The sequence below is a fragment of the Tursiops truncatus genome, chromosome 8, assembly GCF_011762595.2.
Source record: "Tursiops truncatus isolate mTurTru1 chromosome 8, mTurTru1.mat.Y, whole genome shotgun sequence".
Classification (NCBI taxonomy): domain Eukaryota; kingdom Metazoa; phylum Chordata; class Mammalia; order Artiodactyla; family Delphinidae; genus Tursiops; species Tursiops truncatus.
Window position 1 is genome coordinate 67,225,286 of NC_047041.1, and position 144,179 is coordinate 67,369,464.

General features: G+C 39.3%; 2 protein-coding genes and 1 long non-coding RNA gene across 5 annotated transcripts; 1 reads left to right on the forward strand and 2 right to left on the reverse strand.

Annotated features, from left to right (window-relative positions):
- Positions 1–208: 208 nt before the first annotated feature.
- On the reverse strand, positions 209–32,417 carry COPB1 (COPI coat complex subunit beta 1). 3 transcript variants are annotated; one of them, XM_073808642.1, is made up of 22 exons: positions 32,266–32,417; positions 31,416–31,567; positions 28,234–28,463; positions 27,642–27,811; positions 26,141–26,255; positions 24,862–24,954; positions 22,691–22,828; positions 20,240–20,359; positions 18,508–18,615; positions 18,278–18,424; positions 17,414–17,559; positions 15,913–16,009; positions 14,641–14,801; positions 13,654–13,774; positions 9,564–9,791; positions 9,220–9,399; positions 6,901–7,045; positions 5,776–5,895; positions 2,847–2,992; positions 2,145–2,234; positions 1,029–1,184; positions 209–555 (listed from the first exon to the last, which is right to left on the reverse strand). In XM_073808642.1, exons 2-22 carry the CDS (start codon positions 31,504–31,506, stop codon positions 496–498), a joined length of 2,862 nt encoding a protein of 953 aa, XP_073664743.1. In that variant the 5' UTR covers positions 31,507–31,567; positions 32,266–32,417; the 3' UTR covers positions 209–495. The 3 variants fall into 3 exon arrangements, with proteins under 3 accessions (XP_073664743.1, XP_033718471.1, XP_019803910.1); XM_033862580.2 differs by lacking the exon at positions 32,266–32,417 and adding an exon at positions 31,967–32,219; XM_019948351.3 differs by lacking the exon at positions 32,266–32,417 and adding an exon at positions 28,593–28,753 and having other exon boundaries at positions 31,416–31,554.
- Positions 32,418–36,581: 4,164 nt separating this feature from the next.
- PSMA1 (proteasome 20S subunit alpha 1) lies at positions 36,582–48,869 on the reverse strand. Its single transcript, XM_019948453.3, has 10 exons — positions 48,757–48,869; positions 47,402–47,446; positions 46,851–46,952; positions 46,627–46,730; positions 44,661–44,749; positions 43,969–44,039; positions 43,721–43,850; positions 42,404–42,483; positions 38,251–38,361; positions 36,582–36,948 (listed from the first exon to the last, which is right to left on the reverse strand). The coding sequence occupies exons 1-10, from the start codon at positions 48,757–48,759 to the stop codon at positions 36,892–36,894; spliced, it is 792 nt and encodes a 263-aa protein (XP_019804012.1). The 5' UTR covers positions 48,760–48,869; the 3' UTR covers positions 36,582–36,891.
- An 82-nt stretch (positions 48,870–48,951) lies between these two features.
- On the forward strand, positions 48,952–65,627 carry LOC109552264 (uncharacterized). Its single transcript, XR_002179074.3, has 3 exons — positions 48,952–49,248; positions 53,763–53,817; positions 65,357–65,627. It is a non-coding gene; the product is annotated as an uncharacterized lncRNA (long non-coding RNA).
- Positions 65,628–144,179: the final 78,552 nt, after the last annotated feature.

The following is a 144,179-nucleotide window of genomic DNA, read 5'->3' on the forward strand; positions in this document are numbered from 1 at the left end:
ATAAAATATTAAATTAGTAAAAATCAGTCAAGTAAATCAAGGCCTATCTCATTTCATATCACCGCATTTGTAAATTCTCTTAATAAAGTTCATATATTCACAACTCAAACAGCAATTTAAATTTATAACTAATTCATAACTAAATTAAATTTATAACTAATTCATAACTAAAACTATGTAATAACACATTTATTTATAAAACAAAAGATTTAGGAATAGATCTGTTTATTGTACTGTGAAAATGGTCTTGATACATGTGAGAAACATTATATACTTTGAGGACAACATTCAGAACTGTTAAGACAAAAGACAAACTATAATTTTAAAATCAATCTTGATTTAAGGGAAAGGCGATAAATTATTGGCTGGAATGCATTCAGCATGAACTCAGATTCTATATAACATAAAGCACAAAAGAGTACAAAATATGTTGGAGTCCAGTAAGCCCATACCTAAATTTTAACTGTAAAGCTGCGAGGACTTTTTTGTTTATTCTTATATACTAGTTTTCTTCTGAGACAAGTTGATTTTATCTCCAAGACTTAAGGCCATTCCCTATAAGAAAGAATGAAGATGTTTATAATCATTGAAACTATGTACAATCAGTAGGTTATTCTATCTTAACCAGCCTCCATGCAATGATACCACATCAACAATGAAACCAAGGATGTACAAAAGAGACTCACCAAAACTTTACTTGGTTAAGTACTTTTAGTGCTAGATTTACAAATAGTCACCAGATTGGTAGCTTGGATTTCAAAAACCTCTGAAGAACCCATTTCACAAACACCCCATGGGAATTAATCTGATTTTAAGCAAACAAACAGAATGAGTGGCCCAAAAGGTGGGCTATTTTAATGAAGTAAAGTCATATTTCTATTCAAGGATACTACTATTATGAATATACATGCATCTAATGCATGAAACACTGGTATGACAGAGGATGCTACATATAGAAATAAAGAGACATAAATTATTTCTCTTTTTATTTAGTTCAGAGACCATCTCAAAAAAAAACCAACTGTTACCTGACTCTTTGCACGAATTCTTATGTGGCCAGTAACAGGGGCCTCTGGTCCCTGTTGAATCGGCTTCTCAATGCTGACATTTGCAAGTGCGTCTTCTCCAAATATGGAACGAGCATAGAGGTTGGCTGCCATAAAGCCACAGTAACCAGAAAGTGCCTGGAAGAAATTTGTGATGAATTCAATATTCTACTAGAGAACTACACATAAGTAAGACCAAATAGCATAGAAAAATTACCACTTAAAACAGGACTTATCATGTGGTAGTAGTTACATGACTGTGTGAATTTGTTGACCTCATAGAACTATAAATGTAAAGAGTGTGAGCTTTACTGCGTCTATATTATACCTCAAAAAAACTGATTTTAAAGAAATAGCACCTATTCTCATTTGTATTTATATGTTCTTTGTTTAGAGCTGTCTGCCTGCCTCCCATACCAGACCCTGAGCTCCATGAAGGAAGAGACTGTTTTTATTTTGTTCTTTATTGTACATCCAGCAGCTCACAGAGTATTGGGCATATAATGTTTGTTGGAGTATTTGTTCAATAGACTAATATATGAATTAAAACCTACTTGTATGGCAGCATTCTTTTATGATTAAATCAATATTACAAAGTTAGCAGAAATTGTATAAAGAAAAACAAATTCCTGGGAATTCCCTGGCAGTCTTCACTTTTTGGTCTTTCTTTCTAGTCTTTTTTCATACATACACAAACATAGCAGAAAATCAAAGTACATTAACAATTCCATACTTGAGCAGATATATTATGACCCACAATCAGAGCCAACAGAAGAGATTATGGACATTTTCTAATCCAGTATTGTGAACTATTGTGGAATAAGCCTTTAGCCAAAAGGGAGAAGACTGAAAAGAAAAACCAACGTGACTATTCAGTTGGGTCACTGCACTAGGAACAAGCAGATATTGTTCCTATTCCAGTAGAAAGCAGTAAGCAGATTCATACATTCTATGGGATAACTCCTTTTAGCTAGTCCAAAATGACACTGCTTTTCTCAGGCTAAATAATACCAAAATACACTAGAGGAAATACAAGAAAGCCAAGAATCTACCATCTTACTCTCTAACAGATTTAAGAAGTACAAGGGCAAATTTTACCTTCTCTGGAGTGAGGCATTTCATGTTGGTTGACTTTAATATGTGCTGTAAATAGTCATTTAAATCAACTATATTTGTGTTAACCGTCACCTGTACAGAGGGAGAGAAAAAAGTCGAGGTTATAGCTCTTACTTTAAGAAAGTTGTGAATTTCTTATCTTGGGGTTGAAAAGACAATCATTCGTATGTCATATTAGAATCTCCTTCCAAGTATTTAGGTGGAAAGGGTGGGCAACAAAAAGTGAATGACATCTACAAAATCCAACAAACTGTAGGCTGGTATCAGAACTTTCAGATACAGATAACTTCACAGACAATCAACATGCTGTATATAAAATATTTCTAATAAAAATCAAGGCTTACAGGAACAAAGTTCCCTAGCAGGCACTGACTTTGCAAAGCTTCTACTGGACACTGGATTCAATGGCAAGTTACTATTCACACAAACAAGGGATGGAACATTGTTTATAATGTCTTGAACAATCAGATTAATTATAGAACTGTTACTTTCACCAATTTAAAACCGTAACTTAACCAAACCACTTGCATGCTTTCTAGTTAAAGCTAATTTGTAAGCACAGATATTGAAAGACTTTGCTTTTCACATCTGACACTTATTAGAGGGATTAATTTTATCAGAGAATCCCTCAACACTAGCCAAAAAGAAACATAAGGAGTTCAAGGAAATCTCCCAAGGACTAACTTTGTTCTCCCATTCAAATTCGGCCCACATCTGACGGAATTCAGCATCAGTGCAAGTTGCAGGTTGGATATAGTCCATGATGTCAATGTGAATATCACTGAGGACCACACAATTTCTGTCACTTGCTGCTCCAGAGACATCATAAACTGCAATATACACATATAAAAAGATCCCCAATCACCAAAGGCAAATTTTAATTAAAAATTTTTAATATTTCCAAATAACAACTATGACATTAGCAAATAGTTTTGATTATATAGTAGGCTCTATGTTTTACAAATTATTACCTATTTAATATGACCATCAATCCTATGTTATAGTATTATTATTTTCCATCTTATAGAGAAATAAAAACAAAGAGAACTTAATTAAGTGGCTCAAGGTCACAGAACTGGTTAAGTGGTGGAGGCCAGGATTCAAACTCAGTGAGTGCTTACATAGCAGTTGCAGTGTTAGACACTGTAGAAGGATACACAGGTAGTAGTGTTCTCATGCACATGCTTAACTAATATTTCTGGATGAATACTGCTGAGCCATAGTACGTAATGATACAAGACCTTTTCTTCTGTAACTGTTTCTTCCATGGTAGAAAGTCATAATCTGACTGGAGCCTACCTTTTTTTGAGCCTGTTTTCTTGACATTGCCCCACCCTACTTTTGGAGAAAACTAAGGTTACCAAGAATAAGTTCCTTTAATTTTCAACCCCACCTCTAAAAATAAATGCATCTTTCTCTGAATCAACTTTCACCTACTTACCTTTCCTCTCAGACAAGTACTGCCTCTGCTCTTCAAGGTTCATACTTGCTGCCATCTGTGATGCCTGCTTTGGTTCAGGACCTCATTCCATCAATCATTACCTCTTTCGTCTTTACCTTCATATTCTTTACTGACTTTCTTCCCTTATAGTTTATAAACATAGTCAAGGTCCTCTCATCGTCAAAAAAAAAATCTTCCCTCATCCTTTATTCCTCTTCTGGCTACTGCCCTCTCTCATTCTTATCAAAACCAAGGTCGTACACTCAGAGTGGCCTACACTCACTATCTTTATTTCTCCACGTCCTATGCAGTCTTCAACCCACCACCACTGCCCAAGACAGGTCATAAGAAACGTTTTATTATCACTGATTGTCAAATCCAAAGGGCCCTTCTCTTAGGGATCTTCTGCAGCTGCCGATACTTCTTCAGAATTTTTTCTTGCTTCTCTAACCACACTTCCTTTGCAGGCTTCTCCTTCTCTGACCAGCTTTCATACTACCCTGAATAAAAACTCCAAACAGCTCTTAATATTGCTGTTCTCTCAGATTCGGTTTTCAAATCTCCCTTCTCACTCTTTATGCCTTCTTTGGGTGATTTCTTCCATTTCTATGGTTTTAAAACAAATATTCATCTCTACTTCAGACCTCTCGTTCAAGTTCCAGACTCATCTCAAACTGCCCTTCAATAACTTAAGACACTTCATTACTTAACCTCAAGTTTAACTTATCATTTCTCTCAAATCTGTCCTTCTCTCCTATGTTCCGTTTTGGTGATTAACATAAACACCAACCCAACATACCCAAGCAGGAAATCTGAGCGTTGCTCTAGCCACTTTCTCTTCAATCAGTAACCATGTCCTGGACATTCTATCTCCTTAAGTATCTATTATATTCAGCCCTTCTCTCCATCCCAGCCACTACTGTGTTGGTTCAAACTCTCCATCATCTCTCACCTGTGCTACTGCAAGTCTACTAGTTAATCTTCTTGCCTCTTCCAATCAGTCTTCTTTAGTGCTGCCACAGAAATATTTAATCATGTAACTCATTCACTAATAATTCCTCAATGGCTCCCCTCTATATCCGGGATAAAGTCCGAAATTCTTAGCATGACAAGTATAATATAGCTGCCACTAACCTTCCCAATCTCGTTCTCTTCTACCACCACCCTCTAGCGCACTCTAAACTCCAGGTATATCAAACTACTTGCATTTGTTCTAACTGAATCTCTATCTGTAGACCATTTACTGATCTTTTAAAACCCCACTTGAGCTTCAGCTCCTCCACAAAGCCTTTCCTTTACCTTTCCTCCCAACCCCCCACCACTCTGAGAGAACCGACCCAATCTCTTAATAGACTTCCACTTCACCCAGCACAGCCTTCTTTCATAGCACTTACTGTTATGTACTATACATATCTACTTCACATATTTATTTTCCCTTACTCAACTAGAAGCTATCTGAGGACAGAGATTTTTTTGTTCCTACCACAGAAATTGCTTTTCTTCTTTTTCTTTTGGTACGTGGGCCTCTCACTGCTGTGGCCTCTCCCGTTGCGGAGCACAGGCTCCGGACGCGCAGGCTCAGCGGCCATGGCTCACGGGCCCAGCCGCTCCGCGGCATGTGGGATCTTCCCGGACCGGGACACGAACCCGTGTCCCCTGCCTCGGCAGGCAGGCTCTCAACCACTGCGCCACCAAGGAAGCCCCAGAAATTGCTTTTTTAAAAAAGAAAGCTTATTGACTTAATACCTCTGTACAAGCTAATCCCTAGGTGGCCCGGCAACAAATGCCTATACACAGTTTGAGACTCAGTTCAAATGTTATCCTTTGATAACATACCTTCCTCCTTTATAAAGCCTTCTATACTGTTAGCATTTTCCCTCTATGATCCCAAAGCACAGAGTATATAAACTAGCCATTATCACATTGTATTCTAATCTATTATTTATCTGTCTCCTCCTTTTGCTTGACAGTTTGAGGACGGTGACTCTATCTGATTCATTTCTGTATATCCAGAACACGGTACAACACTGAATAGCATAGCAGATGCCCCATAAATGAATGAATGCATGAATGGATTCAAGTCCTGTCCTCAAGAAATGTCACACAGCTACTCATTACAGAAATTCTGTAATAAAGTATCCAAACACCACATGCTATCAAACAATTCCTTACCTATATTGCCAAAAATTATTCCATTTTCTGTTGACGCTACTTTCACATTAGCTTTAATATTTGCAAAGTCATGTGGAGCAAGAGTCAAAGGAGATGGCTTTTCCACAAGTTTCAGGTCCCCTGAAAAAAAATTTAGACATGGCTAAAAGGACATAAATATTAACCTCTCCAATCGTAAAACCTTAAAATGTATATAGCTCAATAGTTTCTAGCAAAACAAGGAACAAGAGAAGGGTTATGTTCAAATATAAGGACAAAATAAAGAAATCATTTAACACTATTATTCACATCAAAATGCACATTTTCTTTTAAAAGGTAATAGGCTTCTCAGAATAATTCTATATTTAATTCATGTGGGGGGGGGGGCGGGGGTACTCTGGGCATGCTGCTTTATTTCAGTGAATGGATACAGACGTCTCAAAAGCTTAAGTCTTAAACCATACACTCCATTACAAAGATAAAACAATCTGAAGAAAGGACTGCAAATTCTTAGAAACAGTTCTTTATATAGGCCTCAAGCTATGCTGAGGAAGACAGGGCAGAACTGTTCTCCCTTGATTTCTTAAAGTCCCTTAACTCTTGTTTAAGCCATATGGAATTTCCTAGGGGCAGTGCACTGTTCCTGTATACAATTTATACTTTCCAACTTCAAAGCCATATGTATAAATGACCAGAGAAAGTCTGACTCATGTGTCTATATAAAGAAAAAGAAAAAAAAAATCTCACATTGCTAAATGTGATAATGATGTATTACTTTGGCCACACATGGTATGTATTAGTAATGGGCTCAGAAAATACCTAGTTCTGTACTAAGGCAATTAAAACTTAAAACTACTTGGTAAATCTGTAACTTAAACAGCTCTTATTTAATCTAGAAAAACTGACATATGCTAGATTAAGCTCACTGAATACCAAAAACATAAGCATAAGAAAGTCAGTATCACAAAGGTTCAGAAAATTGGAGTAGAAGGAGACTAAATATAAAATGTAAAACTAAGACTTGATTCAAAATGTCACAAAGGGCTCAAGAGAATTCTTATACTAAGACTTGTGCACTTCTCTTAACAATCTGTCATAAAGATTTACTATGTAACGATATTTTTCTGTTATGGTAAATTTCCTCACCCAGAGTAGCTAACTCTAACGTGCAGTTCTGCAAGGTATCACTGGTTTGGTTCACAACAAGTACGTCCAGGACGATATCATACTGGTTGACATGAACATAAGCTTCTGCATATACAGGGTCTGAGAAACCTGTCAATTGGGTGACCTGTCAAACAAAAATAAAGATAATCAAATGACTGAGACAATTTAACCAAACATATCCTAGCCAAATGACTAAGTCTGTTAGGTAATTAACAGATGTGCTTAGATTAGACCAGTCATTTGAAATGTATAATAAAATTGTTTTGTAATGTAGACATGGTAACTGAAACTTAGACATTAAAAATAACAGGTCCTACACTTTACAGCTCAGTAGTAGAAAGACGTTAAATATGTTCAGCAAATGCATTAAACATTATCCTAACTTAGGAACTGAATAGATTTGCATACATTTTCAGTTAAATCCCTAAGCACCTAAACTCACTAGCTGTTACCCAAACTCAGGAAAAATAATTACAAGCAAGAAACACCTGTAATTCCACAAAGATAAATTTTTAGATGTTCCCCCAACAAAAAAAATTTTTAAAAAAACATCCAGAGTATATATAACACTTTAAAAATGTAATATTGTCACCAAAGACATAAGCAACAAGAGAAAAACATGGGTAAATTGGACTACATCAAAATTACAAACTTTTGTACATCAAAGGACACTATTAGCAGAGTGAAAAGACAACCCACAGAATGGGAGAAAATATCTGCAAATCATACATCTGATAAGGGACTTGTATCCAGAATATATAAAGAAATCTTACAACTCAACACAAAGAAAATAACCAGCCAGATTAAAAAATATGCAAAGGACTTGAATAGACGTTTCTCCAAAGAAGATATATAAATGACCAATAAGCACACAAAAAGATGCCCAACATCACTAATCATTAGGGAAATGCAAATCAAAACCACAACAAGATATCACTTCACATCCACTAGGATGGTTACTACAAAAGAAATAAAAAGGAAGTGTTGGCAAGGATATGGAGAAATCAGAATCCTTCTGCATTGAAGGTTGGAATGTAAAACAGTGCAGCTGCTATGTAAAACAGTATAGTGGTCCTCAAAAAATTAAAGCAGAATCACTATGATCCACCAATTCCACTTCTGGGTTTAACCCAAAAGAAATGAAAGCAGAACCTCGAAGAGATATCTGAACGTCCACATTCATGGCAGAATTATTCACAACAGCCAAAGGTGGAAGCAACTGAAATGTCCATCAACAGATGAATGGATAAACAAAACGTGGTATATATTCACAGTGAAGTATACCCAGCCTTAAATGGGAAAGAAATTCTGACACATGCTACAAAATGGATGAACCTTGAAGACATTAGGCTAAGTGAACTAAACCAATCACAAAAGGATAATACTGTATGGTTCCACATAAGGTACCTAGAATAGTCAAATTCATTGGGATAAAAAGTAGAATGTGGTTGCCAAGGGCTGAGGGAAGAAGGGAATGGGGAATTATTGTTTAATGGGTATAGAGTTTCAGCTTTGTAAGATGAAAAAAGTTCAGGGGATATAGATGGTGGTGATGGTTGCATAATAATGTGACTATACTTAATGCCACTGAACTGTACACTTAAATATAGTTAAGAGGGTAAATTTGATGTTATGTAAACTTTACCACAATTTTAAAAAATAAATTGAAAAATTTTATCACTGTAATATTGTCAATATCAATTCCCAATTCTAAGGGAGAAAAGTGTTTCAGTAGTTCCTATTCTGCCACTGATCTTATCTTGGTCAACAAAACCAATTTGAGAATGTTACTCATCTAATGGAGGAAGGATTAAACCAGATTTGTAAATTTAACATCTGAGTAGAGAGAGATTAGAACAATTTTCCTAATGAAATCCTATTCGGAACTCAGTATGTTAAGACTATAAAAGTGTAATTGTCCTGTTTAAAGTAGCAGGGGACAGGAGAAACTTGAGGGCAGGGTGTTGGGGAAGAGGCTAGTGCCCTGCCTTTTAAAAGTTTTAGTCAACCACTAAGGATCCCTCAGCGCTATGTTTCACTTTGTGGTAATTTGACACACAACTGGAACAAGTTAAAACTCATCTCTGTGACTTACAGTGCCATCATATAGTAAAGTATCAGGCTGCACCGAGTTTCAATTCATGTTTAATGAACCCATCAATCAGAGTAACTTGACAAAAACTGATGCTGTACTAGTTATTTTTCCTTTAAAAAACAGCAAGACCAACAACTTCCTGATTACTACTTTCTTAAGTAGCCAATTTAAATAACTCGCCAGTGTATTTGACATTTTGTTACCTTGTTAAGTTTAGATGCTAGGGGATCTGCTGCCTCTTTCCTCTGTGTGTTACCCATTGCTGCCAGCAAACTCAGCTGAAACTGATCTTCCTTGCAGTTCATTTCATTCTTAGCAGTTAGTTGCATGAAGGAAATGGGGTCATCAGGCTGTACTGTCACATTCCTCTTTTCAGATTCTTTCTGTGTTGAAAATACAATATACCATCTCTCTTTAATATGGAAAAAAAGATAGCTTTTTGTAGGCCTTCAACAGGGACAAGCCCTCACACATGAGGACTGAAAAACCAACAGCAACAACAATAAAACCAAAAAGCACTATTATGGCTTTATCATATATACCTTACCTTTTGGGATAATTTCTCTTCTTCAAGTTTAGCAGATAACATGTGAGAAAGGGACTGTCTGCATTCCTTATTGAAAATGTCATTCATTAAAGGTGAGCATTCAGATAAGACCTTGAGGCACAGGGAAATTCGATCTACATCATCATCTGTAATTGGCTTCTTAGGAAGAGAGGATTTTCCCAAATGCAGGATAGTGGCCATGAGCAACATGGCCTCAGCAACGAAAGACTAGATAAGGAAAGAAATGGCTTATTTATTGTCAGGCTTCTCCAAATGCAATAATGTCACTTTATTATAACTCACAATCCAAGAAATAAACCTAATTTTCACTTCACCTGAATAAGATTTCAAATATTTTAGATTTTATCTCCCTGTTTTTTTGCACCCTTTTCCCTCCTTTCTATTCTAACTGCCACCCTCTAAAATCTTCATTAACCCTTAACTGATAGACAGAAATGGTTTTTAAACTATTTTCTCTTACTCTAACCCCTCACAGGCCAATGCTATCTTTTATCTTTCCAACTACGGAAAGTTAAAAGAATGATACACTTCACGGATTGTTAACATTCTGCTATAATTGCTTTCTTACTCTACCTATATAGGTACACTTATTTTTTTGGCTTAACATATGAAAGTAAGAATCTTTAATTCATAAACGTTTAGCATACATCTCTTAAGAATCAGGACAGTTTCCTTTATAATCATAATATCATCATCTCACTTAAGAAATGTAACAGTTCCAAAATATATCTACTACACTCCAAATTGAACTAAATCTTCCTAATTGTCACAAAATGTTTTTTTTTTTTAACCCAGGACCAGTTTCATGCATTTTATTTGACTATTACTCTCCTTAGCCCCTTTTAACCTAGACCAGTCCCCTGGTTTTCTGTGTTGTTTTCCATCACAATGATTTCTTTTAAAGAGCCCAAGCTAGCTGTTCTACAGAATGTTCTCCACTTTTAGTTAGAGTACAAGATAGGTAATGTTTTGCATATCTTATTGTATTGCATTAGGAGGCACATAATGGCAGGTTGTCCTGTTACTGGTGATGCTAAGTGTGATTACCTACTATCTTAATCTTTATTGGGCACCAATCATTTCACTCCACATGCAAATACCTTCAATGATTTCCTACAGCCTTCATGTTGACGTCCCTATCACTCAGCCTGCTATTCAATCATTTCACTCCACATGCAAATACCTTCAATGATTTCCTACAGCCTTCATGTTGAAGCCCCTATCACTCAGCCTGCTATTCAAGGTCTTCCACCAGTGAATTCGACTTACTTTTTTAGTCTTATGTAGCATTATCCTGACACATGCTTTATATCTTTGTCAAAATGTCTTTGGCCAAGTATTGATCAGCATACATACGTGAAAAAACTACCAGAAGCCTGGGAAAGAACCTCAGAAGAGTAAGTGTGATAATCCTTTGAGCCTAGATATTGTCTCCAGAAGGAGGGGAAAGAGGAGGGGGACAGAAAAAAGTAGCTAAAGAAATAATGGCCAAAAAATACCTGAATTTGATGAAAACTACAAAACCACATATCCAAGAAGCTCAATGAACCAAAAGCAAACAAGAAAACCACACCAAAGCATAACCTAATCAAATTACTGAAACTTGAAATTATAGTGATGAGGAGAAAATCCAAAACAAGCCAGAAGAAAACGGGACACATTCCACACAGAGACACAGGAGCTACATCTTGATAGTACCAAAAGCCAGAAGACAATGAAGCAACACCTCTACAGTACTAAAAGAAAAAAACTGTCAACCTAGAATGCTACATCTGCAAAGATATCTTTCAAAAATGAAGGAGAAGGACTTTTTCAGACAAACAAAAACCAAAAGAATTAACTGCCAACAGACCTGCACTACAAGAAAAGTTAAAGCAAAATCTTTAGGCAGAAGGTATATGATACCAGAGAGAAAGTCAGATCTACATGAAAAAATGAAGACTGTCGGAAAAGGCATAAACGAAGGAGAGCCAGTATGGTGATAAACAACCAAACTTCCTTCTGCCACGTACCAAAGGTCACAAACTTGCTGAACCAGGTATGTTACCAGAAATCCAGTTCTCTTAAGCAGGTATCAGCAAATGGTCTCCCAACTTGCAGAACTGAGATATAAAATGCTGGAGATTTTTAAAAAGCATAATTTAAAGAACAGACAAGACCTGAATAAATAAATAATGGCCCACAGAGAGTTACAAAGTAAATTACTGCCCATAAATAAAATTAGTCAATAAAAAAGAGATAACATCTTGTAATTTTACCCGACCCTCTAAACCTCATTTATGGATTTATAAGGAAATCTGTAAGATGGAAATTTAAAAAAAAAATCCTTTGCAAGTCCCTAATCTAAAAAGAAAATGTCTAATTATATGGAGGTTTCAGTAAAGGAAAGAATCTAATGGATGACTATTATGCAGCTATTAAATATTATGATTAGGAAGGGTTTAGAATAACATGGGATAAAGTTAAGTGAAACTGCAGTATTGTAAAACACAAAATGATCACTACTAGGGGAAAAAGTGATCATTATTAAAAGCCATAATGAACTCTTTCTGAGGAAGGAAAGATTTTTGTTACTATATCTGGTAATGTAATTCCATCTTTTGATGTTTCTATCTATTGCCAGCACAATATTAACAAGATTTGTACTTCGGTGCTTTAACCATGAGTGATTTTTTTTCTCATTAGTTTTTAATACATCACTCATTATTTTAGCAATGTGAAAAAAGATATGAACAAAAATAAAATAAAAACGTTCACAATTCTACCACAGAGATTTTTTTTTTTAATGAAAGCAAAGATTTTTTTCAGGCAAATGTAAGCTGAGAGAATTCATCAGCAGCAGACCTACATTATAAAAATAAACAAGTTCTTTAGGCAGAAAGAAAATATCAGATAGAAATCTGCATTTATACAAAGGAATGAAAAGCACCATAAGTGGTAAATATGTGGGCAAATATAACTTTTTTCTCATTAAAAAAAATACTTGGAAGGAAACTGACCATTTATAATGGATGAATGGATATACAGAAACAGCAAAATATTATATAGCCTTAAAAAGGAAAGAAATTCTGACAATGCTTCCATACAAATGAACCTTGAAGACATGCTAAATGAAATAAGCCTGTCACAGAAGGACAAATATTGTATGATTCCATTTATATTAGGTATGTAGAATAGGCAAATTTATAGAGGGAGAGGAGTAGGATGGTGGTTGCCAGGGGCTAGGGGAGGGAGTATGGGGAGTTACTGTTTGCTGGGTAGTTTCAGTTTGGGATGATGAAAAAGTTCTGGAGAGGGATAGTGATAATGGCTGCACAACAATTTGAATATACTTAACGACATTGAATTGTACATTTATAAACAGTTAAACTGGTAAATTTTATGTTATGTACATTTTACCATGAAGAAAAATATGAAAAAACAAAAAAAAACCCACCCAGGAAGGTACGTGACCTTTGACCTGTTCTCAACTCTCAACTTCTTACAACTTGCTAAGTATGTCCCCCTTCCCTACCTGAGTCTGGACACTAGATAAATAAGAAATGGGAAAGAAATGGTGAATATATACTAAAAGGACAACTGACTATTTAAAGCAAAAATAACAACAATACATCATAGGGTGGATAACATGACATGTAGAAATAAAATACAGGACAATAACACAAAGGATGGTAGTAGGGGTTGGGTGGAATGAAAGTACATTATTGTAAATTAACATACAGTCAGAATGGTCAGACGCTATGATGAAGGTATGAACTGTAGAAACGGGAATACATTTAAGAGGCATTTCTAGGATAAAACAGACAGTAACTGACAGGATGAAGATGCTGGAGGGAGAGACATTTCCTTCACTGGGCCCTGACTAATCCCAGCAAGCAGAAATAACCTCATAAACCCTTGTATCACTTCCACTGGACTAATCACGTGCTATTGTTATTACATTACTTTGTCAATTTTACAATCATTAGGTTGTATATATGTTATGCTATATCACTTTGTCCATTTCCCCAACTAGAGCATAAGCTCTCAAGATTCATTTGTTGGGTAAATGTAGGATAAATGAACTTACATTTTGCTTTTTCTTCTCCTGAACCAAAGCTACATAGCGCAAGGCAACCTTGGTCAGAGTTGTGGCAAGCGAGGCAGCCACAAAGAAATCTCCATCCAGAAGGAATCCTCGCAGGGGAGGTCTGCAAAGCAATCAGGGAAAGTGAAAGCCACCAACTTCTCAGCCATCAACGACTCAAGGAAGCCTACTGAATACTCTCAGTGCCACCCTTCAGTGATAGGGATCTCAATTATGGTTCCCTCTTTAGCTCTCAGAATGAAAAAGGAAAAAGAAAAAATCACATGGCTTTAACACTTATCTTCAAATGATAAAAGAGCTAAATGAATAGGGAAAGAGAAAATGGTTAAAGGTGCATATACTGAAACCAATGAGCTACATTAAAACCCCAGCTTATCTACTTATTTATTATGTCCCTCTGGGTAAGTTGCAAACCTCTCTAAGCCTCAAGTTCCTCTATAAAATGTGGTTAATCAACAGGATACTGTCAAAGACTATATGACACAAACTCTTTATTTAGCCCAATGCCTACTACATAGTAACCATTAAAATTTTAGGCAAATTTTCATCAACTTCACTATAAAATTGAGAACAAAATAAGGAGGAAAACATCAAAATTTTATTCCATCAATTAGAAGTGGAAAATCTTCAAAATATGTTTTCCAAATGCAAAAAGGCAACAAAACTCAAATATCATCAGTTACCTCCACTTAGCATTTTCTACATGAGTAAAATAATTTTAGTTTAAACAGAACACAGTTATTTCAATGAGAACAGTTATAAGGAGCAGAGGATTAAAACTATTAACACAATTTCTGGGGGAAAGAACTTAAAACATCATTCTCCTTTCAAGTATCTTATAAGGCAAAAATTTCCATTTGGGTCAAAAGAGGAAACTATCAATTATAAGAAAAAGAAATCCTTTGACTGTTTTAGACACAGGAGTAATCATAGAGGTGTAGCTGGCAGGGCACAGGTGCCACAAATTACCTTTCTTCCTCTTTCTTGGTGGGTCTGGAACTGCTAAGGGCACTCTGTGTTGCATAGGTGCCCATTTCAGTTACCAACTTCTGAACTGGCCCCACAGTTATTTCTTCTTCAGGTTTTAATTCACCAGCTTCTTTTTTAATTTCTGACTCTACAATTGGGATCTAAAAATCAATTGGAAACATCAATTTAGTAATAATATCAGTAGCAAGCAAAACATATTTAAATATTCAATCATTTCTATAGTTCTCTACAGAACTATTCCCACAATGGGATTTTTGGAACTTGGGACTCTGCTTTCAATTTTCATTCCTTCCCAGGGTAATGTAGTGAGAACAGGGGCTTTGGAGTTGGATGCCACTTTTAGTTGTATGGTTCTGGGAAAATTAATTAAACCACTTTGAGTCTCAGTTTCCTAATCTGTTAAATGGAAATCTTAATTCTTTCCACACAAGTTACTTAATAGGAAAATGCTTAGGACACTGACTATAAGACAAAGGAGATACTCACTAAGCCTTATTCTTCTTCTCCATCCCTTTCCTTGAAATACTAACCAAAACCAGCACCCATCCTTCCATAAAATGAAATAAATCTAACTTATTTGTACATAATAACTTCATCAACTTCCTCTTTAAACCAAATGGATACTTTGTATTTATTTCTCAACACCAGTCTATCATCTAACTTAAGAGCTCTAAGAGTCTTCAATCATTATCTATCGACTCCTTTATTATATAGATGAAAAACCTGATGTCCAGTCAGGTTTAGGAACTTATATCCAAAGACCCAGAGCTAATTACTGGCAGAAGAAAGACTGGAATCCAGGCTCCTAAAAAGCACTGTTCTTTCTATTCTACCATATGGTTGTTTGGATGAGGAAATACTGCCAGTTTTAGTACATAAATACATATTCTCAAGTCAGCCCCATTCTTATAATATATGCATTCTTTTTCCATAACACAGAGGATTAAGCAGAGTTTTACAGGTCTTTTTCTTTTTTTAAAACACAGAACCTTTTGTTCAAATAAAATCTTACCCAGAAGGGTAAATAATACAGATAAAAGAACAGGTGTTATGGTTCAATGTAGGGGAGGGCAACTCTCCTAATTTCCCATTGCCCAAAGGCTTAATTATCTGTGTAATTAAAATTTTTTCAGTGTTCTTTAGCCCAAGCACTACCAAATAAAAACACAAAAGCAAATCACCACATAAAAGTCAGTTTACTAAAGTAAAAAATCACCATATAAAGTAGAATTTACTAAAAGTAAAACATACCTCCCCAAGGGACCTGCGGACCTCAGTCATCACACTCTGAATGTCTTCCTTGGTACTACAGTATTCTCCCAGGATCCATAATGCTCCTCGGTAAATCCTATAGCAAGAATACAAGTTCTGAAACACTGATTCTGCCAACAAATCTTGAAGCAGTGATCTTTCTTTGTGAATTTAAGCTTAAGCAAGAAAACAATATTCTGCAGTTGTGAGGGACTATGGATGAAATATTAAGGAAGAATATAACAAAGACACTACGTTTCTTTGATTCTCTCTTGAAATCACAAGGATTAAAAGGAAAGTAAGCATCTTATCCATCATTTTTAGGAACATTCTACAACTGGTAAACCTAGTAGTAAAAATAAAATACCAAAATGTTTCCCAGAAAGGTGTTATCTTCCATTTAGGACCAAATTTAAGGTAAATTTGATTTTATAACTTATCACTACAAAAAATGTATTATTTTAATATAAAAAGTAATTCACTGAAGAGGCAGGAGGCTGAAAAGAACAATGAAAAAGGAAGGAATGCAGAGGATCATAACAAGAAGACCAAAAACATAAAGAAAGCAACAATTTTCTAATTAAAAAATGTTAAACTGAATAAAGTCTTCAGTCATCTTTTCCCTAAGATTTTCATTAAATTTGTTCAAAAAAATTCTAGAAACTGAAGCTGTAAGAGATTATGGCTGCCAAAAGCTAAACTTTGATATGTTTTTTTTTCCCCCAGAAAGGAAGCAAATCTTTCTCACTTCCATAAATATCAATACATCTTCATATCATAAAACCAATTTTGTAGTCCCTTCTTTTCTATACAGGCAGATATAATGCAAGTCTACTACAGTCTATGAGATGATTTACATGAAGCAAAACTTGGATGCAATGTCCTTTCTCATTAGCAAATGCTATCTGAAAGGAAACAATTCAGACTTAGGTTGTATTTTCAATCCTTCACTTCAGTAAATGCTAAAGGGGAAATATAAATAATGGTATCCCCAAAATACCTTTTAAGAATATGTCCCTTAGTCACTTCAGGATTTACAATGTTTTAGAGGAAATGAGACTAGAGAAACCTACCTACATCACATGGACCAAAAATTTTATTTTGTACATAGATTTTGGGTTAACTAAGGGTGAGAGTAGGGGTGACATGTTTCTGACATTTATTTTGTCTTGACTGTGTTGAGACACCTCTCTTCCCCTATATTGTCTATCAACTGACCCTTAAAAACAGAAATTGGGGGCTTCCCTGGTGGCGCAGTGGTTGAGAGTCCACCTGCTGATGCAGGGGACGCGGGTTCATGCCCCGGTCCGGGAAGATCCCACATGCCGCGGAGCGGCTGGGCCCGTGAGCCATGGCCGCTGGGCCTGCGCGTCTGGAGCCTGTGCTCCGCAACGGGAGAGGCCACAACAGTGAGAGACCCGCGTACCGCAAAAAAACCCCAAAAAACAGAAATTGGTAAAATGCTTATTTGACTTTACATTTAAACAGATTTTAAACCTACTTGACAGATTTGATAGCATGAAAGACTTCAAGCATCTTCTCAACAATAAGCATTCTCAGGTTATCAAAGCGCTGAATGGCTTCACGAACAAACTCCAAGACATCAGCAGCTGCTGCTTCATTACTGTCACTGAGAAATTCCATTAACTAAAAGAAAAAAATGGATAACGATTACATGTTTTCAGAAAGAAAATTATCTAAGGTTTAATAAGTAAATTAAACAAGTTTACAAAGAATATAAATAATACTTTTCAAATACACAACAAAACGTAAGTTGAGAGACAAGCACCATTATGTAAACAAAGTCATGATGGCTTTTCAGTTTATTACAAAACACATGATAAAACAGAAGCTGGAAATCCACAAGTCAAAAGAACTGGACACATCTAAGTTGTAACTAAAAGTAAAATCATTTTAGAGAAAATTCAGAGCTCAAAGTCAAAATTCCAAATTCCAATAACATACCTAATTTATCTGACAATGACAGAAAACAAAATATTCTGGGTATGTTAATTTTTCCTCTAATTAAATCCTTCAACTTTAAGAGGTAAAATCCCACTGAATAATCTATACACAAAGAATAATTTTACTTTAGGGAACTGTAACAAACATTAATTGCAATAATATGTGGAAGTATTTTTGTCACTATTTTTTTTTTGTTTGTTTATTTTTTTGGTGAAGATGTAAGAGAAAGAAGTCAGAGTCCTTATCCTTTTGAGCTTAATAGTAAACATAAAGATCCCTTCTGACCATGAGATTTAGTGAGTACAGACAGTTGAGATTTCCAGAGTTTAACTGTTAAATAACTAGAATTTAACTTTTATTTTTAGAGAATTTCAAAGTTAAGATCATTGGAATTACATACCACAGGAATAACATTTGCAGCCATATCTGGAAATCGGACAGAACAGGAATGCAATGTTCGCACAAGGAGTTGTCTGTATTTGTCAGTATCTTCATGCTCTGACACATTATTTGTTTTAATCACTTCCTTCTTAAGGACAATAACCAGCTACAGAACAAAGTAAAAATAAGTGAGAATGACATCATGTTTGGCTTGACAGCTTACAAAGTGCTGTCAAAGTTTTGTTTTACCTCTTCGACATTCCTAGAGGAGACAAGATCCAGTGCTAACTGCAGAGTTTTCTTGCGTACTTCTAAGTCTGGTGTGCTCAGTACTCTTAGGATGTCCATAACCAGATCCTGAAAAAGAACAAAAATATCCAGAATTAACACCAGTATTTCTAGTCACAAGAAGAAAATCCTAACTGTAGAATAAAGGATTCTGTCCCTCATGACCTTAATTCTTTGATCTATAATAAAATCACTACTGGTGGAAAAACCAGATAATTTGAGTCACCTGATATAAGGCAATATGAAGTATATAATATCACATATGATGCATTCACATTGAAAATGTTTACTCATGACTCTATCAAGCTTTTTTTTTTTTTTTTTTTGCGGTACGCGGGCCTCTCACTGTTGTGGCCTCTCCCGTTGCGGAGCACAGGCTCCGGACGCGCAGACTCAGCGGCCATGGCTCACGGGCCTAGCCGCTCCGCAGCATGTGGGATCTTCCTGGACCGGGGCATGAACCTGTGTCCCCTGCATCGGCAGGCGGACTCTCAACCACTGTGCCACCAGGGAAGCCCTATCAAGCTTTAGCTCAAACTTACAGTTTATAGGAAATACAAAAGTCAAGAGGAACAAGCTAAATGACACAAAGAAAGTAACCAGACACATCCTGAAGGAGACCAGACGTTTGGTCTGGTCTCTTGAACAAGTCAGTGTCATGAAAAAACGATACTGCTCAAATTAAGAGACTTAAGGAACCATACATCACAACCACATACATCACAACCAGATGTGATGTTTGGTCATGAACTGGAAAAACAAAACTAAAGGGCGTTTTAGGGACATCTGGGAAAACTGGATAATATTAAGAAATTATTAACAATTTTGTTAAGTGTGATAATGTTATTTTGGCTCTGCAGGAAACTGTAATATTTTAAAGAAGCATACTTAAAAATCTATAGCAAGTAAGTATTTTTAAATATAGCAAAACAAAATATTTTACTTCTTTAAAACTATTTTTAAAAATTTCTCTGATAAAAATGTTCTATAAATTTTAAGAATGAATTAACTGTATAATCTTCACTTACATCTGCCAGTTGTTAATATCTTATTACATTTGCTTTGTCATACTCTCTCTATTCCTAAATGTTTTAGTGTATACTCAAGAAAAATTTCTTATATAACCACCGTAAAATTCTCAAATTCAGAGAACTTAACATTGATCACAATACTATTAAATAATAGAGTCTATATTCACATTTCTCCAACTGTCCCAATAATGTCCTTTATAGCAAATTTTTTGTTGTTATTCTGATCCAGGATCATCATTGAATTTAGCTCTATTTGTACCATGGGGCTTTATTTTTATAACAATCATTCTCACAGATTAAATAGGTATGCTGATAATTTTCTAGAATCTAATCATCTTTATTCTTAGTTGGTATAATTATTTTCCAAGAAATGTAAATTATATTAAAATTAAAACAAATATATCTCTACTGCTAAGAACACCAAGTGTAGTACAAATAGAAAAGATAAAAGGTAACATATTAATTCATGTTAGAAATGATTTTTTATAACAAAGACAATATCCCAAAAGGCTATGGTGCTTCAAGAGTTACACCTTAGTTGACCAAAATTTAAACTGCCCAGTCTCCAAGCATGTAAGCTAACCAAGACAGTAAGTCTTAGGAATTATCTCAATTTGAAAAAAGATTTTATTGAGGATTTCTCTCTTTTAGAAAACACCTACCTGTAGTACTCGTTCATGAGCAGGATGTTCTTTCAATTCTATCAATCGATCCAGAACTATGAGCTTTACATTGTTGTCACTCTCCTTAATAATTAAATCAATGTAACACTGAGCAGCAGCCTATATGAAAAGAGAAATATATTTTAAGAACACATTCACCTACCTTAAACACAGAATCTGAAAATAAGAAACAAATAAAGCCTCCAAGAAACCAAGATACATTTACCACTACTGCACTAAAAGTTTATGCATTTTTCCCAGAGGAATGTGTCCCTCTATTTCCTAAGTTTTAACAAATTTCATTATTTTTTTCAAGGTTACAAAAAATCAGAAGCATCACAAATTAAAAGGATGAAAAGGGGCTGTTACAGGCAGAAACACTTGTTAACAGGCAAAAATTAAGGGCTGGGCCTCCCTGGTGGCGCAGTGGTTGGGAGTCCGCCTGCCGATGCAGGGGACACGGGTTCGTGCCTCGGTCCGGGAAGATCCCACATGCCGTGGAGCGGCTGGGCCCATGAGCCATGGCCACTGAGCCTGCACGTCCGGAGCCTGTGCTCCGCAACGGGAGAGGCCACAGCAGTAAGAGGCCCCCCAAAAATTAAGGGCTGAACCTAAGGAACAAGGGAGAAAAAAGCTGACAGAGAGTCCCAAATAGTTTAGCTATTGAGCATCTTTTAGTTTAGGTGCAAACTCTAACACACCTGCATTACGGTACCGAAAACTCAAGTATATAACGATGGCCCTGACTCATTAAAAGCAAAGGACAAAGGAGCAAACCTGAAAGAGCTCCCAATGACCAAAGCTAGAACAATTTGATCAACAAAATAAATAATATTGGATTATAATCCACAGAATAAAATATCCATATTGATATAAAGCAAGAAAGAAGGAAAGGAGAGAGGGAGGGAGGGAAGAAAGGATGAAGGAGAAGGGACAGCTCCTCCTTGCGGAAGAACTCCAAATAATACATGTAGAATAAGGGTAACAGAAAATCACCATTAGAATATCATAGTAGTAACTGTTGTAGAAAAGATTCACTGATAGGTGCTAAAACTAGTTGGTGTAAGTCAGAGGAGAAATAGGATATTTGTACAGTTTAAAAGTATCTTCTCAAGATATTGATTGATTACAAAAGGAAAAATCACAACTCAACAGTGGAGAAATCTGGCAGACACCACCCTAACCAAACGATCAAGGTTAACATCACCAGTAAGATGATGTATCAGCATCATATACTCCTAGATATGATACACTGAGAATGGTGCATCACTTCTGTGGTATTTCCCCCTCGCCCAAAGGCATAACCTTAATCTGATTAGGAAAAAACACCAGACAAACCAAAATTAAGGGATATTTTACAAACAAACTGACCCAGTACTCTTCAAAAGTGTCAATGTCATGAAAAACAGGGAAAGGGCTGAGGAACTGTCACAGACTGGAGGACGCTAACACATGATAACTAGATGCTACATGGGATCCTAAACTGGATCCTGGGACAGAAAATGATCTTTAGTGGAGAAACTGGTGAAATCTGAATAAAGTCTATAGTTTAGCTAACAATATTGTTCCAATGGTAATTTCTTAGTTTTGACAACTATACAATTGTTATACAAGACATGAATATTATGGGAAGCTGGGTGAAGGGTAATGGGAACTTCGTCCTAGTTTTGCAACTTTTCTCTACGTCTAAAATTATTTCAAAATAAAAAGTGAAAAGAATTTTTTAAGTATTGGTGGCGAAAGCAGTAAATTCTCCTATTTATACAATCTGGCTTTCTAGAACAGTTCATTCTATGAATATAGTAGGGGTTTTTCACATAGTCTTGATAGAGTAAACTAAAAAAGAGAAATATTTCATTATTGAAAATATTCACTGGAACATTTTTAGGGTCCATCCTTTAGGATCCAGTATCCATTTTCCTAGATTCGGTTTTTTTTTAGCGGGTATGTGGGCCTCTCACTGTGGTGGCCTCTCCCGTTGCGGAGCACAGGCTCTGGACGCGCAGGCTCAGCAGCCATGGCTCACGGGCCCAGCTGCTCCGCGGCATGTGGTATCTTCCCGGACCGGGGCACGAACCCGTGTCCCCTGCATCGGCAGGCGGACTCTCAAACACTGCGCCACCAGCGAAGCCCTAGATCTAGTTTTTAATGTAACTAAAGTATGGGTGGAGATCTTAAAATACGAGTGTCATTCTCCAGAAACCAGAAATACTGCTATTCTCTCTCTGTCTCTCTTGCTCTCTCCCTATATACATATGAAAGCAGAAAGAAAGAAAAGAAGGAAGGTCAGACTACATAGGAAATCAAATAATTTTCTAATATTTGTAGTTATTTCTATGCCATGTAATGCTGTGTAACCACACAGTAAACTGCAATGTCACTAAATCATAAGTGATAAGATAGCATATCTATCATCTAATTGGCACCCCCCCCCCCAAAAAAAAGTAGTACCTTGATTGCAGTAGGTGCACTAGAGAGTGTCACTAATGTTCCAGCGGCTTCATATTTTACAGCAGGGCTAGATGACTGTAGTAAGTTATAGATGCAGCGAATGAAACGAGCCCTTTCTGATGGATTAGCATGACAGACCTGGAGAAGAAAACATTTAGGTTTCAGTTGACTGCAGGAACACTTGCTTTCAAACAGATTTTTAAAATATATATCAGCTTATGGGATGCTAGTTTTCTTAATCTGAAAGCTAAGAATAGTCTTATAAGGACACCTGAAGATGTCGGCCAATGTCAGATGAGACGCTGTGACACAACACTGGTAATTTCAGAAAGTAATAGGTTTTACTTCAAATAATTGTTATAGCTACTCAATCCATTTATTCATTCAATAATACTTTATGTTTCCACTCTTTCTATAAAGATTTTTAGATGGCTCATAATTAAAGATATGCGTACTATACACAAGTGAAATAGAAAGAGAAAATGTAAAGTAACAAAGAAAGGACAACACATTAACTAAGTACACTAATATGGGTACTGTAATAGGTATTAAATTTGGTACTACATTTTTATTCTGGATGTCACGTCAAAAAGGGAAACATGATGGATTATATAAATCTCAACAGCTGATAAAAGAAAAATACCAATTCTTAAATAAAGCAAGAAAGATAACCTCTTTTTCAAGTACTGCTACTTATTATTTGGGGCCATATTCAATGTTGGGAAGACAACTATAATTTTCTATCCCGTTCTAAATGCATCTCAATACCTTTACCTGTGAAGCAAATATTCCTTACTTTTTCTCTTTTGAAGTCAGTATTTATGTTAGATTTTCCTAAAATATATAGTCAAATCTCCATTACTCCAACATGACTCAAAACTTCTTCCCTCTTATAACCTGGATCCTACCAGACAAAGAAGTCACTGGATAGCAGAGAATCCCTATTTTTGAGACTCTCAGTGGTATCCCTAAACCATACACATGAATTATATTTATATATATTACACATATTATATTTATATATTTATAGTTCTGGTTTCATCTTAAATGCCAGTTCCAAATGACTGCGTACCCTGTGTTGAAAGGGGCCTCTTTCCTGCAGAAGCAAAGAGGCTGTAATGAGTGAGAGTGTATGCTAGGGGTATTCTGTCCATGCCACCCTATTCAATAAAAGTCATTCCTAACAAATATTTTTGTTGGCCTCCAATGGTATCAATAGCAAAACTGGATGTTATTGCATCTTTTATTTTCTCAGATCGTTTAAGATGCAATCAATTCTTTCAAAGGATGTATCAAATTAAAATGTTGCCAATAGAGTACTTCATTTTAAAATCCAAATCTCTAATCTAGTTTTAAACTTTCTGTGAGTCAATGGCTTACAATGTCATATTAACATATTTAAAGTCTTTCTATTCTCTTTTACAAACAGGAACAAAAAAATACTTAAGACTTTTTTTTGGTTTGTTTTTAGATTTCCAAAGTAGTCTTGTGTGGGGACTGCCCTGGTGGTCCAGTGGGTAAGACTCCATGTTCTCAGTTCAGGGGGCCAGGGTTCGATCCCTGGTCGGGGAACTAGATTCCACATGCATGCCGCAACTAAGAGTTCACATGCCGCAACTAAGAGTCTGCATGCAGCAACTAAGAAGTCCCCATGTCACAGCTAAGAGTCCACATGTCACAACTAAGAGAGTCCACATGCTGCAACTAAGAAGTCCATGTCACAACTAAGAAGTCCGTGTGCCGCAACTAAGAAGTCCGTGTGCCGCAACTAAGAAGTCCGTGTGCCGCAACTAAAGATCCCACATGCTGCAACTAAGACCTGGTGCAGCCAAAAAAAAAAAGTAGTCTGGTGTGTATTCAAGAAAAGATCTTGACTTTTATTTCAAAGCCTAATTCATAATCTATTCAGTGACTTAGCAGTACACAACAATTTCTTTGCAGCTGTATTGGGTCAAACCACGAGTTTTCATAGAATTCTTTATGGAGGTTTAGAAAGAACGGAAATATTTGGAAAATATGATAAAACAAAGGGGGTGGGGAAGACTTTAATAGGCCATGATATGAAATATTTCTACTGTTAAAACATATTATCCTAGCAATTAAGCAGCATCCCAGAGACTACTTAACCTTATCTCAAACTCTTAATTTTGCCCATTATAGATTAGTCTTACCTTATAAATTAGTTCAACAATAACCAACTGAAGAATGTCTCCAAATGTCTGAACTTGATCAATACAAGTACTTAGGTAATCCAAAGCTCGATCCTGAAAAAATAACAATATATTTATCAAACTCAACCTCATTCAATAAAAGGACTTAATGAACTTTAAAAAATATATACAAATAAATCTAAAACAAATGAGGAAATGAGGGCAAAGGAAAATTAATTGAAGGACAAAAATGAAGGTTAACACATAATGTAAAAGTCAAATATATTTTCTAGAAATGGGCCACAAATCTAGGGTCTGAATTTTCTAGCAGCTAAACCAAGTAGAAAGACATTATGTATTACATGATTCTGGGTATCCACACAATCAAAACAAACCAACTGCTTATGAGCACAGTTACTCCTATTTCTGAGACCCAAAAGAAAAATCTCATTGATTCTCACACACTGAACACTGTGATAGAGAGAACTATGGCCTCAACAACAGCTCTACAGTAAAAGTATCGACAAATTTTATTGAACTATTTCTGATTATGTCCCTTCATGCAGGTAAACAGCAATAACATAGGTCAATAAAACCAACTCTAGAGAACGACAAACACTGTGGCCCAAATAAGCAGCTTTCTTATAATCTTGTTTACAAAGATAAAATGATAGCATCTAGATTTCAGAGGAATGGATAGATTCCATGCTTTCCAGTCTTCATGCATATTTTGATAATAAATACTGGATGGTAAAAATTCCGAGATTAGATCCCACCAAGGTATGCAGAGTCACTGCTAACCAGCAGAAGAATAAACTTTAATTACCAGCGGATCTGGATGTACAGCTGACATTTACTTATGAAGTTTGAAAAGCCTAACAAAGACATATCTACATTGAAGTCCACCCTCTTTTGAAGCTATGGCTCAGGATAGACCCCATACTATTTTTCTCCATTAAACAATTTTAGATCTATACTGAAAGAAGGAAAAATAAAGCCCCAAAGCAGAGTGCCACAGCACATGGCCATAATAATTTCAGTCTGGAAGAACTGTAAAGTGGCTGCTATTAAATGCTTCTCTGATGTTTAAAGAGTATATACTTAAGCAATATTCCACAGAAGGAATTTTTTTAAATTCTATTTTTATATAAATTAAGTTAAAAAATCTAAAAAAGTCAAAATATACAAATCACATGTACTATAAACAAAATTATTGACTAAAAACTTGATTAGGTCTCTGAAATATCTTTAATTCTCATTTAAATACAGTGATAAAAGTATTTTTTAAAAAGTACTTCACCTGATCGGCATGAATAAGCATCATAAATGCATTTCTTTTGCAACTTGCATCCTTCTCATTCACCAGAAAATCATGTATCAGTTCAGGAGCATCAGGTATAAGATGTTCAAAATTTCTTGAAATAAAACAGGTAATATCCATATTTAATAAAAGCTACTTTGTTATTTTAGTAACTCTCTGGACACTACCAAAATTAACCTTTATCAAACCTTATAACACTATCCATTTTTTTGCTTTTCAAAACTTTAAATCAATTAGAAAATTTTGGGTATGAATCAGAAGCTTACATCTTCATCTATTAAGTTATCAAATTATATGTTTTCTAAGTTAATACAGAAAAAGCTGATTTATCCAACATGCTACCTATCAACTGAATAGCTCTAACAATTCTCTTTCATATACTTTAGGGATATAATGCTGATGCTCATCAGCATCGGCAGGCGGACTCTCAACCACTGCACCACCAGGGAAGCCCCATAGTCATTTTTGTTTCACCTACATCTCTACTTGCTTCCTCTCCTCCCATATTATTCTTAAGCAAATCCCACACCTCGTTAACACTTCTTCTGTAAATATATCAGTATGCTTCTCTAAAATTAAGGACTCTTTCTTTTTTAAACTAATATTAATATCATTATCATATCTTAAAAACTGTAACAATTCCTTACTATCATCATATAGAAAGTGTTCAAATTTCTAACTGTCTTATGTCCTAATTTTTGTGTGTATACTGTAGTTTAAATTCTGAAATTTGTGCAGTCTGTATGGTAACTTTCAAAGAACTCTACATTATTAACCAGAATACCACTTTTCCTAACAGACAACAAAATCTAATGTAACAGTAAAAGAACTGTGAAATTACTTAACAATCAACTATTAAAGCACAAAAGATATTTATATAAATTACATTCTAATTCTAAATAAATTGACACCAGTGACTGTAAAAACCAAGCATTCCAGCCTCATCTAACTCATTCTTTTAAAGTCCAAACTTTAAAACTGCCTTTTTAGAATGGCTTTTAAAGTCCAAAATCTTCAGCTTTCTAAGGACAGGAATCAGCTGAGAATTGCAACCCTTCCTATTAAAAAAAGTTCCCTCCTTAAGGCTTCTAGGTGTAAAAAGACCCACATTCCACAAAAAGAGAATTCTAAAATAAGGTCAAAATCTCAAAGCTATGGGCTAAGCAAGTTAATAAATTAATTAATTGGGCTGGAGTACTAAAATTGAGAATGACAGGTAGTGTCATAAACTGGAAAGTGTACAACCTGTTTAAAGGGGGCCATATTCACTTCCAGCAGATTGTCATTATGCAGAAACCAGGACCCAGTGTTGCCAGCTCTTTCAACTTTTCAACGTTAACAACTTAATGATAATAAAGAAAAAATGTTCAGCCTAATCAAAACATATCTGCAAGCTACATACAATCTGCAAGGAACCACTTTGGAACTTCCAGTCTGAACAGTCCTCACAGAACTAAGCCAAAGGAAGACCTTTATTTACCTATAGATAGTATAGATGGCCAAAACAGCATTTCTTCTAACATAGCTGTGTCGATGCTCCAAACAAGCACGGATAGCTGGCATTAAAGGTTCCAGCAATTCTGCCTCTTTCAATTTGCAAAGAAAACGAAGAGTAGATCCTCGAATAAATTCATTAGGATGTTGAAGGTCCTGATATAAAATTTTAAATATGGAATGTTAAGTCCCAACATTTTACAAAAAACCCACAATTTTTAAATACAAAATTTTCCAATAAAAAAGTCAGAAAGTAGGTTTGAGGAAAAAGACCTAGATTATTACACAATTTCTATCACATTCCTGTTGATTAAAGCAAGTTTTACTTATCACATCAATGTTTTATATTCTATGTGTCATTGTTTTTTATTAATAACATATAAAATGCATGGTAAGTGTCTGAAAAAAGTAACAATAAAACTTTTCACAGTAACTTTTTACAACTTCAGTTCCAAATATCTACAACCTACATCTTACCCAAGATTTAATTTTAAAAATTAAAACAAAGCCCATTCCACCAATTTTACAATTATTTAAAAATCAAAGCAGTATTTGGAAATAATCATGGTTTGGTTTACCTTTCTATATGCATCACATACAAGGATCATTTCGTGTAAAAGTCTCCCATCTGGAGTTGTTTTAGGAACAATTTCCCAAAATACCAGAAGTAATTTTTTGATGGTGTGATCCTGAAGAGGCAGCACAAAGCGAATGATAGTCATCAGAAGTCCAGGAAGCTTTTCACCATTTAGAATCATAATGATTACTTTCTTCAAAGCTTCAGTCTTTGACTTCACATCTCCTTTTTCTGATTCAAAAATTCCAAAAATAAAAGCACAATTATTTCAAAAGAAAATTTCTCAGATAATTTTAAAAGCAATTACAAAATAAAACATTTTCTCACATTATCAGTGGCAATGGTAACAAAGGTACTAACCCAAGTGACAAGGGTTTTCCACCTGGCTTTGACAAAAACAAGCTGTACCACTTTATACAAGTCATTCATCTCTGAACCTCATGATTCTTTACACATAATATAAAGGCACTGGATTAGATCTTTGGTCCCAAACCAATGGAGTTAATGCAGAAGCCGTGAATCTACAGGTGCACCAAATAATGTACTGGATTAGTAACCATTATTTACAATAAAGGATGATGCATTTAAGATAAAATGCTAGTTTACTGTTACTTAACCTAAAAATATTTGCTATATGTTATGCAAAACAATCTATAATTTCACATCGTTATTACTGCATACTAAAGAATTTATGGTAAAAATCTTTTGGATCCAAAATTCGAAGACAGAAATATGAGACAAGCACACTCTACTACAATTGTTTAGATCATAAAAATAAACAAAATCTGGGAGAGGGAAGGATGAAGAGGGGTGATAAAAGTCTTTAATAATCAAGAGGAAAAGAAGAGAACTAGAAGTAAATTTTCAACAGTTAGAACATACGTGGCTATAAGAATAGTTCCTGTTGTCGCCAAAGAGAAAAGAGACTGTGAATGACTAACTGGTAGAGTTATAGGAAGGATTTAAGGCTCAGAAGAATCGTACTAGGTAAATCAAAAGCTCTTTCTAGCCCCCAAAAGCTATATATCTATTACCAACTTGGTATGATATCTTAACATGTTAAATAGAGAATATCGTCAGGTATTTGGACTGAGAACACAGTGAGGGTTATTGCCAAATTTATCCCGTAAGGGTCAGTATTTTTGTTTAAAACAGACTAACTTCTCAAGCATCTTTCCATGCTTCAGAGTATTACAACTCCTGCCACACATGAAAAAATTGTGTGCCATATCAAATCAAGAAATGAACTAATGTAAAAGGATGAATAAGTACCAATCTGGGCAAACCTTCAGTTTTTAAGTCATGAGGATGACAAAAACAAAGCATCAGGAGAGGACAGTACTACAAAACTACAAAATAAGACAGATTAGGCAAAGTTCTAAGTGGCTAAAGTTGTATTCACTGAGTCTAAACAGGTTTTCCTCTCTTTGTCCCAAAGCTTCCTTTGTGAATATAAAAAAAATTTTTTTTTTTACCTAATCTGTTTGATCGTGTAAAGGACACAAAGTCCACAAGACAATACCCTATCACTATAATGCTGATGGCTTCTTTTGTTCCAGTTTTGGGCTACTTTTCATGAATTAGCAAATCTAAAAAGTTTAGCAGGATAAAAATCCACTTGTAACTAAAGGTTAAAAAGTTTTAAAAGTTTATTAAGCTTTTATTTTGTAAAAAATCAACACCATTTATTTCAAGTTCCCCTAACCCCAATTTCCATTTATTCTAACAATTCAAACTGAGGTGAAGAATGCTTCTTTCCACGTACTCAAAATTTTCAGAACTTCTTTTCCTGTGTGAACACTATCAAAAACATAGAAATTTTCAAATATCAATTCAATTCACCAAAATATACTCCAAGGAATGTATAGTCATCAGGGCTCACATCCAGTGATTAAAGGTAAAGGGTAGTTAAAGCAACTCACTATTTCACCAAACAAAAGTATTTGTTACTCAAGTTGGAAACTACTCCTAAACTTTTTCTCATCTCAACTTTTTTGCGATAAAGTAAAAAATATACAAAAAATTCAAGACTACTTATTTATTTATTTGGTAGGTGGCAGGTAGTTAAGAGTACTTTTACAGTTAAGGACAAGTTTTGTTCCAGCAATAAACAGCAATAAAGTTTACCAGCAGTAAACTTAAGTATTCTGGGGGTTTAAAAATTAACTTTTAAATTATGAGAAAAAAATAGTACTGAAAGTTTATTCATTAATTTGCATTCCATTCTACTATCTAACATGAACATGAAAAAAAAAAAGAAAATACAGTACAGGTGGCTTTTGTAAACTAAGGATATCAGTTTAAATGCCATAAAAAAACATTTCTTTTTCCTTCTCTAAAAACAGACCTCAATAGAAACATAGTACTGAGTAACCTAAATCAGGAGGTATTCCATTACTGCTGATTAAGAGGTGGGAATATGCAAGTAAAACATCATCTCCTTTCAAACTGCAAACTATCTTTTAAAAGATACTCTCAAGGTTTGAAGCATTATTTTCTCTCTAATCTGTTTTAAACAGTAGTTATCAGTTTAAGTTAAACTTATTTTTAGCAGTTCAGTCAAACAAGAATCATTATCTTGGAATATGCATTACCTAAAAAAAAATTTTGACAGAATCATTCACAAAAAGGAGATACAGTATACACTTCTAAAATTCAGAAATATAGTTTTTGTTTTCTTCTTTGTATAAATGCTTTAAAAATGAAAAGCTTAAATCTTTCTGAAAAATATACATATATCCCAGTGTTGACTTACTTGTTCAACAGGGAGTGAACCCAAAGAACAAAGTTCTTTTGGTTTTACAAGCTAAGTAATATGAAGTTAAGTGCACAAAGGAATTAAAACATTCAAATACACATTCTCAACCTGTTATCTACAGAGAACTGTCAGCTACATTTGAACACGACATTACATTATTTTGAAGAATAGTTAAAAACTAAACCATTACATTTCTTTAGCCCCACCCCACCATGTTATAAGCTAAACTGAGATGTTTTATTTGTAAAAACCAATATTGCAGGACTAAAGGTAACACATTTTCATTTTTAATAAGACAAAGTTCTATTGAAGAGATCCTAAGAAAAAATTAAGACAAAAATTAAGCATTTCTAATTATAAAGGAACTTGCAAAGCAAATGAGCTTTTTATTTTCATTTCATTTTCAAAGTATTATCAAAGTTTACCTAGATCATTTTTTAAGCTAATTTCAGAAGGTGGTTCTGAATCCATTGGCACGTTAATTAACGTATAGCATACGTTCTCAGCAGCCGTCATGGTTTCCGGTTATAGCCTACTCTCGATACAAGATTTAAAGATAACGGATGCCAAAAAAAACCTAGAAAAATAAATACAAGGATATCATCACAAGCGAAAAGACAAAACAAAAGCAAAAAAAGAACCAGTAACTATCGTGATCTTTCTTGTCTTTAGTTCAGTTTGGCTTATGAATTTTAAAGTATTAGAAGAGGAGGATCAATCTACGTTATGTTTCATAAAACCAAATCTTGATATATTAAAAAACACACACTTGTCAGCCTTGGCCTAAGGTATATTATCTCCCACCGCACGATCCCGTCCCGGGTTCAGAATGCTGTACTGCAGAACTAAAGCCCACAATACAGTGACAGTCCCCCAGCCCCCCAGCCCATCGCGATATAAAAGTGATTTTTAAACATAATACACAATCTGAAATTCTGAAGTTAAAAGAGCCCGTGCACGAATACTCTGCTGAAACCTTAAAGAGCTTTAATGCGTTCATCCGTGGGACACTTCCCCGTCCCTTCCCTCCTGCAAAGCAAGCCCCGGCCCGAAATGGCGAGCCCCGGGGCCCTGGGTCGGAGAAGACCCCCGGCCAGTACGCAGGCCGAGATGAGGCGTCCCGCCCAGAGCCTTCCAGTCCCGCGTTCCACTTCGCCAGGCCCGGACGCTAGCGGCCTAGTCGCTCCCCTTCCGAAGCTTCCCGCTAGAGCGCGTTCCTCCGCCTCTGCCCAGTCCAGGACGACTCTCCGAGATTAGGGGCTTGCGGCCCGCTACCTGACTCCAAGGCGCAGCGGCTGGGGAAACCGCGGGACCGTGTCCTCCGGCTCCAACCCGAAGCAGCGGCGGCTGACCAGCAAAGTCCTAGGCTGACGTGGAAGGGGGTGGGGAACCGACCCAAGCCGCAGCCACCTTAGCCCCTACGGCAACTCAGAGAGGACACGCATCTCCGCCCTGCGTCTGCGCGCTGCGAGTACGTCGTAAGCATTTCTAATTCTAAAAGAACTTCAGGTCTCTTCCACTTCTCAAGCCTTCGGCCGCTTTAGGCCGAAGAGCGAACTGGGAAACACATACTTAAGTTTTCCCTGCAAGTTTGGGTTAAGAGTTGAGGTTATTTAAACGCTACTTAGAAATTGTATTTTCTTCCAGAAACGGAAACAACCAAGGAGAAGAAGTGTTTGGACAGAAAGTAAAAACATTTTACAGGGCTCTGTGGCCCACTGGCAAAGAACGCTAGACTGGGAGCTGGAATCCCTTTTCTAGCATACCCACTAATAAACTGGGAAAGTAGCTAAATACAATTTGAGAAAGTACTTGCATTATATGAAGATCCATTTCAGTTCTTAACGCTGTAGTCTGAATCTCAGCCTCTGCAGTTACGCTGGAGTTGCTTGAACATCACAGTCGCACTGGTATGATTTCTGGTCCTTATTTAGTATCGGTCCCTTTCAGGATCCTTTACAAGCACCTAGATTAAATTTTTTTAATCCTTAAAGGGAGACTAACAGTCACTGTTTTAAAAGGATTTCACCTGTCTCCAAAGACCTAATTGTTACAGCTACGATCAGTCATAGTACCTGCGGTTTTGTCCATTTAAGGTTCCACGTACCCCCCTCCCCCAAAGACGGTTTTCTGGCCAATTAGTAACAAAGTTTTTTTAGAAACCTTAAGCAAAATACTGTGAATACAAAGAGCTCTGACAGAACCCGACCTTATTAACAGGCTCATCTCAATTAGGGAGATAGAACACAAATAGTGCTTCATCTATCTAGAATCCAGTTATTTTGAGATTTCTTCTTTCTGGAACCATCAAGCAAAAAATAAATTCTTTGAGAACGCAAAATATATCGCAAAGGCCATGTTCTCCTCAAATCCTGTACATTCATTTTATTAAAACTATTTTTCGTGAGATAATTGTAAAAATGACGTTAATACAGATATTCCATCTTCACCTAGTTTCTTCCAATGGTAAAAAAAAATCTTCCATAATTACAGTACAATATCAAATCCAGGAAACTGACATTGATACAATTCACTCCTCCTCATTCAGATTTTACCAGTTTCACATGCAATTTTACCATGTTTAGATTTGTATGATCACCACTGGTCAAGATATAGAATAATTCCATTACAAAGCTCCCTCCTGCTATCCTTTTAATTTTTATTGGAGTATAGTTGCTTTACAATGTTGTGTTAGTTTCTTGCTGTATAGCAAAGTGAATCAGTCATACATATAGCTACTTTTTTTTAGATTTCCTTCCCTGCTATTCTTTTATAGTCACAGCCACTTCCCTCTTTAACCCCTGGCTACTACTACCCTGCTCCCCATCATTATAATTTTGTCACTTCAAGGATGTAATATAAATGAATTATAGAATATAACCTTTTTGTTTGTTTGTTTTGTTTTTGCGGTACGCGGGCCTCTCACCATTGTGGCCTCTCCCGTTGCGGAGCACAGGCTTTGGACGCGCAGGCTCACCGGCTATGGCTCACGGGCCCAGCCGCTTCCTGGCATGTGGGATCTTCCAGGACCGGGGCACGAACCCGTGTCCCCTGCATCGGCAGACGGACTCTAAACCACTGCGCCACCAAGGAAGCCCTAGAATATAACCTTTTGAGTTTGCCTTTTTTTTTTTTCACTCAGTGCAATTCCCTTGAGATCAACCCAAGGTATGTGTACAAGAAGTTCTTCCATTTCTATCTTCATTTTTAATATGGAATTTTCACAAATGCAGTTATCTGGTTCCCAAGCCCACTTATCAAGAAGTGACAATCTATCAGCATGAAAAGAGGACCCAAAAGGCATAAAAACTAGACTTAGCAATAAGAAAGGTCGGCAGTTTGGGTCTACGCTGAAAATTGTCACTGGCAGTGTATCTATATTATTGTATATTCTGAAATACAGAGCTTGTTGAACGGATATCAGGCTCTTATACAGCCTAATTCTTCCTCACTTGTTATAACATGAACTTTTTTGGGGGACTTTTTACTCTAGCATGTAATTATATCATTTTGAACACTTTATTATTTTATTGGGGTACAGTTTTACAATGTTGTGTTTGAACACTTTTTAAATTATAAATTGAGAGCAAGGACCTGTCATATACTAAGAATTGAAAATTTTAAATGTTTAGAAAATCAAGGCCTAGAGAAAAGGGACTTGCCCGCAAGATCACAAAATGGTTAAACACTGAAAAAACTGGGATGAGAACCTGAATCCTGTCACCTACTTTACTGTCTCTTATTATTATTATTATTTTTGCAGTACGCGGGCCTCTCACTGTTGTGGCCTCTCTCCCTGCGGAGCACAGGCTCCGGACGCGCAGGCTCAGCGGCCATGGCTCACGGGCCCAGCCACTCGTGTCATGTGGGATCTTCCCGGACCGGGGCACGAACCCATGTCCCCTGCATCAGCAGGCGGACTCTCAACCACTGCGCCACCAGGGAAGCCCTGTCTCTTATTTTTAACTATACCAGTTCTTCAAAGATGCACATATAGATGCCTAATAATTCCAAGTGAATTACATGTTATCTTTATATTAAAGTGATAGGTTTCATGAGGACATTATTAGGAATTTTACTGTTTATTTAATACAGACTAAATGGAATGCCTGAGTATAACACACTAGATAAAACATGAAAAGGCATCAAAATGAACTCTCTACAGATAATGGAATTGAATCTTATCGGGGTGGGGAGGATTTTAAGTTCTAAAGTCAGTGTGTCAGACTAAAATTACATATTGAAAAAAAAATTACTAAAATTTCCCCCAAAGTACAATACAGATCAGTTTTTTTTTTTTCGGCTGAGTGTCAGCAAAGTAATTGGTTTACATTCAGGGAACAGACACAAAAATCTCTCTCTCTCTCTCTCTCACACACACACACACACACACACACACACACATTTAAACAACAGAATTACTCAACAAAGACGAGGCTCACACAGTGAAAGGCACATGGGAAGGGAGACCTGCTTGAGGAAAGAGTGGATTATGAAATTTCTCACTTATGCCCCTTTGCCCAGACTGTACGCTGAGTCTGAAGGCAGGTAGGAGGACTCCCTCTTTCATTGTTTTGTGTTTGTGAGTTACATATCCTTGATGCGACTACATTGTAGGTCAAATGGTACTGGTGGCCTCATGGCAAGCTCAAATGGCAGACTCTTGAGGCTGATTCCAGAGTGGAGACAAACATCTCCACATTCCTGTATTTAGTCAGAGGTCATTCCTTCAACAAGGTTGCCAATTTCTCTTACCACTCTCCTTTCAAGAAGTCACACAGAGATTTAAACCTACTAAGTTTCACATAAATTTTCCCACTTAACCTTCACAATAATTCTCCAAAGGATTTCCCTAAGGGAGGGCTAAGTAAATTGCTCAAAGCCAATAGCGGCTAATTAGTAGAATTAGGTCAAAAATCCAAGTTCCCTATCTATAAACAAACTGCTCCTCTCTAGAAAGATATGAATCTCAGAAAAGAAAATAATTCTTCTAGGCTTCTTAGCAGCAAAATTCTTGATTACCGGCTTTGTTTTTTAAAACAGATTTCCTCTAATTTCATTTTGCATGATCTAAGATAAAAATTGTACTGCAATATTTACATACACAGTTCATAGGAATAATGGAAGGCAGCCTAAAGATTATGCTGAAGTAGGGCTGGGCGGGATAAGAGGAAATGATAGCTTGGGATTAAATTTCCCTTTTGCTATTTTTGCAAAAATTCCCTACACTGAGACCAGACCAGAGATATCACTAGTGCCACCTGCTGGTTGGAAAGAAAAATCGTTCCTATGTTAAACTTCCTACTACTATTGTTAGAAAGTGGTAGTTTCTTAGGTTTTAATCAGAATCTCCAGGGTTGAACCCTAAAATTTGTATTCTGGACCAAATCTCCATGGATTCTCATGCAGCCAGTCCATACACTGGGGCATTAGTATAAGGCTGTTATAGATAAGAGGTAATATTTTTCCTGTCACTAAAAATAAGGCAATTTAATTTGGCAAACATGGTGACCACACATGATGACGACACAGCTGTAATCTCAGACTACTATTTAAAGTTGAAGCTGCTTAAAAAGCAAAACACCAATACATCAGCAGGTGAAACAATTTTATTTCACAGTTGTCTTTAAAACCACAAAGACAATATGTTCTTCATATAAAAACGTTAGTTCAGATAACTATACTTTCTAGAAAATGATTATAGAGACGCTCTTAAAGAAAATGCACCCCATTATATGGTTTTGGTGAAGTTGCTTGGAAAAAACTCACATCTGGACTGATTCCTAAAACATACCATTCCACCATTCTGCATCTTTTGGTTCAAAGTATAGGTTATTGTCATCAATACGTGTTCCTGCATTCTTACATGTATGATAATACATATATAGACTGGTTTATCATTTAATGTTCCATTGGTTCATCAGCCTTTTCTGCAGGTTCATCAGCAGGTTGAGTAGGCTTAAGAGAGGAAGAAAAAAGAAAATATGTAAAAAGAACACTTGACCAATATATACTTTTAATCATAAACATTGCGTTATAAAAAAAAATTTATGAGAAAAGGAGTGAGGAGACATTTTGGATACTCAATTTTGGTTCACTGCCCTATTAAAATTTCTGAACAAAGGGTTTTAAAAAAATAGATACAATTTTACAGTTCTGAAAACCTAAGCATCACTGAACAATTCCAGCGTTTCATCGTAATTTGTCTTGATCAAGACTAAAGGCTTTCCTTTTATTATCACTACTAGCCTTAAAATACTGGCACATTTTAGACATTCTTTTCCTCTTTAGCACTAATGAACACAGCAAAAATATTTTCAAACAAAGCAGTTGTATGGTACTCCACTGCACTCTTCCCAACAGTGCTGGTTCTTACCAATAGCAGTTAAATAATGCAAATCTTGCTCCTCCAAATACCAACATGTTAAAAAAAAATTCATGCTGTAGAAGAAATTCATGACCCTTTTTTTTCCAATTACACAGCTATCAAAAAAGCATCTACAAAAGCAAATGTGTACTCTAAACATTCAACAAAAAAAGGCTAGTATTTAACCTGAGATTCACCAATACTTCTTGATCCTTTTCTCAATATTTGTGAAGAGCCAACTTAGTTTCCCAAGCTGGTCCCCAATGAATTTTCTCTCAGTCCCCACTCTGGTAGGATCTTGGCTGGCCCTATGACTTGTTTTAACCAACAGAATGTACAGAAGTGATGCTGTGCCAGCCCTGGGCCTCAGCCTTAAGAATGCCTGGCAGCTTGCACTTCTCAGTTTTTGAACTTTTGCAACCTCTGAGCTGCTACCCTGCTAGAGATACTCTGGTGAAGGAGAGGCCCTGAGACTACGTGGACAGAGGCCCAGCGATCCTAGCAGAGGTCCCAGCCATCTAGCTGTCCCTCTAAGATACCTAGCAAGTATGAGTAAAGAAGACACGTGAGTAAAGCCATCTTGGATGTTCCAGCCCCACTCCCTCAACTGACTGGAACGTTTGAGAGACCCCAAATGAGATGAGCAGAAGAACTATCTAGCTGAGCCCATCAACCCACAGAAGTGAGAAACTGCAATAGGTAACCAAATCACCCTTTTTGTGTTTTATGGAGATCACTGACCCCTCAGTATTTTACTTTAGTCAGTTCTTAGTTTTCCCACTGCCACATGAATTATGAGCCTATCTCAATAATTAAAGACAAAAGTGGTAGATTTACACAGTCATGGTAGGAACAATAGAACTGAAGTCTCTTGCTTATAATTAGTTATATACCTGTGTCTTTCTCTGTGGTCTTTCTTCAAGACCTTCCAGGAATGGAGACACATCATCATCATCATAAATCGTAAACTCCAAGTCTTTACCAACAATTCCAATGGAAACATTCTGAGGGGAAAATAAAAAAGGTAAAAATTAAAACTCAAGAGAATTTAGGTTGGAAAAACGCTTATGATAAAATGTTGCATGGAAAAAAGCAGAGTAAAAATTTATATAGCACTTGAATGAGACTTAAAAAATACTTGGGGAAAAAAGGAAGAAGAAAACTAGTAAACTTTTGTAATTTGCAGATTTAATATTCACTTTTTTTAAAAATTATTTATTTATTTGGCTGCGCCAGGTCTCAGTTGCGACATGTGGGATTTAGTTCCCTGACCAGGGATCGAACCCAGGCCCCCTGCATTGGGAGCACGGAGTCTTAACTGCTGAACCATCAGGGAAGTTCCTAATATTCACTTTTGATAATCATGAATAATTCCTAAGGTCTATGTCACCTAGAAATTTGCAACTTTGTTCATAATGGGAATGCAAAGACCAGTGTGAGGGAACAAACCGCTTTGCTAGGAAGTAACCCTAACTTCTAAGAAATAATCTAATTTGTTTCATGTGTAAGTTAAGACATGATAGTTCTTAGGGAAATAAATTTTGGGTTCTAAAGTGTTGAATTTAGGAGATTGGAACTATGTTCTACATGGAAAAATTAAAAAGCAATTCTTAAAGTGTTCAGTGAATGCTAACCAGTGCAAAAGAGCTCCTATAAGATTAAAATTTCAGCAAAAACTTGAGGCATTAAGGATATATAGGGCATTCTCTATGATTCAGTAAAAATGTGAAATCAGGAAGCCAGATACCTGAGCAACCTTTTCCAAGTTGTAAATGTCAACAGTCAACTGTATACCCAAATTTTAAAAGACAGTCATCTTGGAGTGATGGTATTATAGGTATTTTAAACAAATTAAAAAAATTTAATGTACTTTCCTAATTTTTTGAAAGAATATTATTTTCATAATAGAAAAAAGTGTTTTAAAAGATTATGCAGGCTATAAAGTCTTTATAGACATATTAAATATTAATTATCCATTCATTATAACAAAATGGATTTTATAATATGCTGACTGATCTCACTTTAGTTAATGATCATTAACCTCAAGGAGGCCTTTAGTGGTTGTTGTATTATACGGGTCCCTAGATCATTCAATCTCCCCTTCCCTGGACAACTCTTTCTAATATTCTCCATTCTCCTTCCAGCTTAAAACCTTGCTCCTATTTCACTGAGAAAATAGAAGCAATCGGAAGAGAATGTTCACAAGCTCCCACAGTATCCACTCTCTCCTGTATCTATGTCCCTAGATTCTCTCCCTTCCTGTTACTGGGAATGAATAGCCCAATTTCCTCTCTAAGGCCTACCTTTCCACCTGTGTGATGTTCAAGGTAATTGGTCTAGCAGTTTTTCTCATTTTTATCTTATATAAATGTTTTTCTTCATACTGGATTATTCTTATACCCATGCAGCAAACCTGCTGTAATCTCTCCCATCTTAAAAAAACAAAACAATAAAAAACCACTTTTTCACTACATTCCCTTCCAGCCACCACCCTATTTCTCTGGACACACAACAGAAAATCTCTTCCAAAGAGCTGTCTCCAATTTCTCTCCTCTTATTTTCTCCTGACTCCTTTCCTATCAGGCTTCTACCCCACCGTTCCATTAAGATCGTCTAGTCAAGTCCCAGAGACATCACTGCTAATCTAATGGTTAATTCTCAGTCCATATCTTCCATGGTCTATTGGCAATTTTTCATTCTCTTCTCTTTGAAAGACAGTCGGCCCCTCTATCTGTGGGTTCTGCATCCTCAGATTCAACCAACCATGGATCAAAAATATTCGGGGGCTTCCCTGGTGGCACAGTGGTTGAGAGTCCGCCTGCTGATGCAGGGGTCCGGGAAGATCCCACATGCCGCGGAGCAGCTAGGCCGCTGTGAGCCATGGCCGCTGAGCCTGCGCATCTGGAGCCTGTGCTCCGCAACGGGAGAGGCCACAACAGTGAGAGGCCCGTGTACCGCAAAAAAAAAAAAAGCAAAACAATAAATATTCGGGAAAAAAAAAATTCCAGAAAGTTCCAAAAAGCAAAACTTGAATTTGCTACGCACTGGCAACTGTTTACATAGCGTTTACATTGCAATTACAACTATTTACATGCCATTTACATTGTATTAGGTATAATAAGTAATCTACAGATGATTTCAAGTATACAGGAGGATGTGTGTAGGTTAAGATGCAAATACTATGCTGTTTTATATAAGGGACTTGAGCATCTGCAGATTTTGTATCCAAGGGGGGGAGCACTGGAACAAATCCCTCCCCAGATTCCAAGGGATGACTGCAGTTTCTTCATTTGCTTTTAAGGATGCCTCATTTTCCAAGTTTTCCTCCGACCTTCCTCGTCACCTTTCTCAGTCCTTTTTGCTGATTCCTACTCACTTCCCAACCTCTAAAGGGTAGAGTGCCCTTAACCAAGTCTTCAAACCTCTTGTCTAACTATTTGATTCTTTTAGAAATCTAATCCAGGCCAGTCTCTAAATGCCATTTCTACACAAAGACTCCAACATTTGTAACTCTAGGATAGACCATTCTCCACCAAACTCTAGGGGGTGAACATCTGATATCTGTTTATTCTTTATCACCAAATGGACAAACAAGAGGCATTTCAAATCCTGTTAAGTCCTAAACTAACCGCCTGATCTTCCTCCACAACCTTACCCCAAAACCTGTTCTCTAACTGTCTTATCCATCTCAGTAAATCATAAATCTCTCCTTCCTCTCATCGGGCCAAAAACCTGATTTTTATTTATTTATTTATTTTTTTGCGGTACGCAGGCCTCTCACTGTTGTGGCCTCTCCCATTGCAGAGCACAGGCTCCGGACGCGCAGGCTCAGCAGCCATGGCTCACGGGCCTAGCCGCTCCGCGGCATGTGGGATCTTCCCGGACCGGGGCACGAACCCACATCCCCTACATTGGCAGGCGGACTCTCAACCACTGTGCCACCAGGGAAGCCCCTGATTTATTTTTTTAAGCTCACACCCCACAACCAATTTGTTAGCAAACCTTTTTGGTTCTAATTTCAAAACATAAGCAAAACTGAACTACTTCTCATCATCTCCAACTCTTATGACTCTGCTCTAATCCACCACAATCTCTCACCTGAATTACTATAACAACCTTGAAACTATTTCCACCCATGTCCCCACTACAATCTGTTCTCAGAACGGCAACCAGAATGACTCTTTTAAAACCTAAATCAAGCCATGGTATTCCTCTGTTCAAACTCTAACAGCCCACTGGGAGTAAAATCCAAAGCATCTACAATGGTTTATAGGACATACGCAATCTGGCCTCCATTACCTCTCTGACTTCATTCCTTCTCTTCCTCTTGATCACTGACTCTGACACTACCGGCCTCCTTGCTTCAAACACTAGGGACATTCTGGACTCAAGGCCTTTGCAATTATACTCCCTGGAAGAATACTGATCTAGACATCTGCATAGCTCACTCACTCACCTCCTTTAGATCTTTCCCTCAAATTTCACTTTCTCAGTGAGGCCATCCCTGACCACTCTATTTTAAATTATACCCACCACACCTCCTTCTTACACCCTATTGGTCACTCTTACTCCTCTTAACCTGTTTTATTTTTTCTATAGCATTTATCACCTTCTAATATCCTATATAATTTACTTGTGGGTATACTGTCTCTCTTCCCCCACTTGGATGTATGTCCCAAAAATGCCAAGATGTTTGTTATGTTCACTATATATTCTCAACGCCTACTGCCTACATGTGGTAAGTGCTCAATGTACATATTTGTTCACTGAATTAAAAATATGACGATATTCCTACCTCTTGAAGAAATGAAGAATATTGTACCTCAGACATACTGCTTTTATTGCTTTATACCAAAAAGAAATGTTTAAAAATCATTTCAAAATCAGTCCCTTTTAGTGAACATCTTAAAGTGAGAGAATGAGCCAAGGCAACCAACTCGCAAATTGAAGAACTGTAAGTACACAAACTTCTCTATTACTTACATTCATGTGATAAATGATTAAACCGTAATGTTAGTATCTACAATTGGGAAATGTGATATTTACCTTTGTAGTTAGGTCCTGTTCTGCAGGAAGTGTCTCCCGTAAGGCACGCAGACCATGCTTAACCAGTTCATTCAAACTGCCTAAAATATAATAGATTAATAATTATTTCTTAATTCCATTTTCATGGTAGGCTTCTTTTATTTGTCAGCCGTATAGTCTGAAATCATGGTTTTTGTCACATACTAAATACATCATAATACAAAAACCCGAAAGTCTAAAGTTTGGCCATATAATCTTTTAATAATCTATTATTAGATTGCTATTATTTTATTTAATGAGAGGATAATTGATTTTTGTTACTGAATTTACCCTTTTCTTATGCTATAAGTTAAATCAAAATACTGATTCACAAATGATACAGCTCAAAGTCTCATATAATGTATTCTGTGGAATGCTCACCACTGTATTTGCTCTTTATAAAAGGAGCCTCCAACTCCTTGTATGTGGCCAGTACAACTATCCTTGTGTAGTTTTGGCCCTGATGCCAAAATTACACAAGGATACCACAAGAAAGTAAAACTACAGATTAATATCCCTTATGAACATATACACAAAAAACCTCAACAAAATACCAGCAAACTGAATCCAGCAACATTTATGTTTATATAAACATTATATATATATATATATATATATATACACACACACACACACACATATATATATATATATATAAAATTTATATTATACACCATGACCAAGAGGGATTTATCCCAGGAATGCAAAGCTGGTTTAATGTTCAAAAGCAATGCAATACACCACCATAGAATACAGGGGGAAAAAAAAAACATATGATTACCCCAATAGATGCATAAAAAGCATGTGTTAAAATCCAAGAGCCTTGCATAAGCAAACTACTCAAAAACCTGCCCTATCACCACACCTTACATCTTTTACCTTTCTCTCCCACAGCTACACTGACTTCTTATTTATTTATGGACTACTCAATGCAGAATGTCTGTGTGGCTAAAAATAAGAATCTCAGAAAACTAAAAGTTGTAAACAGAACTTACAACTGGTAGCTAGTACAGTAGCTCTCAACTCTGGCTGGGGGACACTTTCTTCAGACCAACTGAATCAAGAATCTTCAAGGTCAGGGACACATACTTATATTTTGAAAAAGTTCTACTGATGATTCAAATTACTGTGGTAGCCAGAGAAAGTAAAAGCTAGTATGTGTGACAGAAATAATATACACTTCATGGGTTTAATCTTTTTAAAAATTCTTTCTGTAAAGCAGGTATTTTTCTTCATTTAAAATACTATATTTATTCACTACATAAAGACTGGAGGGGACAAGAAAAAAAAATCACTTACACTCCATAAACTCTGACATATGTCTCTCCAAGTAAGTACGAGCTGACTGAGAACGGGCTCCAATGGACATAGCTCTGCAGTCAAAATAGTTAGCAGATGGACAAGTTTGGAAAATGTGAGGGCCCATATCCTACAAAGAGAAGAAAAATACACTACATAATTCTTCACTTTGATTGAACTAAAAATTAGAAAACTTCTAGTCAGTTTTTAAAAAATCATTAAAATATAACAATACTCTACGAACTTACATCATAACCAGCAATAAGCAGCCCAACACCATATGGTCTCCGGCCATATCTTTGTGTTGGTATCTGAGTTTCTTAAACTAGTTAAAGAGCATGTTCTAACAAGGTATAAAGTACTATCTTTATTTTCAAATTAAACATTATTAACAAAGAACTCTGGTTTTTTAACTGCTGCATAATCCACCACAAGAAGAAGAAAATAAAAGAAATATTTATTTGGCTTATTATAAAAAAATGTTTGGCTATCCACCAAATCCAAAGTGAGTGCTACCAAAATGACTTTCTCTGATGTAAAGAATCTAATTCATTTCGGATATAAGGGGCAAGGATTTTTTGGAAACATCTAGAACCACCAATAAAAAATTTTAAATCTCCTCTAAAAATGATGCTTAGTTTTTCTGAAATTTGGCTTATCTGTATCTGGAAAATATTAATTGCTTATCTATAAGGGCTGATAAAAGAGCAGCCCAATTTCTTATTTAGACCCATTCTTCCATGGTAAAACTTCCTACAACTCTCCTCCTAAAAATTTTAAACATTCCGCTATTGAAAAGTGACTAACCTTAAAGTTTTCACAATCTTACCCATGTTATATATTATCATATTCCTAATAAGTAACATAAGGATAAAGTATCAAAACCCTTTAAAGTCCACATCCATAAATGCTAAAATAAATGCATAAATAAAAAGGATACTGCTTCCAATTAGAGATACAAGACGAGACACAGGAAGAGGTCTGTCAAATACAAATCTGGAATCCAAACACTCCTGGCGCATAAAATTACTAAAAAAGAAACAAGAAAAATTAGTAATTTCAAATCGCAGAGAGTTATTCTAAATAATTTCATTTCTTTTTGCTTTCTTCCAGACATTTACATGAATTACATCCATACAAGGGAACCACAAAGACATGGCCACAAGGATGCATTTTTATACCAACTCTTCCTTCTAAATTTTAAATGACTAACCTTAAAGTTTTCACAATCTTACTATGTTTATGACTAAAATGTTCCTTAGTTCTAGATAACCTTTGTCTCAGAGCACTTTATAGAATAGAGAAGAAAAGGCTGAGCAAGAGAAAAAGAGCAATGTCTCTTCTCTTACCCTTCCCACTGTCAACAAGACAGTGCTTTTTTTCTTGAAAGCTGATGAAAATTTCCTCAATAGAACAAATACAAGAAATAGAATCCATAGTATGGCACTGTTAACATGTCCTGCCAATGTTACTTCTATCCATAAGCAGCACTCTAGAGGAGATACCAGACACTAGACTGTTGAGTCTCACTCTTAAACCTGACAAGATTCAAGCAAGTATAACACAGGGGAAAAGGAAATTCATGCCTAACTATTAAAGCCAAGAGAATAAACAAGAAATGGATATGTACTTTTCTTTCATGCTGCTTTGTCTAGTTTATGTGTATGTCACATCTGATGATCAAATGTTGGCTGCAGGAACCAAGCTACTTGTTCTCTACTTTCGTTTAAGTCCATTTCCCAGGGCTGTCTAAAACTGCATTGCTCAATATGGCAGGTACTAATCACATGTGACTAGTGAGCACTGAAAAAGTGGCTAGTCTGAATTGAGATGTACCATAAGTACAAAATATACATGAAATTTCAAAGACTTAGTACAAAAAAACAACGTAAAACATCTCATTAATAAAGTTTTTATACTGATTACCTGTGACATGACAATATTTTGGACAGATTGGGTTAAATAAAATGTTTGACGGCACAACATACATTACATTTTCAACAGCTAAAAGAAACCGTCACTAATAATGCCGTCACTATACTGCTGGCCTAAGAGAGCAGGGGGGCTTGCCAGATAACTTAAAAATTTTAAACATTATTATTTCCCTTAGTGTTTATATTCCTTCTTTCCTAATTAAATCACAGACTTAAGAGATTACTTTTGGCTAACTACCTCCCACCTCCCAACACACACAACAAAAGTCACTGTGTTAAGTGTTCTATATGTTAGGCTATTTATCAGTAACCTTAGAAAAAACACTAAAAACATTGAGAGTTTAAGTGACTAAATCAATATCAGACTAAGTGCTAAAAGTGGGGACTAAAGACTGTGTGATTCCAAAGCCCCACCTCTTCATTTACACAATGCCCCTCAACTAGAAATAATCTTTATCTCCTCTGGTCTCTCACAGAAATATACCAGTTACCCTCCACTTTCTACCTTACAGATATTCTACTAGATTTTAAGTTCCTAGAAGATGAGATCTATGTCTGATTCACTTTTGTATACCCTGCAGTACCCAGTATTGAGCTTTGCAAAAAATAAATGTCAAATGAATACCGATGTGTTAAAGAAAGCAAGGGTAGTTCAGCTGATCCTTAGAAACCTGAAAAAAGTGTCAAGCTCTTCTCAGACCTGATATCAAACAATATATACTGAGTTATCAAGTAACACATTATTCAATGACTTCTCAAAAGCGTTAATATTAATATGATTAATTCTATTAATACTGCAGTGATCAAGAAATGGAATACTTAGTAACTGACTCCAAATCCATTAAGGTATTCATGATCTTAACTTATAAGCACTCTGGCAGACAACTTCTTAAAATATCTGCATCTTTTCTAGAAATGTAATCAATTATGAATCAAAGGGATGTTTCTTTTGTTTTCCACGATCATACTCACCATAACAATCTAGCATCAGCAGTAAGTCCCGCAATTGATATACCAATATGGTTATCAACATGGAGAATTTTTTTCTGATGAGCTGCAAGTTCTGACTGTGCTCTCTAAATAGAGACATTATTTAAGACAGAAAAACAAGTTTACAATTTTATTATCTATATAGTGAAAGTTACATTTGACAGTTGTTTTCTAAAGGAAGAAGATATATTTACTGCTTTACTTACCTTCAACGCAACCAACACTGCATGGGTTTTTGATTTAAGACCAACTGTGGCTGAACCTTGTTTGACAGCTTCCATTGCGTATTCAATTTGATGAATCCTGCCCTAAAACAAAAAAAAACCCAACATACCTTAGAGTCATCTTACAAGACCCTCTTATATATTTAAAATTAGAGATCCCCAAAATCAGGTGAACATAGTTAAACTAGGAAACCTGGGACTTCCCTGATGGTCCAGTGGGTAAAACTCCAATGCAGGGGGCCCGGGTTCGATCCCTGGTCGGGGAACTAGATCCTTCATGCGTGCTGCAACTAAGAGTCTGCATGCCACGACTAAAAAGATCCTGCATGCCGCAACTAGGACCCAGCTCAGCCAAAATAAATAAATAAATAACAAACAAAAAAACTAGGAAACTTACTTTTATGATACATTTAGGTTTCAGAAAAGTCTAAAGTGATTATATTCCATTTTCTCACTGCCCACAATCCCATAAGTTTCTAAACACATTGCAGCCACCAAAAACCACTTCATAGAAATAGTATAAAACATTTTACCTGAGGGCTCCAAACAGTGACATCATTGTCATACTGGTTGCGAAACTGAAAGTAAATGAAAAACGACTTATTAACACGAGAACATTACAAATCCCAAATCTTAACAAGATCTATCATTAAAAAATGTTCTTCCATCTGTTTTCATCTACCATTAACAAAAGACTGTTATTGCAACCTCATTGGAAGATTACTACTGTACTCAGCTGCAAACCAGTTTTACATTTACAAAGAGCTAGTTGGGTAGGGGAGAGCAAATCTAGATGGGACTTATGCTCCCAACCCATCTTACAATTCTAACACTGTCCATAGCACCCGCTTTAGGTTCAGTCAATTACTAAAGTTCCTATGTGTCCACTTTCCTTTCTATCTTTGCTTATGCTCTTCCCTTATACCAGACCTTAATAAATGGTCAAAAGCATTACTTTTCCCTAAACTAGCTCAAATGTCTACCTCCTAAAGTCTTCTCCATCTTTCCTCCCCAAATCCCAAAACATACTCCCACCAGTTCTTTATCTACACGTCCCTTTCTACTTTATATTACAATTAGGGACATGTCTGATTTATCTTTGAACCTTCACTGTGCTTAAAACAGTGCCTCTGAAACATTCGTACTGAATGAATGAACACAATGTCACCAGGAAGTTAGAAGCGGACACAAATAGCCACAGCGACAGACCCATTACTGCTTTAAGGACGGTATTAAAACAAGTCCACCAGCACAGTACTTGGGAGACTAATCATGGTGGTGAGCAAGCTGAAGGCTGGAATGGCAGACATCGGTCTGCAAGCCCTGAGCCCTATATTGTAACCCTGATTCCATCACTTCTATCAGCTTCGGTTCACTCATTTGTAAAACTAGGTGACTGGACAAAGTGATTGAAAAGGGCCTTTTCTGATCGAGCTCTGAGGGAGAGATTACAGAGGGACCCACCTGGAAAATGAACGCGGTCCAGGAACCCAAACCCTGAGGTCAAGTCCGCACTTGGCAGTACAGGCAGATCTCAAGTCCCCATTTTCCCTTTCTCCCACACAGAGCACTAGGGGCCTCTCTGGACCGCTTGGAATCTACTCGACTGAAGGAAACTGAGGGGCGAACTCGGCTAGTAGTCCGAGGAGGTACTGTTCAAGGCCCGGTGGAAAGCGAAACAAACCCCGGGAAAAGGCCACACCAACTACCGACCTCCCCTCTCCCGGCCAGGCCGGAGATGCTGAATCACTGCCTGAACCCTCCACTCGGCTAAGGTTCCCATGGCCCGTGGCCTCGGGCCGCTCTAAGGATGACAGGCGAGGCGGCTCGCCAACCCCAGCCAGCGGACCTCTGCCCAAACCCAGCCTGAGCTCGGAATCCAACTCACCATGGTTCCGGCGCGAGGCTGGCTTCGGCCTCCTGAAAACCCGCGGACCGAGCAGCGCTGCCTAAACTTCCGCTAGGCGATCTACAGAGAAGTCTGCGGGACTTTGAAGGCGGTGGCGCAGGGTAGAGCAGTCTATTCCAGAGATGTCGATAGGCTTCCCTCGCTCCCCCGCCCTCAAAGCTCTCAGCGAGCTCGGGAGTGGGCGGGGCCTGGGAAGCAGGAGGAACTGAGATAGGCGGGAAACCCCGGGACAGGTGTCCCCGCGGGAGCTAAGAGCTGCTAGGCGGCCACTACCAAGTCGCCCTTCTTGGGTCCTCAGTGAAGTTCCCTGTGCGTTGCAGATTCCCGCCAGTTTCTCACCGACCAGGCCAGATGCACCTGAGACTCCGGGTGAGCGAGTGTGCGGCTCAACCTCTCCTTCAGCTTCCACAGAGATGTGGGGTGTTGTGTAGTGTGAGAAGAACGAGACTGCAAGAAAGGCCACAAATAATGGTTCGTTTCTCTGTGTGAACCATACTCTTCCTCGAGTATCTTGTTTGTAGACATGTTTTTCTTTCTACTTTGGAATCCTTTTCCCTACTCCTTGGAGAACTCATCTTTCAAGGCTTTGTTGTCGTTTATCACTCTTTAACGTCATTACTGGTTCCCTCCGCCCAAGAGACTTTGAACTCTTCGAGGGCACTAATGTCTTTCTGTGCCCTCAGAATCAAGCACGATGCCTGAAAGATTAGGCTACTAAGGAAAAAGGCGGACATTTTCTTACAAGACACGTATTTTCTCTTTTGTGAGCAATCTTTTAGTAAATCCCCAAATGAAATAGTTTAGGACAGCTCTGCAATAAGCTGCCAACCTAACATTTACCGACTCCCAATGAGGACTTATTTTCTTTATAAAGAAGAAAGGATGAGTACCTAGACTCAGGAAAGGTAAGAGTTGAGAGGGTCCTTAAGTATCTAAGCTTTGCAGATGAAGTAAGAGACTCAGATCATTGAAGTGATTTGCTCAAGTTCCGAGCAGTTTAGTACCACACTCTTCTTTTTAAACCTTGTCACTTGTATATTTTGGACATTTTTTCCTGTTAAACATTTTCTAGGTTAAACGTGACTCCCTAGTATTCTGCATTGTGAACATATGATACTTTATTTATCCAAATCCCCATTGTTTAATATTTAGGTTACCCCTCTCCCAAGCAACTCATTTATGAGCTGCTTGACATATTTTTTGTGTGTACATTTATACTCCTTTAGAATAAATTCCTGAAAATGGAATTGTAGGGTCAAATGAAATGGGTATTTCTAAGTCTTTCATAAAAAGTGCTAAATTGCTCTCCAGAAATGTTTTACCAACATATATTCTCCACAGTAGTATAGGAGAGTGCTCCCCTTCTTAAACTCACCAGTACTGCTTGTTGTCATTTTTCACAATCACTATTAGTTTAGCAGATTGAATTAACATTGTTTTCTTTTGTTTTCACAGCACCTAGCATAATGCCTAGCACATATTAAGAGCTTAATAAATAGTGTTAAATGAATGATTAAATAAATGATCATTTAAAATGATTATATAGCACATAAACATTTTGATAGTTCTTTTCTACATATCTCTATATATTCATGTGCCTCACACATATATATATATAATAAATATATCTTTTTTAAAAGTAAAATCATATTAAACTGTTTTATACTAGACATAAAAAGTTGTGGCCATCTTTACATGTCCATAAGTAATAATCTATATTATTTAAAATAGTTGTGTAGTATTCAGTTGTGTGGAAATACAATAATTTACTTAACTATGGGTGGGCAATTAGATTATTTCTAAGTTTTTGCTATTATAAAAATACTGTAGGGCTTCCCTGGTGGCACACTGGTTGAGAGTCCGCCTGCCGATGCAGGGGACACGGGTTCGTGCCCCGGTCCGGGAAGATCCCACATGCCGCGGAGCGGCTGGGCCCGTGAGCCATGGCCGCCGAGCCTGCGCGTCCGGAGCCTGTGCTCCGCAACGGGAGAGGCCACAACAGTGAGAGGCCTGCGTACCGCAAAAAAAAAACCCAAAAAGAACAAAACTATAATGAATATTCTTCTACATGCACACATTTTGTGTACTTTCCTGATTACCTCCTTATGATGAATTCATGGAAATAGAATTGCAGGTCCAAAGGGAACCCACATTTTCAATCATGATAAATATGGCAAAATAGCAAAAAAAAAAAGAAAAGCTATATCAGTATATTTTCTAGAGTGCCTGAGAATCCACTTTCTTTATACCTTCACCAATACTGGATAGTGGATGAACTTTTTACCTTCCTCAAGTTGATAGGCAGAAAAAAAACCCAAAAAAACTCTTGCTGTAATTTTAGTTATATTTTTTGATTACTAGTAAGAAAATATTTTCATATATTTCTTGGCTGTTTATGTTACTTTTGTGAATTGCCACTTAATTCCTTTTCTCAATTTATTATTTTGTTAATCATTTTCTCATTGATTTGTAGGAGCTCCCTGCCAAATGAGATATGTAGGGTGCAATTGCACAAAACTTTCCCACCACATGTTAAAACACATCCTGTGGAGTTATTTCTTCCCTGCTCTGTGAATGAAATATGGCACAAATATCATGACTCTTCTGACATTCAAGTAAAAAAAAAGTTAACTAGGCAATTCAATAGCCTCAGATAAGTAGTTAATAAGTCCAGCATAATAATAACTGGCAGATAATAGCAAAGCCCTTTCCCTCCTCTAACCAGCTTGAGCCTGCCATGGTGAAAGGCGAATGGTTGACTTCTTCTCTATGTCCCAGCCTAAAATCTCTTCATGCCCCCTCCCACCACCACCAACTCGGTGGCCTTACTTCTCCCCAGATGAAATAGAGGAAAGGGCAAGAGAGTTCTTAACGTGGCTAGTACAGTTCTGTTGATGCTCTCTGAGATCAGCAGGTGTTTACACTTGACTCGTTACTTTATGCATTCTTTGGAAACACTTCCATCCCCAGTGAGCAAATGTAAACAGTCCCTCACTTGCACTTGGGTAAATATATGTCATCTCCTCTAAAGTTCAGTGTCAGTTACTAGCATCTGTTGTATACACCTCCAGCTTCTTACTGTGGAGGTCTCCTCACACTTCCACTTGATCCTCGCCGGTAGCCCATATCTGACCGAAAGAAACACCCACGGAATGGCTTTGCCTCACATCTCTGGGAGTATAGACTTTGACAAAATTGAAAACTCATCTTCACAGTTAGCCAACCAAAATTTCTTGCTGCCTAGATTCCACTAGAATGTTAGCTCTATGAAGGCAGAGGATTTTCGTCTATTTAGTTCACCTCTGTAGTCACCTGTGCCTAGAATAGTGTCTATACTTAATAAGTGCTCTATAAGTATTGAATGAATGAGTTCCTCAGATATAAGCCAGACACTAATCCACCACCGTGACGCCCAGCTTAGGGGTCCTATATCTAATTTCCATTAAAGCCTCTCTCCCTAGGCATGAAGTGAGGAAATGGGTAGACAGTTAAAAGTGGCAAAAGCAGCCCCCCTCTGTTTTTTAATTTCTAATTTCGGTGGTCTTCCACTTTACTGTGGAATGTGGGAATAGTTGGCACTTTACTTTCCTTAGAGCCTCAGCCAAAACTGAGACAGAAAGTCCCATTTTAACATCCTGCTACACACATATAACAATAGTACTTATTTATTTACAGTTTGTCTCCATCTAGTAAATCAAGCCCCTGGAGGACAGGGACTGTGCTATATTTGTTTGTATAATATATATATCTAATGTATCATACAAGCTAGGTACTCAATAAAGTTTAGAATTCGTGGATGAGTAAGAGTACTTTAGCAGTAGTGATAATTCCAAATATATTGCAGATATTCCAATTCAAAGATTAAAGTACAAAACTGTTTATAGTACTCTTCTAGTAGAAATCTTTAAATTTGGAAATATTTATAGCAAAATGACAGATTTACTTGTACTTTAATGTCACTGTGCCAGATATTCTCTGCTGCCCCTATAGATCTGTGTCACCCTTTAGAGGTTACATCAGCAAGTTCCCTTCCCCTCTGGCTTCTGGTTGAGCTCAGCTGATGGAGAGCACTAGCAGGAGATCAAAAGGCAATAGGAGACAGAGATTAGTGTATTTATTACCCTCTCTCCCTCCACGTTGGCCAGGTTGGGGTAATAAATACACTGCATCATCATCTCTTGCTGTTTCCCTCCTCACATTCTGATTATATTCTCTTCAGTTGCCCCTTTTGAGTGTGCCATCTGTTTCTTGCTGGGACCCTGACAGATACAAAAATATTTTCAGTTTTTACAGGGTGTAGGAGGTATACACCAGTTTTTTTAATGTGAGAAAAATCTGTTATCTTTTCTTGAAGTTTAGTTTATATTATACTTCTAAGCACGTTAATATTGGTGGCTCTGAAATAGCTGGAAAATAGAACCTAAAATGATATATGCCCTTTCCTGTTTCTACCTGTTCAAATATATAGGAAAGAAGTCAGCTTACAGTTGGTTTTATATTTTTCCAATTATAAGAGGAATATACATTTATTTTAATTTTTTTCAAATGCAGACAGTATGAAAAATAATCCCATATAATCCACTAGGTAGAGAAAATTACTATTAGAAATTTAGTCATTTTCCCCCTACAATAATATCTATCAAAGAAGGGAGGAAAATTATCCTGATAATACATTTTCCAATATTTATAATATATAGTACATTGTCTTTGTGTGCATATGCATATTGTGGGGTGTGACTCATTCCATAGAAAGAAATATTGCATTTCTTTAGATCAACATGAATCTAACCCTGAGTTCCCATCCTGCCATGTTGGTGAGAAAGTCAATCTCAGTTATTATTGAGCATTTCCTCTCCATCCAGGATTGTACAAAGTTTCTAGGGCCTTAATCATTGTGGAAATACCTGGAATTACCTCAAATTATTTGGTCGTCTGTCCACATTGATTTACTGCTGAGATTCCCTTTTGTGCCATCTTCCCTTCAGGTCTGAGGACTCCAACATTTCTTACCACCCTGAGAACTCAAGAATCCGGAATCAAGTGAGTGAATTTGGCACCCCCTGCACCCAGGTGCAGCCTTCCTCTCTGAGGTTTTGTCACAGAGCAAGACAGGAGTCTTAGATGTTCACTCAACTTATGGGCTTCCATCTCCTAAATCCTGGGGAATCTCTCTTCCACGTCATCCTCAAAGGCATTCCTTTCTTTTTTTCCCCTTCTCATTTCACAATATAGGGAGAGCCTATATTTGTCTCCATGCAGCTTTTGCTTTTTGCCTTAGAGGAATCTGAGGTCTGGATACCTGCTTGAATGGGGTCAAGAAGCAGGGAGATAGGAGAAAACATAGAATTAATATCTCAACAAAATAAACTGCCACAAAAATTTGTATCCAATTATATATGCTTATTTTTAACTTGCTTTTTTTTTTTTTTTTTTTTTTTTTGCGGTACGCGGGCCTCTCACTGTTGTGGCCTCTCCCGTTGTGGAGCACAGGCTCCGGACGCGCAGGCTCAGCGGCCATGGCTCACGGGCCCAGCCGCTCCGCGGCATGTGGGATCTTCCCAAACCGGGGCACGAACCCGTGTCCCCTGCATCGGCAGGCGGACTCTCAACCACTGTGCCACCAGGGAAGCCCCTAACCTGCTTTTTAATTTAAACATTACATCACAAACATTTCTTCATGTCACATGCTTTTAAATGTCTGTATAACCGGAAGGTATTCCATTATAAGAATGTATCATAATTTATTTAACCAACATTTGATAGCCTTTAGATAGCTCACTCTAAAGGTAGCCTTATCTGTATCCACTACAACCTTTTTTTTTTTTTAAAAAATAGATACTCAGAAGCTAAGATTCTCTTTGGGTAAGAGCTAAAGCTTGGGATAGAGCAAATTGAAATTAATAGACATAACTTGGAAGATTAACACTTTAGAATTCTATCTAAAGTATATAAGATAATTTTCCTCCTCAGTGTGTGTGACCAAAAGACAGGCCTGTACAAAAGCCATTGGCATACTTGAGTTGTTGAGAAATGCTTTTTTTTTTCCAGAAATTAAGAAATTATTACAGAATGTCATCTAGATAGTTGAGTAACAATAAATGTTACATGTGCATAGGAAAGTTTCAACTTGGCTCTTATTCGAATTTATTTTTATTTAATTCTAAAAAATCCTGAAGTGACTAACAATGGTCTTTAAACAGAGTAGTGCCACTTTTCTGGCCTATTCTTTCTGCAAAATACCCTTACTGATCAATTTTGCAACTGCTGGTTAAAAATCAGGATGTACCCTGAGCCAAATCTTTAAATCATGCTTAAAGGAGCCTAAAGCCATTAAAACCCCAAGAGATCAAAATGTTTCTTCTATTCGTCTACAAGTGGGGCTCTGATACAAGAGCCACTGTGAATAATCCAGCCAATCACCTTCAACTCACAAAGCCACCAATATACTCATAGAAGGGAATGATGAAAAGGAAAGGTTTTCGAGTCAGATATTTCTCTTTAATTCAACAAATATTTGTCGATTACCTTACTATATGCCAAGCATTATTACTAAGATGCTGAGAATACCTCAGTAAACAAAACAGACAAAAATTCCTGAGGAAGAGTGGTATGGGATGAAATCAGAGAGGAAGTGGTTTGGGGGCTGCAGACAATATAGGGCCTTTAGGCCACAATAAGGGCTTTGACTCTGAGTGAGATAGAAAGCTACTAGAGGGTTTTGAACAGAGACATTTCAGGACTGACTTTATAAAAGATTATCCTGACACTGTGTTGAGAACAAACTATAGGGGGCCAAGGAGGTTAACAAGATCAAGCCTACAGTAATCTAAGTGAGAGATGACAATGGCTTGGACCAGAGTTGTAATGGTGAGATTGTAGGAAGTAGTTGGATTCTGGGTATATTTTGAAGACAGAGCCAACAGTGCTTTGCTAATGGATTGGATGTGACATGTAAGAGAAAGAGAAGTTTCAAAATGGCTAACGTTTTTGGCCTGAGCAAATGGAAGAAAAAAGTTGCAATGAAATGTGACAAAGGAGAGATGGGAGGAGTAGTTTGGGGGAAAAGATGATGGATATGGTTTTGTATGTTTCAAGTTTGGGATGTCTCTAAGACATTCTAATGGAGATACGGAGTAGTAAGTTGGCATATGAGTTGGAGTTTAGTGGAGAGGTCCAGGATGGAGATCCAAAATTGGGGGTCATCATCGTAGAAAATTTATTCAGAGCCATGAGATTGGAGTGAGAATAGATAGGAGAGAATTCCAAGAACTGAAAGCTGGGGCATTCCACTTTTAAGACAGAACTGGGTTTGTATTTAAGCCTAGCTACTTACAAGCTCTGAGACTTTCAATGACTTATTTCACCTTTCTGAACTTTTGTTTTGTTGTTGTTCTTGTTCTCGTTGCTTAAACCTGTAAAATAGAGATCATATTGACCAGTATCTTTTATGATTATTGTGATAAGTGAATTTCTCATTTAAAGTGCTTAGCACACTGCCTGGCACATGGTAAATAGTCAGTAAATATTACCTACTATTATTATTACTTTTAAAACCAGCATTTGTCTTCCAAAATGTTGCTGACTTCCTTAGTGATAATATGCTCATATAATCAATATAGTGGCAATGCCTGCTATTTATTTGGATAAAAAGTGACAAATTGGAAGTATACAGTGAACCACTCCCTCCCCCCATATCTAATACCTTAAATAAGATACACTTTTAGCCAAGAGTAAAGCCGAGAGGTTTTTCAACTTGTTAGCTTTTGAAGTCCTCTTAACTGTTTAATTTTGCATTAATCTTTTTTGAAAATTTTTAGGTACTTTTATTTAGCTGCCAAGATCTATGAAACACAATTATAGAGACTCTCCTTTAAAGTTTTGGCATTTAGTATGGCTGACTGCTACAGAAATAAAAACATGGTTGGTGAAGTTTGAAATAAGGACGCCCTTCTTTAACACATTTGAATAATCATTTGATCTGGAAATTATTTCATCCTTTATTTAAAAAAGTCTTTTAATTTTCAAAATAGATGGCGTCTTATTGCCCTAACAAAATAAAATATATTCTGATCTCATTTTCATAGAAATAACTCTGAGATTGTTTGGAAAACTACTTTCTATATTAAAAACAGGCATTTCTTCCTTTAATGGGCCAAAGCCAGCCTTTTTTTGGTGTCAGAGTGGCTTCAGAATTTCTTTTCCTTTGGCCTGTTGCTGAGGTGGCAAGGGTAACCATTGAGAAACAAAAGAATAGAGACATTTTAGGGTGGAAAGAGCATTCTTATAAATAAGGCAAAATTTTTCACTTGTTATAGTTCTTTTTCTTTCCTCGCTACAAGAGAGAAAAAAAGTCAATCCCTAGTCTACCAGTAGGCTAGTAATTCCTTAGATCATAATAAAAGTAATGTGCCCTTTAACACCAATATTTTCTAGAGTTGAAGTCCAAAGTTATGTGCGCAATTCCCTCCTCTGCTGCTAGGTGGCAATTAATGCCTTGGAGAGAAAAAATCCCCACCCATCCCTTCCCCCCTTCACCTTCCCCACCCAGAAAGATACGTGCATTTTCTTTTCCTTAAGGTAAGAATTCTCTTAAGGATAATATTCTCTTTCCTGCTTTGTTTTGTCCAAGTGAATTTACATTCACCTTTTCCTTTCATTGTTAAGAGTAACACATACAAATCCACCACAGACTGCTATAGCTAGGGAAGAATAGATCATATCTCTTAAAGAGGGTGGTTTCCAAACAGAGTGTATGTTCATGAGTGATATAGAGTAGGAAGTTGCTATAATTTCCCTGCAGAGTTTTGTTTTTCTCAATTTTAATAAAGAAAAATTTCCTGTGAAAGGAATTACAATTGGCCCACGTTAACGTTATGCCAAATGTTATATAATTAAATAGAAAATAAAAATGAAGAAAGAAGATAATTTTAAAGACCTAAAAGCAATTTCAGTGTGGTGAAACTGCTTTTCCAAGTGAACTATAGGAAAAACAATGAAAGAATTCTTCATGAGAGTCACAGAGCGGTACTATATAAAAAATAGAATTTTTTTTTCCTCAGATAACCTACCCAGATTTATCTATTCCTAGCAAAGTTATTTAAAGACTACACATAGCTTCTATGTATTTATAAGTCTAGTGAATCTGGTCTACATCCTTTTTAAAATATGTTTAATCGAGGACGTTGCTTTTCATGACCTTCTTTGCTGGAAGAGTATATGTAGTGGGTGTTTGTTTTATATAAAATTCAAAATATCAAATCCCTGTTCAAAGAAGACTCTCAGTTTGGGTCTTAAACCAAAGAGACTCTCCCCAGGCTGAACTTAATGAAGCCGAACACCAAAAAAGAAAAGCTGCTTCTGGCATTCTAGGCCTTCCCTGCATCCAGATGGCCTGTCTGTAGCCTAGCCAGAGCCAAACCCTTCCTGCTGCTGGCCTTGGATGACAGCCCCAGGCTACACCAGCTTCCATACCCTTTTAACTCTTCAGTGTCCAAGATTTTTAAGAAAAGATGGGACTTCCAATGTGAATTGGGCTGAAAGGGTAAATCAAGTTTTCAGCTTGAAGTTTAGTTTATAAAATTTTTATCCACATCCCCTCCTCCCTCCCCTCCCATAGGCTCCCTGCCACAGTAGCTCAGTCAGCCATCTGGCATCAGAGGAGCACCGTTTGGAAGACAGTGTGTGTGTGGGCAGCCTGCAGGTGAGGACAGGGCTGCCAAGGCAGACCATGCGGTTTGTCCTGTGCCTACACCCAATACCTGACTTGTGCCTTTCCAGAGCATTAGTATACACACAGCAGTCCTGCTGTTTAGGGTGGGGGTAATTTCAAAAAGTATTTTTTAAAATAACTCGTTCACTAGACTTAAGTTCAGCAAACAAGCGTGCATAAATGGGAGATATAAAATGACCATGCATGGATTTAAGTGAGAACTTCTCTGAAGTCGTTGTACCAGAAAAACAAACCTACTCTGTTTTAAAAGTATCCTTGGAAGTCTTTCTAGAGGCAGCCATTGTTTTCATCTTGGGTTTTCAAAGGTTTGGGAATTTCACCAGAAGGTAATACACAAAGCAAACTTTACACTTGAAGGTAGAATTTCCCTATGGTTTTGCTTTTCTCTACATGGAGAGATGTAATTAACTGATTTGTAAGGGTGCTTCTCCATTGGCCAGAATAGATATTTTCAGATGAAAGCCTATGTCACTTTCCTTCTTATTTTTGAATCTCATTTCTTAGTTCTGTGCTTACTGTTATTTTTAATTATTATTATTATGTCTGTTGCCAAGCTATTCCACTTTCCACAGAGTTGATTAGAGACCTGAGAAATCCAGGCCAACATAAAGTCCTGGTTTCCAGATCAGACTACATGAACAAAGAAAAACAAAAACAAAAACAGCAAAAGTGCTAGTTTTTACAACACTCTTAAAGAAAACAAAATTAAAAAGTCCGAAAAGGAGCCTAGAGCTGTAGAGAATGGAGTTTAAAAACAGGAACCCGCAAACCGGTTTGCAGGGCAGAAATAGAGACACAGATGTAGAGAACAAACGTATGGACACCAAGCGGGGGAAGTGGCGGGAGGGGTGTGGGTGGGGTGTGATGAACTGGGAGATTGGGATTGACATGTATACACTGATGTGTATAAAACTGATGACTAATAAGAACCTGCAGTATAAAAAAATAAATAAAATTGTAAAATTTAAAAAAAAACAAAAACAAAACAGGAACCCACAGAAGGAAGAATGAAAGGATAAAAAAACCATGGAGTACTGAGATGAAAATAAAGTATATAAAAGAGAGAATAAAAATAGGTCTGATATATCTGTTGCTTTGCAGCGTTTAGCCTGGAGTGCTGGGTGGCTCCTCCGAGCAGCAGAACTGCCCTCGACAGCTGACATAAAAGGGCACCCTGGGGCTTCCCTGGTGGCGCAGTGGTTGGGAGCCCGCCTGCCGATTCAGGGGGCGCGGGTTCGTGCCCCGGTCCGGGGGGATCCCGCATGCTGCGGAGCGGCTGCGCCCTTGAGCCATGGCCGCTGAGCCTGCGCTCCACGGGGGGAGAGGCCACAGCAGTGAGAGGCCCGCGTACCGGGGGGGGGAAAAAAAAAAGGGCACTCTGGCACCTGCTTCCGGTTTGTTGCTTCAGAACCAAAATCCTTCCCTTGACCCTCTCCATCCGCCTAGCTCTGTTCAGACCTTCACTCCCCTGGTTTCAGCTTTACTACTTGCTTCTGTGCATTTGCCTGGCTCTCAAATGCAGAAGGTTGTCTTCTGTGCCACGACCTTGTCTCTCTTCAACTAAGATGATGAAAATTGGGACTCGCCATCCAGCTATGTTGTCTCCGGCCATCTTGGGCAATATTCCTCCCCGTTGGACCCAGTCCTCAGGATTCTCCCTTCTGTGAAGAACACAGTGAGCTAGACAGGCATTTTGGAAAGATTTGTCCTCAGGGGTGATAGGATATCACTTCTGGTTCAATGCACATTTCCAGAATATAAGCTGAGATCATCTAAATGCAGAAAGAGCAAAAGGTCCATCAGTTCTGACCATAAATGTCTAATAACTGATAATAATAACTGATGGATTGGAATTGGATTTTCACAGAACAATAAAATACTACTCCCACCAGAAAGTAAATGTGAGAAAAATTTTTACAAAGGAAAAAAAGAAACTGACACATGGAGTTAGATGTCAACTTTTCTTCTTAGAAAATCTGAAGAAAAGTCCAGTTAAAGGGGAACATCATTTAGAATAAGTCATCTAATGTTAGTTTAATGCTCTTTTTTTTTAAAATGTGCATTTTATTTCTGAGAAAAGAATTTTACTTCCCTTTTCAATTTGAGGAGGGGGGCAAAAACTTGGGAGCATCATTCCTGTGTTGTAGTGTCAAAAGAAAATTGTTGTCATGAGAAATGTTACGAATTTATGAAAAACAATAGTTTTCTCCCCTAATTAGAATGTTGTTTTTCACTGTTTTTCCCCATCACCGAGAGAGTATATGTATAAAAACCCAGCATCCTTGCATACAACCCTTTGACTAGATTTCACAACTCTAGTTCTATGCTAATAAGAAGTCTTTATTTAGTTTCAGTCTTTCCAAATAAGCCTGTAAGTTTCTGAAGCAGCACATGCCAGTTTGGTCCTCTCTGTCCTCTCTCCCTTGACCCCCGGCTGAAACCTGGCCTGTTCACCTAAAAAGGTGAAGCTAGACCCTGTTCTACAGAGCATTTTTGTCTTTATGGGGCCCCATAAAACCGTGGGGACTCGACTCCAGCCCAGCGAGGAGATAGAGACTGGCCGCCATCTAGTTCAGCTGGCTCAAGAGAAGTCAGCTTCCTCGTCCTCTCACAGGCAGTCCCTTCCGTGCTGACCTTTGACTAACTGGCAGGGCTCTTGAGCTCTGACTCTGCTTCCTCTCTGCCCACACTCTTTTTCCCCACATTGTCAGTCGGTCCTTCTTGGAAGGGGGAAGAACCTGAGGAAAAGGTGCTGGGAAGAGGAAAATTGGAAGTCCTGACATTCAAGCCCCTAAGGATTATTTTCCCTTCCTTGATTAAGGTTTACTGTTCATTTAAATGGATATCAACACAAGACTTGCAAAATTTGGAAGGAAATCCAGAAAAGAGGGGATATATGTGTACATATAGCTGATTCACTTTGCCGTACAGCAAAAATTAACACAACATTGTAAAACAACTATACCCCAATAAAAAATTAATTAAAATTTTTTTAAAAAAATTAAAAAAAAACTATACCCCCCAAAAAAATTAATTAAAAAAAATTGCAAAATTTGCAGAAACAGAATTTAGCATGTTCTATGCATCAGGGTAGATAGCTTACATATTTCAGGAGACTATGTTAGCCCTTCTGCAAATATCCCATAGTATTTTATTTATTTTTTTCAACACATGGATTCTTTTAAATTGAAGTATAGTTGATTTACAGTGTTGTGTTAGTTTCAAGTATACAGCAAAGCAACACATGGACTTTGTTGGAACACAATTCAGTCCATAATATTACTTAATACAGTGGCAAAGATACAATTCCACATGCTTTCTGGTCATAAGCTAGGTGGTTTCACTCTGTTATCTAATTACAAACTCACCAACAGGCAAATTTTGATCTTTTTTTTTTAAATAGACACTTTATTATATACACAGGGGATAAAATCCCAGACTTACTATAAGGCACATAAATATACACCCTGCTAAATATTTAATATTATCAAACTTGTACAGCTTGAGCATCCTGTAGTCTTTTAAAAATGGCATATTTAATGCAACTTTTTGCAAACATTTTGCTTTCCTTTTATAATTATTATGATCTGTAGTTCCACTGTGTAGAAATAGATTCCAGGAAAAATTACAATGCATATAGACAATGGTCAAATAGCTTAAAGAATTTGATGCTGGGGCTTCCCTGGTGGCGCAGTAGTTAAGAATCCACCTGCCAATGCAGGGGACACGGGTTCAAGCCTTGGTCTGGGAAGATCCCACATGCCACAGAGCAACTAAGCCCATGTGCCACAACTACTGAGCCTGCACTCTAGAGCCCACCAGCCACAACTACTGAGCCTGTGTGTCACAACTACTGAAGCCAGCGTGCCTAGAGCCTGTGCTCCGCAACAAGAGAAGCCACTGCAATGAGAAGCCCATGCACCATAATGAAGAGTAGACCCCGCTTGTCGCAACTAGAGAAAGCCTGCATGCAGCAACGAAGACCTGTTTAAAAATTTTTTTAAAGGTAAAGAATATAGAGGAACAATCATAAAATTGTGGAAGTCCCTTTTTTCTTCCCCTTTGATGACTTCACTGTTGGTGCCTCAGCTGCATGTATGGCATCTCTCCTCCTGCTGACTTTGTACAAAAAAATTCCCTCCCTCATTTGGGGATGTTTGTAACCCTTTCATCTAGCCCACTCTATTTACCTTCCAAAAGCTGGCATTCAGCTGAAACCAGAGGAAAAAAAAAGTCTTTTCCCAGTTTGTTGGCAACTTGTTGAAGGCAATTGACTGCTTTTCAATAGAAAACATTTCCTTCCCCTATCGTGTCACCTCTACCCCTTAAAACACTTTCCAGAGCTCTGGCTGAGCCCTCCCTGGATTGCCAAACAATGGTTTCCTTTTAAATAAAGCAGCTGGTGTCATATGTAGGTATTTTCTTAAGAAAAGAATCATTGATTTCCGCCCATAATGTGTACATAGTAAAGAGCACCACAGAACTGGAAGGGGCTTCCCAATTCAATCCCACCCATGAATTTTACAGGGGAGGAAACAGACCCAGGGAAGTAAGGGTATAGTCCAATTTCTAGATCAAAGATTCCTCCCTTTTTCTGTAACATGGATCACCTTGTCAAACTGGTGAAGCCTGTGGATTCCCTCTCAGAATAATGTTTTTAACAACATAAAATAACGTACAGTACATGAAGATGGACCCCTTCCTTATATCATGTACAAAAATAAACTCAAAATGGATCAAAATCCTAAACGTAAGAGCCAAAACAATACAATTCTTAGAAGAAGACATAAAAGTAAACCTTATGACTGTAGATTAGGCAATGGATTCTTTTATCTTTTTATTTTATTTTAAATTTATTTATTTTATTTATATTTATTTTTGGCTGTGTTGGGTCTTCATTGCTGCGTGCAGGCTTTCTCTAGTTGCAGTGAGTGGGGGCTACTCTTTGTTGCAGTGTGCGGGCTTCTCATTGCGGTGGCTTCTCTTGTTGCAGAGCACAGGCTCTAGGCGCACGGGCTTCAGCAGTTGTGGCACGCGGGCTCAGTAGTTGTGGCTTGTGGGCTCTAGAGTGTAGGCTCAGTAGTTGTGGCATATGGGCTTAGTTGCTCTGCAACATGTGGGATCTTCCTGGACCAGGGCTCAAACCCGTGTGCTCTGCATTGGCAGGTGGATTCTTAACCACTGTGCCACCAGGGAAGCCCCTCTTTTGTCTTTTTAAAAACATCTTTATTGAAATATAATTCATATGCCATAAAATTCATCTATTTAAGGTATGTACAGTTTTAGTACATTTACAGAGTTGTACAACCATCACCATGATCTAATTTTAGAATCTAACTTTTTTTTTTAAACAATAAGGAGGATTTATTGGTTCATGTGCAGGGATAATCAAACAATGACACCAAGGTTTGGATTTTTCTAAGCATGTCTGTTCTTTTCTTCTGCCATTTTTTTTTCTGAAGAAAAATTAGATCTGATAAGGGACTTGTATCCAGAATAAAGAACTCTTGCAGCTCAATAATTAAAGACAAACGATCCAATTAAAGAATGGGCAAAAGATTTGAATAGGCATTTCTCCAAAGAAGACATACCATGACCCATGGCCCATAACCATGTGAAAAAGTGCTCAGCGTCATTAACCATTAGGGAAATGCAAAGCAAAACCACAATGAGATACCACTTCATACCCGCTAGGATGGCTGTAATCAGAAAGCCATGCAATAACAAGTTGGAGAGGATATTGAGAAATCGGAACCCTCAAACACTGCTGGAGATGATATAAAATGGTGCAACCACTTTAGAAAACAGTCTGGCAATTCTTCAAAAGGTTAAACACAGAGTTACCATATGACCTAGCAATTCCACTCCTAGGTATAAACCCATTAGAAATGAAAACATAGCATATATCTACACAAACATTTGCACATGAATGCTCATAGCATTTCAGCTATTATTCATGATAGCTAAAAAGTGGAAACAACCTAAATGTCCATCAATATGAATAAACAAAATATGGTATAGCCATGCAATGAAATATTATATGGCAATAAAAAGAAATGAAGTCCTGGTACATGATACAACTTGGGTGAACCTTAAAAACATGCTAAGTGAGAGAAACCAGTCACAAAAGACTCATATTGTATGATCCCATTTATATGAAAGGTCCAGAATAGGCAAATTTATAAAGACAGAAAGTACATTAGTGGTTGCCAAGGGCTGAGGGATAGAGAGGAAAAGAGTAAGCAGTGACTGCTGTTGAGTACAAGTTTCTTCTTGTGGTGATGAAAATATTCTAAACTTAGATTATAGTGATGGTTGCATAATTCTGTGATTATATTAAAACCTTTGAAATGTGCACTTTAAATGGGTGAATTTTATGTTATATGTATTATATCTCAATAAAGATGTTTTAAAAATACATACGAATCCAAAGGAAACCAATTCCATCAAAATATAGTTATCAGAATATTAAAAAACAAATATATGATATAGTAATATATGTGCTTCTTTTTTAACGTGTTAAATTATAAGACGTAGCAGCAAGTCTATTAAGTACCATAATTTTGAAATAGTGATGAATAGATATTATATCTTGAGATATCTGCAACAAATGTGAAAGCAATAAGAAAATGTCTGACTTCTCGTGGTGGAAAATCATAAGTACTGCTAACACTCTGTGGTTTCTTGTCTACATTAATAATCAAAGGACTACATGGGCAATTTAAGCCTACAAATGGGAGGAAGTGAAAGATAGGGCAGAATTGGGAGAGCTCTTGAAGGAAATGCTAAATTTCAATTAGACATCGATGAAAATAATGATGTAATTTTTTTCCCCTTTTAAATTCACAGACATCCTGAATTCTGTCTATGGATAGAATGGACCTCCTGGGGATCCATCAAGAGAGTTAGTGAGAAAGCTGGTTTAAAATCCATGCCTCCTGACTTAGCTAGGTTCTCTATCTAATCCTACTCTTTTTTTTTCTCTCTCTTAATAAAGGGGATTAGGTGGAAAAGAATGAATTTTATTTAAACTGCTAGAGTGAGTCAGTTCTAAAACGAGAGGGACCCAAGTGTTGCTTGTGTGGAAGTTTCTAAAGAATAAAAAGGTTTTGAACTCTGACCCTCCCCTTCCTACTCCATTCCTGCCCCCCCCCCACACACAACCACCACCACCCATGCAACCCATATACACCACAACTACAAAATGATAATATAATTACTATATTTCAATAGTAGACGTCGATTTAGAAAAGTAATTGTTGTTTAGAGCTCTAGTGGAATTTGACGTTTTCTCAGAGGGAATATTTTTAAGAATTCACTTTTGAATGCCTGGTGAGGCAGAAAATCTGCCAACAGAGATTGAATCTGTTGGAAATAGAGTGGGGTAACTGAGCTCAAATCACTGATTTTAGATTTTGCAGAAATTTATTCACTTTTCAATTTAGGGAGGAGCTTACCAGGGCAGACCATCTTAAGAGATAGCTGCTGATACACACGTGGTCACTAAGAAGTGGAATGGAAGAAAACAGACACAATCAAGTTGTTTGTCTTCATTCTATTCAAATGACTGTAAATATCAGATGATTACAATATGTACACACAGATGGAGTAAATCATTTTTTAAAATGAGAATAGAATGTGTGACATTCCGGCCATTATTTGAAACCTGGGGCAAGGAGGTTTTTGGGTCCTCCTTTTAACTGTGCCTTCTTTCCAAATCACCTCCACCATGTAATATAGTACTGCCTGATAGAGTAATATATAGAACCTGGACCATGGTTTGCAACTGGGCATTAAGACTGGTGGTCACTTGAGTATGGGAACTTATTAAAAGGTTAGATAAACCCTGATTATATTTTCTGAATTAAAAAAATAAAAAGGACATATTTTGCCTATGGGATTTTATAGTTCTCTCTGGTGTCAAAAATTCTCTGGGAAATATACTTCATATACCAAAACACTAGTGTCTAAAGGACAAAATATTTAAAATTGACACTATCTGGAAAACCCAGGTTGAATGGCCATCATAGTTACAGATATCCCAGATCAAGTGAATTGTAAGTGCAAAATGGATAGGAATTGGGGACGGTCCAGAACAAGATCATCAGTCAGGATTCCAAACCATAGCAAAGTCATGAGATTAGAACCCAGCAGTCAAGGTCCAGAGATCCAGGTTCTCATTCAGAGCAAGGATCAGGCAAGCCACTGGTCAGAAGCCAATAGAAGAGAGGCAACTGCTGAACTCAAAGACTGGGGAATGAAGGTAGGTAGCTAAGTATCCAGGGTAATGACCCAGTAAGGGGAGCTCTCCAGGCACTGATAGAGAGGGATAAGTAGGTAAGACAGACAACCTGAGACGTGGTAACAGAACAGCTCCTGCCTCAGGTCTAAAGATTTGCTGATTCTGACTGGGAAAGAACTTAGTCCCTACAAGGCTAACCTGAACCTGCAAATGGAAGGAGGGGAGAGATGGGGCAGAGGTTGGGGAGTAGAGGAGAGGAAGGTGGAGCATCAGCTGCTTTTGGTGGGCAAGATCTTGGCAAATTACTATATATACACATGGTTATTTATAAATAATAATGTTAATAGCAGCAACAATTATTATAGCTGATATATAGCTCTTAAGTGTTACTGTTGTTAGCACTTGACATATGTTAATTTATTTAACCTTTACAACATGTCTATTAAGTGGTACTCTTCCTGGAAGGGGGACCTGTTCCAGGGCCCGAGAGTGGGCTCTCGTCTAACACTTGGAAATGAATTGTCTGAGGAGACACATGTGCTGACAGAGCAAAAGACTTTACTGGGAAGGGGCACCCGGGCAGTCAGAGAGCAGCAGGGTAAGGGAACCCAGGAGAACTGCTCTGCCATGGGGCTCACAGTCTCAGGTTTTATGGTAATGGGGTTAGCTTTCTGGGTTGTCTCTGGCCAATCATCTTGCCTGTGCCCATATTTGCTCGAGTTCAAGGCCCTTCCTCAGTCAGGATGGTTTCCAGTGTGAGTGTTTCAAAAACGTTGGCAGGATATATTGTGGGCTGGCGTCTCCTCCCTCCTTTTGGCCCCTCCCAAATTATCCTGGTTAGTTTTTGGTGGCAGCACCATGTTCCTTATCAGGACCTCCTGTTGTGAGACAACTCATGCAAGCGGTTATTATCGTGCCTGGCCAAGGCGGGTGATTTCAGTAAATGGTTCCCTAATAGTACTATTATTATGTTCTTTATGCAAAAGAGAAAACAGACACAGAAGAGTTAAGTGATTCCTCCAAGTTCAAATAACTAGTGAGTGGTAGAAGTGGGATTGCACTGGTTTCGGTCTTCCTCACTACTCCATAGCCCTCTCAGTTGTGTGTGTAGATGTATATGTGTTTGTGTGGAGTATACATACCTATACACACAGGTGTGTGTGTGTGTACACATTATGTGTATATTTACATGCACACACACATGCACACGTATAGATACAGTGGTGTGCTGGAGCCAAATGTTCACACCTCTTCCAAACTCCACGTTCATTATCATCATATTGGTAGCTTGAAATTGGCCATGGTAGGAGTATGTACAGCAAGGAAATTCACAAAGGCAATAAATCAGGATTTATTTGAAGGGCTGACTTACCACCATATCACAGGGTATACATATCACATAGATACACCCATATCATATTGATAGGCATATATAACATATGTAACCAAAAACATAAATAAATTCCTATTATAAGCCACAAATATGTTAAAAATAGTCAAATGTCAAGCAAAGTATAAAAATACTAAGTATAAGACTGTGTAATAACTTTACTTTCCCTCACACCCAGCCTATATTGATTAAAAGATCAAATAAAAAGATTTCTTTAGAAGATACTTGCTATAGGACTGCCCTGGTGGCACAGTGGTTAAGACTCCACCTGCCAATGCAGGGGACATGGGTTTGATCCCTGGTTCAGGAAGAGCCCGCATGCCGCAGAACAACTAAGCCTGTGCTCCACAACTACTGAGCCTGTGCTCTAGAGCCTGCCAGCCACAGCTACTGAAACCCGTGTGCTGCAACACTGAAGCCCACGTGTCTAGAGCCCATGCTCCGCAACAAGAGAAGCGACCGCAATGAGAAGCCCGCTCACTGCAATGAAGACCCAACACAGCCAAAAAATAAATTTAAAAAATGTTTTAAAAAAGAAGATACTTGCTATACAATGTTAAATTTTGGTATAGAAAAATGCTTTGGTACTACTATGTAGACAACGTTATGTGATAGGTCCCTGTCAGTCCTAGATCCGCTATGTTGCTAAAAGAAAAATACTGATTTAAAAAAAACCCAACCCTGATGTTCGTGATTACTGTTTTTCAATTAGACTCATGACAGAATCAGTACTGAAAAAGATACATTACAATGTCTATGGCTTTTAATGAAATGTGCCTATGGGTTGCTGTGAATTTTAATATGAAATTCATTGCCTGGGATCTGAATAACTTTTGTTGTTTAACTGGATAACATCCTTCAGATGGGGATTAACTTCTTTTGCTCAGTATTTATTATTGTTTCATCCACAATGAAATGGGAACTGTAAGCATTTTGATAAGTGGACTGAAAGGCTTCTAAATCTCACTCTAGCCTCTTGGAATAAGCCCCATTATGTGCAGTAATCTGATTTTATAATTTCAGGCAGTGAAAACCAAACCAAAAGAGATGTTCTTGCCACCTCATACAACACGTAGGCAACAGGATCCAAGGGCACACTCTCCTGCGCCCTTGGATCCTTCTTGCCAGATGAGTTTCACAGAGTGTGTGCAATGCTGGAGGTTTGGCCATGAGGACGAGAACAGGTTCTGTCCTGATGCTCCAATTGCAGTAGGATGGAGTCAGTAGGTGACATGGGACTGGGTCTTTTTTTTTTTTTTTTTTTTGTCTTAGCAGAACAAAACATGTTAATTCTAAGCCTCATGTTCCTCTAATGCCTGGTGTTCTGTCTTTAACAAAAATGTGTCTTGGGTGAAATGGTCATCTGAACAGATTCTGAGCACAGTCTTTACTTGTTATCATGCTGAGAGGCAGTGGACACCATATGACTGCCCTCTGGGGCTATGACTGCATCTCTTCATCTCAAAGGACAGAACTGAACACAACTAGCTTATTATTATTATTTCAAGTTTACATAAATACAAAAAGCGTTGTTATGCATGAGCTGGAGGAAAGCAAATCTCAAAGTAAATATATTCATGTATTTCATAAACATTCATGTGCTTCATAAATAGTCAAGGAATCAAATAAAAATAAAACAACACAACTTGATAGAAACATTATGCTAAGTTTTACTCCCAAACCAGTTGACATGAACTTTAAAAACCTTTGTTTTCTCATATACTGCTTTGGAATCCTAAAATTATACTGGAATTACTTCAGAAGTCCTAAGATGCTATAGCATATCCATTTATCTTTTTTTAAAAAAAAAATAATAAATTTATTTATTTATTTATGGCTGCGTTGGGTCTTCGTTGCTGTCAGCGGGCTTTCTCTAGTTGGGGCGAGTGGGGGCTACTCTTCGTTGTGGTGTGTGGGCTTCACATTGCGGTGGCTTCTCTTGTGGAGCATGGGCTCTAGGCGCATGGGCTCAGTAGTTGTGGCTCACGGGCTCCAGAGCGCAGGCTCAGTAGTTGTGGTGCACGGGCTTAGTTGCTCCGCGGCATGTGGGATCTTCCCGGAGCAGGGCTCAAACCCGTGTCCCCTGCATTGGCAGGCAGATTCTTTTTTTTAAATTTATTTATTTATTTAGTTTTGGCTGTGTTGGGTCTTCGTTTCTGTGTGAGGGCTTTCTCTAGTTGTGACGAGTGGGGGCCACTCTTCATCGCGGTGTGCGGGCCTCTCACTATCGCAGCCTCTCTTGTTGCGGAGCACAGGCTCCAGAAGCGCAGGCTCAGTAATTGTGGCTCACGGGCCTAGTTGCTCCGCGGCACGTGGTATCCTCCCAGACCAGGGCTCGAACCCGTGTACCCTGCATTGGCAGACAGATTCTTAACCATTGCGCCACCAGGGAAGCCCAGCAGGCAGATTCTTAACCACTCCGCCACCAGGGAAGTCCCTATCCTTTTATCTTGATAGAGAAAGCTATTACAAAATCATTCATGAGGCTACTTGGCTAGTGTTTTCTCTGGCTTTACTGGACATAATGAATTAAGATTGGGAAGATCTTATTAGTAACGATGAGTACCCTGCTTGTGCCATTTTAAGAAAACTAGAGAAGAAAAAAATGATTGAAAAGAGAAATAAGACAAGCAGAGGATACTAGAGTATACAAAGTAACTAAACAGAGTTTGAGGGAGCAGGCTCAGTCTGAGTTTTATTCTTGCTGCCATGGGTGATGTAACTTGTTAAACTTTTTATAGGAAAAATGACTGTGAAATCTATTATTATTATTACTATTATTATTAACTATATTTTCTTATTCTCCTTTAAAATAAAAAATAGGATAATAATTCTTGAGGTACACATAGATATATAGGTGAGGAATTACCAAAAAGATTGCCTTTAAGCACTTTGCGAATTCAGAGTACGATACTTTCACTAAGACATTATTTCTCTGCAAAGAGTGGGAGAAAATGCCATGGACTTGCCTGTACTGTACTAGATTATGATATGTCTGAGGATTAGATATCTCAACATAGCACACATACAATAATCCAGAAGGGTATTATTACCCACCCAAACGTAAATACTCAGGATCTTTTACAGTGAGTCCACTCCATACTTAACAGTGTACACTCAACCTTAAAAATCTGACTTCAGTGATCCATTATTATTGGATCATTTGCATCCAGCAGATTTCACCCATCATCATTCTTGCTGTATGAAACAATTAACTATTCTTCAATGGTTGGAATGATGTCATTTTTTTTCTAGTGTATTCAAGATCCATTTATTCTCTAGTTCTGCCCACATGGAGACATCCTCCTTGAAAAGGCGTTAAATCCACTTGAACACCTTGTGCTGAAAACACGTGTTCCAAGGTTTCAACTATGAGATACACGTTCTTAAAGCCCTAATTCTTAAACCTCATCTAGATTTCTCCCCTTGGATGGGGGGAGATGACCCAAATACAGCAAAGAACAGCTCAGGAATGTGGGCTCTGCTCGCCCAGAAGACCTTGCAGCTCCCCTGACCACTCAGCTGGAGCCAGAATTAGAGAGATGAGGGGCACCTGCTGGGCTGCTGCCACTGCAGATGGGACGCTGCTGCCTTCGGGCGCCTTCCTGCCGCCACCGCCACAGGCCCCCAACTCCTGTCCTCTTCACTAGGCTTGCTGTCACCTTTAGTTTCCCTGGAGTTTGGGGATTCCCAACGGTCTCTGTTCATACTTCTGTACCACGCCTGCTGCCTCAGCACTGCTGATCCACACCGAGGGGGAAAAGCACACAGAACTGCTTTTCAACACACCAATGTTCCACACGAAAATTATTTGATAAGCCTGCAGGTTCTTTTTCATCAGAGGACATTCCCAAGGCCATGACTTCCCCCGGCTCTCCACTGCCCTTGCCAGCAGACTGGATGTGCGTGGCCACCATGCTGTGTCGGGCACTGCAATGATGTCATTTTAAATGCATAATTACTTTTACATTATTTAAGATAATACTTTTGTTTAGGTGCATCTGATATTTAGAATCCCACATTGAAGATCTTCTAATATAATTAGTTTTATATATACCAGTATCAGCATGTGGTGGGTATAGGAAGGCTAACCCAAGAACAAAGAAATTACATGGCTCTTTGAGAATTCAGTTTGAAGTTCCTATGCAATTGATTGGAACAGATCTATGCAAAATCATCCAGAAGAGACATGCGTCATAGGCCAGAAGGACTGGGCTGTTATTTGATGGAAGAGGTTGTGGAAGCATAGAAAAAGGACAGTCTCTAGGACAAATGTTGGTAGTGTTCATCCAAGTGCTCTCCTGGGAGACAAAGTCCCAGCCAAATGCCTCTGACTATTGCAACTCCATTGGCAAGAACATTCTCAAAGTGAACATGGATCCAGGGGATTATAGTCAACGAACTTCCAGTGTTTCCAGCTCCCTTAGTATGACTTGAGTATCCCTGTTGTGGGATTGATACATCAGGTTAAGACAGGCTGTCCCCTTTAAATGTTGAATTATTCTAATACCTCTAGTTCTGCTTCCAGGCTCACCAAAAAACAGTCTAATTAGAATCTTGAATATCTACTTTAAAGAGGGAAGAAATGGCTAGCCACATGGATGTGACCTGTTGTGACATTCATTGCTCACTGCAAATTAATAAAGTGGCTTTTCCAGTTCGATGTAGTTTTAGTAGAATGATTTGTTGAAGTATTAATTTTATTCTGTTCTCCCTGTATTTCCCCCCACATTTTGAAGGTAGTAAGCCTTTATAATTCTTTACCATAGGGATTTTGGTAAGACCAAAAGTAGAAGCAGCTTCAAGTTAGTGGGTTTTCCCACCTTCTGGGAAAGCAAAGCTGATGGGTCATTTGATGCTGGGTATCTGGAGGACAGGGGGAGAAGGGATCTTAGGGAAGTAAGAGGCTTCTCTAGGAGTTTCCCAGAGGTTGGGAAGGAGGATATATCAGAGCCTGAGAAGATGTAAGACAGAAGACAAAGTTGTATGGAGTGCCTGGGAGGCTGGATCCTAGGCCCTAAAGACTCTCTGAATGCCAAGCATCATAAAAACCTTGCAGTCACTATTCCTAGGAGTATCCTTCAGACTATGGAAGTTGGTATCTGGACAGTAATCGGACCAGTGATGCCTTTGCAAAGAATTGGTTAGGCTGGTATTCCTCCAGGTTGTAGGATGTGGGTTTGGAGTTCAAAGTAAGTTATTTAAAAAACAGAAAGAAACCTGGCTTTTCTTGTTTATCTGCATGTGGCTCAGATGGTCATGTATGGCATACCAGTCTTATGAGCTCAGTTAATGAGAATCCATGCTCAGTCGGGCAAGAAAATCTGGTTTTTGAACTAAAAAGCTGAAGGCTAGACACTGGTCTATGAAATAAGTGCCATTCTGTAAGGACATTTGGAAATGTGCTACTTGCCTTCAGCACCTCTCTTTCTACACACACACACACACACACCCGGCTCCTTGCCTTCACTATTTTATTTATTTATTTATTTATTTTTATTTTTGGCTGTGTTGGGTCTTCGTTTCTGTGCGAGGACTTTCTCTAGTTGCAGCAAGCGGGGGCCACTCTTCATCGCGGTGCGTGGGCCTCTCACTATCGCGGCCTCTCTTGTTGCGGAGCACAGGTGCCAGATGCGCAGGCTCAGTAGTTGTGGCTCACAGGCCTAGTTGCTCCGCGGCATGTGGGATCTTCCCAGACCAGGGCTCGAACCCGTGTCCCCTGCATTGGCAGGCAGATTCTCAACCACTGCGCCACCAGGGAAGCCCCACTATTTTTTGAAAGAAGCCCTATACTCAGATGAATTTCTACAATTTCTACCAACTCTTCAGATGTTTAAATTATCATTTTATACAATCTATAAAGAAAGATTTTGCTGAATAAAGGTAACTTTAATCCCCAAATTAGAAAGATTTTGAAGTAGGATTTACCTAATATTTTCATAGTATCTATTTTTTTAAACTTTGTTTTGAAATAATTATAAGTGCAGAGGAAATTGCAAACATAGTACAGCGAGGTCTATTGTACCCTTCACCCAGTTTCCCTCAGTGGTAACATCTTACATAACTATAGTATAATATCAAATCCAGGAAACTGACCTGGGTACAATCAATAGACTTTATTCAGATTCAGAGTTCACCAGTTCTACATGCCCTTGTATGTGTGTGTGTGTGAGAGAGAGTGTGTGTGTTTGTTTGTGTATAGTTCTATGCAATTTCATCATATGTGTAGATTAATGTAACCACAATCACAATGAAGATATAGAACTATTCTATCACCACAAAGATCCCTCGTCCTACCCCTTTACTGTCACCCTCTATGCTCCTCCCATCCCCAAACCCGAATCCCTAGAACCACTAATCTGTCCTCCATCTCTGTAATATTACCATTTTGAGAATGTTATGGAAATGGAATCATACAGTATGCAACCTTTTGAGATTGGCTTCTTTTCACTCAGCATAATTCTTTTGAGATCCATCCAAGTTGTTGCATGTATCAGTAGTTTGTTTCTTTTTATTGCTGAGTAATTTTCCATGATATAGACATATTATAGCTTAACTATTCACCCATTGAAGGATATTTGTGTTGTTTCCAATTTTGGCCTACTACAAATAAAACTACAATAAACATTCCTGTATATGTTTTTGTGTGGACTTAAATTTTCATTCCTCTGGATAAATGCCTACGGGTGTGATTACTGGGTCAAGTGGTAGGTGTATGTTTAGTTTTTTAAGAAATTGCCAAACTATTTTGCAGAGTAGCTGTACCATTTAATATTGCTACCAGCAATACATAATAGAACCAACTGCTCTCTCAGCATTTGGTTTTGTCACTATTTTTATTTTAGCCATTCTTATAGATGTATAATGATGTCTAATTGTGGTCTTAATTTACATTTACATAATGGCTAATAATGTTGAACATATTTCTATTTGCCATCTGTATATCATCTTTACAGAAATGTCTCTTCATGTCTTTTGCCCATTTTCTAATTGGATTGTTTGTTTTTTACTGCTGATTTTTGAGAGTTCATTATGGTCCTTTGCAGGTGTTTGGTTTGCAATACTTTTTGTAGTACTTTTTGGTTTGCAAACACTTTCTCCCAGTTTGTGTCTTTTTTTTCATTCTCTTACGAGGATGTTTTGCAGAACAGAAGCTTTTAAAGTTTGATGAGTCCAATTTATCAAACTTTCTCTTATGGATCATGCTTTGAGTGTCACATCTAAGAGCTCTTCACCTAGCCCTAAATTCCAGAGATCTTCTCCTTTGTTTTCATCTAAAAGTTGTATAGTTTGACATTTTACATTTAAATCTATGATCCATTTTGAGCTATTTTTGTAAAAGGTGTGAGGTTTCAGTTAAAGTTCATTTCTTTGCCTGTGGATGTCCAATTGCCCTAGTACCATTTGTTGGAAAGACTTTCTTTCCTCCACTGAATTATTTTGCAGCTTTGTCGAAGATCAGTTGGCCACGCTTGTGTGGATCTATTTCCCTGTACATATCCATTGATCTATCTATCTATCTATTCACCAATACCACACTGCTTTGTTTACTGTGGTCTTAACATTTAAGATCCATGAAAAAAAGAAAATACCTCTCTGAATAATAGCTATCTTTTTTTTTGAGTGCTTATATATGCCAGGCATTGCTTTAAGTACTTCACATGCATACACTTATTTAATCCTCACAAAATCCTAGGAGATGATCATATTTAGGCCCATTTTATAGATGAGAAAACTGAGTGCAGAGTAGTTTAGTATTTTAAGAACAGATTTGGAAGCCAGGCCCACACACTAGCCACTATGCTTTATTGTCTCTCTGAAGTGAAGAGATTTTTATCTTCTTGCAGCGTTGCTTTTACTGAACTTTGCATTGGCATTTTGCCATCGAACCATGTTGAGAGATATGATAAGAGAGAGCTCTAAAATCTTATTGCATCTGCTTTAGGCAAGTTGATGAGGATGTGGTTCACTACGTCACATGGTGTCCTCTTTAGGAGGACAGATGGGAAAATTGTCTCTCAGATCTCAGTACCAGGAATAGATATATTTCTCCTGACTAAGTAGTTTGTTTTTATCTCTTGGACATTGTGAAACTGTATAAATGATTACATTTCCACTTTGTGTTGGCTGCTAAAAAGCTCAGAACCCAATTTTCAGCCTATCTTTAGCAATGGTGTATACTGGATCTAATATTACTTCTGACTTCATCTTATTTTTCTACAATAATTTTCTCTTCTCTCTTATTTCCTCCCTAACTCACTTCTTTTTGCTTTAGTCTTTTTAAAAATCAGATATATGAGCACAGAGTATAGGAAGTCAAACACAAGGCTTTTACCAAAAGCAGCAAAACAAAATGACAGTCCTTTTGCTCACTCCTCCCCACCTCTGATTTCCACTCTATGGGGCCAACTACAGTCACATCTTCTAGCTATTTCTTCTGGTGTTTATTTGTAATTGTTTCCCCTTGACTTTTTCTACCCTCCATAATAGGAAATCAGGAGATAATACTTTTTCAGTTTACGTATTATCTCCTGCTTCCCTATTATGGACGGTAGAATTTTGTTTTCTTGTAGTACCCTCTACCACACACACTTCACCTATAACTCTCCTCCCATTGTAATTATATCACAATTTTGATTCGACCCATTTTCAGTGTTTACATTATTATGCTTATGGAAATATTGTTCACAGGTGAGCTGCTTGCTGTTCACTCTGTATCTTATATAATCATTTTGTTTTCCCTTAGGTTAATAATTGTCTTTTTTAAACTTCTGTTTCCATAGAGCAATCACTAATTTCTGCCCAAGCCCTCTGACAGAATTATAAATCTCTCACTCTATCAGTTCTGTTTGTTTTCTCACAGACGTCTCTTCTGGATGTCATCCTGGAGCTTTTCATTGTCCAGCTCCGGTCTGGACTGGTCGCTCTCTAGGCCAGCTGCCCAGCCGTCATCCTGCCACTTCCCTTTTTCATCATTTTGGGAATTCCTTCTACATCTCTCTTTTGTTCGGTCTCCTGTTTCCTAGAACTCATATTTTCCTCTTGGTTTGCTCACTTGGTTTGGTGGAACTCATCCTGCAATAGCTTCCTGAGAAAAAGTTCATGAAAGGTAAATTTTTTTTAGGACTGGCATGTTTGAAATGCCTTTATTTTAGCAGCACATTAAATGATAGTCTGGGTATAGAATTCTAGGTTGAAAATAATTTTCCCTCAGAATTTTAAAAACTTTGCTTCTTTGTCTTCTCGCTTTCCATATTGCTATTGAGAATTTTGACACTAGGTATGTCCTGTGGGGCTTGAGGGTTTTTTTCTCCTCTCTGGAGGGTTTTGAGATCTTCCTTTTCTTCCTAACATTCTGAAATTTCATGATGATGCACCTTAGATTAGGGTCTTTTCTCATCCACTGTGCAAAATGAACCTCAACACCATGGGACTTTTCAATCTGAAAACACATTTCCTTCAGTTTTGAGAAATTATCATGTATATTTTTATTTTAGTAATTCCCTCCCCTCCATTTTCTCTGCTCACTCTAGAACCCTTGGTTCAGTTGTTGGATCACTTGAACTGATTTAATTTTCTTCTTATCTTTCTTTTTTTTTCTGGGAAATTTTTTTTGTCTTCTAACTCTTCTATTGAACTTTTAAATCTGCTATCATATTTTTATTTTCTAGAGCTCTTTCTGGTTCCCTGATTGTCCCTTCCCTCCTGTCTCTGTTTTTGTTCTGCTTAGTTTTTAAATGGCATCCTGTTCTTATTTCATAGATGCAGCATTTTCTCTTACTTCTCTAAGGGCATTCATTTTAGTGCTTGATGTTTTCTTTTATTTCCTGCATCATCATGTCCCTCTGAACTCTTTTTGTTTGTATTTACATTTTTGATTTTTCATAAATGGTTGTCTATTCGTATTTAAGAGTGAGGCACTTAAATGCCCCCTCTGTGGATGGGAGAACGTACTGGACTGTTGACCTTCACAGTAGTGTCACATTTGGAGGTGGGACAGTGGGAAGGACCTCCAAATGGCATTATTTGTAGTTACTTTCTCTTAGCTGGCTAGTCAGTTAGTCAAAGAAATCCTTTTGCAGGAGAGTTTATGAACCTGGCTTCTAGCCTTCTGGGAAAGTATCGGGGAAAAAGACTGGAGGGTGGGGGTAAGGGGAGGTCATCATTCCTTACAGAGACTTCTGTTTAATCCCCCATCTTTCACTACATCTAGTGCACCAAGCCAAGAGCCTTTGACCCAGCCTCTCAAGAGAATAAACCACCTACCTTCTTCTAGGTAGTCGCTTGGCTGTGCCTTTGGGATGAATCTGGGGATCTGATAGTTATAAAGACTTTCAAGCAATCTTTTCTTTCCACCCACACCCCATATTCCCATCTTCAGAGGCACTTGGTGCCTTTAATTTCAGAAATTTCCAGGGTTCTATGGTGCAATTTACCTTCCTTCTTTCAGCTTTCTTTGATTTGTCCCAGTACGAGGGAGCCTGAATCCTGACTCACGAGCAAAACAAAAGTGTGAAGTCAAAGTCAAAGAAATGGTGCCAAAGATGAACAAAAAACAAGAAAGATTCTGTAACCAGAGGAGTAAGCATATCAAAAGTCACAATTTTTGGCTACCTTCTATATATTTCTCCATTTGAAAAGACAGTACTTTGAGATAATGTGATGAAGAGGAGCAGTAGTTCCCTCTGCTGACCCCACACTCTGCCCTGAGGGAGAGTCAAGGCTACATATGAAGAATGATTGCAAGGTCAGAAACCTGGACGTTGTAGAAAAGTTGAGAAGTGTGTCCAGACTTCAGGACTAAGGTCAACAGCAATGTGAGGATGGAGAAGGTCCAATTTTATGTGGCTCTTGATTTAAAAGTATACAGGAGGGCCTCATGTCTTAAAGCAGTCACTTGGAAGGGGGCTGGGTTATGATTTCCAGGCTCCCTCTCCAGTTGGCCTTTGAGGACTGGCTGGTTAATAGAAATCTACTGGTTAGGGACATTTCACTTTACTAAACTAAAAATAGTGGGCCTTTACAAAACTTGGAGGTCTTCCTACACAAAGAGAATGCTGTTAATATACTTTCCATCCAAGGTCATGAGCTCTGGGTTGTTGTCCCAGTGGGATGTGCTGCAAGATTCAGACAGACCTGCAATCTACTGCTAAGTTTGGCCCCTAGGGCCATCTCAAGAAGGAATGGTTGTGTCCCTAATATCACATTTATAACCTTAAATAAGGTTAAGTATAGCCTAGCTTCACTTAAGAGATGACTCACTGTTGGTACCCAAGAAATTTACTGAAAGGAGGGAGGGAGGAAGGAAGGAAGGAAGGGAGGAAGGAAGGAAAAGGCTTAGTTTTCATTTGTAGCTTTGTCATTCAGAACTTTTAAAGTGTAATAATACAATAATAATAATAAAATTGGAAAGTATAATGTGGAGATTTACTATAAAAAGGTGTTGAATCACAGTAGGCAGAGGGACTTGAAGATAACGTGGAGTAAGTAAGTGACTTAACTCTCTGATCAAGAGAGAAAAGCCATGGGGGCAAAGGAAAGAAACAGAGAAACAAGATGATGACTGCCAGCCAGAGGAACTTAAATTCACCTCCTCCTGGTGACACTGTAGAGATTCCCACAACTATGTCAGCATCTAGAACTTATTTGACTGTGGGTGGAGGGAGACAAATGCCAGCTAATGGGACCAGTGGCTTCCTGGAAGGATGGGATAGAGAAGCTCAGAGTCTGACACAAACAGAGAGCTGAAGAAGAAAGGAAATGACCTTTAGACAGAAGTGGAACTGAAAGATTTCTTGATTGCTTCTAGTATTCTGCACATGCAATGGAGCCCCAGGAAAACAAAGTCTCCAAAGGCAAGGAAATAGTGTCAGTGTTGCTGGGGAGGTAAATGTACTTTCCAGACATAGATCACCCAGGGATTCTTAATGTCTATATAGACATAGTCTTTTCTGTTAAAAAACAAACAACCAAACAACTAACTGTTGCGTATTGAGTCCCCCAGAAACCGACTCTGAGATGGATATTTGCATGCAGGAAGTTTTCTGGAGAGTGCCCAGGGATTCAATACCAGCAAAGAAGTGAAGGAAGTAGGATTTCATAGAAGGATGAGTTGAATTGCAGAGTGGTCACAACAAAGGTCTGCCTGCCAATCCTGTGGGGAACTCTGTCCTGCCTTGTATCAAAGAGGACTGGGCCTTCATACTTGGGGAGGGACCAGTCATTAGATGTGGGCTGCCTATGAGCTTGGGCGAGGTGACTCTCTTCAGCTGAGGACAATATCAGAGGAGAGACCTGTCTGAGAGCCATCAGCTGACGATATTCCTAGCAGCTGAGGGAATGATTGCCTCAATTCAGAAAGGAAGAGCTGAGTGACATACCATAGCATCCATTACAGCCAACCATTTGCACTGGATACACTCAGTTTCACTATAATAAGTTCTGGCAACAGCTCCTCCAGGATTCTGCTTGGTCTATTTTCGTGGGGAAACCTACAAGAGGAAGGTTAGTGGAACAAACTACAGCCCCTGGTACTATTTCTGCTTTGAAGGTTGCAGTTGATACTCATTGTCTCCCTGCTCTACAATCCATTTTTATTTCCCTCACCCTTGGTGCTGTTGTGTATGTGTCTTACCTGGTGGGCCTCTGGTTACCATGCCCTTCTCAGGCTGCTCCATTTACCATCAAAATTGGGCAAAGAATTACCCACTCAATCACCAGGGCCTCTAAACACAGAGTCCAGGGTTGCTGGGACAGGAAGTGTAAATACTACAATTGGTCACTGTGAGTGATGGTAAGCAGAGCCCAGAGCCTCTCCTATTTCCTTCCCTTGGATTCCAGAATCATGTATTATACTGACTGAGAACACAGTCACGTATAATAATTGTTGATTTATGGTATATGCTGCATCTTGGAAGATGTCACTCCATCTTTGCAGGGTATTACCTCCAAAGCAGTACCACAGTTGCACTTTTAAAAGGCTATTTTATCACTCTGTCAAGTTGACAGCTTCTGTGTAGTATGATATAAAATAGAAAGTTTGGATCCCTTGATCATGTGTCATGTTGCACCTTCTCTGTTTGAATTGGGTTCCTGGGTCCAATAAAAATATTATAGGATTCTGTGTTGGTGGATCAAACACTCCATATACCCTCAGATAGTCGTGCTGGCTGAGGCCCTAAGGGCAGGAAAGGCAAACCCATACCCCAAATATATATTTATTCCAGTCAAAATTAATCGCTGCCCCTTCCAGTATAATCAACTTGCCAACAAGTTGCTGGATGGTCTCCTGGAAGAATGGTGCCATATTGAGGGCTCAGTGTTGGTCTCTCTTGGTGGTAGGTTGAACAGAGGGAGGAGTAAACAGTGATGCAGTTGCAACAAAGGCTCCCATAGGGCACCCATCCTTGAGGCAAGGAAGTCTGGCCTGTATTATCCTCCCCTCCATCACTGGCCAGCCATTAGGAGTTGCTGCCCCCATGGAAAGGAGCATGACCTTGGGCAAGGCAGCTTTCTTCAGTTGAGGAAGAGCAATTCTTGGAGAGACATTCATTTGAGAGCTGTCAACCAACTCTCAAAGCAGGTAGGGGAATGAGTGCCTCAGTCCTGGAGGGGAGATCTAGGTAGGCAGTGTACTACAGAATCCACTACAATAACGAAATGGTAGGAATTTCCATTCTAAATTTCAGCTGCTCCTAGGAGTTCTAGAATGGGGATGGGTTGGAGGAGGGTAGAGAATTGTGAGATATGTCATCTGCCAAATTTCATAGTTGATTATCCAGGAAAATTCATTGAAAACTGTATATATTGTGGTTTTATGTGTATTTAACCAAACCAAATTTTATGTGTGTTAATCCAAGCAAAAAGTTTCTAAACAGGTCAACAAAAAGCACAAAGAATGCCTTTATCGTAAAATATCCACCATTTACAAGATTCTGCTTGCTTTCTTTTAAAAATCTTTATTATTGTACAGATATAATGTTTACATATTCATATCAAGAAGTTATTTTCATACCATTTAAATTTCTATTTTTTTGATTTCCATTAACACACATTGTTCATAGATTTATTATTTTTATAAGCAATTCAATATTCTACCATATTAATGTATTAATGTTACCAAGATGACTTAATCTCTCTTTTTGGGACATTTGACTTGTATCTGTTTTTTTCACAATAATAAGTAGTACAGATATAAAAAATAGTTTAAAAAGATCTCTTTTTTCTTCCCCAAAGTGGGATTAAAAACTCTATTCCCAGGTTGCTTTTTAGAAAGATTTTCCTAATTTGCAGTACTATAGCAATGTTCAAGTGTCTATTTACCAATTTTTTTGGATTTTTCTCACTTTACTTTTGATAGTAGGGAGAATTTTTACCTCATCATTGTTTTGTTTTGTTTTGGTTTGGTTTGGTTTGGTTTTTTTTTGCCGTACGCGGGCCTCTCACTGTTGTGACCTCTCCCGTTGCGGAGCACAGGCTCCGGATGCGCAGGCTCAGCGGCCACGGCTCACGGGCCCAGCCGCTTCACGGCATGTGGGATCTTCCCGGACTGGGGCACGAACCCGTGTCCCCTGCATTGGCAGGCGGACTCTCAACCACTGCGCCACCAGGGAAGCCCCCTCATCATTGTTTTAAATTCATTTTTCTTAATTATTAGTGAGGCAAGGAATTTTCCCAAGTGTTTATTTACTTTTTGTATTTTTTGTTATTTACATCTTTTGGCTATTTATCTCTCTGGAAAGGGGAACTGATCTTTCATATTTTTATCAGTCCCTTATATATTATAGAGAACAAACTTTGACATTTATTTTCAGTGGTTTCTCATTCCATTGCTTTTTATCTTGAATTCACTTTTTAATTAAATAGTTGTCTTTGTGTTTTATAGCATAAAACCCACTGACCTTGACATTAATGATTTCTTTAAATTCTTCAATATTCCAAAATTGATATGTTGTTTTCTGTTAGGAAAGGTATGTTATTATATTGTATTATATATTTTATGATAAATCTTTGAAATTTTTATCTTCCAATGACAATAGATTTCTGTTTTTAATACCTCCAAATCTATTGTGGCATATACTATAAAGTATGGTCATATATATTGCTTCTTGGCCTTTTGGCTAGGATCAAGTATAAAATATGGTCATGTATTTAGATTCTTTTAAATGATATCTAGTTTCTCCAATATTGTTTAACAGAGATTCATTTATTTGTTGCTTATTTCACCAAATTTTTCATGTATTAACTTATTGTGAGTTTTGAATTTATTTCTGATTTGGTCAATAGGTCTACTTTAAAAAAAAAACACCTAGTATTATAAGATTCTTCCCTCTTACATCCCCTTAAGAAGTGAAGTAATTTTGGTTTTAAACTATGTGTATATGAACATAGGTATATGCATATGAATACAGAGGCATAAAAAGAGGTCTGGAAGGTTAACCTTGGATGGTTGAATTACAGATGAACTTTATATTTTTCTTGCCATTTATCTATAAATTTTAATATATGTTATGTTACAACGGACACATACCACTTCGATGCTTAAAAAAGGAAAAACTCTGCAGATAGAATGAAGAAGAAATATTAATAGTAAAATAAAAGGCAATTATTAAGAAAATATAAAGAAGAAGAAGGGGCAGGTTAGGGAATATGTCACCTTAGGGGCAAACTCAGATAAATGGCGATTGCTCTCAAATCCCTTTATGTGACTATATTTAACACTGTTCGGCCCTCTGTGCAAGCACGTCTCTGCATATCTGTCCCTGACATTTCTGAAATGCCCACTTTTGTTCCAGTCTGTCTAAGTCCTGTTCCTGGAATCTACTCCCTGTGACTGCAACTGTACCTGTACCTACCTTTGGCTTTCAACCCCATTCGTTTCCCACAGTGACTACCTGTCACTGATTTCTTTCTGGATTTCTGATTTCAGACTTTGCTCTTCCTGTGTTTGGTTAACTCTGCTCAAGTCTCTTTGTAGTCCTTCCTCAATTGTCAGTCGTCTCCACCCCCAAACTGCCCACTCACACCCAGGTCCACCAGCTTCTGGGTTGTCCTATTCTCAGCTGCACCAGAAAGTTTGGGGTGACAGACCATTTGCTGAAAATAGCCATGCCCTGGACATGATTTTTTGGACCAGAGGTGGATACCTGCTCACAAGAGAAACAGCTTGTGATTTGCACACCTGACTCCAAAAAAAGCAAAAAACAAAAAACAAAAAACACCAAACTAATGTCAGCCTTGGAATTGGCAAGGTAGCAATTGGGGTCTAGTCAGGAAAATAGAAACCACTGTGGACATGTCAAACAGAAGGGATTAAATTCAGGGAGTTTGTTAGGCAGCTGTTGGAAAGCTGTAAATACAAATAAGGGGAAGCTAGGAAAACCAGAGATTTGTATTTCAGGAAGCAGCTACTACGTATAAGACTGGGAGAATAAAATTGAAGAGGTGTTTTGAACATCCTCCAGGGCTGCCACTGCTTTGGGGAGATGAGACTGCAGGGCAGACAGGAGGTGGGGTGAGGTGTCACCCAACTACTGCTCAGACCTAGTGAGTACTAGGGGGGCATCAGGGAGGGTTCTTGAGATATGGAGAGAGTTGCCTTGGTTCATAATTTTAGTGCAGTGAGGTCCAGCTGTTCTGTTTCCATCCTTAGATGTGGTGAAATTGCTTGTTGCAGCCTTAAAATAAGCCCTCTTTTACTTGAGCTACCTTGAAGGAGGTCCCTGTGTCCTAGAAACAAAAAATCCCTCCCAAGACACCTATTGCCTCTGACTGGTCTTTAGAGCTGGCCTCTTCCCTCACCTCTTCACCATGCTAACTCAGAATAGCCCCTTCAGTTGGGAATTGAACTGCCCAAGAGTTTTGATTGTCGCTTCTGTACGATATCACAATGTTTTTAAATCCAGGAAAGTGATGTTCTGCAACATTATCTTGTCTCCTCCCAGAGCACTAACCTTTTTGTGTGCTTCTCTTCAGGTGCATTTTATAATTATTTTGTCAAGTTCTTTTGTAAAATTCTTTATGCCCCATTAATTAGCATTGCATTAAATCTGTAAATAGGAAGTGTTACTGTATCATTTGTTTAGTCTTTCCAGTCACGAGCAGGGATAGCTCTCCATATAGTCTGATTTCCTTTCAATGTGTTATTAGGTTTTGTAGTTTTCTTTACAGTTCTTGGAAGGTTGACACTAAAGTATTTAATGGGGATTTGGGGTCTTGGTTGCAAATGAGATTGCTTTTTCACACCTTAGTTTCAATCTGGCTATTGATTGTAACAACTATTTTAAAATCTGTTTATGTTTCCTTTTGACCATTTGAGGAAATGAGGAATTGCCCAGTGTGAGAAGGCGTGCTTAGCAGAGATAGATTTGCATCGGCTGTTTGCTTTCACATGTTTGTGTCTCTTGTGGATAATGTTTGAGTAGTGCCTGGCCCTTGGGAACCATGGGGGTGGTGTACATTTACGATTTTCCTCTATGAATAAGCCAAGTTAATTGATCTGTACTGGGACAAAATCCATGTCCTTAAGCCCTCTGAAGGCACAGGCTTGCTTTCAATAACTCTCATTTCCAATAATTACAGTTGTCTGGGCTGCTTTGGGAGGTATTGATTTCTATGATGTGAATAGACTGAAATAACTAGTCATTTGGGGATTGGTTGCAGGATTTTGAGCAATGGATTAAGGGTTGATCTAAATAATGTCTTAAAAATATGCTCTGCTTTGAAAATTACACAAGTAATACGTGTTCATTGCAGAAGAATGAGAAAATGCAGATAAGCTAAAAACAAAAAGAGAGAGAATGCCTAAAATCCTACCATTTAGAGGATACTATTTTGGTATCTTTACTTTCATGTGGTTTCCTATGTCTGATGTTTATAATTATACAAATAAACATGCACACTTAATATATTTCTGAGTTAGTTTCTAAGATATAACTTTTTCCACATTTTAACATTTCTAAAACGAGATGCAGTTTTACAATCGATTAAATTTAATAAAGTATTTCTCTTCTCCCCCTACCCCCCAAATAGCTATTACTAAATGTAGCCCATGGTATCTTAAAATAGAAAGGTATTTTTAAATTAAATCTTTTATTTTCAGATAATTATAAATTAGCATGTAGTTGTAAGAAATAATACAGAAAGATCCCTGGTACCTTTTACCCAGTGTGGTGGTTAATTTTATGTATCAACTTGACTGGGCTAAGGGATGCCAGATAGCTGGTAAAATATTATTTCTGGGTGCATCTGTGAGGATGTTTCCAGAAGGGATTAACATTTGAATCAGTTGACTGAGTAAAGAAGATCATCCTCACCAATGCAGGTGGGCATCATCTAATCCATTGAGAACCTGAGCAGAACAAGAAGGTAGAGGAAGGGTGAATTTGTTTACTTTGCTTGAGCTGGGACATCCATCTTCTCCTGCCCTTGGACCTTGGTGCTCCTGGCTCTCGGGCCTTTGGACTAACACTGAGGCTTAAACCACTGGCCCCCTCATTCTCAGGCCGTTGGACTTGGACTCACCCTACTGACCTTCCTGGTTCTCAGGCCTTAGTACTTGGATTGAATTACACCACTGGGTTTCCTGGTTCTCTAGCTTGCAGACAGCAGATCATGGGACTTTCAGTTTCCATAACCGTGTGAGCCAGTTCCTATAATAAATCTTTTCTTATATATCTATATATCTTTGTCTGTGTCTATGTCTATTTCTATGTCTGTGTCTATATCTATATCTGTATCTATAATCTAATATCTATATATCCTATTGGTTCTGTTTTTCAGGGAACCCTGACTAATACACCCAGTTTCCCCTACTGTTAACATCATGCAAAACTATAGTACAGTATCACAACTAGGATATTGGTATTGATACAGACCATTTTCTTCACTACAAGGAGGTCTATGTTGCCCTTTTATAACCATATTCACCTTCCTGTCATTCTCCTCACCCCAGCCCAGGCTACTACCTCTGGCAGCCATCAATTTGTCCTCCATTTCTGTAATTTTATCATTTCAAGAATGTTCTACAAATGGAATCAGGTGATATGTATTTTTGGCTTTTCTCACTCAGCATAATTCTCTGGAGATTGATCCAGATTTTGCATGTATCAATAATGTGTTCTTTTGTTGTTGTTATTGAATATTCCATGAATGGATATACTCAGTTTGTTTACCTATTCACCCCTTGAAGTACACCTGGGTTTCCAGCTTTTGGCTATTGCAGGTAAAGCGGCTATAAACATTAATGTACAGATTTTTGTGTGAACATAAAATTTCTCTGGTATATACACCCAGGAGTGCAATTGCTGGGTTAAATGGTGATTGCATGTTTAGTTTTAAAAGAAGCTATCAAACTGTTTTCCAAAGTGGCTGTTCCATTTTGTAGTCCTACCCACATTGTATGAGTGGTCTGGTTTCTCTAGTTTCATCCTTACTTTTTATTTTACCCCTTCTGATAGGTAAGTAGTGAATTTCATTAATAGTTCTATTTTCTTGAATAGTGCTATTCAAACGATCTATTTCATATTGGGTGAGTTGCGTTAGTTTGTGTTTTTCAAGAAATTGGTCGATTTCATCTACGTTGTCAAATTTATGTATATAGAGCTGTTCATAGTATTCCTTTCAAATTCATTGATTTCTGCTCTTACGTTTGTTATTTCCTTCCTTTGCCTTTGGGTTTATTTTACTCTTTTTCTAGATTCTTGAATGGGAGCTTAGATTATTGATCACAGACTTTTTCTCTTTTCTAATATGTATACTTACATGTATAAATTTCACTGAAAGAGATATTTTATGTTGCATAGAAAAGCTTTAGTGTACCTACCATGTTTATAGCTCCCTATCGAGGAATTCAGTTCAATTCAGCAAATATTTATGGAGTGCTTGGGCCAGGCACTATTCTAAATCCTTAATATGCATCAGGGGACAAAATAGACAAAGATCTCTGTCTTTGTGGAGCTTACATTCTAGCAGAAGGAGACAGGCAATAAATAAGTGTAATTTATATAGTATGTTAGAAAGTGATAAGTGCAGGAACAAAAAGTACAGCAGTGTAAGAGGGAATGGATATGTGGGGAAGTGTAGTATTTACTACTGCAGAACTTACTGTAATGTATTTAGTACTACAGTTGTATTGAACAGATTGGTCAGGCAGGGCTTGTGGAGAAAGTGAGATTTGAGTAAAGATCTAAAGGAGTTAGTTAAGCGAGTAACTGTAGGAAGTGTGCTTCAGACAGATGGCGCAGCTGGAGCAAAGGCCCTATGGTGGGAGCGTGCCTGGAATATTAGAGGAAAAGCAAGAAGGCAGGTGTGGCTGAAGTGGAGTGAGCAAGGGGGAAAGTGGGAGAGATGAGGTCAAAGTATAATGGAGGCTAGGTCTTTAGCTCTTCCTCTGAGTGAAATGGGGAGCCATTGCAGGGTGTGAAGCAAAGGAATGATATGAACTGATTTAGGTATTAAAAGAATCACTCTGTAGCGTTAACATATATACACTACCAAATGTAGAATAGATAGCTAGTGGGAAGAAGCTGCATCACACGGGGAGATCAGCTCTGTGCTTTGTGACCACCTACAGTGGTGGGATAGGGAGGGTGGGAGGGAGACGCAAGAGAGAGGGAATATGGGGATATAGCTATATATATAGCTGATTCACTTTGTTATACAGCAGAAACTAACACACCATTGTAAAGCAATTATACTCCAATAAAGATGTAAAAAAGAAAAAAAAAGAATCACTCTGGCTACTATGTTGGGAATGGGTTATGCATAGAAGCAAATGGCTACTGAAGTAATGCGAGTGAGAGGCAGAGTGGTTTGGAGCAAAGTGGTAGTAGTGGGAATGGTAAGAAGTGATTACATTCTAAACATATTTTGAAAGTACAGCTAATAGGATTTCTTCATAGATTGGATTTGGGGTGACAGAAAAAGATAGGCATCTGGATAACAAGCTTGACATAAATTTTTAAACATAGGTGACCACATTTAATACCATATGCTCCCCTCTTACCCCTACAACTCTGCCCAGCTTGTTGGACAATGGCAGGCACTTACCTGGGAGCAGCTGATCAATAGGCTGGACATTAGCCTTTAGAGTATCCTGGCATGAAAGTTTTGCCTGAATAAATGGCAATTAACTCTTCCAATGTTTTTTTTTTCTTTCAGGAATCAGAATTGGAGAGAAAAAACCATCATCATCATCATCAGTGAGAGCAGAAGCTGAAAGACATGGAGAGTAGGCAGTATCCCGACTTCATGGGTAAGCGGAAACCATGAATAAACAAGAGCTCTGAGCAAACAAAAACCACGAGGCAGCAAAAAGATATACAGAGTAATGACAAAAGTGATAGAAGATACCTAAGAAAGCATCAAATTCTCAGGAGAGAGAGTCAATGGCCAGGCCTGGGTCACAGGCCAATCCTGGAACTTGGTGTACAGTGAGCTCCTCTGTTAACAGAAGTGGGAGGATGGTGCTAGACAGGCAAAGACTACAGGTATGCACCAGCCATGTGGAGTCAGGCAGGAATCAGCTCTGTGGAAGCCAGAACCACACATGAGCTAAAATTATGAGGGTGTAAGGAAGCCAGAAAAAGGAGAGGAAACCTGTCTGCTGAGAGAAGCAGGGAAGTACAGCAGACACGGAGAGAGAAGCAGGGATGGCAGATGACGCAACCATGTGAGAGCTGGGACTACATCTAACCTTCCTGTTTCAGTCCCATCCCAGGGTGTCCTGGCTGTGCTGACCCCTGCACGTTAGTGCCCCCAGAGAGTGCCTTTTGTTCAAAATACCTCCTTTTCTTTTTGCTTTTTTAAAAATTGGAATATAGTTGATTTACGACATTATATTAGTTTCATGTGTACAGCTTAGCAATTCAGTATTTTTATACATTGTACTCCATTTAAAGTTATTGGAAAATAATGGCTATATTTCCCTGTGCTGTACAATATATCCTTATTGCTTACCTATTTTATACATAGTAGTTTGTATCTCTTAATCCCCTACCACCCTGTCCCCACCTGTAACCACTAGTTTGTTTTCTATATCTGTGAGTCTTTCTGTTTTGTTATATTCATTCGTTTTATTTTTTTAGATTCCACATATAAGTGACAACATAGAGTATGTGTCTTTATCTGTCTGACTTGTTTCACTAAGCATAATACCCTCTAGGTCCATCTACATCATTGCAAATGGCAGTTTTTCATTCTTTTTAATGACTAATATTCCATTGTATATATATACCACATCTTTTTTATCTTTCATTTGTTTTGTGTTTTTTTTGTCTTTTAAAAAATCTTTATTATGAGATCTTCAAATATCCAGAAAAGTAGAGGAACAGTACAATGAACTCCTGTATGCCCATCATCATCTACCTCTTCACAACCAATTTATCCCCTCTAGTCCTCCCCTGCACCCATTCTGGCTTCTGCCTCCACTGCACCATTGAAACTCATCAAGATTCCCAAAGACATCCTTGAATCACAGTCCAGTGGATGTTTTCCAGCCTTTTCCAATGTCATTCTTCTGATCTATCTGAATCTCCAGACACTCTTGAGAAGATTCTTCTAAGATCATATTAATAGGATAGCTACCATGCTTTGAGAACTTTCTCTGTGCCAGGCACTGTCCTGAGCAATTTTTAAAAATTTTTATTTAATTAATTAATTTATTTTTGGCTTCATTGGGTCTTCTTTGCTGATCGTGGGCTTTCTCTAGTAGCGGGGAGTGAGGGCTACTGTTTCTTGTGGTACATGGACTCTAGGCGCATGGGCTTCAGTAGTTGTGGCGCACGGGCTTAGTTGCTCCGCGGCATGTGGGATCTTCCTGGATAAGGGCTCGAACCTGTGTCCCCTACATTGGCAGGTGGATTCTTAACCACTGCGCCACCAGGGAAGTCATTTCATTTAACCTTCAAAACAATGTTGAGGTAGGTATTATTATGGTCTCCATTTTCAAAAGGAGGAAACAGACTGGTAAACATTTTGAGGAAACAAAATGAGGCATAAAGAGGCTAAACAGATTTGACTGGATTTATCATTCATTTGTTGATGGGCACTTAGGTTGCTTCCATCAAAATACCTCCCTTTCTACTTGAGCTTGTGTGAGTAGTTTTTGATTTATGCTCCAGGGATAAGGATGGCACATTCAACAGGAAATCTCTTGGTATCTACTTATCTCTGTGGATTGAGCACGGCCGACAAGGTACAGAAGGTGAAAATGCAAATATTTTGAATAAAGAAGAACTAACTGGAATCATGTGAAGCATTTTACACACCTTCTCTCATTTAATCTGTAGTGTGAGGGAGGTACCATCACTGAGGTTCACAGAGGGTAAGTACAGTCCATCCTCATTATTTGTGGGTTCTGTATTTGCAAATTTGCCTACTCACTTAAATTTATTTGTAACCCCAAATTTATGCTTTTGGCACTTAAGTCATTCACAGACAGTGCAGAGCAGTGAAAAAATTGATTTGTCCAATGTGCTTTTTCCCAGCTGAGGCAAGCAAGGCAACGCTCCCCCTTCTTGTTTCAGCTCTGACGCTGTAAACACGTTTCCCTTTTGTAGTTTACTTAGTGCCACGTTTTTCACCTTTTTGTGCTGTTTAATGGTGATTTTGCTGTTTAAAATGGCCTTGAATCATAATCTTGAAGGGCTACCTAGTGTTTCCTAAGTGCAAGCAGCTGTGATGTGCCTTACAGAGAAAAACATGTGTTAGATGAGCTATGTTCAGGTGTGAACAGCTATAGTGCTATTGGCTATGGGTTCAATGTTAATGAGTCAACATATATTAAATAAGGCATCTTTAAGCAGAAGCATACATAAAACAAAGTTACGTAGTTATATATTGATTGGTTGCAAAAATGTTGTGACTGAGGCTTGCAGGAACCTAACCCTGTATTTCCCCTATGAGTAATAGTTCAGTATTTGCTAATTCAGTGTTTACAGAGATTTATAGAACATAACTACCAAGAAAAACAAGAATCAACTGTGCCAGGTGCAGGATCAGACAACTCGTGGAGGAGTGGAATGCCTGGCTCCGAAGCCTTGCCTCTCTGATTCTGGACACCTCATTCCATCCCATCAGCTACCTTTCAGAAGAGAAAGAAAAGCTCTTCTGCTCAGCTTCCAGTGCTCCTTCCACGGTATGATGCTGCCTTCCCTAGAGCTTGTTGCCTAGCTGGGAAGTGAACAGGTATGCAACAACTGTGAAAAATGTACGATTATCCACCTTAGTCTGGGATAGTAATTGTAGCACATTTGCCATCACTCATTCCTTAAATATATGTGGCAGACGTGGTTACTCTATCATAGCGCCTTTTCTTGCTTGAGCCCAAATGGAGTTTCCTGATCTTTCTTAACACAGGACCCTGGGCAATCACTACCAGTCAATCAGAGCTGGCATCTAAGATGAAACCTATATCTTCCTTGCATGATGCCCTGGGTCCTTATAAGATCAAGCATACACTTGGAGGATCTGGGTTGCCAGGCTTAAGGAACTTTAGAGTTTATGTGAGTGTTTAGTGTTTATGTGAGTGTTTCAAAGCCTAGCCTGAGTATCTAGCTGTTTCTGCTTTAGAAAGGCTTTCTGGATTCCTTTACATAAGACTTTCCTCCTGAAAGATTCATTTTGGTGAGAACATCCTTCTTGTTCATCTCTCTACCGCCTGTGCCTAGAACACTGTCTACTCAGTGGTGCTCAATGATTTTGTTGAATGAATGCCTGGACTCCTAGATTGACATCTATTTTTTCCCAGAAAGAAGAGCTCTGATGTAGGCCAGTGACAGAATGGAATCCTTAAGGGCACAAAGCAGGGGCCAGTATGGCAGGGATGGAGCTTTTCAGCAGAGGAGGAGATTTTTGGAGGAAGCAGTCAAGAAATTTGAACTGGAGCAGCATTCTCTCGAATCTCTCTGCCTCTTTTCTTCATTTTTCTTCATGTTCTCTCCTATGGCTTACCTCTTTACCTCTGGTAAGATAGATCCGGGAAACCCAAGCAGGAATAGGGTCGAGGCATACAGGAAGAGAAGGCATGGGGTATGCTGCTTAAGCTGGGAACTAGTCTTGACTCTGAACTAAGGACCCCAGCCTTCAGCTTCTAGACCTGTGGGCACCAGTGCTGTCCATCCTCACATAGGGCTCAGGATTCTTACCTTTCTACCTGCTCAGTCCAATTCCTCTTCCTCTACCCTATCTCCTTTTTCTTTCTCTCCTCTGCTAGTCATGGCAAATGGGGTTTGAGAGGAAATAGGGAACAGGGGATGGGAAGTTAGACCAGGAAGAGATGGATATATTTGACTGGGAGCCTAAGAAGGGAATGTCGCTTAGTGCACCAATGTGGCGTGAGAGTTAGAGTTGAAAGAATGTTGTTAGATTTCTGAACCATGTTTGTTATTTTATTATTGGAAGTGATTTTCAGTCAAAAATCTCTGCCCTGGTGTTGGGAGAACTACAGGAAGGTGGAGCTTCCCATTCTGCAGCTAGTTCTGGAGCAGTGTGGTACTCAAGGCCCGGGAAGGCAGTGATAAAATACCTAAGTGCATGGCTTTGGAGTAAGACTGAGCTGAGTTACCACCTGCTAGGGCTGTGGTTTAGGGCACGCTCCTTAATCTCTCTGGATTTTAGTTCTTTTATATGTAAGATGCAGATAACAACAGTATGCACCTTATGGGATTATGATGATCATGATGATTAAAAAAAGTGAGGTCTGTAACATTTTTGTGAAGTGTGCTTAGGAAACTCAAATGCTATCTATTGTTATCATTAATAATGCTATCATCTTGTGGTATTTTCTTGCACCTGGTGAAATATTTCCTTTTGTTCTCAGCTCTGAGGATGAAAGCAAAATACACTGAGTTTCCAAGAATCTGTAAGAGGAAGACAGGTACTCACAGGAACATGTGAGTCTGTGCCTGAGAAGCAATCCTGATAGTGTAAGTGTCAGGAGGCCTGCAGGATTCCCCAACAGGGACTATAGTGGGGGCTCTGGAGGCCATTTGTTCCCAGGATCATTTGGTGACTGATTAGGAAAAGCACGAAAGTCTTACTTTGGGAAAGTGTGCCCACAATGCCTTTTGCCCTCCTTCTGCAGGCTTGAAGGGGTAAGGAGTGGCCGTCTCCAACTTACCCAGGAAGTGAGCCAATGAGCCAGAGAGATCACTATTGTTAGCCTTGACACATTGGACTTTACCTCCCCAGCTTCTGTGCTATTTAGTTTCCCACAGCTGGGCTCATGGATGCCCCTCCCCATTGCCTTGTATAATCTCCCAGTGTTTGCCCATAACCCATTGTATTAGTTTTCTAATGTTCTGTATCAAATTATTACAACCTTGGTGGCTTAAACAACACAAATTTATTACCTTAGAGTTCTGTAGGTCAGAAAACCAAAATGGGTTTCGGCTAAAATCAAGGTATCAGCAGAGCTGTGTTCCTTTCTAGAGGCCCTGGAGGGGACAGTGTTTCCTTACCTTTTCCAGCTTCCAAAGGCCACCTGCAGTTTTTGGCTCCTGGCCCCCTTCTATCTTCAAAGCCAGCAATGGGAGGTTGAGTCCTCACACTGAAACATTCCAACCTCTACTTCCATCATCACATGTCCTTCTGACTCTTCTGCTTCCCTGTTCCACATTTAAGGACCCTTATGATTACATTGGGCCCACCTGAGTAATGCAGAATAATCTCCTTAATTTAAGGTCAGCCAATTAGCAACCTTAATTCCATTTGCAACCTTGCCTTAATTCCAGAATTCCCCCTTGCCATGTAATATAACATATTCATAGGTTCCAGAGATAGGATGTGGATGTCTTTGGGGGCCATTGTTCTGCCTACTTCAACAACCATTTTTCATTGTGCCCTGCTCTCTGATTCTAGAATTAGGACTGAAACTAGTAAACTCCTTCAGATACCAGGCCTGAGCCATCCTTTTAGTGATGGGATTCATGAATCCCATGCTGAGGAGCTGGTCTCTGGCCTGACTGGCTCCCTCCCCCTCACTTGACCTTTATATAAAGTGACCCAAAGTGCCTTATACTGAGCATGAGGGTACTCTGGCTGCTCTGCCCAAACAGACTTCCCTGGTGGCGCAGCGGTTAAGAACCCGCCTGCCAATGCAGGGGACACGGGTTCGAGCCCTGATCCGGGAAGATCCCACATGCCGTGGAGCAACTAAGCCTGTGTGCCACAGCTACTGAGCCTGTGCTCTAGAGTCTGCGAGCCACAACTACTGAGCCCTTGTGCTGCAACTACTGAAGCCCACGTACCTAGAGCCTGTGCTCCACAATGAGAAGCCACCACAATGAGAAGCCCATACAACATAACAAAGAGTAGCCCCTGCTCACCTACTGGTGGGTAGGAGAAACTATTCTTTATTTCTTCAGCAACATTCAAGAAACTATTCTTTATTTCTTCTTTATTCTTTATTGTGATAGCCAGGCTAATAGATTCAACTTTTCTTTGATTCATATTTTCAAACAGGGACTTCCCTGGTGGTCCAGTGGTTAAGACTGCACTTCCACTGCAGGAGGGATGGGTTCAATCCCTTGTTGGGGAACTAAGATCCTGCATGCTGCGTGCCACCACCAAAAAAAAAGAAAAAAAAAAACAAACGTAAGAAGCCAATCCATTCAATCTATGTCACAGCCTTATCTGTTAGTACTTTCATTAGCTCTGTTAATGCCTGAGGACAGTTTTCACAAACTACAGTAATCATTAGCTTCCAGGACCTAAAACTACCCAACAGTAGCCTGTACTTTTTTAGACATGTGCATAAAGGCACACTCATCTACACACACAGTGGTCAGTGTGGTGGGCAAAAGATGTTAAACATCCATTAAAGATGTGCTAGATGTCATCTTACCTTAAGGGGAAGGAAAAGAAGAAAGGGAGCTAGCATTTATTGAGAACATACTCTGTGTTGGGAACTTTATATTCATAAGCTCACTTTAAGTCTTATTACAATGCAGGAAAGCAGCATTCATCATCTCCATTTTACAAATGGGAAAATTGAGGCCCAAGAGTCACACAGCTAGTAAGATCTCAACATGTGACACGTGGACTGTCTGATTGTAAAACTTTTTTCTTTCCCCTTCACACGACCAGCTCTTTTTTTTTTTTTTTTTCACACGACCAGCTCTTAAAGCAAGAGAATTACCAGAATAAGGATGTTCAAACTGAGGTTAGTAGAGTGAGCCCTGGAGTTCCTTGGAGATACCCAGGGACTTCTCATGTAGGAGCGAAGGTGCTTGGTAAGAGGCAAGATGGGTAGGCTGGGCTTTGGGCTCTCCCCACATTCAATCAGATCAACTCTGCTGTTATCAGTTTTACACATTGAGATACAATGCAATATTTCAATAGGAAAAAAGGGGAAGTGGTTCTGCTCTTGAAGGCTACTAGACTGGAATCTGACCTCCATGTCCTTGCAGTTCTGGAAGTCTGCTCTAGTTGTGCTCAGTTAACTGATCAATTCTTCTAGTGCCTTGGTTATCCACTCAATGTGATCATGGGCTTTGGGAGGGATGGTGTTCTCTAGAATGAAAGAGACCATCTCAGTTAGTGAGTGATGCAAGAATATTGCGACAGAGAAGAAGCAAGAATATTCAGGAACTTATCTGCACCACAGACAGACTGTAAGCTGCTGGCAGAGGGGAAGTCAGATTCATGTTGGAGATGGTGCTAACTGGGCACTAGACAGTGGAAGTTTCTACAGAAAAGGAAACACTCACAGCGGTGATGTGGGTATGAGGAGGTACACAGATCTTTTGAAAGTCCTCCCTTTGAGGGACTATATCTGGTTAGGTTGCTGGTATGCTCCCTTCTGAGAGTCTGCCTAGACAGGACACTGATTGGCTCAGAGTGAGTCAATAAGATACTTTCAAAGTGAGCCGAGCCCTAGAAAGTAAAGGAGATAATAACTTGGATAATTTTAAGTCAGCACCTCATAGGCTACAATGTCTGGGTGAGTCATTATCTTAACAAAGGATAAAATGAAAGCCACATCTTCTCTTCATTTGGGGGACACTCTTATTTCTGCTTCCCTGAGTTACTCCTTAGTAATCCCTCAAGGGAGAATATTAAAAATAGCCAACATTGGGCTCCCCTGGTGGCGCAGTGGTTGAGAGTCCGCCTGCCGATGCAGGGGACACGGATTCGTGCCCCGGTGCGGGAAGATCCCACAAGCCGCGGAGCGGCTGGGCCCGTGAGCCATGGCCGCTGAGCCTGCGCATCCGGAGCCTGTGCTCCACAACGGGAGAGGCCACAACAGTGAGAGGCCCGCGTACCAGAAAAAAGAAAAAAAAAAAAAATAGCCAACATTTATTGATGGAGTATCTTAATCTTTACAATAAGTAACTTATGTAACAGAGCCTCAAAATGTCTCCCCATTATTCCTTATCCCTTTCGCAGTAGCAGGATTCCCAATTTTTAGCTGTGCACAAGGCTGCCTGGAATTTCCCAGTCTCTCTTGCAGCTAGGTGTGATTGTGTCTATGGGATGTAAGCAAAAGTGTGGTATGGCAGCTTCTGGCAATTTTCCTCAAAATTGGTACATGCCCTTTACCTGTTCTTCATCCCTTTGTCCATCCTGCTATCTGGAACACAGATGCAATCTAGTCACCATCTTGGGCCATGAGGGTGAGGGCCACACAGAAGGAATGGAGAGCAGTGAGATGACCCTGCGTCCCTGAGGACATTGTGGAACAGCTCTGTATTTTCTACTTCAGGACTTTTTTTTTTCTTTTCTTTTTTTTTTGCGATACGCGGGCCTCTCACTGTTGTGGCCTCTCCCGTTCCGGAGCCCAGGCTCCAGACGCACAGGCTCAGCGGCCATGGCTCACGGGCCCAGCCGCTCTGCAGCATGTGGGATCCTCCCAGACCGGGGCACTAACCCATGTCCCCTGCATCGGCAGGCAGACCCTCTACCACTGTGCCACCAGGGAAGCCCTCTACTTCAGGACTTTGAGGTGAGAGAAAAATTTTTAAAATATTTTGAAACCCCTTATATTGTAGTTCTGTTTCTTACAGCCACTACGATTCCAAATCGATGTACCCTCTATGCTATGTACTATATTATTCCAGTTTTGCAAATAAGAAAACTGTGGGCTAGCCAGATTAAATCATTTTCCAAGGTCACCCACCTAGTAGATGAAGGAGTCAGGATCTGAATCCTGATTTTTGCCAAAGCAAAAATGTGTTTTCCTCCTTTTCAGTGTTCACTTTCAGACCCTGAGGATGAGAGACTCTTGACCCTCTATGATAGGCAAGAGCCTTTCAGCAAAGCCCCCTGACAGTGTCTGGTCATGGAACTATAGTCTTCAACTTGCCCCTCCTTCCTCTCTTTCAAAAATAAAATTCATGAGTCACATGGGTCATGGTGAGGCTCAACTGCATGTCACCTTGAGAGTTCTGGGAGATCACAGCCACCACCAGGGGTCGATTTGCATGAAGACTCTTAGGCCTTCTAAGAGAAATGGTAAAAAGGACCATGGAAACTAATGGTTGGGGCCCTAGACAGATGGATGATACCTTTGAATAGAGAGGGAATGATGAAATAGGCCCTAATCCCAGGGGGAGGGCAGAAGCCTGGTGCTGGAAAAGCAGAGGACTATATGGGTGAGAGTGGGGTGATGGTGGGCAGTGGAAGGACATATCCATCTCACCATGGGCACAGACCAGATAGGTGAGGGAGGCTGAGGTAAGCGGTATCACAGAATGAGTCCCAGTCCAAATGTTAGTTAATTAAAAGAGGTTCATGGCCATCTGTATGAATCCAAACACACTTGTTCAGATGCCAGACTACCTAAGGCTTGTTGAAAAAGGTTTCACTCTTTTTTTAAAATATATATATATATATATATATATTTATTTATTTATTTATTTATTTTTGGCTGCGTTGGGTCTTCGTTGCTGTGCGCGGGATTTTTCTAGTTGTGGCAAGCAGGGGCTGCTCTTCATTGAGGTGCGCAGGCTTCTCATTGCAGTGGCTTCTCTTGTTGCGGAGCACAGGTTCTCAGTGTGTGGGCTTCAGTAGTTGTGGCACGTGGGCTCAGTAGTTGTGGATCGCGGGCTCTAGAGCACAGGCTCAGTAGTTGTGGTGCACGGGCTTAGTTGCTCCGCGGCATGTGGGATCTTCCTGGACCAGGGCTCGAACCTGTGTCCCCTGCATTGGCAGGAGGATTCTTAACCACTGTGCCACCAGGAAAGTCCCAGTTTCACTCTTTAGAGCAGCAATTTCATTCCATTTTGGGGTTAAAGAGGGCTGTGGTGTGATCAAGTAGAGCTAACATTGGTAGTGGTGATCAAGGCTGGGGAACAGATATATGTATATGTATAGCTGATTCACTTCGTTATAAAGCAGAAACTAACACACCATTGTAAAGCAATTATACTCCAATAAAAATGTTTAAAAAAAAAAGACTGGGGAACAGAGGAGGCAAATTGGCAGCAAAAGTAATGCAAAGGGAGAAGGTGCACCCCTTCCTCTTGCCTGCATTCATCTCCCTCAAGGGAAGAATCAGAACCCGTGATGGATAAGCAGCAAGTCGTTGGTTTACTTGCAGGACTAGTCGAGACATGACCTGGGGCACATCTGACATGTTCCTTAGGAACTTTGAGGGGATATTAAAAAGGTATGTTTCATTAACCAGGCATAAAAGGAAAATTATTTCATCATTCCGCTTATTTGAGGTACCTAGATTAGTCAAATTTGTAGAAACAGAAAGCAGAACAGTGGCTATGAGGGGCAGGTGGGAGGGGGAAATGGGGAATTGTTTAATGGGTTTGGAGTTTCAGATTGAGATGATGAAAAAGCTCTGGGGATGGAGAGTGGTGATGTTGCACTACAATGTGAATGAGTTTAATGCCACTGAACTATACACTAAAAAATAGTAAATCTTATGTACATCTTACTACACACACATAAAAAAGGTATGTTTCCATGTGCAGGACAACCTCTACCTCTCACTGAGGAGAGGATAACTTAGCCACGTGTAACCTAGCACTGTGGCTAGAAATCCAGTACCTTTTGGCCATTCCTCCCTTCACCCTGTTTTCTGCTATGTTCCTGTATTTAGTTGCTTCTGAAATTGGGTCCCTTCTTCCATTTTTGACCATTCCTTTTCTCTTAGTCTTAATGTGGATTTGGCTTCTAAGGTTCAATTGCTGACATATATTCCTGGAATACATTTGCGTTTTCCTTCTGTCTCAATTATATTCCAACCACTCTAGGCAACCCTGTACCCCTGCTCCCCAAAGCTATTCCTCCCTCCTGCACCCCACTTTTGCCTAAGGCCCTGCCTGGCCTAATCTGGCCTCCCTCAAGGGCAAATCAGATACCCAATCACCCAGGGCCCCGCTGCTGTCCCCCTTCCCTTAAACCCTTAGACTCTAGGACTAGAGCACTTATCATCCACACACATCCTTGTGACAGCACTTGGGGGGGATGATAAGAGCTGAGACCAGAGCTGACCAGGCCACTCTGGGGATGAGAGGACAGGACATAAACAGACCAGCCCCAAGAGACCAGATAGGCTAGCAGAGAGGCCCATGAGTGGACGGCGGCTCATGCAGCCAGTCTAAGGGTCAGTGAATTCAAGTAGCAGGACCCACAGGCCATTTTATGTTTTGCTTTCTTTCCTGCTGTAACCCAGATGAAAGCTGAGGTCTCCCTAACCAGTGAGAGCCCAATGAAACTGCCTCAACTACTTGATTCCACAATGTAACACAAAACTTTCCTCAGAGTTTTGGGCATTTTCAGCAGTTGATGCTCTCCTGACTCTCTCTGCCTCCAGGCATCTGTGTTCAATCATACTGGCTCTAATTTACCCCAGGACAGCCCAAGTTTTCCCAAGAGCTAGAAAACTCAGCTCTTTCACCAGTTCCCCCCAACCAAAAAGCCTGTAGGTCTTACTTAGTGGTAAGTAACATTACCACTGTTTTACAAAGGAGGAAATTGAGGCACAGAGAGGTTAAATAACTTGCTCAATGAATATTTGTAATTTGGTGAACTGTATTTGACATTTTTTGGTGGGGGGTGGGTGCTGTTACCTTGTACATACTCAGCCCACCACCATCTTGCAGAACTTCTTTCCCCTTTCCTTTCTCTTCCCTTTTTCCATCCCAGAGGCCCATCCAAATCTCAGATTCATCTTCCCTTTTACACAGGAAGGATTTTCACTCTCCCTTTTTTTCTTTTCTTTTTTTTACTATTTATTTAATTAATTTATTTGGCTGCGCTGGGTCTTAGTTGCGCACAACGGGATCTTCGTTGCCACATGCAAAATCTTTAGTTGCGGCATGCGAACTCTTAGTTGCAGGATTAGGAACTCTTAGTTGTGGGATTTAGTTCCCTAACCAGGGATCAGACCCAGGGCCCCTGCATTGGGAGCACAGAGTCTTAGCCACTGGACCACCAGGGAAGTCCCACTCTCACTTTTGGATTCTAGCATTTATCAAAATATTTCTTCTCAAGCAGTTAATTCTCCCATAATAGGAACACTAGTATTAACCTTTAACATAATACGATTTTCTCTACTCTTACATTCTTTAAGTTTTAAATTTTCTTAGAGCAACCAAGCCAAACACTTTCAAAATAAAAACTATCAGAGTCACTCAGAATAAAATAAGTTTAAAACTTCCCAAACAGACCCTATATGATAGCTTTTCCTGTATTTAAACCACATGGATACCCACTTTCTCCAGCCTCCTTAGATCATGCAGCATGGCCTAAACCTGGCTGTATACCTGGCCTAAATCTGTCACCTGGGGATCTCTGGGAGATAGTCCTGGACCAAACTGCAGAGATTCTAATTCAGTAGATGAAGGTAGGGTCTGGGATTCTGCATCTTAACAAAATTCCTCAGTGATTGTTTAATAACACTGATTACACTGGCCTCATTTCAAGGGCTCAATAGCCACGTGTGCCTACCATATCGGACAGTGCAGATACAGAACATTTCCATTACTGCCTAACGTTCTAGTGAACAGTGCTAGTCTAGACCATATTGTCCATAGCACCTACTGTGACGTTTAGCAGTGTGGCTCTACCCCCATCTTTTCTCCATCTTCCAGACTCCTACCACACTCCATGTGGACTGTCACTCCCTAGGCAGGAAACTCTCCTACGGCCTCAGCCCCTTCTCTGACTGTTGCCCCTAGCTCTTGGCCTTCAGGGCCAGAATATGATGTTGGGGTCCTCTTTGCTCCCTGTAAGTGCTGTCACACTCTTGTGAAAGACTCAGCCACTTGGAGGCTAGTGCCATTTGGCTATAATCACTCTCCTCCTCCTTACTTCTTTATTACCAGCCTCCTGGTCATCTCACTCATTTATTGAACACTCATTCATGTGAACTGGTTCACAGTGTTCCTGTTTACCTCAGACTTTGCCATCATCTCGGATAATGCCAATTTCCGACTAACAATTGGCCCCTCAGTTCTTTGACCTTCTCATATCCAATTAAAATGTTAAGGATAAGAGAACACTTGCTATGTGCCAGGCACTAGTCTGAGAAATCAGCATGTCATGTATTAACTCATTTGATTCCATGACAGCCGCATAAGATAGGTCACTGTTATTATCATCTCCATTTTACAGATGAGGAAACAATTAGGTCTGCCTGTGGTTGTGCTGCTACTGAGTAGTGAAAGCAGGATCTAAACTCAGGCACTCCAGTTCCAGACAGCATATGCTTTACTACTGCTCCACTTTCTCCTTCCAATGATAGTCTTCTATTCAGCCTCCACTACCCATTTCCACTGTCATACACTGAACTCTACCATCCCCTCTGCCTCTGCCTGTATCATCTTCAAATCACTCATTCGGGCATATCATCCTCTGATCAACTTCCTTTTCCTTGAGCCGGTCAATAAAAACAACATAGAAGTAACGGTAATACTAACAAACACTTATATAGTCTAAGTGCTTTTCTCATGTTAACTCATTTACTCCTCACAACATTTCTATGATGAAGGTAGGTATTATTACTACTATTTTACCGATGAGGAAATTGAGGCACAGAGAAGTTAAGAAACATGTGCAATGTCACACAGCTCATTGGTGGCAAAGCTAGAATTTGAATCCAGTCAGGCTCGAGAGTCCACATTCTCATCTCCTGTGTTAAGAATAATAAACCTGGACTTGTGGGCAAAATCATTATCATCTGGGTTTTTTTTTTCCCCAAAATATCCATGCCTATGCTCCAGTTCCAAGTGTTTGCTTGTTTGTTTTTTGTTTTGAAAGAGCCTCTCAGGTGATTTGGACATTTATTTCACATTGAGAATCACAAATTAGGTCATCTCAGCAGCCTTCCAACCTGATGTTCTGGTCTAGTTTGACTCCCTGCTATCCTGCCGGCCTTGGTCAGGACTGCTTCACACAAATAGGTGAGGGCTGGGCCTGAGAGTGGAGGCAATGTGACCAGCACAGTTGAGTGAAAGAAGCCTCAGTATCAATAGCTTGGAGGGGCTGAGGCAAGCAGGGCTGGACCGATTTCTTGATGCGTATGTAATTTTTGCTATTTTTTTTCTCATGTCCATCTGATTCAATCCAACAGCCAGGAAGAGGAGCAACTGCTTAGCTGTGGATTGCTCAGAGCAGCAAGAAATTTGTCCTCATTAATGTGACAGCTTCTAAAACAAGAAGAAAGCAGAATGAAAGAAGGAAAGCAGAGAAGGTAGTCTTGGCATAGGTCCAGGGGAAATGCAGTCTGGCTGAAACTGTTCAATTCCCTTGGCCAGGAAGCAGCAATCTACGTAAACAGGAAGTAGAGAAGGTTGAGGGAGAGGGCAGTGGTTAGTTGGTGAGAGCAAGAGCTGACACCAGATGGGTGTAAGTGGTTATATGCAAAAGCAATTCTGACATAGGCCAGGACTCTGCATGTGAACTATCCCAGCGCTCTCCTGAGAGGCCTTGTTTCACCAGGGTGTCTGTGTAGTAAGTGTTGTGTTCTGTTCTCAAATGGATACATCTTTGAGCACCTGGCTTTTTTGCTAGTTGTCTGCTGGGCATCATTTATCTCATTTAATAGTCTAAACACTTTGTGGTGATGGAATTATTTCCATGTTTTTAGGTGAGAAAATTGGCCCAGAGAGATTGTTAACTTGCCCAGATTCATTTGCATTATACCATGTATAACATAACCATATATAACACTTTTGAAAGTTGTCTTCTCTTCGAAAAGTGACTGTTAAGCATAACCTATTAGAAAGAAGTTATCCAAGTTTTCTAAGGATGCCATAACAAGTTACCACAAACCTGCTGGTCTAAAACAACCACCAGCTTGTTTATTTTCTCATCATTCTGGAGGCCAGAAGTCTGAAATCAAGGTGTCGGCAGGGCCACACTCCTTCTGAAGGCTCTAGGGGAGAATACTTCCTTGCCTCTTCCAACTACGGTGGCTCCAGACATTCGTCTTGTGGCTGCATAACTTCAATCTCTGCCTTATTCTTTGTCCCTGCTTCTTCTCTTCTGTCTCTTATTAGGACATTCATCATTGGATTTACAGCCCACCTAGATAATACAGGCTGATGTTATCTCAATACCCTTAACTTAATTACAGCTGCAAAGACTCTATTTTCAAATCAGGTAACATTCACAGAGGCCAGATGTAAGGACAAGGACATAACTTTTGGGGAGCCACCATTCAACCATTTACCAAAGGTATCATTATTAATATATCCATGCAGATTTTGTAGTGTTTTAATAACAACCACAGAATTGATATATATACATATATATATATATTTTTTTTTTGCGGTACGCGGGCCTCTCACTGTTGTGGCCTCTCCTGTTGCGGAGCACAGGCTCCGGACGCACAGGCTCAGCGGCCATGGCTCACGGGCCCAGCCTCTCCGTGGCATGTGGGATCTTCCCAGACCGGGGCACGAACCCGTGTCCCCTGCATTGGCAGGCGGACTCTCACCCACTGCACCACCAGGGAAGCCCGAGGGAGATATTTATTAGACACTTATTTGCATGGCCAGATCCAGATTCTTTAAAAGAATAAACTTTTCAGGCTTCCCTCCCTCCAATACTTTGAGAACTTTTAGAAAGAACCACGTCATATTCATCCCTAAATCCCCAGTGCCTAGTAGGTGCTCAATAAATATTTGCTGAATAAATGGAAGGACTGATCAACATGGCTTCAAGTCTGAGAAACTTGTTTTGGTGATAGTGGACCAATTGGACAAGTTACTTAACTTCTATGTGCCTCAATTTTCTCTTTAGTAAAATGGGCATGTTAATAATAGTGCATACACCATAAGGTTGCTTGTAAGATACAATGGATTATGCAAGCCCTTAATGAGAGTGATCAATAAGCATTATCTATTTATAACTATTAAGAGGCAAGTACAAAAAAATGTAATTTTGTGAAGTGGTAGATACATTAACTAACCTTATTGTGGTAATCATTTTGCAGTAGATATTTGTATCAAATCAAGTTGTTACACAATGTTATATGTCAATTATATCTCAATAAAGCTGGGGGAAAGACTCAAATACACCAATGAACCATTTTCTGAACTGAAATAATAGTAGATTTTTTTTTCTAGATCTGTATTAGTCAAGACTCTTTCAGTTACAAATGACAGAAACCCAACTCAAACTAGCTTAAGCAAAAAAGAGGGCTTAATTGACTTGTCTATCTGAAAAGCCCAGGGTTATGTATACCAGCTTCAATACAACTGGTTTCTGGGGCAAAAAGTGACATGAGGACTTGGCTTCTTTTTAATCTCTCAGTTCTGCTTTCATCTATGCTAATTTTATTCTCAGGCAGTTTCCTTTTGTAGAAGCAAAACAGTAATGTCAAACTTTCATTCCCACAACTTAACAACCATGGTAGAGAGATCCAGCAAAAAGTCTGGCCCCAATTCTCACTGGCCCAAATTGGATCACATGCTTTTTCCTAAACGAGTCACTTCCTCTCTTTTTGTCTAGACCTGGATCCCGTGCCTACCACTGAGTGAATAGTAGGGCCTTTCCACAAAGACAAATTAAGGTGTGGTGACCAGAAGAAAAGCCATGGAGGCAGACAGGGACAGATTCGGGTTTTGTGGAGCCCAGAGCTTCGTAATTTTCAGCCTCTCCTTAATAAAAATAATACAAAATTACAAATTTGAAAATAAGTATGAAAGTGAATTTGTTTAGAATGAGAAAATAAGTCGCAACAAGTTACTGAAATATTGGAGATTCAGTTCTTTTCTGCTGAGGTCTCTTTAGGCAATTGACCAGAAATGCTTATGTTTAAATGCCTCTTGATTGTAACGTGGTTTCCTCTCCCCATCTAGAGCAATCTCTAACTCCTAGAGTCTCCCAGCCCTTACAGGGACCCATGCAAGTCAAAGGCTCTGAAGCTTCCCAATAAATCCACCTCGGGACCCAGAGCAAGAAAAAAAACAACAGATGTCTATTTCCTAATAGCAAATTCCTTGTTTTAAAGAATGAACATATATTCAAATAATTCTGCTCAGGCCACCACGTCTGGGGAACCTTGGGTCTTGGCAGAGCAAGTGATCATCATTTTGTACTTTGTGGCACTGGCCAAACCCAGCTGGATTTTTGCTACACTGATTTTAACAGCTCTGCACTCACGTAATTTAGTGCTTTAAAAGGCCATGTTTCGTTTGGCACTGATGCCTTCAACAAACTAACAAGGACTGTTGGCCCCAGGAGTCAAAAGCTGAACCTGTCCTCCCACAGCTCCTGGCCATTTCCTAATTTCCTCTTCCTTCTCCTTCTCATCTACCTGTTCTCGCACTTCCTACTTCTCTTCCTCCTCCTCCTTTTCCTCCACCTTGTCTTTTTCCTTCTTCTCTTCCTCCCTGACTGTTTTGATAGCTCTTTGAGTTCAGACAGTACATCACACATGAGGCCCAAATTATGAGCAAATTCCACTGACGTCAGGCCATTTGTCCATCCAGCGAACTTGGCTCGTTTTTTGGCATCTCTAAGCTGTGTCCATTGGAGACGCAGACAAGTGCCTTCAGGGCAACAGAGGCACTCCAGATGGTGGTGTTCAGATAGGTTCCCGGCACACTGCCTCCCATCTGGGCCAGAGCTCTGAATGCCATAGGCCACCCTCGGTACATCCCCACAGCTGCTGTTGACTCTTGGAAGGAGCGTAGCAAACATGCTGTGACTTATCAGGTGAAACCTGCAGATGATTAACTCTGGGCCCATTATATGCTGCATTTCCACCCAAGCGGACTCCAGGCTGGGGGTAAAAGCAGGGTAAGAGAGAGGGCAGACAGAGTGGAACACTGGGAGTTTGGCAGCAATTGTAAATGTTTTCCCCAGCAAAGGAGACACATCAATAGGAGGGGGAAAAAAAACATGGTTTCAGGTCCCTGCTATTTCACTCATTACCTGTGGGAGCTTGATAGATCGTGGTAGATAACTGCCAAGCATTCTTTCCCACACTTCCACTTCTGGAAACAGCAGCTTCTTTCCTTTGGGGCTCTCCTTTCCTACTCCATATGGCCTCAGGGCTCTGTCCTCCTACCCCCCAATCCCTCCTCTCTCCTACCCCTCAGTGATAGAACGCAGCGGGGCCAATTACAGTGTCACAGGCCCTTGGACATAGCAAATAAGCACATGAGTTATGCCAGCCCATTGTAGTCCTTCCTTGAAAGTTTTCAAAATTTCTAAACTGGATCAAAGTTATATAAGGATATTAATATAGTTTACAACTCCAAAATGAAGGAGAAAGGAAAATAGCTGTCACTCTAGCTGGGAGAAGTGAAGTTAAAAAGCTATGCCTCCACTTTTCTGAATTACTGCCGTAGCTACCTAGATTTATGGGGGCAATGTGGGATTACATATATGTGAATTTTCCTGGCAGCTGAAAGTTACCCTTCAACGGTAAAAGGACCTCTTTTTTTTTTTTTAACCATATTATTTTCAGAGTTTTCTAAAATGTTTTATATACTTCCCTGACTTTTGAAATGGGAGATACCACATTTAACCTCTTCTGGATGGCTCAGGGTCATCAAAATGAACTTCAGCTAATGGGCTGTGTGATAATATGGTTTGGGTTTTTTTTTTTAAAGATTTGTCCCACTCTGCATTTCCTAACTCCTTCCTGCTCACCCAAGCACCATAGGGCGAGCTCCCAAAAAGAATGAGGCTCATTCATAGGCAAAGCTCTGATTCTCTTCCTGTCTTGCATACCCCTTCCTGATGTGTTCTTGCATACCTCTGGTTCCTGAACTTCTGTTTGCTTCCTGCTTTTAGTCCAGCAGTTTCCCCTTAGATCTCACCTGTGATACAGCTGCTCTGTGACTGACCTTTGGTCTTCTTCCTCATTTGCCATTCTGCCTCTGCCCTTGGGCCCTGTTCTGTCTCCAGCCGACACTTGTACTGAGCCAGGCTAGGGTCCCATGACAAGGGATCAGATGTTAGTGCTCCTGACTCCTTTCACATGGTTAAATGGACTGGGATCATTTACCATAGAGACAAACAACCTTACACACCACCGTAACCCCAGAGTAAGACTTAAAATAGCTGGGAGTGGAAGAAGGGTTACAGAAAATATTTGTACTACTGCAGAGGGCATATTGTAATTGGGCAGTGCAGATATCAGTTTTCTGGGGAGGGTCAGTTACCATTTTTACTGGTTAATTGGGTTAGAGTAGCTTCTTTGGAGTTGTCAAATTTCCAAGCCTAACAGCTAGGCTTGATCACTGGCCCCTGTCTTACCCAGGACTAGCTTTCTCTTGTCCTCCCCCTGCTGACCCATGAGCCCAAGGACACCCAGGTTATAACATTTTCTTCTGCTTCAACAGACTCATCTCTTCATCTCCATAAAAATGGTTTAAAGATGAGTTAATAAAACAAGAAAATGTATATATATATATATATATATATATATATATATATACACACACATGTTGAAAATGGATCTTATACTTCCCAAGGGTTAAAGGGAGCTTACACACTAAAAGTATCATTCTGAAGGAATGGACGCTCTTAGTTAAAGCTATAGGAAATGTTGCAAAGGATGAATCATGCAAAATTAAACACATCAGTATAAACTGCTCAGTCCCGTATTAAGAACTTAGGAGGACGCTGACCAATCCCATGTTCTCAATGGCCCACTGAGCAGCTGCTTCCCCTCCTTTACATGGAGCTGGCCCATCTGCCTGTCCAGCCACAGAAAGCACTTAAGACCCCAGCCTGGAGGCCCCACCTCTGATATGCACCTAGAAATTTCCCCTCTCTTTCCACCTCTCCTGCTTAACCCATGCTCATTTCTGCTCACCCTGGCTCTGGGATCTCATAGCATGCTTTTAATGCAGTGGTCCTCAACCCTGGTCACACATTGGAATCATCCACAGAGCATTGAAAACTTCTGATGTCCAGGCCCAAATACAAGCAATTATATGAGAATCTCTGAGACTGAGGCCCAGGTATGAAATTCCCCCCCACTCCCTAAATTTCAATAAGAAAAATTTCAAACATACAAGAAAGTTGAAAAAAATTTACAGGACACCTATATATCCACCACCTACATCTTAGCATTATATTATACTTGACTATCCATCTCTTAACATTTCATTACCACATGTTTATCCATCTATTAACATTCATCTAACTAACCATTAATCCATCTTATTTTTAAATATATTTTATTTTATTATTATTTTTATTTTTTGGGCTGCACAGCTTGCAGAACCTCAGTTCCCCGACCAGGGATTGAACCCGGGCCACGGCACTGAAAACCTGGAATCCTAACCACTAGGCAACCAGGGAACTCTCTAAATATATTTTAAAGTAAATTAATTAGCAGGGAGAGGACAGATAGCAGAAGCAAAAAGAACTACAGTCCGGCAGCCTGTGGAACAAAAACCACATTCACAGAAAGATAAAGATGAAAAGGTGGAGGGCTATGTACCAGATGAAGGAACAAGATAAAACCCCAGAAAAACAACTAAATGAAGTGAAGATAGGCAACCTTCCAGAAAAAGAATTCAGAATAATGATAGTGAAGGTGATCCAGGACCTAGGAAAAACAATGGAGGCAAAGATCGAGAAGATGCAAGAAATGTTTAACAAAGACCTAGAAGAATTAAAGAACAAACAAACAGAGATGAACAATACAATAACTGAAATGAAAACTACACTAGAAGGAATCAATAGCAGAATAACTGAGGCAGAAGAACGGATAAGTGACCTGGAAGACAGAATGGTGGAATTTACTGCTACAGAACAGAATAAAGAAAAAAGAATGAAAAGAAATGAAGACAGCGTAAGAGACCTCTGGCACAACATTCACATTATAGGGGTCCCAGGACAAGACAGAGAGAAAGGACCCGAGAAAATATTTGAAGAGATTATAGTTGAAAACTTCCCTAGCATGGGAAAGGAAATAGCCACCCAAGTCCAGGAAACACAGAAAGTCCCATACAGGATAAACCCAAGGAGAAACATGCCGAGACACATAGTAATCAAATTGGCAAAAATTAAAGAAAAAGAAAAATTATTGAAAGCAGCAAGGGAAAAACGACAAATAACATACAAGGGAACTCCCATAAGGTTAACAGCTGATTTCTCAGCAGAAACTCTACAAGCCCGAAGGGAGTGGCATGATATACTTAAAGTGATGAAAGGGAAGAACCTACAACCAAGATTACTCTACCCGGCTAGGATATCATTCAGATTCGATGGAGAAGGCAAAAGCTTTACAGACACGCAAAAGCTAAGAGAATTCAGCACCACCAAACCAGCTCTACAACAAATGCTAAAGGAACTTCTCTAAGTGGGAAACACAAGAGAAGAAAAGGATTTCTTTGTTTACAAAAACAAACCCCAAACGATTAAGAAAATGGTCATAGGAACATACAGATCGATAATTACCTTAAATGTAAATGGATTAAATGCTCCAACCAAAACACACAGGCTTGCTGAATGGATACAAAAACAAGACTCATATATATGCTGTCTACAAGAGACCCACTTCAGACCTAGGGACACATACAGACTGAAAGTGAGGGGATGGAAAAAGATATTCCATGCAAATAGAACTTGAAAGAAAGCTGGAGTAGCAATACTCATATCAGATAAAATAGACTTTAAAATAAAGAATGTTACAAGAGACAAGGAAGGACACTACATAATGATCAGGGGATCAATCCAAGAAGATATAACAATTATAAATATATATGCACCCAAAATAGGAGCACCTCAATACATAAGGCAACTGCTAACAGCTATAAAAGAGGAAATCGACAGTAACACAATAATAGTGGGGGACTTTAACACCTCACTTACACCAATGGAGAGATCATCCAAAATGAAAATAAATAAGGAAACAGAAGCTTTAAATGACACAATCGGCCAGATAGATTTAATTGATATTTATAAGACATTCCATCCAAAAACAGCAGATTACACTTTCTTCTCAAGTACACACGGAACATTCTCCAGGATAGATCACATCTTGGGTCACAAATCAAGCCTCAGTAAATTTGAGAAAATTGAAATCATATCAAGCATCTTTTCTGATCACAACGCTATAAGATTAGAAATGAATAACAGGGGAAAAAAGTAAAAAAACACGAACACATGGAGGCTAAACAATATGTTACTAAATAACCAAGAGATCACTGAAAAAATCAAAGAGGAAATCAAAAAATACCTAGAGACAAATGACAATGAAAACACGATGATCCAAAACCTATGGGATGCAGCAAAAGCAGTTCTAAGAGCGAAGTTTATAGCTATACAAGCCTACCGCAAGAAACAAGAAAAATCTCAAATAAATAATCTAACCTTACACATAAAGGAACTAGAGAAAGAAGAACAAACAAAACCCAAAGTTAGCAGAAGGAAAGAAATCATAAAGATAAGAGCAGAAATAAATGAAATAGAAACAAAGAAAACAATATCAAAGATCAATAAAACTTAAAGCTGGTTCTTTGAGAAGATAAACAAAATTGATAAACCATTAGCCAGACTCATCAAGAAAAAGAGGGAGAGGACTCAAATCAATAAAATTAGAAATGAAAACGAAGTTACAATGGACACCGCAGAAATACAAAGCATCCTAAGAGACTACTACAAGCAACTGTATGCCAACAAAATGGACAACCTGGGCTTCCCTGGTGGCACAGTGGTTGAGAGTCCACCTGCCGATGCAGGGAACACGGGTTCATGACCCGGTCCAGGAAGATCCCACATGCCGTGGAGCGGTTAGGCCCGTGAGCTATGGCTGCTGAGCCTGCACGTCCGGAGCCTGTGCTCCGCAATGGGAGAGGCCACAACAGCGAGAGGCCCGCGTACTGCAAAAAAAGAAAAAAAAAAAAAGGACAACCTGAAAGAAATGGACAAATTGGTATAAACTTCCAAGACTGAACCAGGAAGAAACAGAAAATATGAACAGACCAATCACAAGTAATGAAATTGAAACTGTGATTTAAAATCTTGCAACAAAAAAAAGTCCAGGACCAGATGGCTTCACAGGTGAATTCTATCTAACATTTAGAGAAGAGCTAACACCCATCCTTCTCAAACTCTTCCAAAAAACTGCAGAGGAAGGAACACTCCCAAACTCATTCTATGAGGCCACCATCACCCTGATACCAAAACCAGATAAAGATACTACAAAAAAAGAAAATTACAGACCAATATCACTGATGAATTTGGATGCAAAAATCCTCAACAAAATACTAGCAAACAGAATCCAACAACACATTAAAAGGATCATACACCATGATCAAGTGGGATTTATCCCAGGGTTGCAAGGATTCTTCAATATAGCAAATCAATCAATGTGATACACCATATTAACCAATTGAAGAATAAAAACCATATGATCATCTCAATAGATGCAGAGAAAGCTTTCGACAAAATTCAACACCATTTATGATAAAAACTCTCCAGAAAGTGGGCATAGAGAGAACCTACCTCAACATAATAAAGGCCATATATGACAAACCCACAGCAAACATCATTCTCAATGGTGAAAAACTGAAAGCATTTCCTCTAAGATCAGGAACAAGACAAAGATATCCACTCTCACCTCTGTTATTCAACATAGTTTTGGAAGTCCTAGCCTCGGCAATCAGAGAAGAAAAAGAAATAAAAGGAATACAAATTGGAAAAGAAGAAGTAAAACTGTCACTGTTTGCAGATGACATGATACTATACTTAGAGAATCCTAAAGATGCCACCAGAAAACTGCTAGAGCTAATCAATGAATTTGGTAAAGTTGCAGGATACAAAATTAATGCACAGAAATCTCTTGCATTCCTATACACTAATGATGAAATATCTGAAAGAGAAATTAAGGAAACACTCCCGTTTACAATTGCAACAAAAAGAAAAAATACCTAGGAATAAACCTACCTAGGGAGACAAAAGCCCTGTATGCAGAAAACTATAAGACACTGATGAAAGAAATTAAAGATGATACCAACAGATGGAGAGATATACCATGTTCTTGAATTGGAAGAATCAATATTGTGAAAATGACTATACTACCCAAAGCAATCTACAGATTCAATGCAATCCCTATCAAATTACCAATGGCATTTTTTACTGAACTAGAACAAAAAATCTTAAAATTTGTTTGGAGACACAAAAGACCCCGAATAGCCAAAGCAGCCTTGAGGGGAAAAATTGGAGCTGGAGGAATCAGACTCCCTGACTTTAGACTATACTACAAAGCTACAGTAATCAAGACAATATGGTACTGGCACAAAAAGAGAAACATAGATCAATGGAACAAGATAGAAAGCCCAGAGGTAAACCCATTCACCTATGGTCAACTAATCTATGACAAAGGAGGCAAGAGTATACAATGGAGAAAAGACAGTCTCTTCAATAAGTGGTGCTGGGAAAACTGGACAGCTACATGTAAAAGAATGAAATTAGAACACTCCCTAAAACCATACACAAAAGTAAACTCAAAATGGATTAGAGACCTAAATGTAAGATTGTACACTATAAAACTCTCAGAGGAAAACATAGGAAGAACGCTCTTTGACATAAATCACAGCAAGATCTTTTTCAATCCACCTCCTAGAGTAATGGAAATAAAAACAAAAATAAACAAATGGGACCTAATGAAACTTAAAAGCTTTTGCACAACAAAGGAAACCATAAACAAGACAAAAAGACAACCCTCAGAATGGGAGAAAATATTTACAAACGAATCAATGGACAAAGGATTAATCTCCAAAATATATAAACAGCTCATGCAGCTCAATATTTAAAAAACAACCAACCCAATCCAAAAATGGGCAGAAGACCTAAACAGACATTTCTCCAAGGAAGACATAGCTGCTCAACATCTCTAATTATTAGAGAAATGCAAATCAAAACTACAGTGATGTATCACCGTACACCAGTTAGAATGGGCTTCATCAGAAAATCTACAAACAACAAATGCTGGAGAGGGTGTGGAGAAAACGGAACCCTCTTGCACTGTTGGTGGGAATGTAAATTGATACAGCCACTATGGAGAACAGTATGGAGGTTCCTTAAAAAACTAAAAATAGAATTACCATATGATCCAGCAATCCCACTACTGGGCATATACCCAGATAAAACCACAATCCAAAAAGACACATGCACCCCAATGTTCATTGTAGCACTATTTACAATAGCCAGGTCATGGAAGCAACCTAAATGCCCATCGACAGATGAATGGATAAAGAAGATGTGGTACATATATACAATGGAATATTACTCAGCCATAAAAAGGAACGAAATTGGGTCATTTGTTGAGACGTGGATGGATCTAGAGACTGTCGTACAGAGTGAAGTAAGTCAGAAAGAGAAAAACAAATATCGTTTATTAACGCATATATGTGGAACCTAGAAAAATGGTACAGATGAACCAGTTTTCAGGGCAGAAATTGAGACACAGATGTAGAGAACAAACATATGGACACCAAGTGGGAAAGCGGCAGTGGGTGGGAGTGGGATGAATTGGGAGATTGGGATTGAGTTATATACACTGATATGTATAAAATTGATGACTAATAAGAAAAAATAATAATAAATGCAACTCCAGTGGAAAGGGGATTTAAAGCTTCAGTAGTCATGTTCCTGAGTTTCATTTGCATGGATTAGAAAGCTAGTAGGAAGCGGCCACATAGCACACGGATATCAGCTCGATGCTTTTTGACCACTTAGAGGGGTGGGATAGGGAGGGTGGGAGGGAGACACAAGAGGGAGGAGATATGGGGATATATGTATATGTATAGCTGATTCACTTTGTTATAAAGCAGAAACTAACACACCATTGTAAAGCAATTATACTCCAATAAAGATGTTAAAAAAATTAATTAGCAGGGCATAAGGAGAGGGGGGGAGCCATTGCTTAATGGCTACAGAGTTTCTGTTTGGGGTGATGAAAAATGTTCAGAAATCGATAGTGGTGATGGTTGCACAACATTATGAGTGTAATTAATGCCACTGAATTGTATGACTGGTACACTTAAAAATGGCTATAATGGTAAATGTTACCATACACAGATGTATGTATGCATATATATGTATGTATTTTTTAAACCATAAAAAATATTTTAAAGTAAATTGCAGATAATGGTGTATTACTTCCTAAGCCAGGATAGTGTGTATGTGTTTGGTTTTTATTATTCTTTTTTTAAATTTTTGGCTGCATTGGGTCTTCGTTGCTGCACGTGGGCTTTCTCTAGTTGTGGCGAGCGGGGGCTGCTCTTCGGTGCGGTGCGTGAGCTTCTCATTGTGGTGGCTTCTCTTGTTGCAGAGCACGGGCTCTAGGTACGTGGGCTTCAGTAGTTGTGGCTCACGGGCTCTAGAGCACAGGCTCAGTAGTTGTGGCCATGGGCTTTGTTGCCACGCAGCACGTGGGATCTTTCTGGACCAGGGATCGAACCCGTGTCCCCTGCATTGGCAGGCAGATTCTTAACCACTGTGCCACCAGGGAAGTCCTTCATTATTCTTTACAATGTACACATATATTACAGTTATTGCTGAAAAGAAAGATTTTTTTAAAAACAATGAATAGTATTCTTTACCTGCAGGAAAATTCTTAAGTGGTTCCTTCTTCAGGAATGCCTTCTCTCTTTTTCTTTGCCTATGAGAAATCTTCCTTTTTTTAGGAATCAGTACAACTTCCTCCTTCTGAGGAGTCTCTCCCTTGCTACTGCAGCCACCATTAATCTCCCCTTCTTTTGAATTTGCTTAATATCATTACCATTCTTCCTAGCCCCCAATTACATACTATTTCATTTCATCGTCCTTTTCATTTCAGGTGGAGAGATAGCATGCTTGCCCTGGTTTCAGACCCACTCCCATGCTTCTCATGCTCTGCTCTCACAGTCTCTCTTGTTCTTTGGTTCTTGATAGGTTAAAGCAATACGAAGCACTGTCAAAGATTGGAAGCAGAGGAAGGGAGAAGCCAGGGTAGTTCTCACTCTTTCTTTCCCTGCTTCCTGTGGAATCTGGCAGGGTCCCTGTGGACAGCCCCTCCCTTCCTGGCCCCAGCTCTCCCTTGGGCAGTTCCCCCCATGGTTCTAGCTTCCTCTGCCTGACAGCCTAGGCTTCTGGGCTCTGGTAACATCATCTTCTCCCAGTATCACTCATGCAACAAGGGGAGCAACCTCCCAGTTTTGCTAAATCTCTGAGCTGCTTCACCATTCTCTATTTGGTTTCTTCACTCTTCCATTCATCTGTGTAACTGATCCTCTGTAAAAAAAAAATGTCCCTTCCTCTGAAAGACCTGTTTATTTTCCTGGCTAGATCCCAGCTGATACAAGTATAGTGAAAAGAGCACAGGCTTGGAAGGTGGAGGGATCTAAGCTTGAATTCTGTTGTTTATTCTCTGAACTTGAACAAGCCATTTAACCTCGTTCTGTAAACTGGGAGTCAGAACACCTACTTCACTGTGTTGCCATGAGTGTTAAATGGCACGCCTGTACCATAGTTAGGATTCAGTCAATGGTAGCTGCTATTATTGATTTATGAACTCCTTGACAGTATGGCCATTTTATTATTCTCTTTGAGTCCTAGTGCTTACATAAAGCGCTTGGCACATTCCTGCCTTTTAAATTTCATTTCATCAGCAGCTTATTGAGCACCTGCTATATACTAGCAAGTGTGCTAGGCACTAGTTCTAGAAAACATGATGAAAATAAAGCCCTGGCTTTCAATGTGCCTACAGTCTAATGGGAGCAAGAGAGGGGACAACAACTAAGTCTACAGAAAAGCAATCTGACGAACACACCAAACAGAGGCGTGAATGATACTGATGGTACGTGGCTGAAGGAGTGAGGTACTGACTCTGCTAAGGGATATCAGGCACAACTTCAGAGGAGTGGGAACTCTGCTGGCTCTGAAGGAAGAGAAGATGTCCAACAAGCAAAGAACGCAGGGAAGGGGAGCTCAGGTTGAGGGAATGGAATGAGCTTAATGGTAGAGCTCTGATCAAGTGTGTACACTCAGTACAATTTGTACATTTAGCACCTTTAACAGGAATTTGTGGAGGGACACCTCGAGGAAGACCTTGAAATCCTTGCCAGCTGCTGGACATGAATTTGATTCTAAGAGTAAAAATATCAACAGAAAATTTTGAGGAGAGGAGCGATTTGATCCAACCGTAACTTAAGAAATAGTACAAGAGAGTTTGGAGGACTTTTAGCAATTTCCTGCTATAGTCCTACTGTAGTATAATTCATGACACTTGGGGATTGCTTGATATGGGGGATGAGCAAGACAGTGAGTTAAAATTGGCTCTAAGGCAGCATTTCTCAATCTATGCAACAGAATAGTATCTCATGAATAACAACAACAGTTTTAGCTAATTTTTTTCAGTGTACTTGGAAAAAGATATATGTACATTCTTTACACTGGCCTATACTTATAACATAAGGTTCTACATGATCTTGATCTCAGAGGGACAGCAGTGAGCAGTCCTGAAGTGAGATCTTAGTTCTCTGCCGAAGAATTGGACCTGGGTAGCCTGGATGAAAACCTGGAATCCTAGCCACTATACCACCAGGAGCTAGAGGCTAGCAGCAAATTTCCCCTGGCTCTTACCCCCATTTAAAGCAAGAATGTTTCAAGGAGGCAAAAACTGTAAGAACAGGTACAAAGTTTATTATTAGAGACACAGCATAACATGTGGGAGAGCACACAGTGAAGCAGTTTGTTTATTTAAGACAGAAGCAAGGCAGAAATACACACCCAGAGAGAAAGGGTATGGGTGACCTCTCTAATGAGGAGGAGTGCAGTAAAGAGGTGATTTAAATCCCTTATATAGGATAGTTCTTCCAGGTCTTTCTTTACATTTAGCTAATTATCTTGTTTCTTTTTTCACACCTGACTGGTCCTAGGACTCTCCCCAAGATGCATGTGCAACTTTTTGCTAAGATGGATCCCATTGCAGATGCCTGTGGGGGGTATGTCCGCACTTATTATGAGGTGGCAACTCCTCCCTTTTTGACCCCCAAGGAGCCTTCCTGCGCATGTGCAGACAGGGAAGTTTTCCTTGACCTCAGGAGTGGTCATCTTATCTCTTTATTTCAGCAGAGCTCAGCTTCTGCCACTAGCTTTGTCCTTGGAGTGTCTGGGTGAGAACAAAGCTTCAATGTTACTCCACTTGACAAACACCAGCCGTTCAGCCTAGGGGCCCATATATCTCCTACCTCGATCTGACCTGGATGACTTCTTGGACCTTGCTTGACTCTTCCCCTTTCTCAGTATGCTTCAGCTCTATCAGTCACATTTTTGTTGCTTGAATAGGCCAAACTTGGTCCTGACTCAGGACTTTCACAGTTGCTGTTCCTTCTGCCTGGAAGGAACACTCCAGACTTTTGCTTATCCTTACATAATCTGGCACATGTTATTATTATTATTTTTAACCACTCCCTCTTTTACTTACTCTCCTTTAGGCATTCTAACCCCTTTGCTCCTCCTGGAATATATCACACATACTCTTGCCCCAGGACCTTTGCACTTGCTGTTTCTTTCTGGCTAGACATATCTTCTCCCAGATTTCTGAATGGCTCACATCCTCATCTCTTTCAGGTCTTCCTTTGTTTATGTGTTACCTTTTCAGAGAGGGATCCCTGAAACTTTAAAGCTAAGATTAAATATTCTTGGGAATTCCCTGGCGGTCCAGTGCTTAGGACTCCACGCTTCTACTACAGGGGACACGAGTTTGATCCCTGGTTGGGGAACTAAGATCCCGCAAGCCGAGCAGCCCCAAAAGAAAAAAAACGTGAAAAAAAAAAAGAAAATTAAATATTCTTTTCCCTTTTTTTCCTGCTTTTCCCCATAGCACTTAGCTACCATTTAGCACACTATATATATTTCTTTTCTTTTTCTTTTTCTTTTCCTGTACCAGAATGTGAGCTCTGAACGTGAATCTGTTAGGGCAGATATTCTTATCTAATTTTGTTTATTGCTCTATCTTCTGTGCCTAAAGCACTCCTGACACATAGTTGGTGCTCAATAAATATTTGTTGAATGAATGGCTGAATGAATAGTAAAGGACTCCAGTCTCCTTCTCATATCTCAGGTCTGAAATAAAATGCCTTCCTCAGAAAGGCCTTATCTCACCCTCCCATCTAAAACTGCCTTTCAGGGACTTCCCTGGCAGTCCAGTGTTTGAGGCTTCGCCTTCCAATGCAAGGGGTTCAGGTTTGATACCTGGTTGGGGAGCTAAATCCCACATGCTTCAGGGCCAAAAAACCAAAACATAAAACAGAAGCAATATTATAACAAATTCAATAAAGACTTTAAAAAAAATGGGGAAAAAACCCCTGCCTTTCTCATCCTAGTTACGCTTTATAACGTCATCATGTTTTAGTTTACTGATAGTACTCATCATCATCTGAAATCTTTCTATTTATTTACTTGTTTATTGTCTGTCCCCTCCCTCCCGCATTAGAACGTAGGCTCCATAAGACCTGGGACCTTGACACACAGTAGGTATTCAATAAATATTTGTTAAATGAATGAAAAGATCTGTGCTAAAGGCTTCACATGGATTATTTCACCTCCTTCTCCCAGCAACCCCCATTAAATAGTACCATTCGACCCTCTTTTTCTCAAATGCCAAACAGGGGCTTAAAGAGCTTACACAGCTAGAAAATGATAGAAGCCAGAACTGAGCACAGGCGGTTTAATTCCAGAACTCATTCTGAGTCAGTTTATTTAACAGTAGCACTTTTCAGAGCCTCTCAATCTGCAATCTTCAAGAAAAGGAAACCATATGCGACATTGCCCAAACTATTTGATGGCAGAATCCTCTTTTTTTGTGGCATATTCCTAGAGTTTTATGGGTGTATTTTGGAAAAGTTGCCATAAAGTTTCTAGCCCATTTGACTGGGAAGTTGGTAGAGCTTTATTTACAGGTCAATAACATAACTCTGCTGTAATCCCTTATGGCCTAATAAGCCTAAGAGATGTGGTGGGATGAAGGAATAAAAGTCTTCTCAATGGCAAAACAAAGGCAGCCCAGGGTTACTGTCAAAAGAGCAATAGAAGAGGGAGAGATCTAAGTGAGAGAGATCAAAAAAAGAAAAAAAGTCCTAGTAAGAGAAAGGCACAAGATCACTTTTCTTTCAGCAAAATCTGTGAATGTTCGGTATGTTGGCCTGAGTAAGTAAGGCTGCAGAAAGTTAAGTTTGTTCTGTAACACAGAGGAACCTGCAGATCCTCTATGGAGGATGAGTAGACATTGGTATTGTTTACTCAACATCTGTTCTCTTTCTTCCTCTTTCTAACAGAACCCCATGTTTCTCCTTGTAATCTACCCTCTTTCACTCAGCCTTGTGCTTCCTTAAGCCAATCGCTTTCCTCACCCATGAACGGTGTAGAAATGAATAGGTCACCTTGTGCAATTCTGGTCAGTGAGACATAAAGGCAAATCCACTTGGGGGCTTCTGGGAAAGGTTTGCCTGTTTATGGAAAAGAGACACATGGGGAGAGGTATTGTTGGTTCTGCATGTGATGCCTGGGACTAGACAAAATTAACGTTAATAACGAGAATGGTAGAGCAGAAAAATGGAATATTCCCTCTTTAGTTCTCTTATGTGCTGCTTTTGTTTTTAAAAAAAAAAACCCAGCTAACCTGGGGGCATATTAAAGGGACTACATTTTAGATAAGGAAATAAGTCACTCATTTCCACGGAATAGCATTATGCCATGCATTATTCCGTTTTAGAGTTTCAGCTTTTTCAGGTGACTGTCAGTTGACTGTTTCAGGAACGAGAGGCTGGGCCTCAGTTACGCATGTGGTTTGCACAGGGTGTTGCAACAGAGGAGGGCCAGTGCCAGCTCAAGGATTGCTGCTAAACTGGTAAAAGTAGGACTTTGTTGGAAAGATATGAGGAGAGTAGCCGTCAGATCCATGGTGTAAGACTGGAGTAAATATCCCCAAACCACTGTAGCCGAGGATTTTAGGGATCCTTCGTGTTCCTACACTTAGTTCTCATCTCTGGATGTCCCCAGCTACATGGCTGTCGGTGGGTCTTGTGAAATTCCCACTTGAAACCCGCAAAGTCTGCTGTCCCTCCACCTCAAAACATGAGACTTGCTGCCTGTGTTCTTGCCTAAGACTTCCAGAAACAGCCTGGAGAAGATGTACATCCTGTCAGACTCATCTCCTGAGTTGTTGGTTACTCTTGGGGAATGGAGACTCAATAAAAATAGAAAGGGGGGGATGTCTCTTTGGCCAGATAATCCTGTCTTCATGCTCCCTGTAAAGCTATCAGACACCCATGGGCTTCAGAGTCTGATTTTAATGGATTTTTAGATTTCTTTAAGGAGCAGAAGTGAGTACTCCTACCCTTATTCCATGAACTTGCTCAGGTAACTTGTCCAAGGCCTCACATTTAGTAAGTAGAGGAGTGAGGATTAAAATCCAAGTTATCTACCTCCCAACATCTGTGCACATAACCATTATGCTAAACAAGACCTGTCAATGTTTGTACCAAGTAACTTCATGCATGAGAATATCCTGTGAAGGGCTTGCAGTCAGAAAAAGATAATGAAACTGATGCCCTCCCCACCCACCACCATTCCCCACCTTTCACTTCTACCCAAATTTTAGTAAAGCATCTCGCTCTCAGTATAGAGCACAGATTGCTCACGAGAGATTCATAGTTTCATGCTTCACACCCAGCATAGCACAATTAGGTAAGTGTGAGACTATCTCAGGCTCAAGGAGACCATCTATGTGGGCACATCTGTCATTTAGATACGTCCTAGCAGACGCAGAGGATCCCGCAGGACGGAGGAACCCATGAACTGCTAACAGTTTATTGGACAGGGAATCTCAGTTACTATGATGGGAATGATTTCCCAGAAATGGGCACTTGGGCAAAGCTGTCTTAGGCAATGAAAAGGCTCAGCTGTCATCAAGCTATTTGTGAGTAGCAAGGAAAGTTCTTATTTATCACCACCTCCGGGACATTTGTTTGAGAAAAAAGAGTGAACCTTGTTTCATACTTTCATCCTTGACCTGGTATATTCATTAAGTAGAGAGCTCCATGCCAGGCTTTCCTGCTCCCTTCCAAGGCATGAAAGAATCATAGTTATAGAAACTTGTTTATGCATATCATTTTATATTTTATAATTATATATATAAGTATATGCTATAAATATATTTATATACTGTAACTATAATATTAATATAAAGATTTTATATTTTGTTATTTTACATATATAACTGTTATTATCTTGTAAGTTTATAATCTACAAAATGCTTGCAATGTGACACTTTTTTTTTTTGGAGGGGGGAATGGGAAATCATGCTTACAAACTTGGAGTAGCCATATTTAGACAGGTACTAAAAATGACCGTTGGTGATGCAATGGATGAGGTGGTGATAAAGTTTAAACAAACAAACTTGGATCGGCAAGACAAGAAGTTGTAGCTGTTGGTCTAAAGTGCAGAGAAAGAGAAAGACAGAATGCAGCCTGCGTTGAGTGCTAGTTGCATATACAGTGAAAGCAGGGACAAAGATTGTGGGTGTTTTTCATGGATTCAGTATAGGCTCAGCCGAAGAGAGCTGACCTGGAACCATTTCAAATTTCACTCAAGAGTTCTGCTCAGAAAGGTGAAGTGCCCCAAACAGAGGCTTGGTTTGCCTCTTTCCCACTGCTGTGGGAAGAAGCATAAGTGACCAGATGGAGGTAAATGCTTTGCCTGCAGCACAGGCAGTTCAATGTGGGAGCCTCCAAAGTACCCAGGAAACCACCCATGAGAAGGAGTCAGCTTTGAACATCATCATCCAGAAAGAGAGAGCTTTTAAACTTTTGACAGCTAAAGAAAACCAGTGCCAGGGTCCCTTGGTGCCCATCAGGTAAGACAGTTCCTGCCCCTTAGTTCTCATTCACCTCCCTCTTTTTTTTTTTTTTTTTTTTGCGGTACGCGGGCCTCTCACTGTTGTGGCCTCTCCCGCTGCGGAGCACAGGCTCCGGACGCGCAGGCTCAGTGGCCATGGCTCACGGGCCCAGCCGCTCTGCGGCATGTGGGATCTTCCCAGACCTGGGCACGAACCCGTGTCCCCTGCATTGGCAGGCGGACTCTCAACCACTGCGCCACCAGGGAAGCCCCTGACCACCCTCCTCTAACCTTGGAGGATGGGGAGGCAGCCTGATGGCAAGTGGGGAAGGAGGAGCATAGGCACCAAGTAGGGAAATCAAGAGGAAACTGAAGCTTTCTCATTGCAAGCACTTTGTCAAGGGTTCTAACACCATACCAGACGTTCTATATATAGTTTAAACACCAAATGTACCTCAGAATGAGTTTCCTAAAGTAATGTCTTCAAATTCTAGCTCTCTCAGCTTACTGGAAAGGAAAGTAGTCAGAAGAAATGTATTTTAATGTTGGGTAGGGCTTGCTAAGGGTGATTTTTCAGGGGACTTGTGGGGAATCAAACACAAGCTCATGCACTGACTTACTCAAGAGAAAGTTAAATATCCATCTTCTCTTTCCCCTCATAGAGGAATCAAGCCACCAGCTCTATCCCTGCTAACAGAGTTATAGAACTAAAACTTCTCTTTGTATTTGGATTTCTGGACTATCTCTTGATACTGATTTCCAATTTATGATTTTATGGATCTACATCTGTTACTACATCTCTGCATTTTGAACAAATACTTAAAATTCGTTTCTTGCACTTGTAATTAAACAGTTGACCAGCGTTAAGTCCAATAAGAATTTAATTGAGGCCAAATATTTGCTGCTTTTAGCACACCTAATAATTTCGATCTTTGTCTTACTTGAATAGTCATAAGTATTAGCATTTTATTTTTCTGCTTTCCGCTCATTTTTATAAAATAGGCTTAGATAAAGCATTCAAATCATTGCATAAATCAACAATGCTTTACAGATAGTAGAACAATCCAGACCAAAGAGAACCAATGACGGACAATGAATTCCTGGGAAGTGTGGAGTAGATTTGTAAGTTTGATGAATTTTGCTTGAATTTTAAGATGAGTACTTTATCATTACAATTCTACTTCCTTGACTATTATGTTCAGGCTATTTGAAATATTCAAGCCTTTCCAGGTTCCCAACACAAAGATGAAAATATTGGAGGCAAACATAAGTTTGATCCACTCCTTGTCTTGTGCTAGAGGTCACATGTGAGAACAAGATAATTAGAAGTTATGTTCTCCTTCAAATAACCTCTTTGGAAATATTTGTCAAGACATTTAGTGAGAGATTTCAAATGTGACAATTTAAAGTTTCAAAACAATCCAAGATAAATAGATGCAAGACTACAGGAACAAATCTTATCAACACTACTAATTTATTCACTAGTTGAAGGTTTCTAATTTTGTGTGTATCAAAAGCTTTCATCACGAAAATAGAACTATAATAAGAAATGACAAAGTGAGAAAGCACAGAAGCTAAGAACTCAACTTTTGCTTGAACTGTTATTCTGCCACTTGTTAGCTGTATGATCTGGAGAATGTTGCTCGGCTCACTGTATCTCAGTCTCCTCCTGGATAAAAAGGGGAAAATAGTACCATCTCCCCGCCAGAGCTCAGAACAAATTATGAGACAGAAAAGGAGAAGGTAGAAGGTGATGAAAAATATCACCTGCTAAACTTCTAAAGGCTAGAATTGAAGATGTGGCTTAGATGTATTGCAATTATAGGCTTCCTAACATGGAACCCCAGTCATATGTTAGGAAGTGGAACCTGCTGGTCTCCCCATGCAGGAGCCTGCCACTGCAATTATATGGCATGAAGGAGTAGGAATGAGTGCATGATGTCTGTGGATCCCAAGTTAAAATGAAACAGGAAGGGGCTGAGATAAGCATTTAAAAATTCTTCTCTCTAACTCATCAAGAAGAAAAGTCTCTTCTCTTTCCCTGGGGAGGGGAAAGAGGAGTTGGCAGAGAGTGGACAGTGAAGCTCCTTCCACAATGAAAACACCAGAATGGGGTGAAGAAAGTAGTACCCCTAAACACTTCCCAGACTTTTGTCCTCTTAATCCATTGGCCTTGACCATTTATCCTATATTCAACCAGGCTCTGGCTGTCCCCTTGTGGGGAAAAGATCAGCAGATTATCAGGACAGTCTGGTTCTCACTTTCCTAGGAATGTTGCCCCAGAGGAGCCAATCATGCTCCTCTGGGGGTCCTCCTGATATACCCGAGGTCCGTAGTGTTGCTTCTGTCCCAGAATGCTCTGAAATAGGCCAGATCTGTATATTACATAAATTAACTTGAAGCCAATATTGAAAATCAATTCCCTACTTTATTTCCCAACCCAAATTTTGTCTAGCCAAGTTGTCCAATTACATATTATGTTAGTTCAGGTCCACTGAGAAGTAGATGCCAAGAAGGGATCAGACATGTAAGAGATGTATCAAGAGAAGAAACAGGAGAAGGCGAGGGGAGGCTTCAAACCATGGTGCAGGTCTGACACCTGTGCACTAAGGAAGAGAGGAGGAAACGGTAGGGAGACTTTTGAGAGTGCTGTGCTGCTCCTTGAAAGGTTAAACCTGGGTGATAGGCACTCAGTGAGCCAAAGACACTTGCTGGAGGAGTTCTTTGTCTCACTAGAACGGACCTGCTTTAATACTCTAACCGTCCTCAGTCACTGGCTAGGAGCAGCTGGTGGGAAGGGTGGCCTCAGTGAGAACACAGTGGTGGATCCAGAGGCTGTCAGTCCATTGAGCTTCCTGCAGATGGAGATTTGAGCAGTGCATTTTCATAGCTACAACATGCCTATAGCTCATCAGTGATTCCACAATGGTATCAAGTGACAACATAAAACACTCCAATAATAACATCCTAACAATAAGATACTTCATGTCCCATGATCAAATTCTATGGAGAAATTACAGTAAAAAAAAAATTTTGATTCCCCCCAACCCCTGCTCTGCTTGCAAGTCCAAATAAGTTAAATTCCAAAAGGATTAAAACCCTAGATCAAATTCTCTTGACTTTATGAGTTAAAGTTAAAAAAATTAAAATCCAAAATTTATTTCCTCCCATTTTCTTATCCTTTCAGTCTTAGTCAAGAGAAGGCAGATATGGAGGTGGGTTCCCTCAGCACCACAGCACCTGGAATGGATGTGTTTCCTTCAAGAACCCAGAGTTAGAATTTGTCTTCATGATCCCCACTTTATAAAAAGTCCGAAGAATTCCTAGAACATACAAGATTATAAAAGTTCTAGCTCAGTAACTATACAATTTAAAAAGCAAACTAATCCCTAGATCATAGTAGAGTTACCACAGGAAAATTATGCTCCCAAATCACATCTCTTAGTGAGGCCAAAAACTGTATCAAAGGTACCCAAATTAAGGTGAACAGATGGAAATAATCTGGGTTTTCATCTCACCAAGATTCATTCATTCACATCACAAATAATTATTGAATGCCTACTAAATTCCAGGAGCTATTCTAGCAATGAATGAAATAGACAAAACTCCTTGCTTTCATGGAGCAAAATTGCATTCTATTGGGGAAGACATTCTTTAAATGGGATAAATAAGTAAATATGTAACATGTTAGTGACATGATAAGGAGGAAAAAATAAAGAGGCTATTATGACATGTTGGGAGGGGATTAGAATTTTAGCTAGGATAGGGAAGGCAATTTTTTTTTTTAACATCTTTATTGGAGTATAATTGCTTTACAACGGTGTGTTAGTTTCTGCTTTATAACAAAGTGAATCAGCTATACATATACATATATCCCCACATCTCCTCCCTCTTGCATCTCCCTCCCACCCTCCCTATCCCACCCCTCTAGGTGGACACAAAGCACCAAGCTGATCTCCTTGTTCTGTGCGGCTGCTTCCCACTAGCTAGATATTTACATTTGGTAGTGTATATATGTCCATGCCTCTCTCTCACTTTGTCCCAGCTTACCCTAGGGAAGGCAATTTTGAATAAAACCCTAGAGGATGTTAAAGAGCAAGCCCTGAGGTTATCTAGGGAGAGATCATCTAAGGGCAGAGGAAATGCAAAGGTGGGAGACAGGAATGTTCCTGGCATGTTTACCAGCAAGGAGGCCTGTGTGGCTGGAGTACAGGCAGCAAGGTGGAAAGTGATAAAGGGATGAGATTAGAGGGACACAGAAGGACAGATCATGTGGAGCCCTGTGAGCGTTCACTCTGATGAGCTGGAAGCCAGTGGAGGGTTCAGAGCAGAGTACTGACTTGAACTAACAAGATCACCGGGATGCTGGGTTGAGAAGAGACTCTAAGGGGCCAAGTACCGAAGCAGGCGGATGATTTAGGAAGCAATCGGGAGAACCTAGGGAAGAGAAGATTGTGGCTTGGAACAAGGTAGTAGCAGTGAGGAGTGACATGTAGTTGGGTTTCTGTATATAGTTTGAGGGCTGTCATTTCCAAGTTTTTGGAGTTGAGAAAATGTGAGCTTAAACTCAATTGGGAGAAATCACCCATCAAGAAGTTAATCTCTTACTTCTGATGTGGAAGGAAGAGCCAGCTCTGCATACTATTTTCTCTCTCAGGGAGTGGCTTCTAAAAACATTTTTAAATTTTCACATGATGGCAGTCCCAGTCAGTAGGCTTTACTTGAAGTACCATTCCTTCCTGTCTAACATATTCATAACCCTTTACTTTCCCTTTTCCTATTGAGTCCCATGGTTCTGGTATCCCATGCTGAAAACAGTGGGGCTTTGTCTAGTCACATAGCTTCCATGCTATCCTATGAATAGCACTTTACTCCTAATCCACAGGGCTTGTTGCCTTTCTTTACCCCTTGCCATGGCTAAGACACCTGCCTCCACTGGATGACTTCCTCCCGCTTCCTAAAATTGTTTCAACAGGATAATCACCCTCAGCAGAGACCTGAACTAAAGCTGCTTTTGGAACCTGTACCCCTATGGGCCTAGTGAGTTTCTATTACCTATCTTAAGTCCTACTCAAGACCTTATCTTTCACTTTGAATGTTACAGTCCTCGAGTAGAATCTTTCAGCTACATCTTTTTCGGCAGCAAGAGATTAGATGTCTGGTGTTATATTTCCTTCCTCTGCTCTACTGCTATTTTTTAGAAAGACTCATCTGAATTTATAACAGTTCAACCCGATTTTAGGTTGCTCCCTTTCTTTCTCTGCTTAGAGTAAAGCTAGGATTGTTTGCTGAATTTGTGATCTTCTTTCTTCTGTTTTCTTACACACTTTTAATTTTTTCTCTCTTTTTGTTTTCTGGCCCAGACGTGCATTTTTAAGTTTCGTTTGTGGGGTCTCCCATAGTGAGACATGAAGTCTACGCATTCTGTGTTTGCCTAAAGCAAAGAAACTCTTACCTTCACCTTTCTGAGTTGTATAATATTCCCTGGAGATAGTCTCCTAATAGATTCATATGAAATCCAGGGCCTGGACTTGACTTGTCATTGTCTTCTCCCTGGCTTGCACGGGTAGGGCCTGTACTACTCTGCTACTGGCCTCACCGAGAGCAGACTAGAACACAATATTTTTGCAAGCTGGAATACGTGAAAGAGAATGGGGAGGGGGAAAAAACATCAGTTATATTTGATCTTTGTCATGGCCCTGAGCCTCATCCCAAACTCATCAAAGTTCCTTCTCTCCTGGGAAGTAATAAGTGTGTTCAGGCAAGGACGATTACTCTAATGGTTGTTCTCCCATATGCGAGGCAGTATCAGGAGTGAAGTCAGTGTTCCCCTATAAAAGTATGTAAAATACCTAGCATAGTGCCTGAAAAGAGATTAGAACTCAGTAAATGTTGACTATTATAAATAGAAAAAGGGACTTCCCTGGCGGTCCAGTGGTTAGGACTCCATGTTTCCGCTGCAGGGGGCATGGGTTCGATCCCTGGTTGGGGAACTAAGATCCCGCAAGCCGCATCGTGCCGCCGGAATAAGAAAAAACACTACCTATAAGCAATTTATAGGAAACGCATGAAGTGACAAAAATGTTTCAAATAAATGGACAAAAATTGTTTAAATAAAGAAATAAATAAATTGAAAAAGAAATATTGAGATGAAAATTATTTTCCAGTTTGTTATTTATAGGAAAAGCTAAAGGGAAAAAGTATACACGATAGCAGTAGGACAACCAAGCAAATCCTACAATATTGGATTTTCAGAGTTTTTTTTTTTTTTAAGAGTAAACCCCTATGCCTTAAATTGTCCTTTTAATGCTCACCTATGAATACAACCTGCTTCAAACATGGAAACAGCCTCCAGACAAATGAACACAATTAGGTCAAGTGTGAAGTTTTTTCTTGGATCTCAGGACCACAGAACTGGATTAATCCTAATCTTTGGTTATGACACTCTCCTTGTTGGTTTCTCCCTCCCTCCTTCCTTCCCTCCTTGCCCTGCCCCCTTCCTAATTACTCCCTCTCCTAAGGAATCTTACAATATCAACACCTTATTCAGAGTGGAACAGAACTTTAGAATTCTCCTGCCCTCCCCTCATTCCCCTTCCAGACAACTGTCTTTAGTTATTGGGCTGAGTTTGAAATTTTAATAAACACTGAAAGTGACAGACTTGCCACATCTGGAAGGAAAAACTGCCATTCCTTTTGGTTTCTCGCAGAATTCTAAGTGCATCCCAAAAGCTCAAAGGAAGGGTGTGGTTTTGACTCAAACTTTGCCCTTTTTGCCAACCTCAGGGAGTCTGGGTTGAGTTAGGAGGAATGTAACAAAACCTGACAATGGACAAGTCTAATGTGGTTTGGAGTTTTATTATGAAACTTCTGTGTAGTTCTGCTTTTCACCCAGTTGTGTCATAAGAAAACAACCAAAACATTCATTTCAGTTTCTGCTAACCATCTTTTAGACTAACACAATACATATTCAGTATTTAAATATTCTGTATTGTAACTAGCAAATTATCATAAGATGTTGAAAATGTATTATGTACTGATTCATAAGTCAGTTTTAAACTATTGCCTTACTTTCCTTTATTATAAGTATGATCATATGTATACATATATATACTAGGTACAATACCATAGATCCATATAAAAATATACACGTTAAAAACACAAACAAAATATTGGGACTTCTCATTATTTGTATTATGTAAACAATTTTATTTATTAAAGAAAAATTGGATAATGCAAAAAATTAGAAAGAAAGAAAAATTATGTATGGGACAATTTATCTATTTATTCTACTGGCAACTGATATCGTGCTAGGTGCTGAGAAAAATACATAGATGACTAGGACGTAGACTGTAACCTATAGGAGAGAGACATAACTAAGTACATGTATTTTGAATATTCAGTGAAAGGTTACATTTGCCAAGCATCTTCAGTATTCCAGTATCTGCCTGTTACCTTTAAGTCAGTCATTTAGAGATACAGTCTGTTTACCTAGAAATCAGATGATCTGTGGGTGCCTGGGCTGTATCATGGTTTAACTTGAGGTCCAGCTCTCTTTAGCCTGCGTGTATCTGCACTTCATTCTTTAGAGAGGCAGCAGTTGGAAAGAAATCTTTCCGCTTGTAACATGGGCTGGGAGGGCTGGGTGGATGAGTGACAAAAGGTTCCGTGTTGATAGTGTCCGCTGAAGATAAAGAAACTACATTAAGATCAAGGTAGGAAAGGGACATGGTTATGTAGTGTATTAATGACTCATTCCAAATTTTACAAGAAAGACAACCACCAGGCAGAAAGTTTTTTCTAAAGTAATTTTAAATAAAATTTTGAAAAGGATTTTAACAAAATAGAGTTTAGTCAATAATTTAATAATTTTTTAACCAGTATATTAAGTCACATAGTGATCATGTAAAGTTAGAAGCCAGAAATCAACTGGTTTTACTTGTGCCTCATTGTGTACTATTAATGGTAGACTTCCATTGGCTTCAGATAATTAGAACTGTATTTCTAAGATTTCAAGATAGTTATGCTGGGAATTATACAGACAAAGTAAAATTGTGAGACCCTATAACTATGATCATTTAACATAACAAGGAACTGGGAGAGAATTATGTCAGTTCTTCTTAGGTAAGGGGGTTGAGGTAGCTGGACACAAAGGAGAAACTGAGTATCATCTAATTCTGGCTTTTTTCTACTGATGAAGCAAAACCAGACAGTTTCTAATTCTCCCTTGATTATGATTTTTACACACACACAAAAAACTTCTAACAAAATCAACATTAACATAACCTATTGCTTTCATTTATCCATCTGTGTGCCACCCATTTATCCAGAAAATATTTATTATGTATCTACTATGAAGGAAAGTACTTTTCTGAACACTGTATTACCAAATGCCTCAGTTGAAGAACAATTACATGTCGTGAGATATGATTTCATATAATAACATGAAGCTTCTATGAGAAACTTGGAGTTTGTTTATAAAATAGATGAGTTTAAATTTAAGGAGCAAATAGCACTCAGTTTTCAAAACTGAGGGTTGTTTGTTTGTTTGTTACAGAACACTCCTAAACTACCAGGCAAGTCTCAGTTATGAGTTTCTACTGCTCACGATCAAATGAAAAACGCTTCCCGTGGCAAGGAGAATCAGCAGTGGATTATTTGACTCTCATTGTGGTTTATTTCATTACACGAGAAGTCACATTTTTTCCTTTGTTGAGAAAAATCTGGTGGCTATACTTTACATCGGCTACAAAAAATAAATTGTTGTTCCCCAAACTGTGTATATGGCTCCCAAGTCTCCCTCCAGAGTCCTGGCTGTCTTTTATCCATTGCTAACTAGACATTTCCCCACTAGTGCTCCCCAGGCACACAAACTTCGTGTGTATGAAGCCGAACTCTGTGTAGTTGTCCACAAGCCTAGTCTTCTTGAATTCTCTCATAATTAACAGTACCACCATCTACCTAGTTTCTCAAACTAGAAATTCGATGCTCATTTAGAACCTGCCTTTGCTGGCATTCCCATAGTTACTAAGTCATCAAATTCTGTTAATTTTATCTTCAGAATAGATTCTTTACTTCATCATCACCACTGCTTTAGTGCCACTCACCCTTATATATTGCCTGGACTACTGCGAAGACCTCCAAAATTGAACTTCCTGCTTCTGGTTTCTCAATACTCTAGGCCATCCACTATATTGACATTAAAGTTATCTTTTCCTAACTGAAATATTCTCATGTCACCCTCTCTGAAAGTCTTTGAACAGACCCTGACTAACTACAGGATTAAGTCCAGTCATGTAGCATGGCCTTTAAGAATATTTATAATCTGGTCCTAAATGTTCTTTTCAGGCCCATCTCTCCACAAGTATTATGTCTTTCTGCCAAATGGGACTGCTTGCCTACATATACCATGCATGCCCCTTTTATAACCATGAGCTACTGAATATGCTCTCTCTTTGTGTAGAATCTGCACTGGGTAAACCCCTACTTGTCTTTCAAGATGTATCTCAAATATTATCTCCTTTGAAGTCCTCTGGAAGTGTTAGTACCTCTACTCTCTGTGCTGGGCTATTCTTTGCTTGACCTTTTTGACCCCCTCTCTACCATTTTCCATCTATCTTGAGCCCTGGGAAGCTGACCTCTTTGGACAATATTAACCGGGTTTTCTCTGACTTTCTGGTGGATTTGAACAATGGGAGGCCCTGGAGGAAGCTCAGAGGACAGAAGAGAATAAGATTGTAGTAATAGTTCCTTAACTCCCTCCCTCCCAGGCCTTGGATTGGCAAGGGCTGCATTAATCTACCAAAAAAGTTCCCGTTAGGAAACCTCCTTTTATAGCTAGAGCTATCTCTCTGGATTTTGATAATAGCTCCTTTCCTTTGCCTCTTTAGGACTAAGGGTGGGAGCAGTTTCTCAGTGTTGGTGGTTCATTATTCCTAACTCTGCTTACACCTTTCTAAATAAATTATTTTAAACTCTCTTTAATCACTCTCTTTGAGTATGCCATCTGTTACCGGTCCTGACTGCTGTACTCCTTTAGTGCCATTTAGATATCTCCTTGGCTGTACTTAACACATTGTATTCCAATTATTTTTGCCTACCTGTTCATTTCCCCCATTAAACTCCTTAGGGCAGGTCTGAATCCAGGGAAAGAATCCTGTGACTAGGTAGAGAAAAGCCTTCTTCTCCTAGGAAGGTTTTGCAAAGACCAGGGTAGGAAGTGCAGATGCCAGAGCAAGGAGGGATCTCTGGAACCTGCAGAAAACCTGAAGGACCTGGGAGGAATCTTTGAGAATCAGGTAAGCAACTGCCTGCCTGCCTTGATTAGAGGGGTCAACCTGGCTGAAAAGAAAAATCAGAAAGTGGGGACTGAAAAATCTGACACAACTAATTGGCTTTGTCAATCTCAATCTCACTTGGGCTAAAGTCTGAAAATCTTGGCCTGACATTTGGAATCCAATGATAGAGGCTTTCAGATTTCACCTAATAAGGGGACCAAGAACTATAAACAAAAGGGCAATGATTCTAAAAACCGTATAAGACTTCTTAAACTTCCATAATTGTTGGAGGTGAGAGTTGGAGGATCCCAATCAATAGCACTTCTCCTTCCTGCCCAACTTTTCAACAAATTGAGAAATAAAAGATTAAGACAGATGGGGTCAAAAATAATAATGATAATAGCAATGATAGCTCAAACTTGTGGAACACTTACTTTGTAAAAGGCACTGTTCTAAGTGCTTTGTATATATGAACTCAATCTTCACAATAATTCTGTGAGTAGATACTCTTAGTCCCATTTTTGTAGGTGGAGAAATTGAAGCACAGGGAAGTTAAGTAACTTGCCCAAAGTCACATGGCTGTTATTAAGTGGCAGATACTGGGGTATTAACCAGTTTGGCTCCAGAGTCTATGCATCTAACCATTACACATTGCCTTTTGAAATAGAACACATTTATTATGGATAAACCTGATGTTGGAGAATGTGATTTGTATCTATGAACAGGAAGGATTCCTAATGCTGAACCCCTGGTCATGGACAGTGCTGAACTTCTGCAGGCTTCCTTACATGGGGCTTGTTTCTGGAAAACTTGGGGAGTGGAAAAGCAGAGAAATTATCTTCCTTACAGGCAGGCTGGCTGCAAGGAGAGAGACTTCTCTGGTGGTCGAGTGGTTAAGACTCCATGCTTCCAATGCAGGGGGCATGGGTTTGATCCCTGGTGGGGAATTAAGATCCCTCATGCCTTGTGGCCAAGAAAAAAAAAAAAAAAAAAAAGAGAGGGGGCGGGAGAGAGAGTGAGAGCGAGACAAAACAGAGAGGCAGACAGACAGAGGGGATAAACAGGGAGCTTGCGTAAGCATGCCACTTTCTCTTTTCATTGTCATCAATCAGATTAAGTAAATTCTCCTCTCCTGGGGAAGAGTTGAGGAGTGGAGGAAATTAGGGATATTACATTAGTGGAGCCCCCTCCATCTGGAAGGAAACATCAGGAATTGGGAAGAGGTATGTTTCTCCCTCAATGTGATGTCCCTATATTTATTACTTTTAAAATTCTCAATATCAGTGCTATATTGTGCTGAAATTATTTGCTTGTCTGTCTCTCCCTCCTCCTTCCTGCCTCACTTACGTTGCTTTTTTTTTTTTTTTCTGTTTTTTTAGTTTTGGCTGTGTTGGGTCTTCCTTGCTGGGTGTGGGCTTTCTCTAGTTGAGGCGAGCGGGGGCTACTCTTCATTGCGGTGCACAGATTTCTCATTGTTTTGGCTTCTCTTGTTGCGGAGAATGGGCTCTAGGCGTGCAAGCTTCCGTAGTTGTGGCTCGTGGGCTCTAGAACGCAGGCTCCGTAGTTGTGGCGCACAGGCTTAGCTGCTTTGCAGTATGTGGGATCTTCCTGGACCAGGGCTCGAACCCATGTCCCTTGCATTGGCAGGCAGATTCTTAACCACTGTACCACCAGGGAAGCCCTACGTTGCTTCTTAACAGCAGAAATCTTTTTCTATTAACCTCTGGATCTCTGGTGACTGGCCCATGGTACACACTCGATAATTGCTTGTTAAATGAAAGAATGAACAAATAGGTATTTTTCTCTAATTCCTAGAAAATACAGAAGTAGGAATTTAACAGCATACTAGGATTTGTTGTTAGCTCAGGAATCGATTAGCCATTTCAGAACTTCAGCTTCCTGGCTTGAGGTCATCCTGAACCTCTTTAATTCCTGGTTTTATTTTTAATATAAGGGCATAAGAGGTGAGCTGGTGAAGCTGAAAGTTTCCTACTTACTGCAGCTACCCATGGCTTTTCTGCAACTGGAATCAGACAAAGTGGTGTGGGACAGCATACCCCAGCAGCTTGGCACATAGCTTGGTTATCCCTTGTCTAGAAAAAAGAGGACTTGGGCTTTGGTGTCGTTCAACCTAGTGTTGAAAACCCACTTTGCAATTTACTAGCTGTGTGACCTTGGGCAGATTAGGCTTGTAGCCTAGAGCTATGTTCTAGTAGGTTTTAGGCAGCTCCCTTCGTCATCTGCTTTTCAGAAAGCCTCGCATTTGACTGCTTTGATGGAATTACTCATGCCCTAGCTCATAGCCTCCTTTTCCATTTTTGAAATCAGCCTGCTTTATCTTCCAGACATCAGATTCTGCTGTTTGATAGCTTGTGACTATCGAGAAATGTGATTATTCCTCTGACTTTACCCTGTTTTTCTAGTTTGTGATTGTATCTCAATTAACTATTTCCTTAGTTACTGATTGACTTAATGGAATCCAGCTTCATTGACATAGTTGTGAACTTTGGTTACCACTAACATCTATTTGAATCACAGTAGCTTGTCACATTGCCCTGATATTTTTACCGCATCTTCCAGAACCGCTGAAGCTTATTACCAATGGTCACTTCAAAATGCGTCAGTTATTTTTGCCTCTCAGTAGAGTTATCCAAATATAACACGTTTCCTTGACCAATGAATCCTGTGTATCTTGTACCTGGGAACACATATTTCTGGTAATGCTATATGAAATTATCCAAAACTTAAGCATCTAAAGAAATGGTCATTTATAAACCAGGGCACAGAAATGAGTAACTGGGAAGGACCTCAGCAAGACCCAGTTTTTCAAAACTAGACTCCTACTGTATTATGGGACAACTTCTTGTCAACTTGCTTCAATTTATTAATCCTTTCATGATCCTCCTATTGCAATAAGCCAAGTTCATTCTTGTCTTCACAGACTGCTGATTCACAGATTCAGAAACTATTCCCCGAAGGCTACTAAATAATAAGGACCAGTGACATTGGCCCACATTTACCTAGGTTTGTAAGATGTTTTGCACCCATTCTCTCACCAGATTTGAGTTCTAGAACAGAGGACCTTACATGGAACCATCTTTACACTAGTAGAATGATGATTCTCTGTTCTATATTTTCGACACCCTGGCTGTGTTTCTGCCTCCAAGGCCACTGCTTATTTATTAATGCATTTAACTAACATTTATTGAATCTCCTCCTGTTTTAAGCAGTGCACTAGAAATTCTGGGGGAAATAAAGATGAACATGACATGGTTCCTTCATTTAAACCAGGGAGAAAAATTTATAACCAACAAGGGACTTCCCTGGTGGTGCAGTGGTTAAGAATCCACCTGCCAATGCAGGGGACACGGGTTCAAGCCCTGGTCCGGGAAGATCCCACATGCCATGGAGCAACTAAGCCCGTGTGCCACAGCTACTGAGCCTGTGCTCTAGAGCCCGTGAGCCACAACCATTGAAGCCTGCATGCCCTAGAGACTGTGTACTGCAACTACTGAAGCCTATGCACTCTAGGGCCCATGTGCCACCACTACTGAGCCCGTGTGCCACAACTACTGGAGCCCGCGGCCTAGATCCCGTGCTCCACAAGAGAAGCCACCGCAATGAGAAGCTCAAGCCCCTCAATGAAGAGTAGCCCCCGCTCGCCACAACTAGAGAAAGCCCACGCACAGCAACGAAGACCCAATGCAGCCAAAATATAAATAATAAAATAATAAAATAAATAAAATTAATCAACAAAGATACAATGTTAAGATACTGTAATATATTTATATAAAGAGCTAAAAGAATACAGCAGGAAGAGAGGCTAATTCAGCCCTAAGCTTTAGGGTGGCTTCAGCGTCAGAGAAGAGGAAATTATTTAAAAAGAAAAAAAAAAAAACCTAACAGCAAAACAAAATCCTGAAGCAAAGTAAGATTAATTTAATTTCATTTAAAAATTTTGTTAAATTTCATATTATAGATTCATACTTTTTTCTTGGGGCTGTGGGGGAACTATATGACAGGAGAGATAGTTGTGAAATCTAACAATCAATATGGGGTGTCACAACTTCAAAGAGGTTAGAAATCATTGTCCTGGTATCCTAGAAGTTTAAATGCTTGCTTGGACCTTGTTACATACAATTTCTAGACAATGAGTACAGAGAGAAATTTGTGACCAATAAGCAGAACTAAAGGGTTTTTAATAGCAATCACTTACTTATCTTTTTTAAAAAATTTATTTATTTAATTTATTTATTTTTGGCTGTGTTGGGTCTTCGTTGTGGTGCGCAGTCTTCTCATTGCGGCGGCTTCTCTTGTTGCGGAGCACGGGCTCTAGGCGTGCGGGCTTCAGTAGTTGTGCCTCGCTGGCTCTAGAGTACAGGCTCAGTAGTTGTGGCGCATGGACTTAGTTGCTCCGTGGCATGTGGGATCTTCCTGGACCAGGGATTGAACCCGTGTCCCTTGCATTGGCAGGCAGATTCTTAACCACTGCACCACCAGGGAAGTCCCACTTACTTATCTTTATCTTAATAATTATGATAAGGTGACTACATGGCATCAGAACCTAGATGAGTATTTCCCATGTCATAAATAGGGACATTTAAGTTTTATACTTGAAGGATATTGGAAAAACATCCTTAATTCTCACTGTAAAGACAGCAGTGATTTCCTTTCTGTTTGGTTACAAACATTCTTGGTTTTGTGTGTGTGTGCGCGCACGTGTGTGTGAGGGCGCGTGTATGAGAAATGGTGTTTTTAGCATTAGAACATACCAAAACTTCTACTTGAGTTCTTTTTTAAAAGCAACTATAAAAGAAGAAAGAACAAACGGGATTTCCTCTATAACCAATATTGACTTAACTTTATAGGGTTGCAAGCCTGAACTCCTCTGTTTACTCATGAAACAGATCCAGGCTATTGGTCCATTCGGATTTACTTCCAAACTTCACAGTTCAGACTGCACAGCCAGTTTAACTCTTGGCCTCTCAGGTGACATGATTTTCAAGGGTAATAGAAAAGACACAGCAGTGCTGGGAGTTTGTGAAAGAAACCCATGCCCCGGCCCACTGCCCAAGAGACTAGAGTCCCTCAGCAAAAGAGAGTTTCCACTGATTACACTTGAGACTTACCCCCTGTTTAGCCTTTGTCTCGAACCATCTGAATGTCAAAAGTGCTAATAAGCAACTGACTCACTGGTGGAATAAATTCAGTCTGGTGATTCTGTTCTGGAAGACTCTAATGACAGAGATACTGGCAATAAAACAACAAAGTGACTTCCTAAGTTTTGGAGTTGTCTGAGCTTCTCTCTTGTGAGATGGCATATTGATAACTGAGAGAGGGTATTGGAGATGTCATAGTAGCTCAGCTTCTTTTTGTATATGAAAGAAGCCCTGTTTAGATTTTGTCCAACATCCTTTTCCTAGCTCTCTCTCATTTTTTTTACAAGTTCTCCAACATCTTTTTTAAAATTAATTAATTAATTTATTTTTGGCTGCGTTGGGTCTTTGTTGCTGCGCACGGACTTTCTCTAGTTATGGCGAGCGGGGGCTACTCTTCGTTGCAGTGCTTGGGCTTCTCATTGCGGTGGTTTCTCTTGTTGTGGAGCATGGGCTCTAGGCGTGTGGGCTTCAGTAGTTGTGGCACGTAGGCTCAGTAGTTGTGGCTCACGGGCTCTAGCGCACAGGCTCAGTAGTTGTGGTGCACAGGCTTCAGTAGTTGCAGTGCATGGACTAAGTAGCTGTGGCTCATGGGCTCTAGAGCACAGGCTCAGCAGCTGCGGCACCCGGGCTTAGTTGCTCCATGGCATGTGGGATCTTCTCGGACCAGGGCTTGAACCCATGTCCCCTGCATTGGCAGGCAGATTCTTAACCAATGTGCAACCGGGGAAGCCCTCCTAGCTCTCGTAAAAGTAGCAAGTGTGGATCCCTTCTTAGAAGCCCTGGAATTATTTCACAGCTGTGACAATTGTTAGGAAAGTTTAATGAGACCTGGCAGTTTCCCTGAGAGTCATCAACATCATGTAAAATTTGACCACTAACTAAGCTAATGCCAGAGGATAATAGCTTTGCATCCTCTCAATCACAGTATTATGCAGAAAAATATATATATATATATATTTTTATATTTTATATTGTGTGTGTGTGTGTGTGTGTGTGTGTGTGTATTCTGGTATAATCCTTTTTCATTTTCCTATACTGGCTCTTACATTGACCTATTTCAGGCAGAGATGAAAAATGTGAATATATGTGTTTTTTATATACATATAAACAGACATTTAGGTAATGGAAAAGGTCATTTTTGTGAGATGGCTAGTGGGCACAAGGGCATTTATTCATTTTAAGATTATGTTTCACTTTATAATTAGTGAGAAGCTTTTGTCAAGAATTTCAACTTCAATATTTCATGAAATTATCTCAAATAGAGCAATACTGGTAATGCATTGGCACACAGCAACCACCTTTTTTTTCCATTGGGTTAAATGTCTGTTTCTATAATAGCTTTACAATCATTTTTCTTTTGCATTTTCCTTGGAAACCTCATACCTCAGGAAAAATATTTCAGGCACTTTCACTCTAAAGGGCAACTCACATGTTTCACAGTTCATTTAAAACTTTGGTCAAGGAGTTAACCTAATGTCACATCTCTCTATCCTATATGATAGTTCTCTATGACCTGGAAAATAAAATTAATGAGCTATACTAAGTGTTTTTTATGTACCAGGCACTGCTGTAAAGAATTTACATTTAGTAACTCATTTAGTCCTCATACTAACCCTATGAATTAGGGTCAGCTCATCTAAATCAACCCATGTAGGCATCTTCTTGAATTTAATTCCCAATTTATTAATTCATTTATAAAATACTTGTAGAATGTATGCAAAGTGCTAGGTACTGTCCTAGGTGTTCTAGATACAAAATATATATAAGGCTGGATACTGATTCTTTTAGGAGTTCAGGGTCAAGCAATTAGTGGCCCCAGCTGCTGCAGATTTGCTGGACATTGTATAATTGGTACAGCATATTAATAAGGCTTCAGGCCTGTGGTATATGGCTATCTATATGGTGAATGCATCCTTTTCTATTCTAGTTAGAAGAGAGCATCAGAAATAGTTCACATTCCTGTGGGACAGACAACAATATTCATTTAAGCTTTTGCCTCAGGGCTGTATTAACTCTCCTGATCTCTGTTATAATATACTCTGAAGACATCCAGACTGCCTGGAAATCCCACAGAACGTCTCACTGGAGCATTACACTGATGGCATCATGCTGATTGTTCAGGATGAGTAAGAAGTGGCTAGTGTGCTAAAGGCCTTGGTAAGCCACAGTGTTCCAGAGGGTTGGAGATGAAAATTCTATGAAGATTCAGGAATCTGACCCTTCAGTGAAGTTTTTAGGGGTCCAAGGGTCAGAAGCATGACAAGGTATTCCCCTCCAAAGTAAAACAAAATTTCTGCATCTTGCATTTGTTACCACAAAGAAGGAAACACAGTGCCTGGTAGGTCTGTTTGGCTTCTGGAGGCAACACATTCCAAATCTATTATACAAATACTGCTCCATGTACTGAGTGACACAGACAGCAGCCAGCTTTGAGTAGGAAAGGTCCATGTTACAGGGCAAATAGCCCCATTTGGGCCATACAATCCAACAGATCTTATGGTGTTGGAGGTGTTGGTGGTAAGAAAGATGCAGTGTCTTATGGCAAGCACCACTGGAAGAATAACAATGCAAGCCTCTGGGGTTCTGGAGCAAGACCATGCCATTTGTAGCATAGAATGATATGCCTTTTGAGGAACAGCTACTGGTGAGATATTAGGACTGGTAGAGGTAGAACGCTTCATGGGGCGCCAAGAGACTATGGGTCCAGAGCTGCCCATCATAAGCAGGGTTCTGTTGGATATGTCAAATCCTAAAGTCAGATGGGTCCAACAGCAGTCCATTGTAATATGGAAATGATACATCTGGGATTGAACCCCAGCAGGACTGAGGACACAGTAAACTGTATGTCAGTCACCACAGTTGCAAACAGCACCTTTCCTCAGCTTGCTCCTACGGCCCATATGAGGGGCCCTGTGCAAGCAACCAAAGGAGAAGGAAAAGCCCCAGCTTGATTTATGGATGGGGGTATAGGCTGAAAATGGACCATGGCTGCATTATAGCCATATTCAAGGATAACCTTGAAAGACAGAGGGGAGGGAAAATCTTCCCTATGGGTAGAGCTGTGAAGAGTACACCTAGTCATCTACTTTTTAGTGGAATGAGAAGTGGTCCAGTATATGCAGGTACGGGAAGTGGGCTGGAAAGAAAAGAATTGGAAAATTGGAGACAAGAAGATGGAAGCATGTAGATGAACATTAAAAGTTTTGTATTACACATTACAGCTCAACAGAAAGCATCCACCATAGAAGGGGAACTAAATAACCAAGTATGTATAATAACTAGACCATTAGACATAAGCCAGTCTTTGTCATTGGCCACCCTGGGACTGCCATAATTGGCACATGAAAAAAGTAACCATGGTAGCAGAGACAGACTATGCATTGGTCCAATAAAATGAACTTTTCATTACTGAAGCGATCTAGCTTCTGCTGCTTCTGAATGTCCAACTTGTCAACAACGAAGATCAATGCTGATATATCATTATGTCTTGATGAGACCAACTGAGAGCTTAGTAGTAAGTCAACTACAACAGTTTAGTGGCTTGTCCTCACAGAGATAGATACCTATTCTGGGTACAGTCTTGTCTTTCGCTTTTTAAAAAATATTTATTTATTTATTTGGCTGCACCAGGCCTTAGTTGTGGCATGCAGGCTCTTACAGGGATCAAACCCAGGCCCCCTACACTGGGAACGCAGAGTCTTAAACACTGGACCACCAGGGACGTTCCAGTCTTGTCTTTCCTGATTTCATTGCCTTCACCAGCACCACAGTCTGGGGGCTTCAAGAATGCCTGATCCACAGTATGCATCCCACACAATAAACATCTGAACAGGTGACACATTTCACTGTGAAGGAGGTACAGGCTTGGACCCATGACCGTGGGGATGCATTAGCCATATCATATACTGCACCATTTAGAAGATCCAAATTCACAGAACACGGGAATAGCCTTCTAAAGGCACAGCTCTGAAGCAACACTCTGAAAGGATGCAGTGCCATCCTTGTAGAGAAAAGCTCAGACCTTTTCCTCCTCCTTCAGCTGGTCCTATGAGAACACTCTCCCGCTCTAACCCCATATGGCCATAGGTATCAGCAGGGGGGAGGGGTGCTGTTGCAACTGTGGTGGATGACATGGGGATCTGGACTAAACCAGAGACCATAGGTGCCTTGTCCCAAGTAGGAGGAACACAATGAACACCAAACTGTGGAATCAGGAATAGCCTTACTTTACTTCCAGTAATCCACTGGGAGATTTTGTGCTTCCTGTACTTGCAATTCTGGGCTCTGCTGGGCTGACAGTTCTGGTCCCCAGAAGGGGTGCACTCTTACCAGGGGACAGAGCAAGTATCTCAATGAAATATATAAGTTGCGGATCCTGCCAGGGCACTTTGGACTCCTTGTGTCCAGAGACCAGCACGTGAAAAGAGGAGTCGCCATTTTGGGAGGGGTAATTAATCACGATCATCAGGAGAAGGTGGTGCTGCTTTTACACAACAAGGATAGGAAAGTGTGTAGAACTCAGGTGATCTGCTTGGAAGCCTCCTGGTACTCCCTTGGTCCACTGTAACTATGGATGGACATGGGCAGCAGCCCTGACTTGAAAAAGGTATGATTGCCAATGACTAATACCCATCAGGAATGAAGGTCGAGGTCACACCCTGAGGTAAGCTAACAAGACTCGTCAAGGTGGTCGCTGAGAATAATGGGAATTTAAAATGGACAACAGAGGCGGGAGAGGAAGAGTACCAGTTGCAGCCCCAAGACCAGTTGCAGCAATGGGGGCTCTGGTTCATCTCATTAACCTCCTTCTTCTAAGTTTTCTCTCAGGAGGAAAGGCCCACAGGAAGCATGGAGGATCTGTTTCCTAGATCTGCATAGAGAAGCAGACTTGTCCAGAGCATAGGGTGGACTGTGGAAACCATGAAAATGTGCCACTCAAATCTGCTGTGGCAGATTGAGTGTTGGACCCAACCCTTACCCGCTAGATCCACCCCTGTTTTTGCAGGCCAATACATCCCTTGGGCTTCTTCTAGCCAATGATGGCACAGAAAGTGTACTAACCTAAGCCCATTTCTGTGATACAGGTACTCTTAGCAGGTGGCTTTGGCTTGAGGACTCCCCACTGACCTGGCTGAAAGTTTCTTAGAACTGTGCTGTAGTGTAAGCCTCTTTCTACCTAAATCTTTCCTCCCTCTCTCTTTCACTGGTGTCAGACTTGCATCACAGTCTGAAGGCTCTCCCCACTTCTCTCGCTTTCTTTTTTATCCTTCACCAGCATTTCCCCCAGTAAATCTCTTGCATGTCTAATTCTATCTTGGCATCTGCTACTCAGAGGACACAAACTAAC

Excerpts from the sequence above, each read along its gene's own strand:
- COPB1 (XM_073808642.1), bottom strand. The coding sequence starts at position 31,506 with ATGACGGCTGCTGAGAACGTATGCTATACGTTAATTAACGTGCCAATG. Across the intron at positions 26,256-27,641 it reads GCCATCTATACTATCTATAG|AAATTTTGAACATCTTATAC; the intron begins GTAAATAAAGGT and ends TTTTATTTCAAG. Across the intron at positions 2,993-5,775 it reads AATAATTTTTGGCAATATAG|TTTATGATGTCTCTGGAGCA; the intron begins GTAAGGAATTGT and ends TGTATATTGCAG.
- PSMA1 (XM_019948453.3), bottom strand. Across the intron at positions 44,750-46,626 it reads GCTGATGCTAGATTGTTATG|TAATTTTATGCGCCAGGAGT; the intron begins GTGAGTATGATC and ends TTTCTTTTTTAG. Across the intron at positions 38,362-42,403 it reads AACAGGACCTAACTACAAAG|AATGTTTCCATTGGAATTGT; the intron begins GTAAATATCACA and ends TTTTCCCCTCAG.